At 49.1% G+C, this 125,809-nt stretch overlaps 1 protein-coding gene across 2 annotated transcripts; it reads left to right on the forward strand.

Annotated features, from left to right (window-relative positions):
* The first annotated feature begins 49,686 nt into the window (after positions 1-49,686).
* On the forward strand, positions 49,687-121,045 carry DBNL (drebrin like). Of its 2 annotated transcripts, XM_075346257.1 has the most exons (13): positions 49,688-49,860; positions 70,001-70,056; positions 70,840-70,952; positions 71,037-71,111; positions 76,416-76,559; positions 76,681-76,758; positions 76,844-76,995; positions 77,149-77,182; positions 81,677-81,770; positions 81,899-82,087; positions 82,173-82,273; positions 82,363-82,447; positions 118,035-121,044. In XM_075346257.1, the coding sequence occupies exons 1-13, from the start codon at positions 49,778-49,780 to the stop codon at positions 118,172-118,174; spliced, it is 1,344 nt and encodes a 447-aa protein (XP_075202372.1). In that variant the 5' UTR covers positions 49,688-49,777; the 3' UTR covers positions 118,175-121,044. The 2 variants fall into 2 exon arrangements, with proteins under 2 accessions (XP_075202374.1, XP_075202372.1); XM_075346259.1 differs by lacking the exon at positions 81,899-82,087 and having other exon boundaries at positions 49,687-49,860; positions 118,035-121,045.
* Positions 121,046-125,809: the final 4,764 nt, after the last annotated feature.

Raw genomic sequence — 125,809 nt, forward strand, 5'->3', positions numbered from 1 at the left:
CCGCCCTATTTGTTCTTAGGGTTTCGTTTTTCGGGTGCACATGTTGTTCATGTTGTTTCTTAAGTTCTCCGATCTTGTTATCGGATTGAATTTGTTTTTGAAACTGTTATTGGCTTTCCTCCTTCTTGCTTTGGTACTAAAACTGAGGAATCCGTACTCCTACGGGAGGGTGTATAGCCAGAAGGGGAGGGGCCTTACACTTTTAAGTGTAGTTCTTTGTGCGGCCTCCAGAGGCAGTAGCTATACACCCACTGTCTGGGTCTCCCAATTGGAGCTAGAAGAAAAGGAATTTACGGTAAGTAAACAAAATTCCCTTCTTTCCTGGTTGTCCTTTCCCTCCCATTTACTCCTTTTTCCTGGTTGTCCTTTCCCTCCCCTTTACCCCATTTCCTGGTTGTATTTCCTCCCATCTACTCCTTTTTTCCTGGTTGTATTTCCTCCCCTCTACTCCTTTTTCCTGGTTGTCCTTTCCCTCCCCTCTACTCCTTTTTTCCTGATTGTCCTTTCCCTCCCCTTTTACTCCTTTTTTTTTTTCTTGGTAATCCTTTCCCTCCCCTTTACTTCTATTCATTTTTGTCCTTTACCTCCCCTTTACTCCTTTTTTTTCCTTGTGGTCCTTTACAACTCCTTACTCCTTTTTGGCAGCTGCTACAAAGTGCAGTACAAAAAGAAGGGGATGATACTGAGCGCAGAGGAAAGAGATCGATATACTCCATGATTAAACATAACTGTAGTGGAATAATAAGTAAAACGTAAGCAGTATCACCAGCCATTCTTGGGGTCTTTGTTGTTTTGCTTTGGTAATTGTCTGTAACATTGTGAATCACTTGTCACTGGAATTGCCCTTTTAATGTCTTGTACACAAAATGTGGGGTTCCACCCTGCTGAAAATAAATTGGCCAATCGCTATTCATTAGTAGTGTCTGTAAACTTGGCGTTCTATAGTACGGGGTCTTTCTGGGCGTGGGGGGGATTCACTATTCGTTTAGAGCTGCTTGTTTTTCGTGATTGTGTTTTTTTGTTTTTTTTTTGGGGGGGGTTGTCCATTCGTAAGATTTTTATGTATGGATTCTCTGTCCTGCAATTTCTGGTGCGCAGTATATGAATATATCATTTTACTTTCTGACCACTCAGTTGTAGGGACCTTGGCGGGGAGGGATCATCTTGGATAATATTTATGTGCATGTTCATGCCTCGTTCAGATGTCCGTTTTTTGTATACGTGTACGATCAGAGTTTTTCACGGACAGCGATCGTAACTATGAGTGAACGTTTGGTGACTCTTTTGCCTTGTTTTGCCCACATTTTACCATAATTTATAGCACAGACATGACTTTAGTGATGAGCGAGCACACTCTGCACAAATCGATACTCGCTCTAGTATCAGGATGCTCGACTCCCCGCCCGGACACAGCGATTCTCCTTCTGGAAAAATGCTTGAGTTTCCCATTGACTTCCAGTATGCTCGTTACTCGGGTTAAGCCCGTCCGGGCATCCGATCTGCTTGATTCGAGTAATGAGCACTCAAGCATTTTAGTGCTCACTCATCACTAGATTATATAAATTAAGACCGATTCGCAGTTCACAACCTGTGTACATTTGCGGTGGCGCAGCACTGCAGCTTTAAGGGACTCTGTCGGCACAGAATGACTGTTCAAACCAAGCACAGAAGCTCGGTGCATCAATGCCGCCAAACATTTAAATACATCGTCTCACTTACTTGTTTTCAATCCATAGCTGCCCCGCCCCTGCACACGTGCCGCCTAACCCCATGATCGCACTGGTGCAAAATGTAAAAAAGGCAATTGACTGAATAATCAGTGACCGGTTCTAGACATAGAGGAGCAGAAGACCCGACCCCCAGTCCTGCGCCAATACACTGATATATTAGAAGAAAACGTCAAAGGCTGATTAAACGAGAACCAGAGATCGGATTCCTTTATGAAATATATCAGTTTAATCAGCACCATTTCCTTTATGTTGCTAAATCCTGCTGATAGATTTTCTTTTAAGGGGTACTAGGGATGGGGGGGGGGAAATCTGCTGTCTTTGCTTTCATAACTATAAAGATGAGGTGCACAATGCAGTTCTATTATCCTTACACTCCCTGTAATTCAGTGTAACATGAGCTGCTCTTTCTGCTCCTCCTCCCTTCTGGGATGTTACATCACAAATTAAGGGGCCTATTCCGTGCTGTTGGTAACAGCCAGTCCCCTAATAATAGCTGCTTCTGTCAGAGAACAGGGGATGTGGCCAGGCCTCCTGTTCTCAGATTGCAGAGAAGCAGCTATTATCAGGGGGCGGCTGTTACCAAGAGAACGGAACAGGCCCCCTGATATGTGATGTGAGGTCCCAGAAGGGAGGAGGAGAAGAAAGAGCAGCTCATTTCACACTGAATTACAGGTATTGTAAGAACAATAGAACAGCACTGTGCATCTTATTTTTATAGTTTGAGAACAGTGATAATAGAATTTATTTTTTTTTATCTCCCCAGAGTACTCTTTTAAAGAGTAATTATTTTTTTTGTTTTACTAATTTCTTCGGCGCTCCATTGGGAGACCCAGACGATTGGGTGTATAGCTACTGCCTCCGGAGGCCACACAAAGTATTACACTAAAAAGTGTAAGGCCCCTCCCCTTCTGCATATACACCCCCCGTGGATCACGGGCTGCTTCAGTTTTATGCTTTGTGCGAAGGAGGTCAGACATCCACGCATAGCTCCACTGTTTAGTCAGCAGCAGCTGCTGACTATGTCGGATGGAAGAAAAGAGGGCCCATACTAGGGCCCCCAGCATGCTCCCTTCTCACCCCACTTTTGTCGGGTGTTTGTTAAGGTTGAGGTACCCATTGCGGGTACGGAGGCTGGAGCCCACATGCTGTTTTCCTTCCCCATCCCCCCTCGGGGCTCTGGGTGAAGTGGGATCTTACCGGTCTCCAGGCACTGAGACCGGGCTCCATCCACAGACCCGGAGATCCTGCTGGATATGGAGCTGGGTATCGTCAGGGCAGGGCCCTGCTACATTAAGGTACTCTGTGTCCCCGTACACATTGCGCACACACACACCAGCATTGCTGGGAGTGCTAGTGCGCCGGGGACAACAGCGCGGAGCGCTTGTGCTATTCACTGCAGCTTAGCTGAGTGAATTTATGTGTTAGAAACTGCCGCGCCGGCCGCTGCGGGGTGTTTTACACTGTGGCGCGGCTGGGACTTGTGGTGCGCCGGGGACTTCCGCGCTGGCCGTGCACATAGGACGGCCGCGCTTATTACTCGAGTCCCCGGCTTTGCGGCCTAGTTTTCGCTTCGTTCCCGCCCCCAGCCCTGCCAGTCAGGGGAGGGGCGGGACGCTGTACAGACAGTCAGCGCCGAGAGCTGGAGTCTGCTTTGCATTCTCCAGCCCCCTTCACTGGACACAGTGGGACGCCAGTTTCCCGCTCTTGTCTGGGGCACGCCCACGGCCCGCCCCTCTTCACAAGACGCCGGCAGCCATTACCTGCACGCAGTCTGGGCTGGAGAAGGGAGACAAGCTCTGGGCAACCAGTCACAGGATTCGGGCGACCACACACCCGCCTTTGGGCGGGCGGTAAGCAGCACCTGAAGTGCTGACCCCACTAATGCCATTTGTACTTTATGCCTAGATGGCTAGACTACAGCAGCAAAAAGCAAGGGTGCTAAGGCACAGGCTTTCTAGGCTGCTTGTATTGCATGTGCTAAAGTGTTCATTTGTACTTTATGCTGGTATGCTATACACTGCACTGTACGGTCGCTATTCTGGGCTATATACTCCTAGATGGCTGGACAACAGCAGCAAAAAAGCAAGGGTGCTGAGGCACAGGCTTTCTATGCTGCTTGTACTGCATGTGCTGAAGTGTTCATTTGTACTTTCTGCTTGTATGCTATACATTGCACTGTACGGTCGCTATTCTTGGCTATATGCTTCTAGATGGCTAGACAACAGCAGCAAAAAAGAAAAGGTGCCAAGGCACAGGCTTTCTATGCTGCTTGTACTGCACGTGATACTGTTCCACACGGCAGGTTCCACTGTCCCCATTGTGTGCAATGCTCCCCTGTAGCACTTGGTCAGCCGGGGTCTCTGCTAGAGGTGGCTAAAGGAACCACCTGTGAACCCTGTCCAGGGACAGGGACGGAGTTGCAGTTTCGGCTGATAGGTCTGTGACTGTGACTAACATCTTAGAGACTTGCAGTCCAGACGGACCATGGGCAATGTTGATACGCCCTCATTTGGAACAAATCAGTGCTCCGGGGGGGTCCCATGCATCCCAGGGCGCAGGCTCTGACACGGACGACAGTCCCAGACAGTCTAAGCGAGCTCGCTGGGAGCGGCACTCGGCTTCATCACTGGTTAGGGTCCCAGCGGGACTCTCTGTATGATGAGGCAGACGTAGCTGATCAGGACTCTGATCCTGAGACCGCTCTCAATCCGGATACTACGGATGGTGACGCCATAGTGAATGATCTTCTAGCGTCCATCAAGGGAATGTTGGATATTTCTCCCTCAGCTCCTCCGGTGGAGGAGTCAGCTTCACAGCAGGAGAAATCCCTTTTCAGTATCTCAAGCGTATATTGAGTACTTTTCTGGCCACTCTGACTTCAGAGAAGCAATCCGGAAACACCACACTTATCCAGATAAGCGTTCTCCAATCGTATTAAGGATACACGTTACCCTTTTTTCTCCCTGACGTGGTCAAGCGCTGGACCCAGTGTCCAAAGGTGGATTCCCCTATCTCCAGGCTTGCGGCTAGATCCATAGTTGCAGTGGAAGATGGGACTTCACTTAAAGCTGCCATTGACAGACAGATGGTCCTCGGGTTGAATTCTGTCTATGAAGCTATCGACGTGTCGGTTGCTCCGGCATTCGCAGCCGTATGGGCATTCCAAGCTATTTCAGCTGGTCTTGCGCACGTGGACACCGTCACATGTACATCTGTGCCGCAGATGGCGTCCTTAACCTCGCAATGTCTGCATTGCGACTTACACTATTAATGCTGTCCTGCACTCTACGAGCCGTACGTCAGTGGCGTCCGCCAACTCCGTGGTTTTACGCAGAGCCTTGTGGTTGAGGGAATGGAAAGCAGATTCTGCTTCCAAAAAAGTGCTTAACCAGTTTGCTGTTATCTGGTGACAGACTGTTTGGTGAGCGATTGGATGAAATCATTAAACAGTCCAAGGGTAAGGACTCTTCCTTACACCAGCCCAGATCAAACAACACCCAACAGAGGAAGGGACAGTCGAGGTTTCGGTCCTTCCCAGGCTCGGGCAGGTCCCAATTGTCCTCGTCCAAAAGGACTCAAAAAGCTCAGAGAGGCGCAGATTCCTGGCAGGCTCAATCACGCCCAAGGAAGGCAGCCGGAGGAACCGCTACCAAGGCGGTTTCCTCATGACATTCAGCTCTCTCCGCATCCGCGGTCGGTGGCAGACTCTCCCGCTTTGGCGACATTTAGCTGCCACAGGTCAAAGACCGGTGGGTGAGAGACATTTTGTCTCACGTGTACAGGATAGAGTTCTGTTCTCGTCCTCCGACTAGATTTTCAGAACTTCCTCTCCCCCCGACCGAGCAGATGCTCTTCTGCAGGCAGAAGGAGTGGTAATCCCTGTTCCTCCTCAGGAACAAGATACGGTTTTTACTCCAATCTGGTTGTGGTGCCAAAAAACGACGGCTCTTCCGTTCCGTTTTGGACCTAAACCTGCTCAACAAGCACGTGAAAACCAGGCGGTTCCGGATGGAATCCCTCCGCTCCGTCATTGCCTCCATATCTCAAGGAGATTTCCTAGCGTCAATAGACATCAGGATGCTTATCTCCACGTGCCGATTGCTCCAGAGCACCGGTGTTGGCTACGATTCGTTATTGAAGACGACCATCTTCAGTTCGTAGCCCTGCCCTTCGGTCTGGCGACAGCCCCACGGCTTTTCACAGGTTCATGGCAGCAGTGGGAGTAGTCCTGCACTCTCAGGGTCACTCTGTAATCCCTTACTTGGACGATCTACTTGTCAAGGCACCCTCTCAAGAGGCATGCCAACACAGCCTGAACGTGGCGCTGGAGACTCTCCAAAGTTTCGGGTAGATCATAAACTTTTCAAAGTTAAATCTGACACCGACCCAAGCGCTGACATATCTTGGCATGGAGCTTCACACTCTCTCAGCGATAGTGCAGCTCCCGCTGGCCATACAGCGTTCACTACAGACGGGGGTGCAGTCTCTCCTTCAAGGCCAGTCACACCCCTTAAGACGCCTCATGCAGAGGCAGTCCTTTTTGCGCAGTTTCATCTGCGTCCACTTCTATAGGACATTCTTCGCCAATGGGATGAGAAGTCAACGTCCCTAGACAGGAACGTACCCCTTTCTCAGACGGGCAAGGACTCTCTTCAGAGGAGTCCACCCTTCAGATCAATGTTCTGGAAATTTGGGCAGGGTATCTTGCCCTGCAAGCCTTCCAGCAGAGGCTGGAAGGCAAACAGATCCGAATTCAGTCGGACAACTTCGCAGCGGTGGCATACATCAACCACCAAGGCGGAACACGCAGTCGGCAAGCCTCCCAGGAAGTCCGGCGGATTCTGATGTGGGTGGAAGACAGAGCATACACCATATCCGCAGTTCACATCCCGGGCGTAGAAAACTGGGAAGCAGACTTCCTCAGTCGCCAGGGCATGGACGCAGGGGAATGGTCTCTGCACCAGGACGGGTCTCAAGAAATCTGTAGCCGCTGGGGGAGGCCGGACGTCGACCTAATGGCGTCTCGGCACAACAACAAGGGCCCGATTTTCATGGCGCGGTCTCACGATCAAACAGCTCTGGCGGCAGGCGCCTTAGTTCAGGATTGGTCGCAGTTCCAGCTACCCTATGTGTTTCCCCCTCTGACACTGTTACCCAGAGGGCTACGCAAGATCAGCTCCGATTGCCGCCGCGCCATCCTCGTCGCCCCAGACTGGCCGAGGAGGTTGTGGTACCTGCATCTGTGGCATCTCACGGTCGGCCAACCGTGGGCACTACCAGACCGGCCAGACTTACTGTCCCAAGGGCCGTTTTTTCCATCTGAATTCTACAGCCCTCAACCTGACTGGTGGCCATTGAGTCCTGGATCCTAGCGTCTTCAGGATTACCTCAAGACGTCATTGTCACCATGAGACGGGCTAGGAAGCCGACGTCTGCCGAGATCCACCACAAGACGTGGAAGATATTCTTATCTTAGTGCTCTGCTCAGGGAGTGTCTCCCTGGACATTTGCATTGCCTACTTTTCCTTCCTTCCTGCAATCTGGTTTGGGAAAAGGTTTGTCGCTCGGCTCCCTTAACGGACGAGTCCCAGCGCTGTCTGTATTCTTTCAGAAGCGCATAGGGCGACTTCCTCAGGTACGCACGTTCCTGCAGGGGGTTTGTCACATTGTCCCTCCGTACAAGAGGCCGTTAGACCCATGGGATCTGAACAGGGTACTAATTGCTCTCCAGGAGCCGCCCTTTGAGCCTCTGAGGGATGTTTCACTTTCTCGACTGTCACTGAAAGTGGCCTTTTTGGTAGCGGTCACGTCTCTTCAGAGAGTGTCCGAGCTCGCAGCGCGATCATCCAAAGCTCCCTTCTTGGTGTTTCACCAAGACAAGGTAGTGCTGCGCCTGATTCCGGGGTTTCTCCCTAAGGTGGTATCCCCCTTTTCATCTCAGTCAGGATATCTCCTTACCTTCCTTTTGTCCTCATCCAGTTCATCGATATGAATTGGATTTGTATTTGTTGGATCTGATGAGAGCGCTCAGAATCTACATTTCCCGCACGGCGCCCCTGCGCCGCTCAGATGCACCCCTTGTACTTGTCGCTGGTCAGCGCAAAGGGTCGCAGGCTTCCAAATCCACCCTGGCTCGATGGATCAAGGAACCAATTCTTGAAGCCTACCGTTCTGCTGGGCTTCCGGTTCCATCAGGGCTGAAGGCCCATTCTACCAGAGCCGTGGGTGCGTCCTGGACATTACGGCACCAGGCTACGGCTCAGCAGGTGTGCCAGGCGGCTACCTGGGCGAGTCTGCACACCTTTACCAAGCGTTATCAGGTGCATGCCTACGCTTAGGCGGATGCCAGCCTAAGTAGAAGAGTCCTGCAGGCGGCGGTTGCCTCCATGTAGGGAAGGGCTGTTTTTACAGTCCAAACTTGAGGTATTAATTTACCCACCCAGGGACTGCTTTTGGACGTCCCAATCGTCTGGGTCTCCCAATGGAGCGCCGAAGAAGAAGGGAATTTTGTTACTTACCGTAAATTCCTTTTCTTCTAGCTCCAATTGGGAGACCCAGCACCCGCCCCTGTTCCTTCGGGATTTTTTGGTTGTTCGGGTACACATGTTGTTCATGTTGAATGGTTTCAGTTCTCCGATGTTCCTTCGGATTGAATTGTTTAACCAGTTATTGGCTTTCCTCCTTCTTGCTTTTGCACTAAAACTGAAGCAGCCCGTGATCCACGGGGGGTGTATATGCAGAAGGGGAGGGGCCTTACACTTTTTAGTGTAATACTTTGTGTGGCCTCCGGAGGCAGTAGCTATACACCCAATCGTCTGGGTCTCCCAATTGGAGCTAGAAGAAAAGGAATTTACGGTAAGTAACAAAATTCCCTTCTTTGTCTAGCAGTAACAGTTCTGAAACTTTGCTGATCATTTTATTAGGGCATTTGTCTTTTTTTCCTGTAAAAAAAAAAAAAAAAAGTGGCTTCCAAATAGCTTCCTTCAGCTGCCTTGACGACATCCGAATGTAGATATTTGGAGTACAGGTGATGGCAGTGACTGCTCTGTTCAGCACCTGTGTAACTAACGCTGGGGGGGGGGAAGCTGCTATAAGACAGTGTTTTGATAAGGCTAAGTTCACACGTCAGTTGTTTTGCATCAGTCACAATCCGTCGCCTTGAGGAATTACGGTATCCTGCAAAATATTTTGCAGGAATCCTGTTTTTCCCCATAGACTTCTATTAGTGACGGATTGCGACTGATGATGCTGCATTGCATCCGCTGCGTCGCGGTCAGCTGTTTTTTAACTGACTGCTGGGCGGGAGCAACGCAGCCTATAACGTTTTTTTGAGCAGCGCGATCCGTAGGATTTCGCTGCGCATACTCTCTCTGGCTCCCTGCCCCCGTAACCAGGATACACATCGGGTAACCAAGCAATGCGCTTTGGTTAGTTACCCAATATTTACAGTGGTTACGTGTGCAGGGAGCCAGCGCTAAGCGGTGTACGCTGGTATCCAAGATAAATATCGGGTAACCAAGCAAAAAGTGCTTTGCTGTTAGTTACCCGATATTTACCCTGGATACGTGTGCAAGGAGGCCAACACTTTCCCACCCCCTCCCGCTTTCAGCATGTGTGTACACACACACACACACACACACACACACACACACACACACACACACACACACACACACACACACACACACACACACACACACACACACACACACACCTGTCCCCAGCCCTGCAGTCCTCACAGCACTGACTTCCTCAGTGCCACAGCCTCGCTCGGCTCCACCCACCCCGAACTCCACCTCCTCGCGCTCCGCCCCCGCACACAACGGAGTCCGACAAAGAAAATTCTGTTTTGTCATCCGTTGTACAGCGCATCAGTCACATGCGTCAAGCAACGCATGTGACTGATGCAAAACAATGGAAATGTAAACTTAGCCTTAGCAGAACATTTAAAGGAGAGGAGACAAGAGCTTAACCTATCACTGCCATCATCTGTACTCCATATGACCTTGCTCTGATATCAGTGCAGCGGAAGACAGGCAAACACTCTGGCCAAAAGGAAAGGTTTGGAAGCCACTTGTATTCAATTTTTCATACTGATGAAGACAAATCACCAAAATAAGTGATTTGCAAAGTTTCATAAATTTTCATGTTGAAGAAAAAAAGGTTTAATCTTTTTTACAGTTTTTTTTTTTTTGCTTTCTTGGCCTTTTTTCAGAGAATATAAAAACACAATCTTATTTGCCACTCATGGTTAGTGGTTGGGTGAAACCATTTATTGTCAAACTACTGTGTTTTTTCTCTTTTTAACTCATAATGACAACCAAAAATATCCAAATAACCCTGATCAAAAGTTCATACACCCTGGTGATTTTGGCCTGATAACATGCACAGAAGTTGACACATGGGTTTGAATGGCTAATAAAGGTAACATCCTCACCTGTGACCTGTTTGCTTGTAATCAGTGTGTGTGCATAAACGCGGAGCGAGTTTCTGGGATCCAGACAGACTCTTGCATCTTTCCTCCAGCCACTGACTCTTCTGGAGTGTGAGTCATGTGGAAAGCAAAAGAATTGTCAATGGGAAAAGATAGTGGAACTATATACAAATGGAAAGGGATACAAAACGATATCTAAGGAATTGATAATGCCAGTCAGCAGTGTTCAAACTGTGATTAATAAATGGAAAATGAGGGGCTTTATAAAAACCAAACCGCGATCAGGTAGACAAACAACAATTTCGGCCACAACTGCTAGGAAAATTGTTCGGGATGCAAACAAAAACCCACAAATAACATCAGCTGCAATACAGGACTCACTGAAAAATAGCAGTGTGGCTGTTTCAAGAGGCACTTGAAGAAATATGGACTTCATAGTTGAGTCGCCAGAAGAAAGCCATTACTGTGCAAATGCCACAAAGTATCTCTCCTACAAGATGCCAAACAGCACAGAGACAAGCCTCCCAACTTCTGAAACTAGATAATTTGGAGTGACGAGACCAAAATTGAACTTTTTGGCCACAACCATAAACTTATTTGGAGAGGTGTCAACAAGTCCTATGATGAAAGGAACACCATTCCTACTGTAAAGCATGGAGGGGGATCAATGATGATGTGGGGATGTGTGAGCTACAAAGGCACAGGAATCTTGGTCAAAGTTGAAGGAAAGATGAATGCAGCACGTTATCAGCAAATACTGGAGGCAAATTTGCACTCATCAGCCCAGAAGCTGCGCATGGGACGTACTTGGACGTTCCAACCTGACAACGATCCAAAACACTAGCCAAGTCAACCTGTCATTGGCTACAGCAGAACAAAGGGAAGGTTCTGGAGGGGTCATCTCAGTCTCCTGACCTGAATATCATTGAGCCACTCTGGGGAGAACTCAAGCGCTCAGTTCATGTAAGAAAGCCCAGGAATTTACAGGAACTGGAGGCTTTTTGCCAAGAAGAATGGTCAGCTTTACCATCTGAGAAAATAATGATCCTCATCCACATCTACCACAAAAGGGTTGTGATGTTAGAGGGGGCAATACAAAAACTGGGTTATGTGAAGTTTTGATCCGGGTTATTTGGATGTTTTTGGTTGTCATTATGATTTAAAAAGAGAAAACAGTAGTTTGACAATAAATGGCTTCACCCAACCACTAACCATGAGTGGGGAAAAAAAAAGATTTTAAGCAAAAAATCTGCCGGGGTATGTAAACTTTTGAGCACAACTGTCTATGCGTTTATTTGCTGTGGATCCCCAGCTTTGGCGCATTTGATCTCATACTAATGTAGGACGTATTTTATGGATCCCATATTCTGATGACGTACTACACAAATTCAACTCTGTCACATGTATGAGGTGTATAGTCCAGAAGATCATAGTGTGAATAGGTGGCAATGTTTGTAATATTTTCTACCGTTACTGCTGCAGGGTATTTTGCTTTTTTTGGTTTTAGCCTAGGTTACATTTACCATATTTAGCCTAATTTTCACCAGGAACTACATTAGCGTCCGCCATACTAGGCACCAGATACCTTTTTTTTTATGTATGGTTTTAGGAAATCTAGACAAATGAGTTTAATACATATGTAGCTGCACAAATCTGTCCAGTGGGAGAGACCCGAGCGGCCCATGTGAGGTGGCCAATATCTCCATTATTTTGCCAATAAATTCCGCAACCTTTGGCCACCAGACGTGGGCGTTGTTTACATGTATAAATCTATCCAAAGTATCTGGTGTCACCATGAAGCCCAGAAAGCATCGATTAGCCTAATTTCACACATCAGTTTTTTTCCATCAGGCACAATCCGGAAAAAAACGGGTAAAACTGATCCGGCGCCGGATCCGTTTTATCCCCATTGATATGTATTAGCGCGGGATTGTGCCTGATGGCCTTGCGTTGCATCCGGCTTTTGCCGGATCCTTCATAATTGCCTAAAGCGGTGGCCGGAGGGAACGTATCTTGTAACTTTTTTTTTTTGTCCGGCAAAAAAAATGCATCGCGCCGGATCCGGCGCGATACGGCGTGTTTTTCAATGGAAGCCTATGGACGCCGGATCCGGCGTTATGCGGTAAAAAACGGATGTGGCCACCGGATCCGTTTATGTAAATTGACTATGCTCCAATGTATTGAAAAAAAACGGATCCAGCAAAAAAAATGGACAAAAAGAATGCAAAAAAATGGATGCGCCGGATCTTTTTTTTTTTTTACAGATCAGGTATATTGGAACCATCAAAAAAAAGGATGAGGCACATCAGTTTTTGCATATTCTGTGCCGGATCCGTTGCATCAGGCACACGCTGGATTGTGCCTGATGCCAAAAACTGATGTGTGAAATTAGCCTTAGAGGGAATATAGCTGTACCTACTTCTCAGTTGAGAATACACTTATCACCTACATTTATCAAAGCAATTTCGCCGGAATCTCTCTACATTTCTTAAGAGGTTGCCCACTATTTGGTCTACCCCTTCTTGAATGGTTGAGGCCCCTGAGTAAAATAATCAAAGTCTATACTCCCCTCCCTTGAGCTTGTGATATTGTCACATGAGCGCTGCAGACAATCAGTGATGGGCTGTAGATCATCAATATTCCATCAAAGTGGACATATCAAAATATTCCATCTGCTCTTAGAAAATAGTCAAGGCAGCAGCGGGTCAGTGTGCAGCACGCAGACCTGGTACCAACATTACTGGAATGGTGCCGGAGGTGAGTATCACCTTTTATTATCTTTATTGTGGGACTCAAGAACTGGTCTTGTAATTAATAAACAATCCCTTTTAAGGTTTTACGGAGCAATAAATCCTTGGCTGCTGAACCAGGTAATGTGGATCACTTTGCTCAACTCTAGTACTGACAACCATATACAATTTGATAGACGCTCGTTCACGGTCCCATGTATTTGGGCTGACAAATTGTTAATATGATCGTTCATTCCCCATACAGCATAATGTGGTCAGCAGCAGAACACCCTGAAATGATCCAGATACTACAAAAAGGAGCATTTGTGTCATTTTTCTAGGTGTTCAGAGGCAAATTTACGCCAACTAAACCTAATAATTGGCATCCATCGATTATCATCCGGCCTAAATGGACACTTAAGGGCCATTTACACGCTGCGAAATCGCTAACGATATATCGTCGGGGTCACGGTGTTTGTGACGCTAATCCGGCGTCGTTAGCGACATCGCATCGTGTGACACCTATGAACGACCTTAAACGATCGCAAAAGAAGCAAAAATCGTTGGTCTGTAACACGTCGTTCATTTACCAAAAATCGTTGTCTTGTCATTAGCGAGGTTGTTTGTCATTCTTGCAGCAGCACAAATCGTTGTGTGACACCGCAGGAACGACGAACATCTCCTTACCTGCGTCCACCAGCTATGCGGAAGGAAGGAGGTGGGCGGGATGTTCGTTCCGCTCATCTCCGCCCCTCCATTTCTATTGGACGGTTGCCGTGTGACGTCGCTGTGACGCCGCATGAAACGCCCCCTTAGAAAAGAGGCGGTTTGCCGGCCACAGCAACGTCTCAGGGAAGGTAAGTCCGTGTGATTGGTGTAAGCGAGGTTGTGCGCCACGGGCAACGATTTGTCCGTGATGCACAACAGACTGGGGTGGGGTACGCTCGCTAGCGAGATCTCAGCGTGTAAAGCACCCTTTAGTCTGCACCCCAAACTGTGAAGTGTTAGTCACTGGTAAGACATCCTCCATTTGAGAATGAGGGGCAGATGAGGAGGCAATTTTGGTATGCATGGACGGATTTACAGATTCTTCAACCTAGGCTTCATCCTACACTTCTTCATCCTAGGCCAAAGCACATCATTTTGCTCCCCCCCCCCCCTCCAAAAAAAATGTGTTGACACTTGTAACTCTGGCGCTGTGCGTGACCCCAAGATATCAGAGGAGCTCATACTGTGCACATCAGCAATTGTCCTCCTGATAGACAAGCACTGAGAAATCTGTAGAAACGGAACATGTGGACCTGCACACAGAAGCTACAGCGATAGAGATAGAAGCAGAGAGCCAGCGCTGCACTCACCTCTCCCATAGAGTCTATCACCCAGGATCTAGGACGTCTGCACAGGGGGCAGTGATGTAAAAAACTGTAATAAGTAACTGCAGCACTGCCCACTGTGACTGATCCTGTGACTGAGCAAGACAGCGCAATCTGTAGAGATGGGTAACATAAAAGTACCGCTCAATTTATTTAATGCATATGGATGGAAATTTGAAAAAAAAAAAAAAAAAAAACAACAAAAAACAGCATTTTATATAGCCTTTTCAAAATTCTACTGATAAATTTGTATATACCGTGATGAAAAAAAGGGTAGCAATGTTGTCAACTTTTGACTTTCAGGCTACATATCTCACCATCCACTACAGCTTTGAGCTTGAGACGACCTTCATTTTATAGAAAATAATCTTGGCTGTCTCATATATAAATTTGACTTGCAGCTATTTAGCATATGACTAGTTCAATACATTGTTACCCTTTTGCTTGTCAGTGCATTTGGTTATTTCTTCTGTATATTCTCTCTGACTGCTGTGCCCAAAACCTTGGCTTAGGTTGGCTTTATTGGAAATACAACCCTGTTAAAGTAAAACACTTCGCTGTTTTGTTTTATTATAATGTACCACTGGGTTTAGTCAACACTTATAAGATAAACCGAATTCATTTTTACAATTTGGGCATTGACTACTAACAATGGGTATCACCATGTTCTGGTTAATGAGATCCCTGGAGAAAAAGGTTTAGAAGCTGTGTTGTAGGTGAGATGTGAGAAATTCTAGGGAACCTTCTAGGAGTTTTAGGGTTGCCATGCTAATAATATTGTGGGGTACGGTAGTAAATTATATGTTCACACATCTCTTTCTGGCCCCAATAGATATTTCACCTCTGAGACACTCAACTTTGAATCTGAATTATCATTGAGCAGACCAAGAGAAGTTCGGATTCACCTGGTTCTGCCGGACTTTAGTTAAGAGGTCGGTTTGGGACCCGAACTTGACTTTGGATCTCAAATTCCATATAAGTTAATATTGACCTGAACTTTGGTGCAGTAAAATGGCTGCAAAATGGTTGTAGTAAGGGCTAAGTGGCTGTAAAAGGAAGCGAAATTGGGGTAAGAGCAGGACAATTGCCCTGCAAACAACTGTGGATAGGGAATAATTAAAAAAAAAAAAAAAAAAAGTGGAGTTCTCTTTCTTTATCGTTCCTTTGGGAGACCCAGACCATGGGTGTTTAGCTTCTGCCTCCGGAGGACACACAAAGTACTACACTTAAAAGTGTAGCTCCTCCCTCTGAGCTTATACACCCCCTGGTAGCCAGTCCTAGCCAGTTTATCGCTTTGTGTCAGGAGGCATACATCCACACATGCATTCTCATCTGGTTTGTTTGACTTTTGGAAAGAGTTTGAAGAAAAGCGGGTCCATGTCTGGACCCCCGGCATGTCCCTTCTCACCCCACTGTGTCGGCGGTGTTGTTAAGGTTGATTTACAAGGCTGCAGCCTTACATGCCGCGCTCCTTCACCATCCCTCCTGGGCTCTGGCTTGAAGTGGGAGCCAGCACGGTCTCCATGCCTGGCAGGAGTCCGGTCTCCATCCACAGCCCCTTGAGGATTCTGTTGGACCGGAGCTCTCATCCCCAGGGACATGGCCCTGCGTCTCAGCAGCTAAGTACCTGAGACGTTTATGTTGGGGGTCCCGGTTCTTTATTGTAAGGGGAGAGTATGCTGTATGTGATTGTTTTAACTTTTCCAGCGGGTTCTCTAGCTTTTGCCTGAGAACCGCGCCGATGGTGCCTGCTTGTCGGCCTCGCCGCTTAAATTTAGGCCCCGGCTTCACCGGAGGCCTAGTTTCATTTTCCTGCCCTCGCATGTCACTCATGCAGAGGGACAGGTTCGGCTCCTCCCGGCGGCCGTTCTACACAGGGGAGGGACACTCCCCACTGCTGGGGCGTCCCTCCTTCCCTGCAGGTCTCTATAGCCCTCCAGTTCCCGCTCTTTTATAGGAACGCCCTCTTCTCAGGCAGAGTTCACTCTGCTCTGGGACATCCTGCATTCTGCATCTCTGCTGAGGTGCTGCGACTGGGGGACCAGGCTTCGGGATCTGGAGGGCACACAACACCGCGCTCAGCGGTCTGGTAAGCCACAGCCGGTCTCCGGTTGTGGACCTCTGTATATTCTCCCTGGGGTTCATTCTCTGCAAAGCCCCCACTCCAGCAGCATGTCTCACACAAGGAGCAATGCTCCAAAGCTTATTCTGCATGCACTGCATGTAAGCTCCTGCTGCCTGAGCCGAGCACCTATCCACATTGTGATGTCTGCTCTAACTTGGCGGTGCCACAGCCTGGAGTCTCACCCCCAGTGGTCTCTCAGGCTGCTGCTGCACCTGTGATTGACCCCCCCGGCCTGGGTAGAGTCCTTTTCTAGGTCCATATCCCAGTCATTTGCTGAGTCCATGGGGCTTTTGTCCAGGACTTTGATGAATATGCATCAGCCCCCCTCACAGGGTGCCTCTAATACTCTTGACAGAGGACTCCTATCCTCTGACCTCCGTCCATCGGAGCTCACGGAGGATTCATCATCTGATCCCAGACCCCGTCCTTCGAGAAGGCGCAGGGTTTCCTCCCCCTCCCCATCCCACGGCTCTGTCTCAAGAGCTGACTCTCAAGATGAGGAGGATGCCCTCAATGGGGGCTCGGAGGCTATGTATCCCATCGATTTCTCTGAGGGTGACTCAGATCTTAGTGATTTGATTGCTTCTATTAATTCTGTGCTGGATCTCAATCCGCCAGTGTCAGAGGAGCAACTCTCTTTGGCAGAAAAACATCAGTTTACCTCGCCTAAGAGAGTGAAGAGTGTGTTCTTTAACCACTCCAGTTTTGAGATCGCTGTGACCAAACCCAGGGCCTGCCCTGACAAACTCTTTTTCCAAAGCGTGGTTCTGATGACCGGTTTCCATTTCCACCTGAGGTGGTCAAGGGGTGGTCTCACTCCCCAAAGGTAGACCCTCCGGTGTCTAGGCTCTCAGCCCGGACCGTTGTGTCGGTGGCTGACGGCACCTCACTTAAGGATTCCACTGACCGTCAGATTGACCTTCTGGCCAAATCTGTGTATGAAGCTGCGGGGGCCGCGTTTTCCCCGACTTTTGCAGCAGTGTGGGCTCTCAAAGCCATCTCTGCTTCTCTAGAGGAGATGCATTCCCTCACCAAGGAATCTATGCCTGAGATGGTTACCTTAACTGCTCAGGCTTCAGCCTTTTCATCTTATGCCATGTCTGCCATGCTAGAGGCTGCTCACCGCACTGCGGTGGCTTCAGCTAATTCTCTTGTTATCCGCAGGATTTTGTGGCTTCGAGAGTGGAAGGCAGATGCTTCTTCCAAGAAGTTTCTTGCTGGGCTCCCTTTTACTGGTTCACGGCTGTTTGGTGAACAGCTGGATGAAATCATTAAAGAAGCTACTGGCGGGAAGAGTACTTCCATGCCACAAACCAAGACCAGGAAACCCGCCCAGGGTAGGAATCAATCGAGGTTTCGTTCCTTTCGTTCCTCCAACTGGTCATCCTCTAAGCCTTCCGCCTCGTCCGCTAACTCAGCCAAGGATCAGAAATCCAACTGGCGCCCAAAAGCGCGTCCGCAGAAGACCGCAGGAGGTTCTGCCACTAAGGCAGCTTCCTCATGACTCGGCCCGCTCCAGCCACGTCCTTAGTCGGTGGCAGGCTCTCCCACTTTGGCAACGCTTGGTTAAAGCAAGTCTCCGATCAGTGGGTGAGAGACATCATATCTCACGGCTACAGGATAGAATTCTCTTCCAGCCCTCCAAACAGATTTTTTCTCTCAACTCCCCCCTGTTCCAAGGCCGCCGCCTTCTCGCAGGCCGTGGCGTCCTTGCAGGCAAACTGAGTGATTGTCCCAGTTCCCGCTCAGGAACGGTTCAGAGGTTTTTACTCAAATCTCTTCCTAGTTCCAAAAAAGGACGGTACCTTCCGGCCCATCCTGGATCTCAAGCTTCTCAACAAGCATGTCCGGGTGCGGCATTTTCGCATGGAGTCTCTGCGATCAGTCATTGCCTCTATGACCCAAGGGGAGTTCCTGGCGTCCATCGACATCAGAGATGCCTATCTACATGTGCCAATCGCAGTGTCACATCAGCGTTGGTTACGTTTTGCGATAGGAGAGGATCATTTCCAATTCGTGGCTCTCCCCTTCGGGTTAGCCATGGCCCCTCGGGTATTCACCAAGGTCATGGCAGCAGTGATTGCGGTCCTGCACCTCCAGGGGTTAGCAGTGCTTCCTTATCTGAACGACCTTCTGGTCAAGGGTCCATCCAGCGCAGACTGTCAGCGGAGTGTTTCGCTCATTCTCGCCACCCTAGCCCAATTCGGGTGGATTGTCAATCTTCCCAAATCCACTCTTACTCCGACCCAGAGTCTCACGTACCTAGGGATGCAGTTCGAGACTTTGCCGGCACTTGTGAAGTTGCCCTTAATCAAACAGCAGTCTCTCCGGCTAGCGGTGCGCTCTCTCCTGAGGCCCCGCCGTTATTCCCTCAGGCGCCTGATGCAGGTGCTGGGTCAAATGGTGGCTTCCATGGAGGCGGTTCCCTTTGCCCAGTTCCATCTGCGTCCTCTGCAGCTGGACATTCTCCGCTGTTGGGACAAGCGGCCTTCCTCCTTACAGAGGTTAGTGGCTCTGTCGCCACGGACAAGGAGCTCTCTTCAGTGGTGGCTTCGACCCCTCTCCCTGTCCCAAGGGCGCTCCTTCCTGGCTCCGTCCTGGGTGATTCTCACCACGGATGCCAGCCTATCCGGCTGGGGAGCGGTACATCTCCACCACAGAGCTCAGGGCACTTGGACTCCGTCCGAGTCAGCCCTTTCAATCAATGTGCTGGAAACCAGAGCTGTGCTTCTAGCTCTCCTAGCCTTTCACCACCTGTTGTCGGGCAGGCACATTCGAGTCCAGTCAGACAACGCGACAGCGGTTGCCTACATCAATCACCAAGGCGGGACACGCAGCCGCCTGGCAATGTTGGAGGTCCAACGCATTCTTCAATGGGCGGAGGACTCCAAGTCCACCATATCCGCAGTCCACATCCCTGGCGTAGAAAACTGGGAGGCAGATTATCTCAGCCGTCAATCCATGGACGGTGGCGAGTGGTCCCTGCAACCGGCAGTGTTTCAGTCAATCTGCCGCAAGTGGGGCACTCCGGACGTGGACCTAATGGCATCCCACCACAACAACAAGGTTCCGGTTTACGTGGCTCGCTCCCACGATCCTCAGGCCTTCGCCGCGGACGCTCTGGTTCAAGACTGGTCCCAGTTTCGTCTGTCCTACGTGTTTCCCCCTCTAGCTCTCTTGCCCAGAGTCCTGCGCAAGATCAGAATGGAGGGCCGTCGAGTCATCCTCATTGCACCGGACTGGCCCAGGCGAGCTTGGTATCCGGACCTGCTCCAACTGACCGTGGAGATGCCGTGGCATCTTCCGGACCGTCCAGACCTGCTCTCGCAAGGTCAGTTTTTCCGCCCGAATTCTCCGGCACTCAAATTGACGGCGTGGCTCTTGAGTCCTGGATTTTGACGGCGTCTGGTATTCCTCCTGAAGTCATCTCCACTATGACTCGGGCCTGTAAGTCTTCCTCCGTCAAGATCTATCACAGGACTTGGAAAATTTTCCTGTCCTGGTGTCGCTCTTCCGGCCATTCTCCTTGGCTTTTTCTCGTTGCCGACCCTTTTGTCTTTTTTACAGTCCGGTCTGCAGCTAGGACTGTCCCTCAACTCTCTCAAGGGACAAGTCTCAGCTCTATCAGTGCTGTTCCAGCGGCGTCTCGCCCGGCTGGCTCAGATCTGCACCTTCATGCAAGGTGCGTCTCACATCATTCCGCCTTATCGGCGGCCCTTGGATCCCTGGGACCTTAACTTGGTCCTCACGGTATTGCAGAAATCCCCCTTTGAACCTCTTAGGGAGGTTTCTTTGTATCGTCTTTCTCAAAAGGTGGCCTTTCTAGTTGCCATAACGTCTCTCAGGAGAGTCTCTGATTTGGCTGTGCTCTCCTCGGAGTCACCTTTTTTGGTTTTTCACCAAGACAAGGTAGTTCTCCGTCCGACCCCGGACTTTCTTCCTAAGGTGGTCTCTCCCTTCCACCTTAACCAGGATATTTCCTTGCCTTCCTTCTGTCCGGCCCCTGTTCATCGCTTTGAGAAAGCTCTGCATACTCTAGATCTGGTGCGTGTTCTCTGGATTTATGTGGCTCGCACCGCTGCGCTTAGGCGGTGCACCTCTCTTTTTGTGCTAACCACAGGGCGGCGCAAGGGTCTCTCTGCTTCTAAGCCGACCTTGGCCCGTTTGGATTAGATCGACCATTTCGGACGCCTACCAGAGTACTCAGGTGCCTCCCCCGCCGGGGATCAAAGCACACTCGACCAGAGCTGTCGGTGCCTCTTGGGCTTTTAGGCACCAGGCTACGGCTCAACAAGTCTGTCAGGCTGCCACTTGGACTAGCCTGCATACCTTTTCGAAGCACTACCAAGTGCATGCTCATGCTTCGGCAGATGCGAGCTTGGGCAGACGCATCCTTCAGACGGCTGTCGCCCACTTGTGAAGTTAGGCTCCGCCTACTTCTTAGTTTTTTCTGTTCATTCCCACCCAGGGATAGCTTTGGAACGTCCCATGGTCTGGGTCTCCCAAAGGAGGATAAAGAAAAAGAGAATTTTGTTACTTACCGTAAATTCTTTTTCTTATAGTTCCGTATTGGGAGACCCAGCTCCCTCCCTGTTGCCTGTTGGCAATTTTCTTGTTCCGTGTGTTATCACCGGCTGTTGTCGTGGACAGAGTCTCCGGTTGTTCCGGTTCTTATTCGGTTCTACTTGTGGGTGGCTATTCTCCTTCAGCTTTTGCACTAAACTGGCTAGGACTGGCTACCAGGGGGTGTATAAGCTCAGAGGGAGGAGCTACACTTTTAAGTGTAGTACTTTGTGTGTCCTCCGGAGGCAGAAGCTAAACACCCATGGTCTGGGTCTCCCAATACGGAACTATAAGAAAAAAAATTTACGGTAAGTAACAAAATTCTCTTTTTTTTTAAAACCAGCCAAGGTTAAGCAGATAGCTGGAAGATGTTATTATTAGGCTGGGAAGTTCCAAGGTTATTTGGCCCTTCCCAGCCTAAAAATAGCAGTCCATAGCTGCCCCAGAAGTTGCACATCCAATTCTGGCCCTTTGCTCGGCTCTGACGGCCCTGGTGCGATGGCAGTCAGGGTAATACTTTTGGGGTTGATGTCAGCTATGAATTGACAGTTGGCATCAAGTCCAGGGGTTAGTAATGCATAGGTGTCTATCAGACACCCCAATTACTAACCCGGTAAATGTATAGTAAAACTATTTTTTTTTTTTTTTTTTTTCCTGTGTTTTTTATTTGAGGAAACATTCCCCCACACCCCCCCGTGTTTACCAATTTATTAATTTATAAAATTCCTCGAGTTTTGATGTAATCTAATGGTGAATAAAGACTCCCTTACTCTTCCTTGTTCATCTATTTTTTTTTTTAAATAAAAAAAGAATTCCTCTCAAGTCAAACGTAATTCAATGGTGTAATGTCCCACAATGCTCATTGAATCTTATGGAGCCTCGTTCTGAGAATTCTCTTAGAACAAGGCTCAATAGGTCACTCCCGGTTAGTGGCCAGTACAGAATTTCTCTCTTGCAAAGTCTAGAGTAAAGGGTGTTTTACACGCTGCAATATCGCTAACGATATATCGTCGAGGTCACGTCGTTAGTGAAGCACATCCAGCGTCCTTAGCGACATCGCAGCATGTGATACCTAGGAGCGACTATTAACGATCGCAAAAACGTCAAAAATCGTTGACACGTCGCTCCTTTTCATAATATCGGTAGTGGTGCATGCCGCTGGTTGTTAGTCGTTCCTGCGGCAGCACACATCGCTATGTGTGATACCGCAAGAGCGACGAACATCTCCTTACCTGCGTCCACCGGCAATGAGCAAGGAAGGAGGTGAGCGGGATGTTCCGGCCGCTCATCTCCGCCTCTCCTCTGCTATTGGGTGGCCGCTTAGTGACGCCGTTCTGATGACGAACGCACCTCCACCTTGAAGAAGGGATTGTTCTGCAGCAACAGTGACGTCGATAAGCATGTGTGTGCGTGTGATGTTGCTGTAGTGATATTGTTCGCTACAGCAGCGATTACCGCATCGCAAGAACGACGGGGGCGGGTGCTATCGCTAGCGATGTCCCAGCGTGTAAAGCACCCTTTAGATGAGGTAACAGTACATTGTAGGGAGGTACTATTCTTGCTTTATATGCAGAAAACTCATGGCTGCCTGAGCCAGGCTCAAAAGGCCTTTCATTAGTTATTTCCTTAGAAACAACATCATATTCCACAGCACTTTGCAGACATTATCGTCACTGTCTCAATTTGGACTTACCATTAGAAAATTAAAATTGTATGTCTTTGGAACATAAGAGGAAATCGAAGAACCTAGATGAAACCCACACAAACATCCCTAGACCCAGGACCCCAGCGCTATGCAGCAATAGTGCTAAGCACTGAGCCACCATGACACCATACTTGGATGATGATAGCTTAGCTTGCCAGGTTACCACCAGAGTAACCTGATGCAGACTAGTAAACAGGGAGCTGGCCATAGGAGAAGGATGCCAGGCCTGGCAGTGGTGGCATGACAGATGAGTAACGTTAAAGCCCTTTTTCCACTTCGACCACCAGCAGAAATAAGAAAAGAGTCGAAGGTGGCCAGAAAGAAGAGAAGACTGGGCCCAGGTTAAGACTTTTTGGTGATGCTCTTTTGAGATGAGGGAACATTATTCAGTTGGAAATTTAGAATAAGGAGAAATGGAAGAAAGAATATGCTCTAGCTCAATTGCATCTGAGGGTGCATCATCATCAGAGGCATCACATACAATACGTTAAAGGATTTGAAAAGGGCATCCGCCCTGTTTTTTTTTTTCCAGGTGGGCAGTAGATGAGGACTAAATTAAAGAGGGTTGACCATTGAGCTTGATGGGGACTCAGACTATGGGCTATCTGAAGATACACCTACGGAGTAATTCTGCTCTTTATAAGAGAGAATTTCTTAATGTAGAAACCACAGGGAAAATTTCTAAATTTCGAAGGATTTTGTGATAAATTTGCTCTTTTACCAGTTGAAGGCACATCTACATCAATGAAGATCAGCCTGCCGACATCCAGAACGGTGAAGAAAAACAAGATTTAAAGGAGTGGTTCACCCGTTTTCATTACTAGCCACGACAATATTATGTTGAGAAAAAAGGTTTCTCTCAAGTACATTGTGTTGCAAATAGTGCCTGTGAGGGGTGCTATTGCGGTCCGCTCATCCTCTTCATGCGACCCCCAGGCTCCATGACCTCTGATATCCGGTGATGTCATGTCAACTGAGGCAGGCCGCAGTCTTCCTGAGTGACTGGGCTGTGGGTGCCGTTTCACCGCTCGTCACAGCCCAGCATCTCGCATGCTCCGTCCTGAGCTGCAGAGAGCACTCGAGGGTCACTTGTGGATACACCAGTGGGAAAGTTCCTGGAATCCTGGTCTACAGCACCCCCCCTGTGGCCAGACGCACAAGGTAACTGCTTGAACTGTATGCCTGTTTGTAAACCATACTTTATTGTAAATGTACTCTGACCTATGTATATCCTGTAGATTCCATATTGTATATATTGTAGTTTCTAGTGTGCCTTAGGCTGATTAAAATATATAATTAATCTTGGGCTGTTCTGTTATCTCGATCTTGAACCCCACGTCTGTGTGCTCGGTTAATAGTTACCATAAATCGGTTGGTGACAGTGAGTTTGTGCCAAGGATTATTGTGGGGCGACCAGTGAGATTTGGGGAGGTTTTTATATATTCTGTCCGCTGAGGTCGGGGGAATATATACCCTACTCTCACCGGGAGCTCTTCAATCATCGGCATAAGTGGAAGAGCGGCCTCCTTGCTTATTGTCGGGCAATTCCATAATTGGCCTGACTATAAGAGGGGCACTAAAGAGCGCGTCACGTGCTCTGTCTGTCGGTTGGATGGGTGGTAGAAAGGAAGGACATAATTCCCGCTTCCTACTATGTTCCTGACATATTGGCGGCACGGTGGCTCAGTGGTTAGCACTGCAGTCTTGCAGCGCTGGGGTCCTGGGTTCAAGTCCCACGAAGGACAACATCTGCAAGGAGTTTGTATGTTCTCCCTGTGTTTGCGTGGGTTTCCTCCGGGTTCTCCGGTTTTCTCCCACACTCCAAAGACATACAGATAGGGAATTTAGATTGTGAGTCCTGATGGGGACAGTGTTGTCAATATATGTAAAGCGCTGTGGAATTAATAGTGCTTTATAAATGAATAAATATTATATTATAATAATAATAATAATAATAATAATAATATAGCTCCCAGGCACTATTTGTTTCTCAAAATAATATTGATGTGGCCAGTAATAAAAACATGTTACCCACCCCTTTAAGTTAAGTGAAGGGTTTGCCAGCAGAATTTGTCCAGTTCCGTGAATTATGCCCTCCTGACTTATCATCATAAGAGGAGTTACCACTCACTTGAACGTAATTTTTGATGAACTTTTTGGTTACTGTTTGAAAAGTTTACGAAACCCGGGAGGACTTTAAAACCAACAGGTTGTGGCCAATCTTCTGATGCTCCAAGAGACGTTTGCTCAGCTTCACATAACAATGATTTTGATGCAGTCTCTTCGAAATGGATTGGACATGAAGACGATGTGAATCCAGGTCTCTGGAGAAGAATAGGATATCAAGATACATTAAGACATGCTGGTACAGAACATCACAAAGTATTTCAATAAGAAACTGCAGGAGCACAGCTGGTGCATTGCATACTCCAAATGGCATGACTACATATTCAATGGGTGTTGAAGACTGTCTTCCATTTGTTGTCCTCTTTAATGTAAATTAGGGTATAAGCTCCAAGCAGGTCCTAGCATCGTGGAGATGGAAGCATCTTTAATTTTATCCAATAGTTCAGAAATGAGGAGAAATGGATAGGGGTCTTTCTGATTTTATTCAGACCCCATGTCATGCTAGGTATGGGGAAGTACCAAGCGAGCAGCGAAAGGTAAGGGAAGGGGGAGATAGTGACCCCTGACCAAACCTACAACTGGTCCCTGGGGTCCCTCACCACCCAAAATAGGTTCCACACCTATGCACCAAGCCGGAAACCTGAGCCTAAGGAAGGCTTTACACGTTGCGACATCGCTACCGATATATCGTCGGTGTCACGTCGTTAGTGGCGCACATCCGGCGCCGGTAGCGACATGGCAACGTGTAAATCCTAGGTGCGACGATGAACGAGTGCAAAAACGTACAAAATCGCTGATCTGTGTCTCGTTCATTTCCATAATGTCGGTGCAGCTGCAGGTACGATGTTGTTTGTCATTCCTGCAGCACCACACATTGCTGTGTGTGAAGCCGCAGGAGCGACAAACATATCCTTGCCTACGTCCACTGACAATGCGGAAGTGAGAAGGTGGGCGGGATGTTATGTCCCGCTCATCTCCGCCCCTCCGATTCTATTGGCCGGCCGCTTAGTGACGTCGTGGTGACGTCGTTATGACGCCGAACGCACCTCCCCCTTGAAGGAGGGATTGTTCGGCGGTCACAGCGCCGTCGCCGACCAGGTATGTGCGTGTGAAGCTGCCGTAGCGATAATGTTCGCTACAGCAGCAATCACCAGATATCGCATGTGTGACGGGGGCGGGGACTATCACGCTCGACATCGCTAGCAATAGCTAGCGATGTTGCAGCGCGTGAAGCCCGCCTAAGTCAGAGACCCTAATGTAGTGAGTGATCCAACCTGAAGAGTCATCTTCTAAGTCCACAATTGGATGAACTCCAGGACTTGCAAAACTATTTGCTGAAATAAGTTTCACAGGATTCTGCAGGACAACAAAAGGAATTTTCAGCCTTCTGGCTAATGAAACAGCAATGACATTTTCTAAAGCTCCAGAACCAATGAAGGCTTGCGCTGAGAATTACAAATAGATTTCAGTACAAAGAGCTTGTATTTAGTGGAGGGTGATGTTAACCCCAAGACGAGCCCTCCTCTTTCACCTAGAGTCTGAAGTTTCCTTGTTTAACATTGAGTTTGAAGCAGGCCATGAAGGAATTATCCTTTTCACCACTGTATAGACAAAGTTCCTCTGTCACTTGATAGGATCTATTAGTCGACAATTGCTTCTAGCCAATTTGCATGGGTTCCCATCTGGCCTCTCTGAGGGGAGATTTTGAAAGTGCTCTAATGAGCAGGCCTGGAGAGATTCTTCAGCTTTGCCCATTGATCTCTCTGAAATTTCCAACTACTTGGTTGGGAAAAGATCTAAGATGATCACACGATGATGGCAAATCTCTGCCACCCAGTTCATCCTTGGTCCGAATGGGTAAGTCACCATATAAGATAGCCAGGAAAGCATCATTGTTCCAAACCAAATGTTACTGTCGGTGAGCATCCAGGAGTGGACCCACTGGACTGTACACTGGACTCCCCATGGAGGAGTTAACCCCTATACAGGGACTGTCAGGCGCAGTCCAGGGGGCCTAAATGCACGACAGCCAGGACCAGTGGAGTTGGCTCTGATGGACTGGTGAGTTTCTGATGTCTGGTACAGTTGTGCTGAGACGTGGCACACAAATATGAAGGCTCAGAGGTGGCGGCATGGAGGTGGTAACACGGACATGGCAGCATGAAGGTGGTGGCAGGAAGCTCTAAGCAGAGAAACCGGTTAGCGAAATAACACTGGTACTAGGACACGAAACACTGAACTAGACACAGTAGCAGGTAAGGGACCTGAGAACTAGTACTAAGGATAGGCAACGTTGCTCAGGCGCCTCTCCTAAGGGGAAGCAAGCTTAAGTACCTTCAGGGTAATTGCTGACCTTAAGGATCAGTTCCGGGTAATGGGATTTCAGCCCTTTAAGAAAGGGCACTCCCAGAAGGCCTGCGTGTGGCCTGGAAGCCGGAGGAGGCTGAGGCAGACCCGGGGGCAGGTGAGGAGAACGGCGCCACGACGTGTGAACAGGAGCCTGCGGGGGTGCCACACTGGTACCAGGCGCTACACCAATTCTTATTATGGAGTTCTCAAATGGATGGCAAAATGTCCCACATAGTTAGTCCTTTGTCTAAGCTGGGATATAAAGTCAGAGGCCAAGTGGACACTACCTGGTTCATCAAACTCTCTACAGATTATCTCAGTCTCACAATGGTGCAGCCCAAGCCACGGTATCTCTAGACAACAAAGAAAAAATACATGCCACTTTCGACTGGTCAGAAAAATATTGCTGAGATCAAAGTTAAGAATGTACAGTGTATTGGTTCACAAAGCCCTGGCTAACATCGGGATCTTCATCAAAATAGGTAGTCATAGGTTGTTACAGAGCTAGTGCCAATATCAATTATTCCCTCTACATAGGCGAATGTGGAAAAGAGAGTGGCTGAGGCTGGTGTTAAAATCCGGAGGTGTTGCAGCAGGAATATGAGGCATTTCATCCATAGAAGCTGAGGGGTCACGAACTGCCTGGACTACCTCGCATTGGCTAACAGCAAGTTCCAAATCAGTCCAGATAAGTCCTCGTTATCCAGCAGAAAAGGTGTTGAAGCTGCTGCACCATTGGAAACTATGGCCTGAGCTTTCTGTTATTGGTTCACCTGGTGAGGTGGATTCTCTGAGCCATAGGTCATGGAGAGTAGCACGGACATGAGGCAATTATGCAGAGGAACTGGACTCAATGGATAGCATGTGGAAAATCAAGGACCAAAACAGCAGGGTTTGCAGGATGGCAGATGGTCAAGTAGTGGATGTAGCTGGAGGTCAGTTACATACAAGATCAACTGAGAAGTATTTACAATTGGGTATCTTACAGCAGGGATACAGTTAGCTTTATATGCAGTCAGGCATCTTGCACCAGAGATGAGTTTGTAGCTTGACTGGATAGCAATTTGATTCATTAAATTGAGCTAGAAAGTATTAGTTACATGCTGGAATGCATGCAAGTCTAGCGCCCCTGAAGCCATCAGGGTGCTACAAGGTTCTGCATCCCCACAAGGATGCAGGTCCTACCCCCTAGGGACCTGGAGACCCAGTGCCGGTAACACAAAAAACCCAGGTAATCCCAGTTTTTCCCCAACAATCCCCCATACAATAGTACTTGGCTATGGTCGGACCATTGGATGGCCGCCTAGAGGTGAAGCCAGACCAGTCTACTAGTTGACCAGGTGGGAAGGGCAGACTGTGGAGAGTAGTCAGACAGTACAGAGTAGGAGAAGAGTGTAGGTGGAAGCGAACCGACGTCCTGACTCAGGTTAATGGTAACCTGGTACCCAGGAAAGTAGTTGCTGGTGGAGTACGGTGGAGTACTCCCGGTACTATGCACCGACGGGGTACAGGACCCTAGGACAGGAAAGAGCTTTAAGCCGACCTGTTAACACCTGCACAGCGAGGGGACCATTAAAGACCTCGCTGACCCTAAAAATCCGAAGACTCAGTAGCAAAGGGAGAACCGGGGACAGGACCAGACTCCAACCCCACAGGGTTCACGCTATAGTCAGGAGGACAGAAGTGGACAAACCACCGGACGGGGACGCCCGGTTGCTCTACGCCACGGGGACCTATTTACCAGAGACGGGTGCAGGGGAAGAAGGTACCAGAGTACTGAACTGGCACTGGGACGAAGGGGACCTGGAGGTGAAACCAGACGGCCTCGGATAGCCTGTTACCATCAACCAGCAGTGAGTAAAAACCAGTTGCACTATACCTATGTGTGGACTACCTTCTTCCAACGCCCGTCACATCACCCATCCTCTGGGGCCCGGTCCTGCTTGCGGAGATCCTACCATCCAGGCTGCAATTAACACCAGCCCCAGTAGTGACATTCTGAAGCGGCAGCTCCACATATATATAGCCGCAACACTGCAAGTGGCGTCACTTATGAACACTAACCTAAATCCCCTGTAAATACACCTCATTACAAAAAGGGCTTAGGGCACGGAATCGGGCAACGGCCACCACCGTGACATTCCCAAGACATAGACCCTGGGCACGACACAAGCATTGCAGGGAGGATAACTGACCACCTGATTGGAGCAAAGTCTAGAAGAAAATGAGGTTAACTACTGCAAAAGCACATGGTGGCACAGTGCTGCACTTCCTGAATACACAGATAACTCATGGCTGCTTGAGCCAACCTTAAAAGGACGTGGGTGATGACATCAGAGATGCTTGTGAGGTTACCAGAGTTATCCATCAGAGACTAGTACAGAGGGAGCTGACGTTTGGAGAAGGGAACACAGTCCAGTGTTGGAACCAGGATAGATCAGTAACACAAGTTTACTTTTTACTTGTATAAATAACTGGGGACAATCTTGAAGCCTTGGACCAAGTTCTGAGTTAAGATCAGGACAGCAACATAGCCTATGGCGTCAGACTGTTAATACAAGGAGGTGGAGATGTTACTCATCTGTTGTGTTCCTGTTGTTAGGAAAACAGTGTGAAAGTGAGAGTATGTGATTAGGTGTGGATTCACAAATGTTGAATAAGAATGACTAAATGTCTTCTATTTCATCCTTTTTCTCTGCTCGAGTTCTAAAACTTAACATGGACAAAACGACAGAACAGAATTCATCTTTCCTCCTCCTCACTCAACCCCCCCCAACTGATTTATTCATCAAAGTCAATGGCTGCACCACACATCCAAACCCTCTTCACTGCCTGCTGCCTCCAACTCAAAAATATTTCTCAGATTTGTACATTCCTTTCCCATGAAACTGCAAAAATAATAGTGCACGCCCCTATTATCTCCCGCCTGGACTACTGCATCCTACTGCTCTGTGGCCTCCCTTGAAACAGTCTCGCACCGCTACAATCTATTCTAAACTATGCTGCCCGACTAATCCACATGTTCCCCTGCTACTCCCCGACCTCTCATCTCTGCCAATCCCTTCACTGTCTTCTCATTTCCTAACAACTCTAGTTCAAATCCCTAACATGACCTACAAAGCCATCCACAACCTGCCTCCTCCATACCAGTCTCCTAGTACTTACCTGCATGTAACCTCCGATCCTCACAAGATCTCTTTCTGTACTCCCCTCACATCTCCTCTTCGCACAATCACATACATGCTTTCTCCCGACGTGCCTCCCCCATACTCTGGAATGCTCTGCCTCAACATATCAGACTCTCACCTACCGTCGAAACCATTAAAAGGAACCTGAAGACCCACCTCTTCCACCAAGCCTACACCCTGCAGTAACCCTCAGTCCTCCATAGCGCCACACAACCATCCCCACCCTCACCTACTGTATCGTCACCCATCCCCTGTAGACTGTGAGCCCTCGTGGGCAGGGTCCTCTCTCCTCCTGTACCAGTCTGTGCCTTGTTTTGTTTGATTATTGTACCTGTCCCTATTATGTATACCCTCTTTTCACATGTAAAGCCCCATAGAATAAATGGCGCTATAATAATAAAAAAGAAAAGATTAAAGGGTGAGGGTACGGTTCTTTATCGGAGTGAAGCGAATGAGCTGACACCCTCTAATGTGGGATTTGAGTTAGTTTTCTAAGTTTGATTTCAGAATGTCCAATTTGTGGCGCTGCAATCCAGTGGTGGTAGTGTGGTGTAACCACCACAAGTGTCTCACAAGGTCCATGATAAAGGACATTTCTTGTTGGTTGGTACAAGCTTCACGACAGACCCTTTGGTGCGCAGTATGGTCTAGTCCAATGTTTTCCAAACTCCAGCCCTCACGGCCCCCAAAAGGTCATATTTTCAGGATTTCCTTTACATTACTGTGAAGTCTGCCCGGGATGGCTGTCATGGACAGACTAGGCTAGCTGCCCACTCAGCAGGATCCCAAGAACCCTGAAATCCTTTAACCCCTGTACCGGGATCTGGAATTACTACAGGGTCCGGGAGGTCGCTGCAGATGGAAGGCTGCAATCCACGAAAAAGTAGTCATTAGGCAGGGTCCAAACCAGGAGTTACAAAAGGGACAAAATTGGCAGGCAAGAGGGTGGTCAGGAAATTAGGCTAAGGTCAAACTGGAGATGGCAGCGAAGTACAAAACACATCAGGCGGGAGAGTAGTCAGAACAGGCAGAGGTCAAAATATGGGGATCAGAAGTTCAAGAGCAGGGTGCGAACCAGAAACAAGCAGTATACTACAAGACTCTATCTGGCCATGAGCAGTTGACAGGAGGGGAATAAGGAGGGTGTGGTGCCTTTCCATTGGCTGTAGCTGAAATATGGTAACTTCAGCTGGAAGACACATGCCACCACAGTCAGCCAGTGGTACTGCAGGTCCCAGGGAAACCCAGCTTAGTGGATGGGTGGAGCCACAAGAGCCACTGGCACTGACTCCTCCCCTATCACCAGCACTGTCCACGGCGGGAATATGGCGGCGCCTGGTGAACGAAGCAGAAGTAGCAGGAGTGGACTCTGATGGAAATGTGATGATTACACAAGTAATGGAATCATTATCAAGGCATCACCTGTAGCACCCAGGGATATGGGGTACTCGGTTTCGGGCAGAGTCTCTATTGGGAATGTCACGGTGGTGGCCGTTACCTGGTTCCGTGCCCTAGGCCCTTTTTGTAATGGGGATATTTACAGGGGAGAATAAAATAAAGTTCACTTGTGACGCCACTTACAATGTTGCGGCTAAATGCAAGGAGCCGCCGCTGCAGAATGTCTCTATTGGGGCTGATGATATTGGCAGCTAGAATGGTAGACCCTCCACAAGTAGGGTTTTGCCCCAGAGGGTGTATGGTGCAGTGGGTGTCGGAAGAAGTGAGTCCACACAGGTGTTCAGTGCAACTGGTTTACTCACTGCTGAAGATGTTAACTGGTTGCCCGAGGCTGGTTGGTTTCGCCACCACGTCCCCTTCGTCCCAGTGCCAGTCTGGTTCTCTGGTACCTTCTTCCCCTTCACCTGTCTCTGGTAAGTGGGTCCCCGTTGTATAGAATAACTGGGGGTCCCCGTTCTGTGGTTTGTCCACTTCTGTCCGCCTGACGGTAGCGTGAACTCTGTGGGTTGCAGTCTCTGATCCTGTCCACGGTTCTCCCTTTGCTACTGAGTCTTCGGATTCTTTAGGGTCACCAAGATCCTTGATGGTCCCCTTGCTGTGCAGGTGTTAACAGGTTGGCTTGAAGCTCTTTCCTGTCCTAGGGTCCTATACACCGTCTGTGCGTAGTTCCGGGAGTACTCCACCGTACTCCACCGGCAACTACTCCTCCTGGGTACCGGGTCCCTGTTAACCCGAGTCAAGATGTCCCTTTGCTTCTACTTTCACACTCCTGCAGTCACTTCAGTTCCTTCTACTCTCCACAGTCACTGCTCTTCCTTCTGTCCACAGTCTGCCCCTCCCACCTGGTGAACTAGTGGACTGGAATGGCTCCACCTCTAGGTGGCCATCCATTGGTCCCACCCTAGCTGGATACTGTTGTATGGGGAAATGTTGGGGAAAACTGGGATTACCTGGGTTTTTGGTGTTACCGGCACTGGGGTTCAGGGTCCCTAAGGGGTTAGGCCTTGCATCCTGGTGGGGATGCAGAACCTTGTAGCACCCTGATGGCTTCAGGGGCTCTACACACATGTGCAGTACTAATAGAATCCTGGAAACCTGACCTGTGGGGGACCATGAGGGTTGGAGTTTGGGAAACACTGGTCGAAATAGTCATGAAGGTTGACCAGGGAAATGCTGGTTGCAAGTGGCCATGACCAGGGCCCCTAGAGAGGGCTTGGCCACTAGGATACAAATTCTGGCCTGGAGTTCGTTAGAATCACCTAATGGAGTCAAATTGTCAGAGCAGTTTGTTTATGTCGTAGTTAGAAGCAGTAATCCTGAGCGATCCCTGTCTGCGGGAATCAGTTCCCACTTAGCAGATTGTGCTCGTTCCCTCCTCCTATCATCTATGCTGAGTTATCATTTTAAGCTAAAATAATATGCTCCAAATATGTGCACAACTAAGGTTACAACTACTGGAAATAACCTAGAAATAATTCTCGATTTAATACCATTGTTTGTGCTCTCTATTCAGAAACATAGAGGGCAACGTTCATGGCCATGAGCATGTGATGATGACACAGTATAAACTGGGATCTTACAAATACACAGAGAACAAAGAATATAAGCCCAGTGTGCAGACTGACAATTCTCATCATCTCATCCGCTCCAGTCAGACCACAGAATCACATTCTTAATGGGAATGTCCAGCTTCAAGTCACCGTCGTTCTAAAAACGTCGGCATACCTTCTTGTACATCCAGTAAGACCTTGCACTGTGAAATCACTAATGGATATTCCAAAAAGGGGCAGTAAAAGGGTACAACATATGGGGGTAAATTGTACACAAGACCTTAAAGAGAACCAACCAGCAGAATTTTCATATATAAAGTAAAGCCAGTGCTATACTGGCACTCGAATACTGAATGTAAGCATAGCTTTTGTTCTGAGATTGGATGTTTTATTTCAGAAATATGTGCAAGTAAAGTTCCAGCAATGCACTGATATTTGATTGACAGGTGCAACAGGAAGGAAATATGTGGGTCTGGTCTTGCTATTCCCGCCCCTGTTTGCTTGCACTGGAATTAACATCTGTGATGGCAACAGTGGGAGGAAAGACCAGGCAGGCAGATAATAGAAGTATATGACCCACATATTCCCTTCCTGTAGCTGCTGTCAATCAATCATTGCTGGAACTTTACTTGTACATATTTCTGAAATAAAACATCCAATTTCAGAACTGAACCTATGGTTACATTCAGCATCCTAGTGCCAGTATAGCACTGGTTTTACTTTATCTATGAAAATCCTACTGGTTGGTTCCCTTTAAAGAGGACCTTTCACCAATTTTTTCATACTGAAGTGGACACACAAAATAATAATAACCATAGAATGAAATAAAACATTTTTGTTTTTTTAAATTTTGCCTCTCTGTTGTGGAGATATTAGCAATCAAAGTATTTGATAGCTAATGAGTTAATTTTTTTGAAGTGGAATTTGTTAGCTTTATCCAATCATCTCCACCACCCAAAATAATTTAGATGTCTGTATAGCTCTTTTAAAGGTGAACCAATCGATCCATTTATGACCCCAAAGTGCTGAAAAATCATGTTTTGAAGTTGAGTCTAGAAGTACATTGGGGTGTGAAGATGCACTTACAGCTTCTCAGCCTCATGCTGTGTTTCCGGCCTACTTGCACCCTGTACTGGCTGATGAACAGGTCAGAGGCCATGTACCAGAGCAAACGACCTCTCAGTCAGCCAGGGGAAGGTGCTGCTAGGCACTACAGCATGAGGGTGAGAAGCTAGAAGTGAATCGCCATGCCTCAATGTACTACTGGACACAACTTCAGAGGGCAATTTCCTGCTACTAGAGCAGCACTGTTGGGTCATAAAGGGACAGACTAGCTTATGGTTTGGGTGGAAGAGTTATAAGTTTGACAGGGTCCCTTTAAGTGTCCTTACGATATGTTTCCCCAGAAAACACCCAGCGTCCTCTGGTGTAGTAGCCCAATTCATCTGATGATGCCAGGAGTAGTTCAGTAAAACATATTGGGAGGGGGGGGGGGGGGGTCGAGTTTAATGTGTTTTTTTAGTTACCAGGTCAGTTATTAGGTAGCGTCCTGCAGGCTGTGCTCTATAAATATAAAATGCCTTGTGAAAGTAGTCACCCCCCTGGCATTCTACCTATTTTGTTACATTACAACCCGTGTTTAAATATTTTTGTAATTTGATTTGTGTGTGATGAATCAGCACTACATAGTTGGGGAAGTGAAGAGAGAAAAATATAAAATTTGTCAATTGCATATATATTAACACATGTTGCTATGAAGCCCCTAAAAAATTCTGGTGCAAGCAGTTACCATCATAAGTCACTAGCTTAGTGAGAGGAAGTCGACCTGTGTGCACTCTAAGCGTCCCGGGGGCTGTCACTATATACACACCTTTTCTGAAAGAACACAGAGGCTGCAACACCATTAAGCAGGAGGCCCAACTAACCAAACACCACCATGAAGACCAAGGAGCTCTCCAAACACCACCATGAAGACCAAGGAGCTCTCCCAACACCACCATGAAGACCAAGGAGCTCTCCCAACACCACCATGAAGACCAAGGAGATCACCCAACAACACCATGAAGACCAAGGAGCTCTCCAAACACCACCATGAAGACCAAGGAGCTCTCCAAACACCACCATGAAGACCAAGGAGCTCTCCAAACACCACCATGAAGACCAAGGAGATCACCCAACAACACCATGAAGACCAAGGAGATCTCCAAACAAGTCAGAGACAAAGTTGTTGAGACGTACAAGTCAGGGTTGGGTTCTAAAAAAACTATCCCAATCACTGATGATCCCCTGGACACCATCAAATGCATTATCATCAAATGGAAAGAACATGCTACCACAACAAACCTGCCAAGAGAGGGCCGACCACCAAAACTATCAGCACGGGCAAGGAGGACATTAATCAGAGAGGCAGCACAGAGACCAATGTAACCCTGAAAGAGCTGCAGAGTTCCCAAGCACAGACCGGTGTATCTGTCCATACAACCACAATAATTCATACACTTTCATAGAGCTGGCCTTTATGGAAGAGTGGCAAAAATAAAAGCCTTTACTTACAGCGAAAAATTGGAAGGCTCAATTTTATTTTGCCAAAAGACTTGTGGAAGACTCCCCAAATGTATGGAGGAAGGTGCTGTGGTCAGATGAGACGAAAATTGAACTTTTTGGCCACAAAGGTAAACGCTATGTCTGATGCTAAACTAATACAGTACATCACTCAAAAAAATAGCATCCCCACAGTGAAACATGGTGGTGGCAGCTTCATGCTGTGTGGATGGTTTTCAGCAACAGGGACAAGGAAAATGGTCTGAGTCAAGCGGAAGATGGATGGTGCGAAATACAGAGATATTCTTATGGAAAACCTGTTTCAGTCTGTCAGTGAGTTAAAACTAGGATGGAGGTTCACCTTCCAACAAGACAATGACCCAAAGCTACTGATAAAGCAATACTAGAGTGGATTAAGGGAAAATGTGTAAATGTTTTGGAGCGGCCGAGTCACAGCCCAGACCTTAATCCAGTTGAGAATCTGTGGTCACACTTGAAGATTGCTGTTCAGGAGTCCATCTAACTTGAAGGAGCTGGAGCAGTTTTGCCTTGAGGAATGGGCAAAAATCCTAGAGGCGAGATGTGGAAAGCTCATAGAGACTTATCCAAAGAGACTTGCAGCTACAAGTGCAGCAAAAGGAGGCTCCACAAAGTAGTGACTTTAGAGGAGTGAATAATTATACACAATGAAGCACTGACGTTTTCAATTATTTTGCCCTACTTGTTTGTTTCACAATAAAAAGAAATCCAAATGTTTCCAGTTGTAGACATGTTCTTTACATGAACTGACACGAACCCTCAAAAAAAAAAAACAAACAGTGATGCAACAAAAAATTAAAAAAAGCCAAGGGCGGTAAATACTTTTGTAAGGAACTTAACAGCACTAGGAATTTCATTGGGGATCCATTTAGTAGATTGAATATTTTAATCTCAGCATAATAATCTGATCTATATTTTTAATGCACTCTAACCCTTTCACAACATATCAAAATATAAAATAAATTAATCTCATCAGTAAAGGGTGTAGCAAGAAAAAAAAAAATAAAACGACAAAATTATATTTTTTTTGGTCATTGCAATAAAATGTAATAACAGGAGATCAAAACATCACATCTATGCCAAAATGGTATAATTAAAAATGGCAGCCCAAGATGCAAAAATAAGCCATCACCGAGTCCCAGATCCTGAAAAATGAGAACGCTACAGGTCTCAAAAAATGGCAACAAAAGCGCTCTTCTTTTTTTTTTGACAAATTTCAGAAATTTTTTTCACCACTTAGATAACAGTAAAAATATTCATGTTTGCTGTATACAAACTCGTACTGACTTGGGGAATCATATTACTAGGTCAGTTTTACAAAATAGTGAACATGCTAAATAAAAAGCCCAAAAACCATTGTGGGAATTGCACCTGTTTTGCAATTTCATATCACTTGGAATTTTTTCCTGTTTTCCAGTACAGTATGGGTCTTCAAAGCTGGAGAGGAGAAGGGGTTAACGCCGAGCTGTCGCCAAAAAAGATGAAAAATTGTTGATTAATTATTTTATTCCATAGGTCTACGCGTTTCGAGGTATGGGACCTCTTCTTCAGGAACACAATCAACAATATATACAATATGGGTATTGTTGATTTTGTGGTCCTGAAGAAGCGGTCCCATACCTCGAAACGCGTAGACCTATGGAATAAAATAATTACCCGCTACCTTGATGTACCTGCTCCACTAAGAAAAATAAAAAAAATTCTCTTGCACAGAAACATGGTGGTTGCTGCCCTTCTTTCTACTAAGTGGATCTTTGGTCTGGACTAATTCTGGGATTGTGCACCCGTGCTGTCTGCAGGATTGCGAACGTTTGGGAGATCTAGTGGTGCCCGGTGCTCTCTTGTTATAAAATAATTATTAGTTAATCAACAATTTTTTATCTTTTTTGGCGACAGTGTGGCGTTAACCCCTTCTCCTCTCCAGCTTTGAAGACTCATTCACGTGGGGCTGTGGCAGCTGCCATTATTTGTATGCTATCTCTGGTGGTCGTGACCCTCACAACCATATAAGTTGAGTGTATATCACTACACACTACCCTTTTATATATCTGGTAAGACCATATTTGTGCTCTCTTTTTCCCTAGTCTGTACCAGTACAATATGGGGCAGAATGAATGGTGTCATTTAAAAGTACAACTCGTCCCACAAAAAAAAGAGCCCTCGTATGGCTATATTGATGGCAAAATTAAAAAAAGTTATGGCTTTTGGAAGGGAGGAAAAAACGAGAACGAAAAATGGAAAATCGCTGGGTGGTGAAGGGATTAACAACGATGATTTTTTTGTGCACTAATAAAGTTTAGTTTATTTTATACAGTGTTCACCCATATCCTGTCCACCGCCATTAACTTGAGAACGGCGGCAGTTATAGGCATGGAAGTGGTGTCTAGGTATTGTAAAGTAGCCATGCACTACGCAATGAAATCACCTATAGCGCCACCTGGTGGAAAACAACGGAGTTAGCATTTTTATCTCGAAAACAGAACGAGATAAAGAAAAAATGTGAATTACAAAGTTGTAGGGCATCATCAATTCAATACGAATCGACACCTTGCATACAGAAATGCTATGATTAGAACGTGTAAACCTCACAAGGCTGCGGACGTGAAGCAATACCTCATGGAGACCTTCCTACAAGTCATTGGGTATGGTGGCTGTGTGGAGTGGCCTCCCCGCTCACCTGACCTGACCCCATTGGATTTCTTTCTGTGAGGTCACATCAAACAGCAGGTGTATGCAACCCCTCCACCAACATTGCAGGACCTATGACGACGTATCACAGATGCTTGTGCAAACGTGTCACCTACCATATTGCACAACGTGCAGCAAGATACAGTATGCTGTCCAGAGTCCAGATGTGCGTTGTAGCTGACGGGGGCCACTTTGAGAATCAAAGTTAAACGAGTGCCATATGCGTGACCAGCATTCAATGTTTTGGGGGGGGTCATGGGTTTCATATCATAGCATTTCTGTATGCAAGGTGTCGATTCGTATTTGTATTGAATTGATGATGCCTTACAACTTTGTAATTACCTTTTTTTCTCTATCTCGTTCCGTTTTCGAGTTAAAAATGCTAACTCCGTTGTTTTCCACCAGGTGGTGCTATAGGTGGTTTCATTGCGTAGTGCATGGCTAATTTACTATACCTAGACACCACTTCTATACCTATAGCTGCCGCCGTTCTCAAGTTAATGGAGGTGGACAGGATATGGGTGGACACACTGTATAGGTGTATATCCAGGCAAAGTTGGAAGAGCTGGATATGTAGTCATGAAATAAGGGTATTAGTATCCGACATTAACAACGTTTTTTTTTTCCATTCTATGGCGTCGTTGGTTAAACACTTTCCTTCCTGTTTTTTACAGAAATAGGAAGAATCATGTTATTTGCACCATGATGTAAAATATGTGCTACAGAGAGAAGTTTCAGAAATCCTACTATTTATCTTGCTTATGAAATATCTCTGAAAGGTTACTCAGAGGGTTACTCCTATCTAAGATGTTCATGAATGAGACAGAGGTGGTCATGTCCAAGCGTCGACCACAGGAGATGGGGCCCCGGAGACGTCTGAGAGCGGCAGCACTTCCCGTTTCTGTAACTTATCTCATACCTGATCCAGCCTGTAGGACTTGTTCACATGCTACATTTTTTACACATATTTTTCAAAAGTAAAAAGTAAGGCTGCACAATATAGTTCCATCTCATGCACATGCTGCTTATTTTAGACAAAGAAAGGGACACCAAGCATAATAGGATCTTGTCTGGTAGATATCAGTTAGGTGACAGTGGGAGGTTGCTGCCATATTTATTTGGGTTGTTAGCCCCACAACTGAGTGGATCAAGTGAACTGCTGCAGCAGAAGTCTCTGGCACGTTACGGCGTGGACTAGGGGAGAGTTTGTCATGAGCCAAAACACACAACAACAGGGTTTACAGTACAGCAAACAAGGGGTACACCGGGGGCACTTTAACAACGAGGAGCCCTAAGACTAGTTAGAGGGAAGATGGACACCTCCTCCACTTACCTGCTGCTGTACCCTGCACTCATAGCCAATGCCTATCCAATGTAAGGTCCTGGTGGTGGAAACTCTGGACCGTGCACCGGACTCCTCCAGCGGAGCAACCCGGAGCTAACCCCTATACAGGGACTGTCAGGTCACCCCGCTAGAGGGCCTTTATGCACAGTAGCCGAAGCACTAGCGGTACAGGCACAGTCCATTCCGAAAAGAGGAAGGAAGATGTCCCGGAGGTCACAGGGTTCCAGATGGTAGTCCCGATAGCAAGGCTCTGGTTCAGGTGCCGAGTGGAGATGACAGGTGGAACCGGATCCAGCTGGACGAGGGTACGGAGGTCACCACGTGGAGCGGGGGATCGGAGCCGAGTCCGGGCTGAAGAAGATGGTGGCGTCTTCAGCCGACAGTCACCGACAGGAGTGAAGCAGCAGTCGTGGTTAGGACCGGTTGGCGTGGCAGGACGGGCTCTGCGAGACAGACAAGGGTTAATACTGGACAAGGCAAAAGGGGACCTGAACTCCTAGCTTACTAAACACGTAGAACAGGCCCTGCCCACCTGGAATGATAACCCTCTTATGCCCTGTACCTGCATATGCAATATCCTGTTTCTGGACGCTGGCCCTTTTAAGAGAGGGTCAATGACCGCGCGCACACCCTAATGCGCATGCGCGAGGCCCATATGCCAGACGCCACGGCAGGAAGCGGTGCAGAGGAAGCAGGAGTGCCTGGCAGAGAATCCAGCGTCGCAGAGGAGCGCAGGGAGCGGGGAACAGGACGCATGGAGGACGCAGGCGAGGGAGAGGAAGCAGGAAGGCCATGGAGGAGAGGGCCAGGGACTGGAGCGGTGAGCAGGGAGCGCCGTCGGGACCCGGAGAGCGGGGCACGGGACCCGGAGAGCGGGGCACGGGGACCGGGGAGCGGGACACGGGGACCGGGGAGCGTGACATCCAGGTTCCTCACCTGTCGCCGAGCTGGAAATTGAAGCCCTGAGAAGACTCAATAGTCTTCTCAATAGTCCCTGGCTAGGGAGTGGGCAGGTGACGGACACTAGCCTCACTGCAGCAGTAGAACAACACAACAGGGAAGGAAGACAGACGGGGGAACGCACCACAACAGACTGCTGCAGTCAGCACCAAGACTGCAGCCACCACAGCAACTTCAGCAAAGGGTTTCAGCAGCTCTTTCCACCTCAAAGGCCAGCATGCAAATGGCAAAGAGAATAACTGGCACCCTCTGCTGGCAGCAGAGGGTATATAAAGGAACTGGGAGTGGTATCAATCCGGAAACACCTGATCTGGTAATTTTCCTGCTTGCTGGCAAAGAATATTGACATTAACCCCACAAGTGAGAGTCAAGAATGGAAAATGACTCTCAAGTCCTGAATCTGTCACTATTGTCATAATGCAGAGAGACAGCTGTGACAGGCCCGGAGATCCCACCTGAAAACCAACAATGAAGGATGGGAGCAGTAGACTGGTTTTTTCTCTATGCGTTTCGAAGCTTTGTGAGCTTTTTTATCAAGAGAGCCACAATATTAAAAATATTTTTTTTCCTTTTTCCATTTTAAGCATCAAAGCATTTCTTTTTTTCAGGTCTGTAATATGTCAATACTTTCATTGTTTTTGCAGCGTTTTCCATCCATTCAAATTAATGGGGGAAAAATGCACATTAAAATGCGTGGAACAAAGTGCATATTTAACGCAACGCTTTTCATGCCAACACACCGGTTTTTGGTGCTGCAAAAATAAATGTGTGCACATATCCTTATAGTAGCATTTACTGTAGATTTTGGCTGCTTCTCTATCTGACCCAATCAACACCTTGTCCACAGACTGTGAAGCCGGCAGCATTGTAAAGTGGACGGTGGATGTAACAAATGACATTTAGGAAATCAGACAGTGAGCTATGAATCAAACTAAAGAGGCTGGTGCTGGGCTGGTACACACCCACAGTGGGCAGAGACTCGGGAAGTGCTCTGACACGCTCAGAGCACTTAAAGGGAATCTGTCACCAGGTTTTTGCCACCTAATATGAGAGCCGCATAATGTAGGGCCAGAAATCCTGATTCCAGCGACGTGTCACTTACTGGGCTGCTTAGTGTAGTTTTGAAAAGAATCACTGTTTAATCAGCAGTAGATTATCATTACAGGACTACTTGGCGTGCTGCAGGTAGTCCAGCATATTCATGAGCTCTGTATAACTGCTAGATGTGCAGCAGAGATAATATTGATTTTATCAAATTGACAGGAAACAGCTCAGTAAGTGACACATCGCTGGAATCAGGGTCTCTGTCTCTACATCATGCTGCTCTCAGATGGGAGAGCAAAAACCTGGTGACAGATTCCCTTTAAGTCCTCATTTGTATATCTATGAACACAAATTTCTGAAGAATAGAAAGACAGAAGATATAAAGGTTTTGATGGATTTACATTTGAAATACCTTCATGCCGATATACAGTATGTAGTTTTGGAGGGTTGATCTTACTGATCTATTTCCTTTAAAATTGGGGGTAAAATTGGAGAATTATGGGAGATTTAAGGTTGAGGGCGAGAAGCTGAGGAAAAAGTCACCCACATAAAACACTGAGCTCAGTCATGCATTCTTGTGTTTTCAATGGGGAGAAAGCCGCTGCCAGACAGCTTTGGCAGTGACTTTTCTCCCCAAGGAGTTGAGCATTTAAATTCAACCAGTCCAATTATGTCAGGGCAGAAGAAGTCAGAGCAGAATTGGAGGCCCCCATACATATTAGATGCACTGCTAATTGCCGCCATATTGGTCAGTTCAACTGACTTTATTGTGTATAGGGGCTTATATGTGTATAGGGGCCTAGACATTTATGTGTTCAAACCAGGAAAAGCATTTCTTATCTGCAACAAAAGAAAGTCATTTATAGAGTAAAATCACATTTAGGCATCCGTGAATCACGTACGTGTTCAATCAGTGGTTTTCATGAATAAAACAAATATCTAGTAAAGTCTATGGTGCTGTTCACATGTCTGTGTCTGTTTTTGTGGATTCACAACTTTGGGACTATAGAATTGTGAATCTTCACAGTGTGCACACTGCCCATTGTCAGGATTCTCTAGTGCTGAGAGCAGCAGGTGTGTGACATGCATTCACGTGGCCTCTAGACTCCCTAGCCTCGGTCAATAAAGATACATTGATTGAAACCGGACACATCTAGAGAGAGTGTGGCCAGAAGTATGCAAATCACATACTTTTAGTCACATGACTGCCCTCTCTCGACACTGGAGAATCCTGAGAGTGAGCAGTGTGTGCGCAGTGAAGATTCACAAGTTTGCAGTTACCATAGAGTGACTGCAAACTTGAACCCCAAGCCTGGACAAACCCTTTAGGCTCTGTGCGCACTGGGAAATGGAATTTTCTTGAGAAAATTCCGCATGCTCTCAAAGATTACCGCACCCGCGGTAAAAAAACGCAGGAAACTGCACCCGAAAACCGCATGCGGTTTGCTGCGGTTTTACCGCGGTATTGCCGTGGTTTTGCCGCGTGCGGGTTGGGATGTGCTTTATTGCATTCAATGCAATAAAGCACATTGAAGAAAAAAAAAAAAAGTCATTTAATCCTGAGATAGTAGATAGATAGACAGAAGAATAGATAGAGGGATAGATAGATAGACAGACAGATAGAGGGATAGATAGATAGATAGATAGAGGGGTAGATAGATAGATAGATAGATAGATAGACAGATCGCTGCATTTCCCACGGTCGGCAGTGAGTTCACATTACCGGCCGTGGGAAATGACCGGTAATTACCTCTGCTGTCTGCTGCTTTCATTCAGCGCTGTGTCTGTGACAGTCGCGGCTGGATGTAAGCAGCGCAGGACCTGTGGATTACGCCGGAGCGGTGGATTACGTCGGAGCTTTGGTGCGGGAGGGGTTAATAAAATGGTGAACGAGGCTTGTTTGTTTTATTTAAAATAAAGGATTTTTCGGTGTCTGTGTTTTATTCACTTTACTTACGGGTTGATCATGTCAGCTGTCACATAGACGCTGCCATGATCAAGCCTGGAGTTAATGGCGGTGGTCCCCCACCATCATTAACCCCTTGTATTACCTTGCTGCCACTGCTACACGGTGGCAAGAAGAGCCGAGGACACGCCGGCATTGCCGCATATTGCATGCGACAGTGCCGGGGCAGCTGCGGCTGATATTCTCGGCTGGGGAGGGGGAATGAGGCGGGGGACATTAACCCTGCCCCTCTCCCTCCCCAGCCTGAGAATACCGGGCCGCTGCTGTGTGCTTACCTCGGCTGGACGGTAAATATGCAGCGGAGCCCACGTTCTTTGTTTTCTATATTTCCGTTTTCTTTCTATGTGTGTTCTATGTGTCTGTGTCTGTGTTCTATGTCTGTGATGTCTGTGTGTGTGTGTGATCTGTGTGTGTTTACTCTGCACGGCTTCCTCTTCCTGTAATGACATCACTTCCCTGCAAACCGCAGACAAGCGATGCACATTACCGGAGGTAAATCGCGAAATACCGCAGGGAATAACGCAGGAAAACGCAGTGAACCGCACAGAATTTGCTGCCTGCGTTATTCCCTGCGGGATTTCATGATTAACATTGGAGTCAATGGAGTGAAATCCCGCAGCGATGTGCGGAAAAGAATTGACATGCACTTGTTTTTGCTGCGGGATTCCCGCAGCAAAACATGCAGCTGTCAAATTCCGCCCAGTGCGCACAGGATTTTTTTTCTCCATAGGATTTGCTGGTGATTCACTGCAGAGATGTTATGAACATTTTCTGCAGCGAAACATGCAGCAAATCCGCGGAAAATCCGCGGCAAAATCCGGTAAGTGCGCACATAGCCTTAAAGGTAAATTGTTGAGTTTGATGAGCCACTTCCCTTCCTTGAGAATGATTTATTGACAGCCTCTCTTTTAAACAAGTTAGCTTTGAAATCATTTGTGTTTCTGGGATCTCTGAAATTCATGCAGAATTAAAGATGCACTCCCATCTAAGTTTTTGTCCTCTTATTATATTGCACTCATCATATTATATATCAATGTGTACTTACAATTGCCCATTTTGACTTTCTTCTGAGTTAATTCTTCTCTTTTTCCTTTTCTCTGCTCTGTGTAGAAAGTGGAAGTCTCTTTTCCCTGCATGAATCATCCACCTCTTCAAACCCTGACCCACCATCTCACTCCTCCCCCGCCAAGGACTTTTGGAGTGATGACCCATACAGGGAAAATAAACTTCCTGTTTCTACATAGAGCATAGAAGGATTCAGCCAGTCTGTTAATAATCGTTAAAAATCATGTGATGTCATAGACCTATTGGAAAAAGGAGGAATTAACTGGGTAGAAAGGCAAAATGAGCAATTATCAGCACATAGTGCTATATAATATGATGACTGCAATCTATTAAGAGTATAAAAATGATGGGAATGATTCTTTAAAGAAAAGTATATGCAGGGCTATCACATACATTAGCACCTGAGCTGTGGGGACACTCTAAAGAGACAGAAATTTCCTAATAAATTCTCAATGTAGACTTTTTACTTAAGGAATAAAATAAGAGCAAAAACTGGACAGTTTTGACCTGGTGACAGGTCCTCTTAAAGGAGACATAGATAAGACTTTGGGGTGTCTTGCACAAGTAACCAGGAAGAAGGAGAATATAGGTGATAAATGTATTAGGTGGTCAGACTGCTGGAAACCACACAGAATAGAAGAACGGAGATCTTTGGGAGCTGTGGTCATGTATTCACTCCACCCCCATAGAAGTTACTGCAACAGTGGTCACACATGTACATTTCAGCTTCATTCACTTGGTCTTGGAGACCTTTGTCTTCCTGATTAGTGGAGGTCTCGGTGGTTGAAGGCCCAGAAATCACACGTTTATCACCTTTTCTGTGGTTTCTTATATATGTTCTTCTTCAATGTGGGAGGGTTCACGGCACCAATATTTCAAGTAGGCCCTCACCTCAGACATTATTACGGCATCCTCTATTTTGTTCAGGGAGTGGAGGATGATCTGCATGAGAAAATGGAAGACGTCCTATTCTGGTCTTCAAAAACAATACCATCTGTGTGCTGTTTGTTTTTCATTGACCGGTTGTTTGGAGATGCCTCCCTTCCAACACTCTTGCACCCCTCCAATCTATCCTAAACTCTGCGGCCCGCTTAATCCACCTCTCCCCTCGCTACTCCCCAGCCTCGCCACTCTGCCAATCCCTTCACTGGCTTCCCATTGCCCAACGACTCCAGTTCAAAACATTAACTATGACATACAAAGCCATGCACAACCTGTCTCCTCCCTACATCTGTGACCTAGTCTCCCGGTACCTACCTGCACGCAACCTCAGATCCTCACAAGATTCCTTCTCTGCTCCTCTCTTATCTCCTCTTCCCACAATCGCGTACAAGATTTCTCCCGTGCATCCCCCATACTCTGGAACGCTCTACCTCAGCACATCAGACTCTCCCCTACCGTGGAAAGATTCAAGAGGAACCTCAAGACCCACCTCTTCCACCAAGCCTACAACCTACAATAGCCCTCAGTCCAGTACACCACTGCGCAACCAGCTCTGTCCTCACCTATTATATCCTCACCCATTCCCTGTAGACTGTGAGCCCTCGCGGGCAGGGTCCTCTCTCCTCCTATACCAGTCTGTTTTGTATTGTTAATGATTGTTGTACGTATACCCTCTCTCACTTGTAAAGCGCCATGGAATAAATGGCGCTATAATAATAATAATAAATAATAATAATAATAATACCCGGGAAACCCTCTCTTTTTCACCTTTTTATAATTTAATCACAACATAAATCACTTTTACTAAGGTCTATCCTTTAACAACATGAAGATTCACCATTTTGATGCAGATTCGACAACAAAATCTACCTAAATCCACATTTGAATAGGAGAAAGCACCTTAGTGAACAGGCCGTGGTGTTTTTTCCCTGCATATTTTTTAACTAGTGGTAGATTTTTTTTATTTTTTGGCGAATTCCTGTGCGCAAGGTTAGGTTCACTTCACAATGATGGGTTTTTATACTGATTTAAAGCAGATCTGTTTTAAAATCCACAACAAAAACGTTTTCGAATAATCTCTGGCTAGGCTAGGTATAATATGACACTTATTGGAAAAGAAAAGCTCCAAAATCTCGTCAGATGAACAGCAAAATGGATTGAATGGGAAGTGCATTCAAAGAGTATTTGAAGCATTTTTTTTAGTGGATCCAGACAAAAATTCTACTCAAAAACTCTGTGGGAACCTGTGTAAAATTTACTGAAAAGTCCACTTGTCTAAGCACGAGCCTTCTGTATGTATAGATTATTATTATTTATTATTATTAGCGCCATTTATTCCATGGTGCTTTACAAGTGAAAAAGGTCATGCATAGACATGAACAATACAAGGCCCAGACTGGTACAGGAAGAAAGAGGACCCTGCCCACGAGGGCTCACAGTCTACAGAAAGAGAGATGACCCTGCCCGCGAGGGCTCACAGTCTACAGGAGGAGAAAAGACCCTGCCCATCAGGGCTCACAGTCTACAGGAGGAGAGAGGACCCTGCCCATGAGGGCTCACAGTCTACAGGAGGAGAGAAGACCCTGCCCATGAGGGCTCACAGTCTACAGGAGTGGAGAAGACCCTGCCCATGAGGGCTCACAGTCTACAGGAGGAGAGAAGACCCTGCCCATGAGGCCTCACAGTCTACAGGAGGAGAGAGGACCCTGCCCATGAGGGCTCACAGTCTACAGGAGGAGAGAAGACCCTGCCCATGAGGGCTCACAGTCTACAGGAGGAGAGAGGACCCTGCCCATGAGGGCTCACAGTCTACTGGAGGAGAGAGGACCCTGCCCATGAGGGCTCACAGTCTACAGGAGGAGAGAGGACCCTGCCCTCGAGGGCTCACAGTCTACAGGAGGAGAGAGGACCCTGCCCATGAGGGCTCACAGTCTACTGGAGGAGAGAGGACCCTGCCCATGAGGGCTCACAGTCTACAGGAGGAGAGAGGACCCTGCCCTCGAGGGCTCACAGTCTACAGGAGGAGAGAAGACCCTGCCCATGAGGGCTCACAGTCTACAGGAGGAGAGAGGACCCTGCCCATGAGGGCTCACAGTCTACAGGAGGAGAGAGGACCCTGCCCTTGAGGGCTCACAGTCTACAGGAGGAGAGAAGACCCTGCCCATGAGGGCTCACAGTCTACAGGAGGAGAGAGGACCCTGCCCGTGAGGGCTTACAGTCCACAGGAGGAGAGAGGACCCTGCCCGTGAGGGCTCACAGTTTACAGGAGGAGAACTGACCCTGCCCGTGAGGGCTCAGTCTACAAGGGATGGGTGAGGGGACAGTAGGTGAGGGTAGAGCTGGTTGCAGAGGTGGTGTACTGGTCTGAGAGTTATTGTAGGCTGTAGGCTTGTCGGGAAAGGTGGATTCTCAGGTTCCTTTTAAACGATAGTTGAGAGTCTGATATGCTGGGGTAGAGCGTTCCAGAGTATGGGGGAGGTACGAGATAAATCTTGTATGTGATTGTGGGAAGAGGAGATAAGAGGAGAGGAGATAAAGAGATCTTGTGAGGATCGGCGGTTGCGTGCATGTAGGGACCAGAAGGCTAGGTCACAGATGTATGGAGGAGACAGGTAGTGGATGTCTTTGTAGGTCATAGTTAGGGTTTTGAACTGGAGTCTTTGGGCAATGGGAAACCAGTGAAGGGATTGGAAGTGTGGCAATGCCAGGGAATAGCGAGTGGAGAGGTGCATTAATTGGGCCCCAGAGCTTAGGATAGATTGGAGGGGTACAAGTATGTTGGAAGGGAGGCCACAGAGCAGAAGGTTGCAGTAGTCCAGACAGGAGATATTAAGGGCATGCACTAGTGTTTTTGCTGATTCTTGGTTAAGAATCTATCATTAATTATTAGATTATAATTTTTCTAGACAGTAAATGTAATGTTTACATGGGACAATGTGCTGCCGAGAACAAGCCAAAATACCATTTTACCCGCCGAACGTTTCGCTTATACGGGTGATTTCTGGCATGTTTCGACAGGCTGATTATTTGGAAACAGGGGGTTTTAAAGCTTTTTTTTTGTCCCCACCATTTTTTGCAGCCTTTCAAGTTTGTATCAGGTTCAAAGAGGAATCCACCTAAAATTAATGACATCTCTTTTTTTCCCATTTGGAGGGTGTTTCAAAACTCCGTTGTAAACAAAAATGCTCTAAAAAAACGCCTCAAAGTGGATTTGTACACTGAAATGAATGAGAAGAGTGCTGAGAAAGTATTTGAAGCAGTTTTTGGTGAGAATGTTGAAGTGGCTCGGCTTAAACATACCCTAATAACTGATCACTGAGGATGCAGTCTATCATTCGATGTTATCAGCCACTCAAGAATGCCTCAAAGTGGATTTTACATTGCAATGAATGGGAAGAGTGTTGAGAAAGTATTTGAAGCAGTTTTTGAGATGAATGTTGAAACAGATCGGCTTAAAAATACCCTAATGCAGTCTATTATTCGACGTTATCAGCCACTCAAGAACAGGAAGTGGGTGACTGATCTGAGGTCCTTGTCTCTGTTTGCTCATTGTAGTCCCTCTATATTTCCATACATCTCAGTGATGTTAGCAGGTCTCTACTGCTTGCAGTGTTTAGTTGTAGATATTAATATACAAAGTGCTGCTGATATTCATGGAGGAAATGCAGAAACAATAGGAGAGACAGGAAAGGGAACAGAAAGCATTTCTACAAGGTGACTCATGAGGGAGTTCTCCGTGCGGCCAGCAGATGGCGCTGCCCGGGGAGGAGCACAAGGAGGAAGCGGCGGCGGCGGGCGCAGTGTGCAGAGCAGGGTGCAGGCTGGAGGAAGTGCCGGGGAGCAGGGACTACACAACATGGCTGTGAACCTCAGCAAGAATGGAGCTGCTCTGCAGGCCGCCTACAAGGACGTGGTGGACGGGAAGACGAAGACTGACTGGTGAGTGCCTGCAGGGGGTGTGGACAGGCTGCAGCACTGCATACCCTGCCTGGAGCTGGGACTACAGAGCCCAGCATTCCCAGCAAACAGCTGCAGGGCATGCTGACACTTGTGGTTCCGTAATGGTTGCTTCCTATATTGCTGTCCTCCTGCAGTCAGCATTGTGGTAGGATGGTGATATAATAGTGGCGCTATAATAATCAATATTAATAATAATAATAATAATGTACAGCCTGCACCTCTATTGCTAGTGAAGAACTACAACCCCCAGAAGGCTCTGTCCCTTGCAATTGACTTATGTTGTACCACTCCTGCTGCACCCATGTGAATGAATGGGCAACCGCATATTATATAGTTGCTATAAGTCTTCACTCCCCCCAAAAAATAAAAAAAAATGGAACCCCTATTTTATGCCTTGCCAGCATCACCGCTCAGCGATGAGATACCATTAATCCTGCGCCTGGAAGACCACGGAGAGAAAAGGGATACGTGCTTATCACTTATATTTTTTAAATTCCTTCTTGAGGCTGAATAACCCCCTTTTTAAATGTTGTCATTTTCCATTAGATTGCACAAAACAGAACCCCCCCCCCTCTGTCCTTATAAATACAGTATTCGTAGGTGGGGTCCTCTGCTGGCAGCCCCCTCTGTGCTTCCGATGTATGTAACTGAGTGATGCTGCATTTCCCCGGGGGATTCTTATGTCTGGATGTGGCTTGGAAAAGCAAAAATTGGGTGCAGGGGGCGTCTTCCTAACACAACCATCTTTTGGTTAGGATGGGCTATTTGTTAATGTCCAGCTGCCACAATTACAAGGGTCGCTCCCAATGCAGCACATTGTCCCCAATCCAGAGCATATGGGATAATTTACTGATGGGACCCCCGCAATCCTGACAATAGAGCTCTGCAGACCCTTGTTGGATCAGAAGTGCTCATGGTCTGCTCCATTCATTGTCTATTTGGCTGCTAGAGAAATCGGAGTACAGTGCTTCGGTATTCCCAGCCGTTCCATAGACAATGAATGGAGCGCCGGATGAGCATGAGCAACTGCTCCAAAAAGGGACTGCATAGCAGAGTTCTTGGAATTGTTGGGGGTCCCAGCAGTCAAACCCTGAGTGACTAGTAAGTTATTTCCTGTCCTACGGACAGGGAATAACTTACTAATTGTGTTAGATTTGTGCAGCCACTTGTGGCCCCCATTAACTATCATTAATTGAAATATGACCACAATATTGCGATTCTAGGGCGCGTGGCCACAGATCAGTGTTGTCCTCACGTAGTTTTTTTATTATTGACTTTAACTGCAGTAATTAACCCCCCCCGGTTTATTGTACCATGATTTACCATGGTGGTGGTGGCTGTGTACTCTCTAGAGACCCCCCCCCCCTTTATGATGTGTGTGGATATACACCCCCCTTGCCTGATTGTGGAGATACACCCCCCCCCCCCCTTGTTTGATTGTGGAGATACACCCCCCCCCCCCTTGTCTGATTGTGGAGATACACCCCCCCCCCCTTGTCTGATTGTGGAGATACACCCCCCCCCTTGTCTGATTGTGGAGATACACCCCCCCCCCTTGTCTGATTGTGGAGATACACCCCCCCCCCTTGTCTGATTGTGGAGATACACCCCCCCCCCTTGTCTGATTGTGGAGATACACCCCCCCCTTGTCTGATTGTGGAGATACACCCCCCCCCTTGTCTGATTGTGGAGATACACCCCCCCCCCCCTTGTCTGATTGTGGAGATACACCCCCCCCTTGTCTGATTGTGGAGATACACCCCCCCCCCTTGTCTGATTGTGGAGATACACCCCCCCCCTTGTCTGATTGTGGAGATACACACCCCCCCCCCTTGTCTGATTGTGGAGATACACCCCCCCCCCCTTGTCTGATTGTGGAGATACACCCCCCCCCCTTGTCTGATTGTGGAGATACACCCCCCCCCTTGTCTGATTGTGGAGATACACCCCCCCCCCTTGTCTGATTGTGGAGATACACCCCCCCCCTTGTCTGATTGTGGAGATACACCCCCCCCCCCTTGTCTGATTGTGGAGATACACCCCCCCCCCTTGTCTGATTGTGGAGATACACCCCCCCCCCCTTGTCTGATTGTGGAGATACACCCCCCCCCCTTGTCTGATTGTGGAGATACACCCCCCCCCCCTTGTCTGATTGTGGAGATACACCCCCCCCCCTTGTCTGATTGTGGAGATACACCCCCCCCCCCTTGTCTGATTGTGGAGATACACCCCCCCCCTTGTCTGATTGTGGAGATACACCCCCCCCCCCCCTTGTCTGATTGTGGAGATACACCCCCCCCCCCTTGTCTGATTGTGGAGATACACCCCCCCCCCTTGTCTGATTGTGGAGATACACACCCCACCCCCCCCCCCTTGTCTGATTGTGGAGATACACCCCCCCCCCCCCTTGTCTGATTGTGGAGATACACCCCCCCCCCTTGTCTGATTGTGGAGATACACCCCCCCCCCTTGTCTGATTGTGGAGATACACCCCCCCCCTTGTCTGATTGTGGAGATACACCCCCCCCCCCTTGTCTGATTGTGGAGATACACCCCCCCCCCCCCTTGTCTGATTGTGGAGATACACCCCCCCCCCCCCCCTTGTCTGATTGTGGAGATACACCCCCCCCCTTGTCTGATTGTGGAGATACACCCCCCCCCCCTTGTCTGATTGTGGAGATACACCCCCCCCCCCTTGTCTGATTGTGGAGATACACCCCCCCCCCTTGTCTGATTGTGGAGATACACACCCCACCCCCCCCCCCTTGTCTGATTGTGGAGATACACCCCCCCCCCCCCCTTGTCTGATTGTGGAGATACACCCCCCCCCCTTGTCTGATTGTGGAGATACACCCCCCCCCCCCTTGTCTGATTGTGGAGATACACCCCCCCCCCCTTGTCTGATTGTGGAGATACACCCCCCCCCCCTTGTCTGATTGTGGAGATACACCCCCCCCCCCCCCTTGTCTGATTGTGGAGATACACCCCCCCCCCCCCCCTTGTCTGATTGTGGAGATACACCCCCCCCCTTGTCTGATTGTGGAGATACACCCCCCCCCCCTTGTCTGATTGTGGAGATACACCCCCCCCCCTTGTCTGATTGTGGAGATACACCCCCCCCCCCTTGTCTGATTGTGGAGATACACCCCCCCCCCCTTGTCTGATTGTGGAGATACACCCCCCCCCCCTTGTCTGATTGTGGAGATACACCCCCCCCCCCCCCTTGTCTGATTGTGGAGATACACCCCCCCCCCCCCTTGTCTGATTGTGGAGATACACCCCCCCCCCCCTGTCTGATTGTGGAGATACACCCCCCCCCCCTTGTCTGATTGTGGAGATACACCCCCCCCCCCCTTGTCTGATTGTGGAGATACACCCCCCCCCCCCTTGTCTGATTGTGGAGATACACCCCCCCCCCCCTTGTCTGATTGTGGAGATACACCCCCCCCCCCCCTTGTCTGATTGTGGAGATACACCCCCCCCCCTTGTCTGATTGTGGAGATACACCCCCCCCCCCCTTGTCTGATTGTGGAGATACACCCCCCCCCCCTTGTCTGATTGTGGAGATACACCCCCCCCCCCTTGTCTGATTGTGGAGATACACCCCCCCCCCCCTTGTCTGATTGTGGAGATACACCCCCCCCCCCCCCTTGTCTGATTGTGGAGATACACCCCCCCCCCTTGTCTGATTGTGGAGATACACCCCCCCCCCCTTGTCTGATTGTGGAGATACACCCCCCCCCCCTTGTCTGATTGTGGAGATACACCCCCCCCCCCTTGTCTGATTGTGGAGATACACCCCCCCCCCCCTTGTCTGATTGTGGAGATACACCCCCCCCCCCCCTTGTCTGATTGTGGAGATACACCCCCCCCCCCCTGTCTGATTGTGGAGATACACCCCCCCCCCCTTGTCTGAATGTGGAGATACACCCCTCCCCCCCCCCTTGTCTGATTGTGGAGATACACCCCCCCCCCCCCTTGTCTGATTGTGGAGATACACCCCCCCCCCCCCTTGTCTGATTGTGGAGATACACCCCCCCCCCCCTTGTCTGATTGTGGAGATACACCCCCCCCCCTTGTCTGATTGTGGAGATACACCCCCCCCCCCCCCCTTGTCTGATTGTGGAGATACACCCCCCCCCCCCCCCTTGTCTGATTGTGGAGATACACCCCCCCCCCCCCTTGTCTGATTGTGGAGATACACCCCCCCCCTTGTCTGATTGTGGAGATACACCCCCCCCCTTGTCTGATTGTGGAGATACACCCCCCCCCCCCTTGTCTGATTGTGGAGATACACCCCCCCCCCCCCCCCCTTGTCTGATTGTGGAGATACACCCCCCCCCCCTTGTCTGATTGTGGAGATACACCCCCCCCCCCCCTTGTCTGATTGTGGAGATACACCCCCCCCCCCTTGTCTGATTGTGGAGATACACACCCCCCCCCCCCCCCCCCCTTGTCTGATTGTGGAGATACACCCCCCCCCCCCTTGTCTGATTGTGGAGATACACCACCCCCCCCTTGTCTGATTGTGGAGATACACCCCCCCCCCCCCCTTGTCTGATTGTGGAGATACACCCCCCCCCCCCCCCCTTGTCTGATTGTGGAGATACACCACCCCCCCCCTTGTCTGATTGTGGAGATACACCCCTCCCCCCCCCCTTGTCTGATTGTGGAGATACACCACCTCCCCCCCCCCTTGTCTGATTGTGGAGATACACCACCTCCCCCCCCCCTTGTCTGATTGTGGAGATACACCACCCCCCCCCCCCCCCTTGTCTGATTGTGGAGATACACCACCCCCCCCCCCCCTTGTCTGATTGTGGAGATACACCCCCCCCCCCCCCCCTTGTCTGATTGTGGAGATACACCACCCCCCCCCCCCTTGTCTGATTGTGGAGATACACCCCCCCCCCCCCTTGTCTGATTGTGGAGATACACCCCCCCCCCCCCCTTGTCTGATTGTGGAGATACACCCCCCCCCCCCCCCCCCCTTGTCTGATTGTGGAGATACACCCCCCCCCCCCCCCCCCCTTGTCTGATTGTGGAGATACACCCCCCCCCCCCCCCCCCCCTTGTCTGATTGTGGAGATACACCCCCCCCCCCCCCCCCTTGTCTGATTGTGGAGATACACCCCCCCCCCCCCCCCCTTGTCTGATTGTGGAGATACACCCCCCCCCCCCCCCTTGTCTGATTGTGGAGATACACCCCCCCCCTTGTCTGATTGTGGAGATACACCACCCCCTCCCCCCTTGTCTGATTGTGGAGATATATATCCCCGAATCAGAAACAGAGGTACAGTATGCCCCCATAGAGTTCTAAGGGTACTGCTTACATTTTCCTGTGGAGCATTAATACCGCCATGTGTATGCCGCCATCTAGTGATATGCAAATGTGGATAGCACATCAAAAGAGTTCCTGATTCATTCCCCACTCGCCGGCGTCCACAGTTTAGTCACCTCTAAATGACATATAAATAGTCATAATCTCCTCATTAAAGCTGTGAGGATGATAGGAGCGTGACAGAGGGATCCTGTACGGCAGGACGCACCAGAAATGCAGCATGGCCGTCTTGGGTGGAGCGCGCCACATTTATACAATAATTCTGCAAATTTTGGGGGACTAGGTCACATAGGACAAAAGTGGATGTGGCTTGTAGGTCACCGTTATTAGATGTATTTAGGAACCGAAAGATCTGTGAGATTACTGCGAAATCTACCCATTGTGTGCATGCTTCATATAGAAGGGTCTGTACAGGATACGAGCTCGATATCTCCTCACAATCTGGCCCAGGACCAAACCCCAGCGTGCGTCCCACCCGTGTAATTACATGTTAGCAGTGCACTGCTGCCTGTTACCCGACCGCCCTGCATGCTGCGTTCTTAAAGGGATACTCCACCTAGAAATGAATAGGCCTGTCCGTCTCCGAGGCCCCACACACATGGCATAGACGCTCTGTGCCGCCACATAGTGCTCTGTGCCGCCACATAGTGCTCTGTGCCGCCACATAGTGCTCTGTGCCGCCACATAGTGCTCTGTGCCGCCACATAGTGCTCTGTGCCGCCACATAGTGCTCTGTGCCGCCACATAGTGCTCTGTGCCGCCACATAGTGCTCTGTGCCGCCACATAGTGCTCTGTGCCGCCACATAGTGCTCTGTGCCGCCACATAGTGCTCTGTGCCGCCACATAGTGCTCTGTGCCGCCACATAGTGCTCTGTGCCGCCACATAGTGCTCTGTGCCGCCACATAGTGCTCTGTGCCGCCACATAGTGCTCTGTGCCGCCACATAGTGCTCTGTGCCGCCACATAGTGCTCTGTGCCGCCACATAGTGCTCTGTGCCGCCACATAGTGCTCTGTGCCGCCACATAGTGCTCTGTGCCGCCACATAGTGCTCTGTGCCGCCACATAGTGCTCTGTGCCGCCACATAGTGCTCTGTGCCGCCACATAGTGCTCTGTGCCGCCACATAGTGCTCTGTGCCGCCACATAGTGCTCTGTGCTGCACTCATATCTCCATTAGAAGCAGTACTTCTAGGGAAGGACACCGCCATAGTTCTGTGTCTCCGACTTTACGTTGGACAAAAATGGTGGTGAAGTGTTGGTTCGTAGGCACATCCCCAGTAATGGCTCGCTCACAAGACATATTGCTGCAAATACACCTGGAAAACAGCTGGCTACCATTGGAGGCTAATAAAGATGAGCCACACTAGCCATTGGCTAGAGACCTCCACATACCGACTCATTGGCTGACATTTAGCTTGTATTTATAGGCAGTCTAAATTTCCGCCTTGATGGATGTTCCTGCATGTTGGGCCGGAGAGGAACCATCGGATTCCCGGCTCTCGGTAGAATACATACCCAATAACCGCTGGGCTTCCAAAGGCAACTGCTTCGCACGGCAGGCAACAGCATCTCTCCACTCCGGGAGTGGAAAATGAGGTGCGGCGCAACACCTTTAAGATTTTCTTCATGTTTAACCCAAAACAAACAAGCAGAGGACCTTCCCAAAAGCGATGGTTGCAAGTGGAAAAGACAGGCCTTGTGCCCATGTGGTGTTTTTTTTTTGCGTTTTTTTTTCATACATTTTTCCTTACTTATTTTAAATAATAAAAGCAAGGAAAAACATCCCAGCAAAGTCTACGAGAGTCATGACCTGCTGTGCACACGCTGCTTCTTTTTTCCTTGCAGATTTTGTTACTGAAAAAAGAAGCAGCGAGTCAATTGTATCTGCGTTTTATTTTCTGCGTTTCTATAATCCCTTGTAAAGCTTTATCACTACAGATGATTATACCACAGCACTTCGCCTCACACACTGTGCATACAGCATGGTCTGTGAGGCTCTCCATAGCTCAGTAACCTAGGGTCCTCATGGTGATGACTAAAGGCCCGTTACACGCTACGATATATTGGGCGATATGTCGTCGGGGTCACGTCGCTAATGACGCACATCGGGCATCGTTTGACATATCGTAGCGTGTGACAGCTACGAGCGACTGTGAACGAGCAGAAATGCTCCTTATCGTTGCTCGTTGACACGTCGCTCATTTTCAAAAAATCGATCGTCCTTCTGCGCGCCGGTTGTTCATCTTTCCCAGGGCAGCACACATCGCTCCATATGACACCCAGGGAACGATGAACACAGCTTACCTGCGTCCCGCCGTCAATGCGGAAGGAAGGAGGTGAGCGAGATGTTACGTCCCGCTCATCTCCGCCCCTCTGCTTCTATTGGCCGGCCGCTGTGTGATGTCGCTGTGACGCCGAACGTCCCTCCCCCTTCAGGAAGAGGATGTTCACCGCCCACAGCGAGGTCGTTTGGAATGTAAGTACATGTGACGGTGGTTAACTACTTTGTGCGACACGGGCAACAAATTGCCCGTGCCGCACAATTGATGGAGGCAGGTGCGCTCGCACGATTAATTGCAGCGTGTAAAGCGGCCTTAAGGGTTACTTTGGCAACGATCGGGCCCCTGTGATTGCATTACAGGGCCCCAATCGCCCGGGAGAGGTAAGCGATTCCTCTCACTGCCTTCTGAAAGCTTCAATCGCACTGATCGCAGCATACGGTGGGTTAAACTGCCGGGAGCGGCGTGGGCACTGAGATCTCGGTCTCAGCTATAACATCAGCCGGAGATCCGGCAGTGATCGAAGGTGTACAGCACCTGAATATCCAGTACTGGAAAAAAAGCACAAAAAGAAACAGGAAAAAATGCACAAACGTAATAAAAAACGCATGGTTTTTTTTTCAGGTTCCCTTTTTCCTGCCAAAACATGCTTTTTTGGGTGCAGAAAAGAAGCCCATAAAGCAACGTGTGCACAGAGCCTTAGTTTGCTTGGCTGTCACCGTAGTCTGAGCTGGGCCCCTTCTTCTACATGTATCAGCACTGAAATGGGATCGTTCACTTTTGACATCCAGAATAGCACAGCACTATAATTTTATCAATATTTCAGGGCCCAGTGCACCCTAATAATCAATTACACTTAAGTAGTGTTCCTAGTATTTGTCCAGTTGTGCATGTGTAGCGACTCTGAAGCCATCAGGAGCTACAAGGAACTGCATCCTGGATAGGGCCTACCCCCAGGGACCCAGAAGACCAGTGCCGGTAACAGCAAAACATTCATTTTAATCCCTGTTTTTCCCCATTCCCAAAGACTGGTGACAGACTAGGGTTGGACCCAATGGATGGCCACCTAGGGGTGGAGCCGATCCAGTCCACTAGACGACAACCAGCGGGGAGGGGTGAGACAGTCAGTAAGTGGAAGTGAGAGGGGACGGATGTAACCGCATTGACAGGAGAGTGTAACGGTGACCTGAGGGCCCAGGCGTGTGGTTGCCGGTGGAGTACTCCAGGAACCATAGTACCGACGAGGTACAGAACCTAGGTCAGGCAAACGCTCCAGGCAGACCTGATAAAATCTGCACAGTGAGGGAATCATCCAGGACCTCACTGGCCGTAAAGTTCGGGACACAGTAGCAACGGGAGAACCAGGGAACAGGACCTGAGAATCTGATCCCACAGGGTTCATGCTACCTGTTATACGGACTAAGACAGAACCAGGAGAGGACCTCCAGACGCTCCAAGCCACGGAGACCCACCAACTAGAGACAGGTGCAGAGGAAGAAAGCCACCAGGTCACCACACCGGCACTGGGACTAAGGGGACCAGAGGTAAGGACCAGCCTCCATCGGGTTGTCAGCCATAACAACAGTGTGAGGAAAGAAACCAGTTACACTGCAATCCCTTGTGTGGTCTACATTCTTTCCACGCCCAACAACATCTGTCCCCTGGGGCCTGGCCCTACTTGTGGAGGGCCCAACATCCAGGCTGCCACCAACACCAGCCCCAGTAGTGAGAATTGTGCAGCGGCGGCTCCACCTAAATAGCCGCAACCCACAAGTGGCATCATGACAAAAACTTTATCAATCCCCTGTAAATATACAACTTTTTAAAGCGACCCCCAGGGTCATGGAACCGGGCAACAGCCACCCGGTGAACTGTCCCAATAAGTACACCACCCCGGACTGAGTACCCCATAGCCCTGGGGCAAAACACATGTATCACACTGGAGCACGACCATCGCTCAATACTACAGTGGATGGTGGGCTGCACGGCTCTCTCCGGTTTCCTTCAGGCACAGGACACTTGCTCTTTTGACATCTCTGCAGTTGTTGTAATCGCTTTGTGCTGTTTTGAGGAAATAATATTTCTATTAAATAGGAAATGGCGATCTGTAGGAAGTGACTATTAACCCTCTGTATCATCCTTTCCACCGTCCTGTACGTGTCGTCATGATGTGCCCCCAATACATGTAAAGAATCAGGAAGCACAAGGTTGTGGCCACACTCCTTAAAATTGCCTTTAAATTCGGGGATAATGGTGCGGGACTGAGGGGCTTTCAGGTTATGGTAAACACTTGGATGATTCCAGTGAGTCTAGAAATTGAGACTAAAAGTAGATGTGCCCCCTATCAAATGTATATTTTAAAGCAGTTGTCCATCATTGGTCCAAGTAGGAGACAAAATGTAAAAAAAAGCCAATACTCCTGTCCTGGGACCACCCCCAATCCTCAGTCGTTAATGCTGAGTTCCCCAACCGGTCTGTTGGAATCAACATCCAAAGGGGGTGACGCATAAGTGCTGCAGCCAGTTAGTGGCCCCCAGTCTTGCATGTTGATACCAGCAGCTAGTGGGGAACACCGTTCTGAACATGTAGGATCGTCGTTAGTCCAGGAGATGTTTTTTTCTTTGTCGCTCTATTGGGAGACCCAGACAATTGGGTGTATAGCTTCTGCCTCCGGAGGCCGCACAAAGTATTACACTCAAAAGTGTTAAGCCCCTCCCCTTCTGCCTATACACCCCCCGTGCTCCCACGGGCTCCTCAGTTTTTTGCTTTGTGCGAAGGAGGTCAGACACGCACAGCACAGCTCCACAGTTTAGTCAGCAGCAGCTGCTGACTATGTCGGTTGGAAGAAAAGTGGGCCCATATAGGGCCCCCAGCATGCTCCCTTCTCACCCCACTCTTGTCGGCGGTGTTGTTAAGGTTGAGGTATCCATTGCGGGTACAGAGGCTGGAGCCCACATGCTGCTTTCCTTCCCCATCCCCCTCAGGGCTCTGGGTGAAGTGGGATCCTATCGGTCTCCAGGCACTGAGACCGTGCTTCATCCACAACTCCTGTGGAGCCTGCTGGATAGGATCCGGGTACCGTTCAGGGACATGGCCCTGCTACGTGAAGGTACTCTGTATCCCTGTGTGGACCGCGCACGGCAACACCTCAGCTTTGCTGGGTGTGCTAGTGCACCCGGAACCGCGGCACTGACCGGGTTAAACTGTGCCATTACACACTCAGCGTCGCTGAGTGTGTTTATATGTAGGGGCTACCGCGCTAACCGCCGCTGCCATGGGAAACTGCGGCGCGGCTGGGACTTGTAGTTCGCCGGGGACTTCGGCGTCGGCCGCGCTTTTACGGCGGCCACGCTTATACTCGAGTCCCCGGCTTGCTTGCGGCCTAGTTTCCCTTTCTCCCGCCCTCAGCCCTGACAGGCAGGGGAAGGGCGGGACGCTGCACGGAACGAGCAGCACTGAGGGCTGGAGTATGATTTCCATATTCCACCCCCCTCACTGTGCACAGTGTGAGCACCTCGGCCACGGCTCCCTCCTCTCGTCAGGACGCCGCAGCCATTTCCTGTCAGCTCCTACGACGCTGCAGAGAGGGACAAACCCTGGGAGACCCAGACACGGTCTCTGGTGGCCTCATAACCGCTTTAGGCGGATGGTAAGCAGCACCTGTGGTGCTAGCCCCATGGTGCTGTAGTGTATTGATACATTATTTGTTTATAGTATATATTTTACACTGTATGAGCACAGTTCATTCTGGCTATATACCCTATTGTGTTACTCAGGGCGCCCACAAAAGGCAGGGGTGCCAAAACACAGGCTTATTATGCTGCCTGCGTCGCTTGTACGACCCAGCTGCCGGCAGGTTCCATTGACCCTCATTGTGTGCATTGTTGGGCCCCTGTGACAATTCTTCAGCCAGGGCCCCTGCTAAGAGGGGCCCAGGGGGAAGCCACCTGTTGACACTGTCCTAGTGACGGGGACGGAGTTTGCAAAACTCTCTGAGACTATGGCTAAGATACTAGAAGCCTTGCAGTCCAGGCCGGTATCTCAGCAAAGGGACTCTGTTGAATCATTGTCCCCTGGCCCCCCTCAGTTGGACCAAGTCCTCCCGGGGTATCTCATACATCCCAGGCTGAGGGTTCTGACTTAGACCCCAGCCCCAGACCGACTAAGTGGGCTCGCTTAGAATTTCCCTCGACATCATATTGTTCAGGGTCTCAGCGGGGGGAATCTCTGGTTGATGATGCGCAGCTGATCAGGATTCTGATCCTGAGGGCGCTCTCAATCTTAATACTCCAGACGGGGACGCCATAGTGAACGTTCTTATTGCGTCCATCGATCAAATGCTGGATATTTCTCCCTCAGCTCCTCCGGCGGAGGAGTCAGCTTCTCATACACCGAGTATGTTTCTAGACCACTCTGATTTCAGAGAGGCACTCCAGAATCATCATGCTTGTCCAGATAAGCGTTTTTCTAAGCGCCTTAAGGATACACGTTATCTTTTTTCCCCTGACGTGGTTAAAGGTTGGACTCAGTGTCCCATAGTGGATCCTCCAATCTCCAGACTGGCGGCTAGATCCATACTTGCAGTGGAAGAGGGGGCCTCGCTCAAAGATGCCAATGACAGGCAGATGGAGCTCTGGATGAAATCCATCTATGAAGCTATCGGAGCTTCTTTTGCCCCAGCATTCGCAGCCGTATGGGCGCTACAAGCTATCTCAGCAGGTCAAGCGCAAATTGAAGCAGCCACATGCACGGCCGCGCCACAAGTGGCATCCATTACCACACAGACCTCGGCAATTGCGTCTTACGCTATTATTGCTGTCCTGGACTCTGCGAGCCGTACGGCGGTCGCGGCCGCCAATTCGGTGGTACTCCGCAGGGCCTGGTGGCTACGGGAATGGAAGGCAGATTCGGTTTCCAAAAAAGCGCTTAACCAGTTTGCCAATTTCTGGCGACAGGCTGTTTGGCGAGCGTCTGGATGAAACATCAACCAATCCAAGGGAAAGGATACATCCTTACCCCAGCCCAAACAGAACATACCCCAACAGAGGAGAGGGCAGTCGAGGTTTCGGTCCTTTCAGGGCGCGGGCAGGTCCCAATTCTCCTCGTCCAAAAGGTCTCAGAAAGGACAAAGGAACTCTGATGCATGGCGGTCTAAGTCACGTCCTTAAAGGGCCACCGGAGGCGCCGCTAACAAAGCGGCTTCCTCATGACTTTCGACCTCCTCTAGTAGCATCCTCGGTCGGTGGCAGGCTCTCCCGCTTTTGCGACACCTGGCTGCCACAAATAAAAGACCGCTGGGTGAGAGACATTCTGTCTCACGGTTACAAGATAGAGTTCACCTCTCGTCCCCCGACTCGATTCTTCAGGTCATCCCCGCCTCCCTAGCGAGCCGAGGCTCTTCTGCAGGCGCTGCGCACTCTGAAGGCAGAAGGAGTGGTGATCCCGGTTCCTCTTCAGTAACTGAGCCACGGTTTTTACTCCAACTTGTTTGTGGTCCCAAAGGAGGACGGGTCTTTCCGCCCGGTCCTGGACCTGAAACTGCTCAACAAACATGTAAAAACCAGACGGTTCAGGATGGAATCCCTCCGCTCCGTCATCGCCTCAATGTCCCAAGGAGATTTCCTTGCATCGATCGATATCAAAGATGCTTATCTCCACGTACCGATTGCTCCAGAGCACCAGCGCTTCTTGCGCTTCGCCATAGGAAACGAACACTTGCAATTCGTGGCACTGCCGTTCAGGCTGGCAACAGCCCCACGGGTTTTTACCAAGGTTATGGCTACTGTAGTAGCGCTCCTACACTCGCAGGGTCACTCGGTGATCCAGTACTTGGATGCTGATCAAGGCACCCTCTCAAGAGGCATGCCAACGCAGTCTCGACGCTTCCCTGAAGACTCTCCAGGGTTTCGGGTGGATCATCAATTTTCCAAAGTCAAATCTGACACCGGCCCACTCGCTGACATATCTTGGTATGGAGTTTCATACCCTCTCAGCGATAGTGAAGCTTCCGCTGTTCAAGCAGTAGTCACTTCAGAAAGGGGTACAATCGCTCCTTCAAGGCCAGTCACACCCCTTGAGGCGCCTCATGCACTTCCTGGGGAAGATGGTGGCAGCAATGGAGGCAGTCCCTTTCGCGCAGTTTCACCTGCGTCCTCTTCAATGGGACATCCTACGCAAATGGGACAGGAAGACGACGTCCCTCGACAGGACAGTCTCCCTCTCTCAGGCGACCAGAGCTTCCCTTCGGTGGTGGCTTCTTCCCACTTCATTATCGAAGGGGAAATCCTTCCTTCCCCCATCCTGGGAAGTAGTCACGACGGACGCGAGTCTGTCAGGGTGGGGAGCGGTTTTTCTCCACCACAGGGCTCAGGGTACGTGGACCCAGCAAGAGTCCTCGCTTCAGATCAATGTTCTGGAAATAAGGGCAGTGTATCTTGCCCAGAAAGCGTTCCAGCAGTGGCTGGAGGGCAAGCAGATCCGAATTCAGTCGGACAATTCCACAGCGGTGGCATACATCAACCACCAAGGCGGCACACGCAGCCGGCAAGCCTTCCAGGAAGTCCGGCGGATTTTGATGTGGGTGGAAGCCACGGCATCCGCCATATCCGCAGTTCACATCCCAGGCGTGGTAAACTGGGAAGCAGATTATCTCAGTTGCCAGGGCATGGACGCAGGGGAATGGTCCCTTCACCCGGACGTGTTTCAGGAGATCTGTTGCTGCTGGGGGATGCCGGACGTCGACCTCATGGCGTCCCGGCACAACAACAAGATACCAATGTTCATGGCACGGTCTCAAGATCCCAGAGCTCTGGCGGCAGATGCCTTAGTTCAGGATTGGTCGCAGTTTTCAGCTCCCTTATGTGTTTCCTCCGCTGGCACTGTTGCCCAGAGTGTTACGCAAGATCAGGATCGACTGCCGCCGCGCCATCCTCGTCGCTCCAGACTGGCCAAGGAGGTCGTGGTACCCGGATCTGTGGCATCTCACGGTCGGCCAACCGTGGACACTACCAGACCGAACAGACTTGCTATCTCGAGGGCCGTTTTTCCATCTGAATTCTGCGGCCCTCAACCTGACTGGGTGGCCATTGAGTCCTGGATCCTAGCGTCTTCAGGGTTATCTCAAGACGTCATTGCCACTATGAGACAGGCTAGGAAACCAACGTCCGCCAAGATCTTTCACAGGATGTGAAAAAAAAATTTCTGTCATGGTGCTCCGTTCAGGGTTTTTCTCCCTGGCCATTTGCATTACCTACTTTTCTGTCCTTCCTTCAATCTGGACTGGAAAAGGGTTTGTCGCTCGGCTCCCTTAAGGGACAAGTCTCAGCGCTCTCTGTGTTTTTCCAGAAGCGCCTAGCCAGACTTCCACAGGTACGCACGTTCCTGCAGGGGGTTTGTCACATCGTCCCTCCGTACAAGCGGCCGTTAGAACCCTGGGATCTAAACAGGGTTCTGATGGTTCTTCAGAAACCACCATTCGAGCCAATGAGAGATATTTCCCTCTCACGACTTTCGCAGAAAGTGGTTTTTCTTGTAGCAGTCACTTCTCTTCGGAGAGTGTCTGAGCTAGCAGCATTGTCGTGCAAAGCCCCTTTCCTGGTGTTCACCAGGACAAGGTGGTTCTACGTCCGGTTCCGGATTTTCTCCCTAAGGTGGTATCCCCCTTTCATCTCAATCAGGATATCTCCTTACCCTCTTTTTGTCCTCATCCAGTTCACCAATGTGAAAAGGATTTGCACTTGTTAGATTTGGTGAGAGCACTCAGACTCTACATTTCTCGTACGGCGCCACTGCGCCGCTCGGATGCACTCTTTGTCCTTGTCGCTGGCCAGCGTAAAGGGTCATAGGCTTCCAAATCAACCCTGGTTCGGTGGATCAAGGAGCCAATTATCGAAGCTTACCGTTCGGCTGGGCTTCCGGTTCCCTCAGGGCTGAAGGCCCACTCTACCAGAGCCGTGGGCGCGTCCTGGGCTTTGAGGCACCAGGCTACGGCTCAGCAGGTGTGTCAGGCGGCTACCTGGTCGAGCCTGCACACTTTCAGAAAGCACTATCAGGTGCATACCTATGCTTCGGCGGATGCCAGCCTAGGTAGACGAGTCCTTCAGGCGGCGGTTGCCCACCTGTAGGAAAGGGCCGTTTTACGGCTCTCTTACGAGGTATTAATTTACCCACCCAGGGACTGCTTTTGGACGTCCCAATTGTCTGGGTCTCCCAATAGAGCGACAAAGAAGAAGGGAATTTTGTTTACTTACCGTAAATTCCTTTTCTTCTAGCTCTAATTGGGAGACCCAGCACCCGCCCTGTTTTTTTGTGTACACATGTTGTTCATGTTGAATGGTTTCAGTTCTCCGATATTCCTTCGGATTGAAGTTACTTTAAACCAGTTTATAATTCTTTTTCCTCCTTCTTGCTTTTGCACCAAAACTGAGGAGCCCGTGGGAGCACGGGGGGTGTATAGGCAGAAGGGGAGGGGCTTAACACTTTTGAGTGTAATACTTTGTGCGGCCTCCGGAGGCAGAAGCTATACACCCAATTGTCTGGGTCTCCCAATTAGAGCTAGAAGAAAAGGAATTTACGATAAGTAAACAAAATTCCCTTCTTTTTTTTCTCTCTACTTCACTGGTCAGTGCCGAGACCCCCAAACGGTCTGCTAGAATCAACATCCAAAGGAAGCGACACATAAGTACTGCAGCCATTTAGTGGCCCCAGTCTTGCATGTTGATACCAGCAGTCAGTGGGGAGCACAGTTCTGAACATGGAGGATCATCGTTAGTCCATGAGGTAAGTTTTTTTTTTTTTTTTTTTTTTTTCCCACCTCACTGGTCCCTTTTAATAAGGTGTTGTTCAATAATGAGAAACCTATTTAAAGGGAATCTGTCACCAGGTTTTTCCCTATTAAACCAAAAATATCAGCAGCTCCTGGGCCGCATTCTAGGAAGGTGCACTTTGTTGCATACCCCTAAAAGAACTTTATAAAATCTTACTGTTTCCTATGCAAATGAGTTTGGTTGGCCAGATCTCGCGCAGGCGCATTTCGCTGTGCCCCTATCGCGGGGTTAAGCATAAAGTTTCCCTTGTGTGAGCGCTGTGTATGACCTCGCCAGCGTCGTCATCGTACCCGCTCATAATCTCGCGCCTGCGCAACTACATCACCGGCGCTCGCGCGAGGGAAGCTTTATACTCAGCCCTGCGATGGGGTCACAGCGAAATGCGCCTGCGCAATACTCCAGCAGCGTGGGGCGGCATCATCCACGTAAATCATGACTGGGGGACGGTGAACAGCGGCAGGAGTGGGGACAGGAGTCGAATTAGAGCCTGCCCATCTGGCCAACCAAACACATTTGTATAGGAAACGGTAAGATTTCATAAAGTTCTTTTAGGGGTCTGCAAGGGGGGTCAGCAACAAGGTGCACCTTCATAGAATACAGCCCAGGAGCTGCAGAAGGGGATATTTTTGGTTTAATAGGGAAAACACTGATGATAGGTTCCCTTTAAGGTGTTAATGAATTACCAGAAACTAGATGTTTTGATCTGTGGTGGTCCATGTGCTGAGACCCCACTGACTTGCTAAAATAAAGAATTTGAAGTATTCAGCTGAAGATGCACTCAGACTTGAAACCCCCTCTGATCAAAAGTAGCTTTTAGCGTTAAATGTCAATAGAATCAACAACCATAAGAAGCTTTCTACTATACGTTATAAATGAAATCTGTTTCTTTCTCCACTTATGAGCCACTTCTTTCTGTTTCCTACCATTTCCATTCATTCTGAAATATTCATTTTGGTCAAAACAAGATGGTGTGCCGGCTTATTGAGCGATCTGATTGCACCTCCTTGTTATTGCTTTCTAGTAGGTGTTTTTCGCCTCATTGCTGGATTCACATCTACACTGCTCAGTGCTGCTGTATAATATCTGTCATGCCGCTTCTGAGGGAGACAGGAGAGCAGGACTTCTTCTTGTCTGTGCAGGTGCTGTGTACGGGAGATATCTTGGCAGCTGGTCTCTACTCACCAGCTCAGAAACGATAATAAAAAATAGAGAGAATCTGCAGAGGGGAAAGCTGCTCAAAAATACAGAATACAAGTCATTTAATGGCCATAAATAGTGTTATTCCTCATTTCCACCCACACACAGGAAAGATGAAGAGTGACCTGAAATCACAGGAACATTTTTAGAAAATTTGTCATACTTTAATAGTTTATCTGCTGAACCGATCACCGTAGAATAGTTTCCGTATATCTGATATACGATGTGCTGTGTAGACTGTGGTCAGCTTTACTCCATTGCATCTGAAATAAAAAATTCAGCTAGTTAACAAATAATCATGATTAAAGGTAATCTGTCAGCAGGTTCTTGCTATGTAAGTTGAAGCCAGCATGCTTGTAAGGGTTAACACAGAAAGTTCAGGCATGCCTGTTATGTCACTGTCCTATCTGTTCTTTATTTGCTATGTTTGGTTAAGCAGCAGTACCCTTATCATTGCTGGGACTACAAGGCATGCGCCCATCAGACCAACGCCTCTTGCTGTGATTGACATCTCACAGTTTATGTACAATCTCTATAGAGAGCCTGTTGTGGGTGCAGACAGCTCTCTGGGCTCTGCTACATGTATACTTAGATTACAGCTGCAGCCAGTAATCTAAGTGATACATCGTTGGATTCAGAATCTCCTTGCCTACGCCGTGATGCTCAGATGACAGATTCACTCTAAGGCTCCCGTTTTGTAGTTGTAGGTCCTATACACACTGGTGTCTCTGGTTGTAGCCTAGTAGAGATTGGCAGCACCCACCGAGTTGGTATTGGTCTTGTAATAATAATTTTATTCATTTATATAGCGCTGTTAATTCCACAGCGCTTTACATACATTTGCAACACTGTCCCCATTGGGGCTCACAATCTAAATTCCCTATCAGTATGTCTTTGGAGTGTGGGAGGAAACCCACGCAAACACGGGGAGAACATGCAAACTCCTTGCAGATGTTGTCCTTGGTGGGATTTGAACCCAGGACCCCAGCGCTGCAAGACTGCAGTGCTAACCACTGAGCCACTGTGCCGCCCAATCTGCAGTATATCCAGTAGGAAAGCAAACATTGATATTGATGAAATATTTGGGCAGAGTTTACCTAACGTTTCGGTGAAAAACATTGCAATGTTTCAGACCAGTGGATCCTTTTTTATTAAGCCAAAAAATCAATTAGGACACTGGGGTCAGTCACTCTCCCTCTCCTACTTCTGGTCCAGTGATCCCCACCATATGTTTGATTCACATAACTTGATCTCCTTTGATGGATAATATGATAGACAATTTGCAAATCGCTATGTATAAGTAATGTTTTTACCTCTCCCCCCACCACCTAAAAAAAACCCAAAACACTACACTGTGCCACCTTCTGTTTAACATGCTGTCCATTGGGGACCGAGCTTTTCCTCACTGGTCCTGATCACCTTTCTGTCAAGCAGCATACAGACATCTGATGTCACGGGTGACAGTCTTGTGGTGTCCGGCAATAGAAGGTCACAGCATTTGGCTGCACAAAATGCTCCCTGACTTTCTATCGTTCCTACTGTCAGTATTCAGTGTACCAAGTATCTCCTCTCCTGGGTTTTCCTTTTCCCTTTAAGACCCTGCAGAGCTCCTCTTCCCCTCAGCTTCTAATAATCTGTATTTCTTCATGGGTTTAAATATTCTCATTTTCGTGGCCTTGTGCTGTTAATATTCAGTTCCTTCACAAGCTCTGGATGCAAGCAGGTGGCTTGCACTCATCTATATGATCGTTGCTGCTCTTTGCTGAACGTCTTCCTGAGGCATCTGGAGATCAGTTGCTCATGTGCTATCCCCATGTGTGTGCTCCCTTTGTCTTCTTTAGTGCTTAGTGGTGTTGACGAAGAGCTCATACCACCCCCTATTTAGGGCGCAGCTCTAGGATCATCCTAGGGTCAGGTATCCGGCTTGGCGCATAGGTACAGAACCTATCTAGGGTGGTGAGGGACCCCAGGGGCCAGCTGTACGTTTGGTCAGGGGTCACCATCTCCTCTTTCCCTAGACGCAGGGTTTCCCTTCCCTTTTACCATTCGCTTGGTACTCCACCCTACCTAGTGTGATATCCGCAGGGGTGGGCCTTCAGTTTAGGGCAGCCATGCCATTGGACACTGTCAGAAAAAATGGGCTTTGGTGAAAGGATGTTTCTGAACCTATAGTGCTGGCAGAATGCTGATAATGGAACTGCCCACTGGAAAAGTTACACAGCATGAGCACAGGTGCAGTTCCTGGACATGTTAGGCTGGTATGTGCACCAATATCGGTTTTATCTTGTGGGTGATGAGGGTATCAGGACTACACTGAGGGTTGTAGTTCTGTGGAAGCTGACCCAGCCTAGACCACCTCTGCTGTGCTGGGGCTTTTGTCTTGGTGGTGTTCTGCTGATTCTTCATTGTTAATACACAATAGTTTTTAGATGGTTTTTATACTATTTGTGGCTGATTTTGATCTTTTTTTTTGCAGGGCTCTCTTCACCTATGAAGGCAACAGCAACGACATCAGACTGGCGGGCACTGGAGGTGTGTGGCTTGTGACCAGACGCAGGAAACCCGCTATATAGTGTTTGTCACTGCTGTAACCACATGCTATCAGTAGTCATTGTGTGAAAATTCATCTCACATCTACTACATTGTGACCTCTGTCTATTATAAACCTCTCCGCCACTCTCGCCTCGCCTCTCTCCGCCACTCTCGCCTCGCCTCTCTCCGCCGCCACTCGCCTCGCCTCTCTCCGCCGCCACTCGCCTCGCCTCTCTCCGCCGCCACTCGCCTCGCCTCTCTCCGCCGCCACTCGCCTCGCCTCGCCGCCACTCGCCTCGCCTCTCTCCGCCGCCACTCGCCTCGCCTCTCTCCGCCGCCACTCGCCTCGCCTCTCTCCGCCGCCACTCTCGCCTCGCCTCTCTCCGCCGCCACTCTCGCCTCGCCTCTCTCCGCCGCCACTCTCGCCTCGCCTCTCTCCGCCGCCACTCTCGCCTCGCCTCTCTCCGCCGCCACTCTCGCCTCGCCTCTCTCCGCCGCCACTCTCGCCTCGCCTCTCTCCGCCGCCACTCTCGCCTCGCCTCTCTCCGCCGCCACTCTCGCCTCGCCTCTCTCCGCCGCCACTCTCGCCTCGCCTCTCTCCGCCGCCACTCTCGCCTCGCCTCTCTCCGCCGCCACTCTCGCCTCGCCTCTCTCCGCCGCCACTCTCGCCTCGCCTCTCTCCGCCGCCACTCTCGCCTCGCCTCTCTCCGCCGCCACTCTCGCCTCGCCTCTCTCCGCCGCCACTCTCGCCTCGCCGCAAATTCACCTCTCCTCTCCTCATAGATGGAGGCCTGGAAGAACTTGTGGATGAGCTGAGCAGTGGAAAAGTGATGTATGCCTTCTGCCGAGTGCAGGACCCCAACTCCGGACTCCCCAAATACGTCCTTATTAACTGGGTAAGGACATTGCTGTGTGGTATCAGCCCTTTCCCTGCTCAGTGCCTCCTCTTCCACTCATGTCATGTATTCTTTCTCCTCCAGACAGGGGAGGGTGTGAACGATGCCAGGAAAGGGGTTTGTGCCAACCATGTCAGTACGCTGGCAAACTTTCTAAAGGTAAATATTCTGCGACCATGCTTCTATGTATCTTCTTTCTGTATCAATTCATTAAGTATTTTTTAATTATTGGGGATTGGATGAGATGTACTTTAAAGTGGTTATCCACTCCTTTTACATTGAAGGCCTATCCTTAGGATAATCATCAGAATCCGGCACCCCCACCGATCAGATGTTCTCGGTGCCAGGGGCAGCAGCAGGCGGCTGGAAATGCTCAGTTCCGGAGCTGCCCCATCAATTGATAGCGGCCGGGTACTGCACATCCACCTCCATTGAAATCAATAGGAAGCGGTTGTGCAGTATCTGTGCTTGGTACTCGTAAATAGTGATGAACGGGCACTACCATGCTCAGGTGCTTGGTACTAGTGACGAGCGGGCACTACCATGCTCAGGTGCTCGGTACTAGTAACTAGTGATGAGCGAGCACTACTATGCTCAGGTGCTCTGTACTTGTAACGAGCATTTTCATATTCGTACAGGCTTGACTCGTTTACCAAGTATAATGGGAGTCAATGGGGAACTCAGCATTTTTCCATTACGAGTACCTAGCATGGTAGTGCTCGCTGATCACTATCTAGCACAAAGAAGTTAAAAGCAGATCCTTAAACAGGACTAGTCGTCAGGTCAAGGGTGGCGAGTTATTGATGTTGTTCCTGCTGCTCTCAAGTTTTTTTTGTTTTTTTTTAATCTGCCATGTGATTAGAGATATGGGTCTCTTATTCACTGCACCCAGTATGTAATTTTTATGATCTTGACAAGGGGACGTGGCTCACTGGGTTATAAGCCATAGAAGCTAAAGACACGCCCCCGAGGATTCCTGTGTGTTACGTTTCCTTTGTAAAAATCACAAAAATTAGCGCTAAATAATTCCTATCTCTGGAACTTTGTCAGATTTAAAAAAGAATATTGGATATTCTGTGGAGCAGTGAGAATAAAATGAAAAAACGGCCTCTCTTTACCTGGTTACAAGTCCACTTTACAACCCTGTAAGGTATGGGGTGTGGCCTCTTGGATGGGTTTTTCTAGCACATCCCACAGATAATCACAGTTTTTGCAGTGTGATAGGGGGCATTATCTCATTTATAAAGGACACTGTCATCAGTTAACACCACAGCCAAGAAGGGATGCAATTTGTCCAAGACTTTGGCCGGTGGTGCATACACATGATGTCGGGGCCCAAAATTTCCCAGCAGAACATTGCCCAGAACGTGTCAGTTTCTCTGCCTTGTTGTCTTTTCCCATAGTTCATGTCTTCACCAGGTAAGGGACATCGTTTACATGATGTAAAATAAATCCTGACTTCTCACACCAGGCCGCCTTCTTCTCACACCAGGCCGCCTTCTTCTCACACCAGGCCGCCTTCTTCTCACACCAGGCCGCCTTCTTCTCACACCAGGCCGCCTTCTTCTCACACCAGGCCGCCTTCTTCTCACACCAGGCCGCCTTCTTCTCACACCAGGCCGCCTTCTTCTCACACCAGGCCGCCTTCTTCTCACACCAGGCCGCCTTCTTCTCACACCAGGCCGCCTTCTTCTCACACCAGGCCGCCTTCTTCTCACACCAGGCCGCCTTCTTCTCACACCAGGCCGCCTTCTTCTCACACCAGGCCGCCTTCTTCTCACACCAGGCCGCCTTCTTCTCACACCAGGCCGCCTTCTTCTCACACCAGGCCGCCTTCTTCTCACACCAGGCCGCCTTCTTCTCACACCAGGCCGCCTTCTTCTCACACCAGGCCGCCTTCTTCTCACACCAGGCCGCCTTCTTCTCACACCAGGCCGCCTTCTCCCATTGCTCCATGGTGCAGTGGAAGGAATCGGCATGGCCTTCCTGACCAGTTTATGGCTGCAATGCTCTGTCTGATCCGGTACATATCTCTAATGGCCATCATTTATATTTTTGATCCATTTGTGGTGCAGTAGCTCTAATGTTGGATTGGACCTGACTGGTTTGGTTTGTTTCCGCTTCTCATGCCTTGGGTGTCGGTGACCCTGTTGTCTAATTTTCCACTCTTGGTAACCACTACGTTCCAGGAACACCTCACCGTTTTGGGGATGTGACCCATTTGTTCAGTTATTACAAGTTGACCTTTTGCTTCCAACACATAAACATCAGAGGAACCATAAAAAGCCCCTTCTTTTGTGAAGTCCCTGACCAGAATCTGTCACAAATGTGGTAGGACGTAGAGAAAACGTCAGTCTCGCTATCAGTCCTACTGTGCAGTGGCTGGCAGGGCTGACCTGTGCTCTCCGGTCGTGTCTCCTCTCCGCCTGGATTGTGGTTCCTCAGTGCCGGGTGGCTGACTTGCATGGATTTTGGCTTTCTTCCTGTAAAAATGTTCTTTTCAGAAGCAGCGATGTGCTGTGAGCTATGGCAACCACCAGGACTCCTGCTGCTCGGCTCCCGCAGCAGTAATGACAGCTTAGTGATCAGCTGCTGCGCAGCACAATATGTTCACTCTCTTCTGTTGTATTAAAGAGACACAAATGTCCGATTACGTTTTGTCATTTGTGCAAGAAAATATAAAAACCAACTCTTTATGTTTCACATTAGATCTGTGTAGCGGAGCTCCGTTTCCCAGCGCACAGCCATGAACGATCTGCTTTACAGTATATTCACCCATTCCAACTTATTGGCAGAAATATTTAATACATCGGAGTATTTCTTGTCTATGCATATCTGCAAACTCATCCAAAGGAATGGGAAAGCTGCAGAAGTCGCTGTAGCCAATCCGTCATACATTAATATCCCTTATCGAAGACTTCAGGCCACATTGATGTCCCATTTGGGCTTTATTTTGGACGTGTACTGTCAAAAGGGTTTACTGATTTAGCAAAACTCCTGTCCCCATCTGCAGTTTATTTACACAAAAAAAAAACTGTGCTTTACTCACCCTCTGCAGGTCCAGTGCTGAGTCTCCCAGTATGTAATTGTCTGCAGCGGTGACATTACTAAGAGCGCTGCAGTCAATCATTGAGCTCACTGGCTGGCGTGCACCTCCATCCACCTCGCCAGAAATATTACCTGAGTCAGTCAGGGACTGGAGTCACTAGTGGACACAGACAGAAGAGCCCCTGTGCAGAAACAATATATGGGCCCTTTCCAGTCCAAGAGCTAATGAAAGTGCACAATTCCACCGGCTTTGCAGATAGAAATGGGCCCCTCACTTGTTGGGCCCCTGTGCACAAGTTGCACGTATGGTATGTCCACCCATGACTGGAGTAACATCTGTGGCATAAGAAGCGCCGCTGCTATTGATGCTTTTGATGGGTGGGTAAAGCCAAACCCCATCCCTACCAGGCTTTGCCTCCAACTCTGCACAATTTGGCAGAGCTGAGTGGAATTGGTGTGTAAATGTGAAACATCTCAAAAGATATTCTAAGTATTTCACACCAGTTGTAAGCACCTTCATAAATCAAGGTCATTGTTTTATCTGATTTTACACCATTTCATCCAACAGTTTCATTGTGCTTGGTGATGTAAGGCTCAGGCAGTGTTTGTGCCTAAGGGGGAGGTTTGGAATCTGCAGTTATGGAGTCAGCAGAGCAAGGAGCCGGATGTTATATACCGGGAGCGAGGGGTTGGATGTTGTACACTAGAGGGGGTGGGGGCGAGGAGCTGGAGTTTGTACACTAGGGGGGGCAGGGGGCTGAATGTTGTACACTAGAGGGGGTGAGGGGCTGAATGTTGTACACTAGAGGGGGGGAAGGGCTGTATGTCTGGATGTTGTACATTAGAGGGGGTGAGGGGCTGGATGTGGTACACTAGAGGGGGCTGGATGTGGTATGCAGGCTTCACACAGTACGATCTATCGTGTGATTGCACGAGCGATCGTACCCTCCTCCGTCGTTTGTGCGTCATGGGCAATTAGTTGCCCATGGCGCACAAAGTCGTTAAACCCCCGTCACACGTACTTACCTGCTGAGCGACCTCGTTGTGGGCGGCGAACATCCACTTCCTGAAGGGGGAGTGACGTTTGGCGTCACAGCGGCTGGCCAATAGAAGCGAAGGGGCGGAGATGAGCGGGACGTAAACATCCCGCCCACCTCCTTCCTTCCGCATAGCCGGCGGGAGCCGCGGGACGCAGGTAAGCTGTGTTCATCGTTCCCGGGGTGTCACACGGAGCGATGTCTGCTGCCCCGGGTACAATGAACAACCGGCGCCATTAAAAATAAACAATTTTTTTAAAAATAAGCGTCGAGTATTCAACTCACGATTTGTGAGCGATTCTGCGTTGCTCAGAGGTGTCACACGAGACGACGTCGCAAGCGATGCCGGATGTGCGTCACGAAAACCGTGACGCCCCCGGTACACTAGAGGGGGCTGGATGCGGTACACTAGAGGGGGCTGGATGCGGTACACTAGAGGGGGCTGGATGCGGTACACTAGAGGGGGCTGGATGCGGTACACTAGAGGGGGCTGGATGCGGTACACTAGAGGGGGCTGGATGCGGTACACTAGAGGGGGCTGGATGCGGTACACTAGAGGGGGCTGGATGCGGTACACTAGAGGGGGCTGGATGCGGTACACTAGAGGGGGCTGGATGCGGTACACTAGAGGGGGCTGGATGCGGTACACTAGAGGGGGCTGGATGCGGTACACTAGAGGGGGCTGGATGCGGTACACTGGGGCAGGGGCGTGGGGCCGAATGCGTTACAATGGGGGCGGGAAGGGAGCGAATGTCATACACTAGTGGCAATGGGGTTTAATAAGAAAAAACTGAATTAATTGATTAATGTCTCAATATTCTAGTGGTGTGGGTCTGATTTAAGTGGGCAGCTAACACGAACGTCCTGTGGTACAGTGGTCCATCTTCTGAGTATTTTTGAGCCAGGTATAACGGTGTGGCCTAATCAGCACACTACTGGTTAAACAGAGCGGCATTCTAATATTGACTAAAGGCCGGGTTGTACTGAAGGAAACAATTGGAGATAAGTGAAATGTTAATACTTATATATAAAGAAGAGATAATTGCCTTTGTGACAGCTGCAGAGAACTGCCTTAACGTGTATGTCATGGGAATATTTTTAGACAAATCCCATCTTCCTTACATTCCGGCCATTACTGTCATCTCTGCTCTATATAATCTGCAATGACTCAATACAGGAACTTTTCTCCCTCCCCCCCCCCCCCACCTTTTACCAATAACAGCGAGTTAGTGCCATGTTTACCCCCACGTATGTAAGTCCTATGTTGTGTGTTAGTGTAAATATTGTCTTGGGTAGAGTCTTTCGGGAAGGATTGGTAACCTCAAGGTATCTGAATGTCCTCACACGACTACTTGGTATAATCGTGGTCTTGTTCCAGGGTGCCCATGTGACGATTAATGCCCGTGCTGATGAGGATGTGGAGCCAGACGTAATTGTGGAGAAGGTTGCCAAAGCTTCTGGAGCCAATTACAACTTCCATAAGGAGACCAGCAGAGGCAGCGACGCTCCCCAGGGCCCCGTGGTCAGTAGTGGTCAGAGATGAGGCAGATGGGGCTGTTTATGCAGATTTCAGCATCCGTGGTTATCGGTAGTGCGAATAAAGATGGTGGCCAGCTATTTTGACATTGATGTTTTACTCACAGGGCTCTGTATACCAGAAAACGAATGCAATGTCTGAAATAAAGCGCGTTGGAAAAGAGAACTTCTGGGCCAAGGCAGAGGTGAGGACAGTCAATCCTGGTGACGATAACTGCTGATTGACGGTGACATTGATGGCATAACCCACTGGTCATTCACTGCACACAGAAAGATGAAGAGGAGCGCAGACTGGAGGAACAGAAGAGGGCAAACGTGGAGAGGGAGAGATTGGACAAGGAGCGCAAAGAGAGGGAGCAGAAAGAGGCCGAGGCGAGGGAAAGAAGATTTAAGGAAAGGGCAGGCGAGATAGATGCTCACAGGTTAGTGTGGCAGATGGCTATTACTGTTGCAAAATAGCACTTCCCAGCATTCTCTCACCGCTTCTAGCATGCTGGGAGTTGTAGTTAGCAGCAGGTTCTAAACCGCTGTCCTAATGGAAAGTTAATTATTCATTTTTATTTGTTCTCAAACAGGAGGCAGCAGCAAGAAGCAGATAAAAAAGATCGGGTGAGTAATCGTGACAAGGTGGGGTTATGTACAATAAGTACAGAGATGCGCTGCATAGAGTTAATGGCCTTTCTGTTTTATCTTTAAGGGCTACTTCACGGAGATAAAAAAAATAATTCTTCTACTTTCCCTGCCCCCATACTCGATAAAGATGAGATGCACAATACTGTTCATCACCCTCACAATACCTGTAATTCAGTGTGACCTGAGCTTCTCTTTGCTGCTCCTCCTCCCCTCTGGGACGTCACATCACACATTAGGGCGCAGCCTGCTCCATGCTGTTGGTAATAGCTGCCCTCTGATAATAGCTTGTTCTGTTCTGTGAACAGATCGGGGGGGGTGGGGGACGCTCCCCCTCTTCTCTAACTGGCGTGTGGCAGCTATTATCTGGGGACAACGTTTACTAACAACATAGAGCAGACCCTCTGTGACATTGTGATGTAATGTTTCAGAGGAGAGGAGGAGGAGCAGCAGCAAAGAGCAGCTCATGTCACACTGAATTACAGGAAGTGTTGTCAAGGGAGAAATTTAGGTGAAGATAGCTAATGGTATCTTCGTTCAGGATATACAGAGGCCGGTGCCGTATTAGCTGTATGTACAGTTATTATGAGACTCAATGAACACACGTTCTCTGTTTTGAGCTCAAGCGTGCGTCTGAACTAGTGTATTCAAGTACTCAAGCATTAACACATAATTTCAGCCTTGAAACATATTTACAAAACTTCTCCATTTGCTCACACATACTGATAAAGAATAATTAGGGGGGAGTGCGTATTGGTAGCACTGGAAGAATACATGAGATCATATATCATCCCAGATAAAACATTCCTATCTCACTTTGAAGACGGTAAGCGAGCATGAGATTCTGTAGGAGTGATGCATGGGAGTATAGGATCATCTGCCTTCAAATATGACATTCTCCTGTGAATTTTACTGATAAGGCTCCCAATTAACTTAATGAATATCTCGCTTGTTCATTTGTACTTTGGTTAACCCTTTCTTGAATATACAGCTTAGAATCATACTATGGGTCTGTGCGATTGCTATATAGAGACACAGATAATTATGCTACTACATCTATATTTTGATTATTTACATACTCAGATATTAAAATAAATAAATCTTTATTATATAGCGCTAACATATTCCACAGAGCTTTACATACATTAGGAACACTGTCCCCATAGGGACTTTAGATTATGAGCCCCAATCAGTATGTCTTTGGAGTGTGGGAGGAAACCGGAGAACCCGGAGGAAACCCGCGCAAACACGGGGAGAACATACAAACTCCTTGCAGATGGTGTCCTTGGTGGGATTCGAACCCAGGACCCCAGCGCTGCAAGATAAGATATTCTTATTACGTTTGAACAAACAATTTATAGCTTAGGCTACCTTCACAGTGTGAGGATATGGAACATATGGTTTATGAGGGTAAGCAATGTAGAAGAATTTATTCCCCCAAAGTGACCTATTCCCATCAACAGCTTAAAGGGGTTCTTCGGGGAAATAAAAAAAATTCTTCTACTGTCCTGTCACCCATAAACTATAATGATGAGATGCACAGTAGTGGTAGGTTGTCAATATCAGATTGGTGGGGGTCCAGCACCCATGATCATTTTTTTTTCTGTTCCAGTGATGGTATGTAAACTGGGGATGGACCCGAAACACTATACCTCTATACCTGTGTAGCAGCTATTCCCTGGTACTGCAGATCGGCTCTGATTCCCTTCAGTAGGAGCTGAGCTGTAGCTCCTGAGAGCGGCTGATACACATAGAGCAGAGCTGTGCTGCTGCGACTCCGTTCACTGTATACATCCCATCACTGGAGCAGATAATTGAATTTTGATGGCTATCGGACCCTCTCCAGTCTAACACTGATGGCTTAATGCGTAACCGTCGTTTTAATTTTATCAATCAATAGTACACATGAAAATAAGCCAATATGTAATATCTTTTCAAAGAAATCTGTTTTTTTTTTTTTTCCCTTTCTGGACTGATCTTTCACTCTCTAAATACTTAGTATACCGTATTTTTCGGACTATAACACACGCCGGACCATAAGACGCACCCTGGTTTTAGAGAAGAAAAATAGGAAAATAAAATTTTAAGTAAAACATGTGGTCAGGACACACTGTTATGGGGCGAGGATCTGCTGCTTACACTGTTACCGGGGTAATGTCCCCAAATTCTCTACTAAGGTACCCCATCCTGGTAATGATCCTCATGCCTTGTATATGATCCTCCTGCCATATATATGTGTGTCCCTCATCCTGGTATAGCCTCATCCTGCTATATACCGCCATCCTGGCATATTGCTGCATCCTGCTATATACCCCATCCTGGTGTATGGCCGCATCCTGGTATATGGCCTGCATCCTGATAAATACCCCCATCCTGCTATATACCCCCATCCTAGTGTATGGCCTCATCCTGCTATATACCCCATCCTGGTGTATGTCCGCATCCTGTGGCACACATAAAAATAAACGTTTATACTCCTCGCTCCACGCAGCATCGCTCCTCCTCCCGTCTGTGCCAGCAGCAGCGCCACTGACCTGTCTGGAGCCGGCCACGATCCCTATAGCATCGCTTGTCCTCCTGTCTGTGTCGGCGGCGGCTGTGTGTGGACACGTGCGCACAGCGATGACGTCATCGCTGTGCGCACCGCTAGTCTCCACACACAGCCGCTGCCGGCAGACAGGAGGACAAGCGATGCTGCAGGGATTGTGGCCGGCTCCACACAGGTCAGTGGTGCTGCTGCTGCCACCGACCGGAGGAGGAGCGACGCTGCAGGGGAATGGTGAGTACACTGATTCACTGCCCCCCGCGCTGATGATGATGCGCGGGGGACAGTGAATACAGCCACACATGGTCACTCCAGGCTGTAGTTGCCAGGGGTGATCATGCGAGTCGGCTGTTTAGTATGCGCGCATCCACCGCCCATCATCCCGCCCACCTGTCAGCGCCAGCTTCAGCGCTGAGAGATGATGGGCGGGATGATGGGCATGCATATGAAATGAGCGAGCCCATGTGGTCACAGTAGGCACTGCTGCAGCCTGATCGTACCGCCGATGACCCTAATTCCCCACAGCCATGCCATAAATTCAGACTATAAGACGCACCTTGCACTTTCCCCCAACATTTGGGGGGGGGGTGCGTCTTATAGTCCGAAAAATATGGTATATAGCAGCACCTGTTATCTGGTTCCAGTATTGGGAAAATCTGTAATCACTGAAGACAGATTTACAAATTAAAAAGAACCTGTCGCCAGATTTGTCCCTTGCGGCCACCACCAGTGAGCTCTTATATAAAGTATTCCAAAATACTACTGTATATAAGAGCCCAGGCTGCTCTGTATAACATAAAAAACAACTTTTCTACTGCTTACCTGGGGCGGTCCACTTTTTATGAGTGTCACTGCTCTCCGGTCCAGCGCTTCCTCTCTGCTGCAATCTCCGTCCTTCTTCTCAGCCCCGTGTGGATGACGTGTCCTATGAGATACACACAACACGGCACTGTGGTTCTGCGTATGCCCACTTCTTTGCCCTGCTGAGAGCAGATCAAAGTACTGTAATGCATAGTCGCGAGTAAAGGAGACAGACCGCCCGCGCATGCACATTACAATACTTTGATCTGCCCTCAGTGGGCAGACCAAAGTGCGCCTTCGAAGGAACACCATGGCGGCCTGTGTGGATGATGTAGGACGCGTCATGCACGTGGGCCTCAGGAGGAGGAGGATGGCGAATGCACAAGATGGAGGAGACGTCGTTCTTAGAGCAGTGACACCGATCGAACCGGACCACCCCCTAGGTGAATATTATAAAGGTGTTTTTTACATTACACCGCGAGGCCTGAGCTCTTATATACAGTATTCTAGAATGCTCACTGGTGGTGGCTGCAGCTTGAAAGGAAAGCCTGGTGACAGGTTCCCTTTAAGACTAAAAAGATCAACCCAGGAGGACAAAGAAGCAGGTTTCTCTAAGATATATTGCACAATTGCTTTTTTTAATGTGCACTATTGATTTATGAATAAATAATGGCTGTTACGCTATAAGCCTGGACAATCTTTTTAGAGACTCGCTGTCTTTTGCTCCGATAGTTACCATTTGGCCCCTTATTCTCCTTCCTGGTTTCTGAGCTTGTTTCTGTTTCTCGGCTGTACTACTTGACACTCGCCCTGATCACGCAGCGTCTTCTGTACAGACCACAAGTCCATGACTGTGAGTGACCGATGACACATCTGCATCCTAAATTTACTCTTTGATCTCCTGTCATTAGTGTATATATTGAATGAGGGGACAAGGCACCCCTGGGTTGGTTGGACATTTATTTGCAGCTGTGTGTGAGGATCAAGCACCTTAATAGGAGTCCAAAATAGACAATACAAAGACATTAGCATGTAAGATTGATATAAAACCCTGTCCTCTCAATAGTTAAAAAAAAAAATAAATAAAAAAAAAAAATCCCAGGTCACATCCCTAATGTCTTCTCCAGGACTCTGCTGCCCAGAGGTCAGTGAACGCACGAGAGATGTTCCTACAGAAAGAGCGCTCAATGCCTAGTGCCCCATCGGCGAGCGCCCAGCCCGGTGAGTACCCACCACAGGTGATAATTGATAATGGAGATATGTCGTGCTCCGCCGTTGTCTCTCCCTCACTGTGTTTTCTGTTGCATCATGGTGTATGTCTTTTTTTGTCTCGTGGTGTACGTTTTCAGGAAGGTTGCGCAGTCCCTTCCTGCAGAAGTCGACCAGTCAGCCCGAGCCAGAGTCTCCTCCATCATCCCCTGTAAATCGTGTCCAAGAACCCCCTGCATCCCCTGTGTTTCGTGCCCATCAGACACCCCCTGAGTCTCCTGTTGCCCCTGTACCTCGTGCACTTCCAGAACCCACTGTCACTGTGAAAGGTACACAGATGTAACCAATGGTAGTTGCTGCCGGCAGGTATATAGACCTCCTGAGCTTATATGGAGAGTGTGTGTCCCTCAACAGAGCCGGTTTCTTCATATAAGCCCGAGGAAGAAGAAGACTTGTACCAGGAGCCCCCAGAAGACAATATGATCTATGAAGAGCCTGCTGCAGTGAGCCCTGTGGTAAGAGCCTTGTCCGGTGCAGTACTTGACACTGTGTTGCCCCCCTAGTAATGCTGTGCAGGTATTAATCCCCCCTCCTGTTACTTCAGGCGCAGCAGGAGGAGGCCGTCTATGAAACTGGGGTGGATGAAGATAGAGGACTGTGTGCCCGAGCGCTGTATGACTACCAAGCTGGTGAGTATGGCCCAAACCAAAATCCCAAAATCCACATGGTTGACTAACTGCAGGAGAACCCTCGTCTTTGCTTTGCTCTTTCCACCTCCACTTATTGCAGTTCTTTGATAGCAACTCGGACACTACTATTCCCTGCAGCTAGTCTAGTCTTATAGGAATTGTCATAGTCTGTATGACAACAAAATGCCATTTTTAGGCATCTGGAAAATAAGAAAGGTCGCAAATAATGTCTTATCCTTGGGTGTATTCGAAGTATAACAACTGTCAAGGCTCACCTTGGTAGGTTGTGTAATTCACAACCACTGATTGAGCATTAACCACGGCTGCTGCGAAATCACGTGGAGATGCAGATAGACAGAAGAGTTAAGACGCCACATTGCCGTATTGAAGAAACTATCAGATTTATGTTCAGTGATTTTCTACATGTTTCGGAGAGACTCTCCTTCCTCAAGAGAAATCACAGACCATGTGATTTTATTTATTTTTTTTCTCCTGAGGAAGGGAAAAGTCTCTACGAAACGTGTAGAAAATAAAATCCCTGAATATAAATCTGACAGTTTCTTCGATGAGGCAGCACGGCACTTTGACTCTTCTCACTGTGTATCTGCATATTTAGGCATCTAAAACAGGGTGAACTATCAAATGTTCTATGTCACCAGAAGCTGTGATTAGAAGCACCTAAAAAGGTGGTAAAATATCCTGAATAAGATTTTTGCACCTCAGGATGAATGCGTCACTGATATTGCGATCATATTGTTTTCAAGGATTTGTCTCCCTTCTTCAGGAGCGCACTGCTTCTGTGCCTTGGGCTTCTTGTTTGTTGGGGCACAGTGTGGTCCTGAAGATTTACAGTTCGGACCAGTGACCCGGTTGTGCCGCTGGTCCGTACTTAGCGCTCTCGTTGTGATAGAGGTAATCTATAGCCTGGGAGACGTGCGGGGGAACTGAGGATGGTTGGATATATCATTGCAGGCAACTTTAGAGCAGCTGCAAAATAAAGAGCTTGTAAGCGAGAGCTCCTTCTTTATGTAACCATCCACTCTGACACTGGAGGGTGGAGGGTGGCCGGTAACCTAGCCAATGAGCTGCACAGTATACACAAAGGGGTTTTCCCATTACTTTTTTACCCTCTTGCCATATATCATAGGTCTTCAAAACAATACCTTTGTAATATACTTGTATTGGTTGTATGACCACATCTCGGCAGGGATCACACAGCACTGGATTATGCAGATTCTTCTTCCTCCTCTGACACTTCCTTTTCTTGAACAGAAATAAGACCAATTGAAAGGAAGTTGCCACTGGGCTCCTGATGGTGGGTGTAGACATTTCGGAGGGTATCACAATTAGTCTGCCTCACATGCTGAGCTGATAGTTTCATTCAGCAGCAACAGCAGGGGCTGACACCTTTTGCTTTTAAAATGCAGATTGCAGAACTTCACTAACAAAGGGTTTAGGTAATTCAATGACTGAGATGGAAAGCTGAAAAGCACCAAAATTTGCATAACAAAAACAGTGACAGGGCTCTACTGGCAATTGCTAGATGGGCTAGTACCTACATAGTATCACCCAATATCTTCAGGAGCACATGGTGGAGAAGGGAGTGGGTGAGCTAAGTACTGGATCACAGGCTGCTGCATTGCATTATGGAACTTATAGTAATAGATCACAGTAAGCCTGGGGATAGGAAAGGATGGATGTAAACCTCAGAGCTGCTGCTGGCAGAAACCCAGTGATGCTATCGCCATGATAAATTATTTATATTATTATAATAGGAGTATGGATGCATTTAGTGGCACATAATTGATGAATAAAAAATGAAATGAGTTAGGGTAGTGGATAACTTCTTAAAAAATTCCTTCTTTCTTGAGAACAGAGAGGCAAGTTACCATATTTTCCGGATTATAAGACGCACTTTTTTGCCCCAAAACTAAGGGAAAAATGGGGGTGCATCTTATAATCCGGATATGCCTTACCGGGGCAGCAGTGGTAGGGCAGGTGCAGCGATACTGAGGGATCATAGGAGGGGGTAGTGTCACTGCAGTGAAGCAGCTCAGGAGGGTCACAGGATAGAGGGTCTGCGATAACTGCGGGCCCAGTGGTATCTCGGTTGATCTGCCGGCGCGCTGCTAACTCTATTGAAGTTCTGGCACTTGACGTGATGGACTTGGAAAAAAATGGGCTGTGGAGGCCAATCTGCGCATGCGCTGCCTCCATGGCCATATTCTTGAAGTCCATATTGTCAACCGTTGCTAGTTCAATGGAGCCCGCAGCATGCCGGTAGATCAACACCGCCTGCCACGATACCCCCGAGCCCGTAGTATCACTGACCTTCCTGAGCCGCGACACCCCCTTGTCCAAGCCCACAGCATCGCTGACCATGCCGCATGTGACTCTGAGCCACTCCACCACCGCCGTTCCTGCCCCTGGTGAGCTGTTATAAGACTGACCCCTATTTTAACATTATTTATTTTTCCCCTATTTTCCTCCTCTAAATTTGGGGTGCACCTTATAATCCAGTGCATATTGTAAAACGAAAAATACGGTACTTGACTGTGGTGTAGGCCAGACGCACGCAACTCCAGTCCTCAAGGGCCACCAATAGGATTTTTTTAGTATCGTACAGATGATAATGTAATCACCTGCACAGATGCTGATTCCAACACCTGCGATGCTAAGGAAATCCTGAGAACATGCACTAGTGGTTCCTGAGGACTGGAGTTGTGCACCCCTGGTATAGGCACTTTGTACTTTTACCCATTCGTCAAGATGAGACAACCCCTTTAACATGTCCCTCTGCAAAAAATGGCTGTAGCCATCTTATGTCCCTTTGAATACAATGTCTCGGAGACCTAGTATATGCTATTATGAACCATAAGCGATCCTCAGTAATGGACCACAACAGAAATGTAAGTGATTTCAGTAATTATTATAGGTTGGCACTATTGACTCTCGTTAGTATTACTGTGATCAATACCGCAATATACAGACAGCGCTGGAGATCTATAATACAGATGCCGTAGACAGGTTTTGGTGCAGCATTACATCCTCTTCCAAGTTTTCTCTGTAGAGCTGCGCTCCCTGCCATCTGACTGTGCAGGAGTGATGGGGAATCAAATAGGTCAGACCCATGATCCTAATGTGATTGCATATCCGAGTGATCTATCAGACCGTTTACAAAATTAATAGTCGTCCCCCGCTATATTGCGGTTCACTTATTGCTGCTGCACTGTATCGCAGTATTTTTCGTTTTATAAGATGCACCCCAAATTTAGAGAAAAAAAAACACTGGGTCCGTCTTACAATCCGGTGGTGTCTTACCGGGGAGGACGGCAGTGGCGGTGGAGCAGGGTCACAGGAGGCAGGGGCGGTGGTGGAGTAGGGCGATGCTGGGGCCAGTGCGTCTGGTGTCCCAGATGCTCACTGCGTGCACTGGCAGGCACGATCAGAAACTGTCAGCGGTGCAAGTTTCAAAGATATGGCACCCATAGTTGGCGTGTGCTCAAATTAAGCTATTGGCTCAATGACGAACCAAGATATCATCTGCGTGTGGACCACCTCCGGGCACCATTTTCCTGAAGTCCGCTGCTCGGAGATCAATGGGCCAGAGGCGGTGAATGCACAGACGAGATCTTGAGCTGGGAGCTCAATCTGCGCACGCACCGAATCTGGGCACCATTATTTGAAGCCAGAACCGCAGACATTTTCAGGATAGCATCTTCCTCAGCGCACAGTCCGCAGCATTGCCCCTGCTTCTTGTCATCATTCTCTACCGGTCAGATAGATTTGGCTTATAAGGCGCACCCCATATTTTAGGAAGTAAAAGTGTGTTTCTTTATCGTTCCTTTGGGAGACCCAGACCATGGGTGTTTAGCTTCTGCCTCCGGAGGACACACAAAGTACTACACTTAAAAGTGTAGCTCCTCCCTCTGAGCAGCCAGTTTATCGCTTTGTGTTCAGGAGGCATACATCCACACATGCATTCTCATATGATTTTTTCCTTTTGGAATGAGATTGAAGAAGTGCGGGTCCACGTCTGGACCCCCGGCATGTCCCTTCTCACCCCACTGTGTCGGCGGTGTTGTAAGGTTGATTTCCAAGGCTGGAGCCTTACATGCCGCGCTCCTTCACCATCCCTCCTGGGCTCTGGCTTGAAGTGGGAGCCAGCACGGTTTCCCTGCCTGGCAGGAGACTGGTCTCCATCCGCAGCCCTTCAGGACCCTGCTGGACCGGAGCACTCATCCCCAGGGACCTGGCCCTGCGTCTCAGCAGCTAAGTACCTGAGACGTTTATATTTTGGGGGTCCCTGTACTTTATTGTTTGGGGAGAGTGTGCTTACTGTATTTATTGGCATTTCCGGCGGGTTCTCTAGCTGTCGCCCGAGAACCGCGCCGATGGTGCCTGCGCGTCGGCCTCGCCGCTCAAATTCAGGCCCCGGCTTTGCCGGAGGCCTAGTTTCTGTTCTCTGCCCTCGCATGTCATTCCTGCAGAGGGACAGGCTCGGCTCCTCCCGGCGGCCGTTCTGCACAGGGGAGGGACACTCCCCACTGCTGTGCGTGTCTCCTCCCCTGTAGGTCTCTAGGGCCCTCCAGATCCCGCTCTCACAGCCAAGTCCCGCCCCCTCTCTTCGCTCCGGCGGCCATCTTCTCAGACAGAGTTCACTCGGCGCTGGTCTGCACTCTGCATCCCTGCTGAAGTGCTGTGCTTGGGGGTCCGGGCTTCGGGATCTGGAGGGCACACAACACCGCTCCAGCGGTCTGGTAAGCCACAACCGGTCTCTGGTTTTGGACCTCTGTATATACTCTCTGGGGTTCATTCTCTTGCAGAGCCCCCACTCCAGCAGCATGTCTCACACGAGGAGCAAGGCTTCAAAGCTTTATTCTGTATGCGCTGCATGTAAGCTCCTGCTGCCTCAACCGAGCACCTATCCTCATTGTGATGTCTGCTCTAACTTGGCGGTGCCACAGCCTGGAGTCTTACCCCCAGTGGTCTCTCAGGCTGCTCCTGCTCCTGTGGCTGAACTCCCGGCTTGGGTAGAATCCTTTTCTAGGTCTATCTCCCAGTCTTTTGCTGAGTCCATGGGACTTCTGTCCAGGACTTTGATAAATATGCATCAGCCCCCTTCACAGGGTGCCCCTACTGCTATGGGTCCCTTAGGTTCGGAGCTCACAGAGGATTCATCATCAGGGCCCAGACCCCATCCTCCTAAGAAGAGACGCAGTGTTCCCTCTCCCTCCTCCTCCCGCGGCTCTGATTCAAGAGCTGACTCGCAGGATGAGGAGGATGCCTTTACAGGGGGCTCGGAGGCTAACTCCATGTACCCCATTGATCTGTCCGAGGGTGACTCAGATCTTAGTGACTTGATTGCTTCTATTAATTCTGTACTGGATCTCAATCCGCCAGTATCAGAGGAGCAACCTTCTCTGGCAGAAAAGCACCAGTTTACCTCGCCTAAGAGAGCAAAGTGTGTGTTCTTTAACCACTCCAGTTTTCAGGCCGCTGTGACCAAGCCCAGGGCCTGTCCTGACAAACGCTTCCCAAAGCGTGGTTCTGATGACCGTTTTCCCTTCCCACCTGAGGTGGTCAAGGAGTGGGCTCAGTCCCCAAAGGTAGGCCCTCCGGTGTCCAGGCTCTCAGCCCGGACCGTTGTGTCGGTGGCTGATGGCACCTCCCTTAAGGATTCCACTGACCGTCAGATTGACCTTCTGGCCAAATCCGTGTATGAAGCGGCGGGGGCCGCGTTTTCCCCGACTTTTGCAGCAGTGTGGGCTCTCAAAGCCATCTCTGCTTCTCTAGAGGAGATGCATTCCCTCACCAGGGACTCTATGCCCGAGATGGTTGCCTTAACTTCTCAAGCTTCAGCTTTTTCATCTTATGCCATGTCTGCCATGCTGGAGGCTTCTCACCGCACTGCGGTGGCTTCGGCTAATTCCCTCGTTATCCGCAGGATCTTGTGGCTTCGAGAGTGGAAGGCAGATGCTTCTTCTAAGAAGTACCTTGCTGGGCTCCCTTTTGCTGGGTCCCGGCTGTTCGGAGAACAGCTGGATGAAATTATTAAGGAAGCTACTGGCGGGAAGAGTACTTCTATGCCACAAACCAAAACCAGGAAACCTGCCCAGGGTAGGAATCAGTCGAGGTTTCGCTCCTTTCGTTCCTCCAACTGGTCGTCCTCTAAGCCCTCGGCCTCGTCCGCTAACTCAGCCAAGGATCACAAATCCAACTGGCGCCCAAAAGCGCGTCCACAGAAGACCGCAGGAGGTGCTGCCACTAAGGCAGCCTCCTCATGACTCTCTGCCCGCTCCGGCGACGTCCATAGTCGGTGGCAGGCTCTCCCACTTTGGCGACGCTTGGTTTCAACACGTCTCCGATCAGTGGGTGAGAGAGATCATCTCCCACGGCTACAGGATAGAATTCTCTTCCAGTCCACCAAACAGATTTTTTCTCTCAACTCCCCCTTGCTCCAAGGCCGCCGCCTTCTCGCAGGCCGTGGCAGCATTGCAGGCCAACGGAGTGATTGTACCGATTCCCGCCCGGGAACGGTTCAGAGGTTTCTACTCAAATCTCTTCCTAGTTCCCAAAAAGGACGGTACCTTCCAACCCATCCTGGATCTCAAGCTTCTCAACAAGCATGTTCAGGTGCGGCACTTTCGCATGGAGTCTCTGCGATCAGTCATTGCCTCAATGACCCAAGGGGATTTCCTGGCATCCATCGACATCAGAGATGCCTATCTGCATGTGCCAATTGCGGTTTCACACCAGCGTTGGCTACGTTTTGCAATAGGAGAAGATCATTTCCAATTCGTGGCTCTCCCCTTCGGGTTAGCCACGGCCCCTCGGGTATTCACCAAGGTCATGGCAGCAATGATTGCGGTTCTGCACCTCCAGGGGTTGGCATGATTCCTTACCTGGACGACCTTCTAGTCAAGGCTTCATCCAGCGCAGACTGTCAGCGGAGTGTCTCGCTCACTCTCGCCACTCTAGCCCAATTCGGGTGGATTGTCAATTTTCCCAAATCCACTCTGACTCCGACCCAGAGTCTCACGTACCTAGGGATGCAGTTCGAGACTCTGCCGGCACTTGTGAAGTTGCCCTTAGTCAAACAGCAGTCCCTCCAGCTAGCTGTGCGCTCTCTGCTGAGGCCCCGCCGTTATACCCTCAGGCGTCTGATGCAGGTGCTGGGTCAAATGGTGGCGTCCATGGAGGCTGTTCCCTTTGCCCAGATCCATCTGCGCCCCATGCAGCTGAACATTCTCCGCTGTTGGGACAAGCGGCCTTCCTCCTTACACAGGTTAGTGGCTCTATCGCCACAGACCAGGAGCTCTCTGCAGTGGTGGCTTCGGCCCCTCTCCCTGTCCCAGGGGCGCTCCTTCCTGGCCCCGTCCTGGGTGATTCTCACCACGGATGCCAGTCTATCCGGCTGGGGAGCGGTATGTCTCCACCACAGAGCGCAGGGCACTTGGACTCTGTCCGAGTCAGCCCTTTCAATCAATATGCTGGAAACCAGGGCCGTGCTTCTAGCTCTCCTAGCTTTTCACCACCTGTTGGCGGGCAGACACATTCGAGTCCAGTCAGACAACGCGACAGCGGTTGCCTACATCAATCACCAAGGCGGGACACGCAGCCGCCTGGCAATGTTGGAGGTACAACGCATCCTTCAATGGGTGGAGGACTCACGTCCACCATATCCGCAGTCCACATCCCAGGCGTGGAAAACTGGGAGGCAGATTATCTCAGCCGTCAAACCGTGGACGGTGGCGAGTGGTCCCTGCACCCGGCAGTGTTTCAGTCAATCTGCCGCAAATGGGGCACTCCGGACGTGGACCTAATGGCATCCCATCACAACAACAAAGTTCCTGTTTACGTGGCTCGCTCCCACGATCCCCAGGCCTTCGCCGCGGACGCTCTGGTTCAAGACTGGTCCCAGTTTCGTCTGTCCTACGTGTTTTCCCCTCTAGCTCTCTTGCCCAGAGTCCTGCGCAAGATCAGAATGGAGGGCCGTCGAGTCATCCTCATTGCACCGGACTGGCCCAGGCGAGCTTGGTATCCAGACCTGCTCAATCTGTCCGTAGAGATGCCGTGGCATCTCCCGGACCGTCCAGACCTACTCTCGCAAGGTCCGTTTTTCCGCCCGAATTCTGCGGCTCTCAAATTGACGGCGTGGCTCTTGAGTCCTGGATTTTGACGGCTTCTGGTATTCCTCCTGAAGTCATCTCCACTATGACTCGGGCCCGTAAGTCTTCCTCTGCTAAGATCTATCACAGGACTTGGAAAATTTTCCTGTCCTGGTGTCGCTTTACCGACCATCCCCCTTGGCCATTCTCCTTGCCGACCCTTCTGTCTTTTCTACAGTCCGGTCTGCAGCTAGGACTGTCCCTCAACTCTCTCAAGGGACAAGTCTCAGCTCTGTCAGTTTTGTTCCAGCGGCGTCTCGCTCAGCTGGCTCAGGTCCGCACCTTCATGCAAGGCGCGTCTCACATCATTCCGCCTTACCGGCGGCACTTGGATCCCTGGGACCTTAACTTGGTTCTCACGGTTTTGCAGAAACCCCCCTTTGAGCCTCTTGGGGAGGTTTCTTTGTATCGTCTTTCACAGAAAGTGACCTTTCTGGTGGCCATAATTTCCCTCAGGAGAGTCTCTGATTTGGCTGCGCTCTCTTCGGAGTCACCTTTCTTAATTTTCCATCAAGATAAGGTGGTTCTCCGTCCGACTCCGGACTTTCTTGCTAAGGTGGTCTCTCCTTTCCACCTTAACCAGGACATTACCCTACCTTCCTTTTGTCCGGCTCCTGTTCATCGCTTTGAAAAAGCCCTGCATACTCTGGATCTGGTGCGTGCTCTCCGGATCTATGTGTCTCGCACCGCTGCACTTAGGCGGTGCACTTCTCTTTTTGTGCTAACCACAGGTCAGCGCAAGGGCCTTTCTGCTTCTAAGCCGACCTTAGCCCGTTGGATTAGATCGACCATTTCGGACGCCTACCAGAGTACTCAGGTGCCTCCCCCGCCGGGGATCAAGGCACATTCGACCAGAGCTGTCGGTGCCTCTTGGGCTTTCAGGCACCAGGCTATGGCTCAACAAGTCTGTCAGGCTGCCACTTGGACTAGCCTGCACACCTTTTCGAAGCACTACCAAGTGCATGCTCATGCTTCGGCAGATGCGAGCTTGGGCAGACGCATCCTCCAGGCGGCTGTCGCCCATTTGTGAAGTTAGGTTCTGCCTACTTCTTAGTTTTTCTGTTTATTCCCACCAAGGGACTGCTTTGGAACGTCCCATGGTCTGGGTCTCCCAAAGGAATGATAAAGAAAAAGAGAATTTTGTTACTTACCGTAAATTCTTTTTCTTATAGTTCCGTATTGGGAGACCCAGCACCCTCCCTGTTGGCAATTTCTTGTTCCGCGTGTTATCACCGGCTGTTGTCGTGGACAGAGTCTCCGGTTGTTCCGGCTCTTGCTCTGTTCTACTTGTGGGTGGCTATTCTCCTTCAGCTTTTGCACTAAACTGGCTGGGTCTGCTCACCAGGGGGTGTATAAGCTCAGAGGGAGGAGCTACACTTTTAAGTGTAGTACTTTGTGTGTCCTCCGGAGGCAAAAGCTAAACACCCATGGTCTGGGTCTCCCAATACGGAACTATAAGAAAAAGAATTTACGGTAAGTAACAAAATTCTCTTTTTTATAATCTAAAAATACACGTAAATTTAAATCTGCTACTTTGCGGATTTTCACCTATCGCGGCGGTCTCTAGAACGCAACTCCCGTGATAAGTGAGGTATGACCGTACTCTTTTATTATGGGCTGGTGCCTAAAAAGTGTAGAAGTGTATGCAAGTCTTTCATTACATATGAGTGAGAGTTGAGGGTCCTGATTGTGGGGACAGGATTAGCTATTTCTTAGGATGATATGGTAATGTACTGAGAAGTTAATCTAGGACACAAGACGTATCTGTTGGTGGAGGAAATCCTGTGGTCTGAGGAATCTGTCATCTTATCATACGGTTATGAGTTTCATTGCCTAGAAGACGATGAAGAACTTACTGATATGCAATGTGTGCCTCATATTTGGTGGCTGCTAAAAAATCCAGTTATCTAAAACGTTGCTGTAGTCCAACCGGGTTGTGGGGTCGATGTGGATTACAACGCGCCCGATCTTTTCTTCCACCTGTCAGAGCATCAGGAATGGGAATAACATGTAAGAAGTAGAACCTGGCGCGATTTGAAGAATAATTTATTTGTAAAAAAAAAAATCCAAAACAAAAAAAGCACAGATGTTTCGGTCTATATTGGACCTTCATCAGTGTGCAACTTGTAAAGTCTACAAGCGCAAGGAGCCGACCGTGGTGTCCACCACCGGCTTGTTTATGCAGGCATTGAAATAAAGACCTTCCTCACTTCTCACCAAGTCGAAGATGTCTACAAGTGTCTTGCATGTATAGAGCAGGGAGGCCGCAGAGAAGTTGGGGTTTCTCCTTGGAAACTTCTCGTTTTGTCCAAAAATATGATAATTTGAAAACAAATTATAACACAGAAGGAAGTAAATGTCACACTGTTATAGAGAATATACTTCTGCATATTAGTACATTACTATTGCTGTACTTTGTACCTCGGTGCTGCTTTTCTCCACATCTGATTGATCAACACCGTATCAGTGAGGTTGTCAGACATGTCCCAACTAATCTGTACAAGTCTGCTGGTGCAGGTACATGTAGCTGAGGGCACACAGAAGGCCTAAAGGGAATTGCAAACACTTCATGTGCACGCATAGGATATGCCATAAATGTCTGATAGATGTGACTCCCATCTTTGGGACACACATCTTTGAAGAACAGCTGTTGCCTTCTGCTGATAAATGAATCATAGAATGGTAGAGTTAGAAGGGACCTCAATGGCCATCAGATCCAACCCTCTGCGAGTGCAGGTTTTCTTAAATCATCCCAGCTGTATGTTTATCCAGCTTCCGCTTGAAGATTTCCATTGATGGAGAGCTCTCCATCTCCCGTGGTCGCCTGTTTCACTCTCTGGCTGCCCTCGCTGTCAAAGTTTTTCCTAATGTCTAATCTGAATCTCCTTCCTTTTAGCTTAATCCCATTGCTTCTTGTACTTCCTTGTGCTAATGAGAATAGGGTAGTTTCCGCTGCACTATGATTACTTTTCAGATATTTGTAGACCGCTATGAAGTCTCCTTTCAGCCTTGTCTTCAGTTCTTGTAGCCGGTCTTCGTATGACATGGTTTGCAGACTTTCTACCATCTTGGTTGCTCTTCTCTGGACTTGCTCCAATATATCGATGTCTTTCTTGAATTGGGGCACCCAGAACTGTACACAGTATTCCAGGTGGGGTCTGACCAGGGCAGTGTATAGGGGAATGATGACCTCTCTTGATCTAGATTCAGTGCTTGTCTTGATACATCCCAGAATTGTGTTGTCCTTTTTAGCTGCAGCTCCACATTGTTGGCTAATGTTGAATCTGGGTTCTACTATTATGCCAAGGTCCTTTCCCCGGTGCTATCACCTAGTTCTATTCTTCCCATACTATATATACTTTTTACATCTTTTACCCAGATGTAGGACTTTGCATTTGTCCATGTTAAACACCGTAATGCTTGCCTCGGCCCATCGAGTGTGTCTAGATCCTTTTGAAGCCGCATACACCCGTTGTCAGCTCAATTCTGAGGGGAACAAAGCCGCGCACATGGGCTGCTTTGAATAGCGCTGGAAAACACGCCGCTTCTGTAAAGCATGTTATCATGCCCTCAGGGGTGTCATAGTAAGTGGGCCGACTAGTCGGGAAACTTAACGCCCCCTCAACGAGTCAAAACCCTAATTAGCATCTCAAACTATCTTTAGACATACTTTTTCTAAAGCTCTGTCTATGTATGCTACTATATGCTGGGACTGTTAGACAAGGAATATAGATGTGTGCACATAACTACTCGTGGTTCTCGGGGCACAGAGAACCTGACAGGTTACTTTTTAAAAAGAAAAAAATGAAAACACAGAAATCTTTGAGTATTCACACAGGTCATTTGACCTAATAGTAGACAAACACTTCTTGTTTTATATCAAAACACTTTTCAGCAGCTTCATTATCACCACAGGCATAATTATAATGGAAAGGGAACGCCTCTATACACCAGATCCGCCATTTACAATAGGTGATGTCACAGCTCACTTGCTAAGATAATGCTTGTGTATGAATAAATAGGGTCTGAGTCAGTCTATTGATGTGTATGTAAAGAACAGGAGGTAGGAGTCTAATAAGGCTAGTTTCACACTTGCGTTGAACGGTATCCGTTGCTTTGCGTTGTGTGACGGATGCAACGGATGTGTTGCATATAGTGGCACAACGGATGCAACGGATCGTACAAAACAACGGAATCCGTTTTTCTTCGGCGCTCCATTGGGAGACCCAGACGATTGGGTGTATAGCTACTGCCTCCGGAGGCCACACAAAGCATTACACTAAAAAGTGTAAGGCCCCTCCCCTTCTGGCTATACACCCCCCGTGGGATCACGGGCTGCTCAGTTTTCAAGCTTTGTGCGAAGGAGGTCAGACATCCACGCATAGCTCCACTGTTTAGTCAGCAGTAGCTGCTGACTATATCGGATGGAAGAAAAGAGGGCCCATATAGGGCCCCCAGCATGCTCCCTTCTCACCCCACTTGCGGTTTGTTAAGGTTGAGGTACCCATTGCGGGTACGGAGGCTGGAGCCCACATGCTGCTTTCCTTCCCCATCCCCCTGAGGGGCTCTGTGGAAGTGGGATCTTACCGGCCCCAAAACCCTGAGGCCGGGCTCCATCCACAGACCCAGAGACCCTGCTGGAGGAGCTGAGTACCGTCAGGGACAAGGCCCTGCAACATTCAGGTACTCTGTGTCCCCGCACAGACAGGCCACGCACACTCCAGACTTGCTGGGTGTGCTAGTGCGCCGGGGACAGTAGCGCTGCGCGCTGGGGTTAGAGTCACTGCAGCTTTGCTGAGTGATTTTATGTGTTGGGAACTACCGCGCCGGCCGCTCCGGGAGCGGCGGCGCGGCTGGGACTTGTAGTGCGCCGGGGACTCGCGCTGACCGCGCTTTTACGGCGGCAGCGCTCATAAATCTAGTCCCCGGCTTTTGCGGCCTAGCTCCGCTTCGTTCCCGCCCCCACCCTGTCAATCAGGGAAAGGGAGAGACGCTGTTCTATAGTCAGCGCCGAGGGCTGGAGTCTTATTTACATACTCCAGCCCTCTCACTGGGCACAGTGGGACGCAAGTTTCCCGCTCTTGGTCTGAACACGCCCAGGGCCCGCCCCTCTCCACAGGACGCCGGCAGCCATTCCTGCATGCAGTCTGGCTGGAGAACGGACACAGGCTCTGGGGGACTCAGACAAGGGGCTCTGGCGACCACACACCCGCGTTTATGCGGGCGGTAAGCTGCACATAAGTGCTGGCCCCACTAGTGCCACAGTGTTATTTGGTGTACTTTTTTCCTGTACCATTTATATTTATATTGCACTGTACGGTCGCTTCTTGGCTTATACCCTATATTGCTCTGAGGAGACGACAACATGTCATCCGCAAAACGCAAGGGTGCCAAGGCACAGGCTGTATGCGCATGTGCCGCATGTGGGGCTAATCTACCGGCAGGTTCCAATGACCCCCATTGTGTGCAATGTTCAATCCCCGTGCCACTTCGGCAGCCAGAGTCTATGGTATAGTGGCCCAGGCAGAGACGCCTGTGAACCCTGCCCCGGTGACGGGGACAGAATTTGCAGTTTTTGCCGATAAGATGTCTGTGACTATGACAAAAATCCTGGAGACCTTGCAGTCCAGGCCAGTTACTCAGACCATGGACACTGCTGTGTCTATGCTCCCCGGTCCCCCTCAGTTGGAACTAATCCGTACTTCAAGGGGGTCCCAGGCATCACAGGCTGAAGACTCTGACTCGGATGACAGTCCCAGGCAGCCTAAGCGGGCTCGCTGGGAAAGACCCTCGACGTCATCACACTGGTCAGGGTCTCAGCGAGAAGAGTCTCTGTATGAGGAGACAGAGGTGGGTGATCAGGAGTCTAATCCTGACACCGCTCTCAATCTAGATACCCCTGATGGTGACGCTATGGTAAATGACCTTATAGCGGCCATCAATAGACTGTTGGATATTTCTCCCCCAGCCCCTTCAGCAGAGGAGGCAGCTGCACAGCAGGAGAAGTTCCACTTCCGGTATCCCAAGCGTAAATTGAGTACTTTTCTGGACCACTCTGACTTCAGAGAATCAGTCCAGAAACATCATGCTTATCCAGACAAGCGTTTCTCCAAACGTCTTAAGGATACACGTTATCCCTTTCCCCCTGACGTGGTCAAACGCTGGACCCAGTGTCCAAAGGTGGATCCCCCAATATCCAGGCTTGCGGCTAGATCCATAGTTGCAGTGGAGGATGGGGCTTCACTTAAAGATGCCAATGACAGACAGATGGACCTTTGGTTGAAATCTGTCTATGAAGCTATCGGCGCGTCGTTTGCTCCAGCATTCGCGGCCGTGTGGGCACTCCAAGCTATTTCCGCTGGTCTGGCACAGGTGGACTCTATCATACGTCCAGCAGTGCCGCAAGTGGCGTCCTTAACTACGCAAATGTCTGCGTTTGCGACCTACGCTATCAATGCGGTACTGGACTCTACGAGCCGTACCTCAATGGCGTCCGCCAACTCTGTGGTTTTGCGCAGAGCCTTGTGGTTAAAGGAATGGAAAGCAGATTCTGCTTCCAAGAAATGTTTAACCAGCTTGCCACTATCTGGAGACAGACTGTTTGGTGAGCAATTGGCTGAAATCATTAAACAGTCCAAGGGTAAGGACTCCTCCTTACCCCAGCCCAGATCAAGCAAACCTCAACAGAGGAAGTGGCAGTCGAGGTTTCGGTCCTTTCGAGGCTCGGGCAAGCCCCAATTCTCCTCGTCCAAAGGGACTCAGAAGGAGCAAAGGAGCTCAGATGCCTGGCGGGCTCACTCACGCCCCAAGAAAGCAACCGGAGGAACCGCTTCCAAGCCGGCTGCCTCATGACTTTCGGCCTCCTCTCTCCGCATCCTCGGTCGGTGGCAGGCTCTCCCGCTTTTGCGACATTTGGCTGCCACAGGTCAAGGACCGGTGGGTAACAGACATTTTGTCTCACGGGTACAGGATAGAGTTCAGTTCTCGTCCTCCGCCTCGGTTCTTCAGAACTTCCCCACATCCCGACCGAGCAGATGCCCTTCTGCAGGCGGTGGGCTCTCTAAGAGCAGAAGGAGTGGTGATCCCTGTTCCTCTTCAGGAACAAGGGCAAGGTTTTTACTCCAATCTTTGTGGTGCCAAAAAAGGACGGCTCATTCCGTCCTGTTCTGGACCTAAAACTGCTCAACAAGCATGTGAACGCCAGGCGGTTCCGGATGGAATCCCTCCGCTCCGTCATTGCCTCAATGTCTCAAGGAGATTTCCTTGCATCAATAGACATCAAAGATGCTTATCTCCACGTGCCGATTGCTACAGAGCACCAACGCTTTCTACGTTTCGTGATAGGAGACGACCATCTTCAATTCGTAGCTCTGCCATTTGGTCTGGCGACAGCCCCACGGGTTTTCACCAAAGTCATGAGGGCAGTGGTAGCAATCTTGCACTCTCAGGGACACTCGGTGATCCCTTACTTAGACGATCTGCTTGTCAAAGCACCCTCTCAAGAGGCATGCCAACTCAGCCTGAATGTTGCGCTGGAGACTCTCCAGACTTTCGGGTGGATCATCAACTTTTCAAAGTCCAATCTGTCACCGACCCAATCACTAACGTATCTTGGCATGGAGTTTCATACTCTCTCAGCGATAGTGAAGCTTCCGCTGGACAAGCAGCGGTCAATACAGACAGGGGTGCAGTCTCTCCTTCAAGGTCAGTCGCACCCCTTAAGGCGCCTCATGCACTTCCTAGGGAAGATGGTGGCAGCAATGGAGGCAGTCCCGTTTGCGCAGTTTCATCTGCGCCCACTTCAGTGGGACATTCTCCGCCAATGGGACGGGAAGTCAACATCCCTGGGCAGGGAAGTCTCCCTTTCCCAGACGACCAAGGACTCCTTGCAGTGGTGGCTTCTTCCCACCTCTTTATCACAGGGAAGATCCTTCCTACCCCCATCCTGGGCAGTGGTCACGACAGACGCGAGTCTGTCAGGGTGGGGAGCAGTTTTTCTCCACCACAGGGCTCAGGGGACGTGGACTCAGCAGGAGTCCACCCTTCAGATCAATGTTCTGGAAATCAGGGCAGTGTATCTGGCCCTACTAGCCTTCCAGCAGTGGCTGGAAGGAAAGCAGATCCGAATTCAGTCGGACAACTCCACAGCGGTGGCATACATCAACCACCAAGGAGGGACACGCAGTCGGCAAGCCTTCCAGGAAGTCCGGCGGATTCTGATGTGGGTGGAGGACAGAGCATCCACCATATCCGCGGTTCACATCCCGGGCGTGGAAAACTGGGAAGCAGACTTCCTCAGTCGCCAGGGTATGGACGCAGGGGAGTGGTCCCTTCACCCGGACGTGTTTCAGGAAATCTGTTGCCGCTGGGGGGTGCCGGACGTCGACTTAATGGCGTCTCGGCACAACAACAAGGTCCCGACCTTCATGGTGCGGTCTCGCGATCAAAGAGCTCTGGCGGTAGACGCCTTGGTGCAAGATTGGTCGCAGTTCCGGCTCCCTTATGTGTTTCCACCTCTGGCACTCTTGCCCAGAGTGCTACGCAAGATCAGATCCGATTGCAGCCGCGTCATACTCGTCGCCCCAGACTGGCCGAGGAGGTCGTGGTACCCGGATCTGTGGCATCTCACGGTCGGCCAACCGTGGGCACTACCAGACCGACCAGACTTACTGTCCCAAGGGCCGTTTTTCCATCGGAATTCTGCGGCCCTGAACCTGACTGTGTGGCCATTGAGTCCTGGATCCTAGCGTCTTCAGGATTATCCCAAGGGGTCGTTGCCACCATGAGACAGGCTAGGAAGCCCACGTCTGCTAAGATCTACCACAGAACGTGGAAGATATTCTTATCCTGGTGCTCTGCTCAGGGAGTGTCTCCCTGGCCATTTGCATTGCCTACTTTTCTTTCTTTCCTGCAATCTGGGTTAGAAAAAGGTTTGTCGCTCGGCTCCCTTAAAGGGCAAGTCTCGGCGCTATCCGTCTTTTTTCAGAAGCGTCTAGCACGACTTTCTAAGGTGCGCACGTTCCTGCAGGGGGTTTGTCATATCGTACCCCCGTACAAGCGGCCGTTAGATCCATGGGATCTGAACAGGGTACTAGTTGCCCTCCAGAAGCCGCCCTTCGAGCCTCTGAGGGACGTTTCACTTTCTCGACTATCACAGAAAGTGGCTTTTCTGGTAGCGATCACATCTCTTCTGAGAGTGTCTGAGCTAGCAGCGCTGTCATCCAAGGCTCCTTTCCTGGTCTTCCACCAGGACAAGGTAGTGCTGCGCCCCATTCAGGAGTTTCTCCCTAAGGTGGTATCCTCTTTTCATCTAAATCAGGATATCTCCTTGCCTTCCTTTTGTCCTCATGCAGTTCATCGGTATGAGAAGGATTTACATTTGTTAGATCTGGTGAGAGCACTCAGAATCTACATTTCCCGCACGGCGCCCCTGCGCCGCTCCGATGCACTCTTTGTCCTTGTCGCTGGTAAGCGCAAAGGGTCGCAGGCTTCCAAAGCCACCCTGGCTCGATGGATCAAAGAACCAATTCTTGAAGCCTACCGTTCTGCTGGGCTTCCGGTTCCTTCAGGGCTAAAGGCCCACTCAACCAGAGCCGTGGGTGCGTCCTGGGCATTACGACACCAGGCTACGGCTCAACAGGTGTGCCAGGCAGCTACCTGGTCGAGTCTGCACACTTTCACCAAACATTATCAGGTGCATACCTATGCTTCGGCGGACGCCAGCCTAGGTAGAAGAGTCCTGCAGGCGGCAGTTGCCTCCCCGTAGGGGAGGGCTGTCTTTGCAGCTCTAACATGAGGTATTTCTTTACCCACCCAGGGACTGCTTTTGGACGTCCCAATCGTCTGGGTCTCCCAATGGAGCGCCGAAGAAGAAGGGAATTTTGTTACTTACCGTAAATTCCTTTTCTTCTAGCTCCTATTGGGAGACCCAGCACCCGCCCTGTTGTCCTTCGGGATTTTTGTTTTTTTCGGGTACACATGTTGTTCATGTTGAACGGTTTTCAGTTCTCCGATGTTACTCGGAGTGAATTTGTTTAAACCAGTTATTGGCTTTCCTCCTTCTTGCTTTAGCACTAAAACTGAGCAGCCCGTGATCCCACGGGGGGTGTATAGCCAGAAGGGGAGGGGCCTTACACTTTTTAGTGTAATGCTTTGTGTGGCCTCCGGAGGCAGTAGCTATACACCCAATCGTCTGGGTCTCCCAATAGGAGCTAGAAGAAAAGGAATTTACGGTAAGTAACAAAATTCCCTTCTTTGGGGGTTTTTTGGGGTTTTTTTTACAGTTTACCGGCGGCAGACTATTGTGAACGATCAGCTGATCGCTCCCAGTACCCGGCCGCCGGGTGATCAGCTGATCGCTCCCAGTAGCCGGCCACCGGGTGATCAGCTGATCGCTCCCAGTAGCCGGCCACCGGGTGATCAGCTGATCGCTCCCAGTAGCCGGCCACCGGGTGATCAGCTGATCGCTCCCAGTAGCCGGGTGATCAGCTGATCGCTCCCAGTAGCCGGCCACCGGGTTATCAGCTGATCGCTCCCAGTAGCCGGGTGATCAGCTGATCGCTCCCAGTAGCCGGGTGATCAGCTGATCGCTCCCAGTAGCCGGGTGATCAGCTGATCGCTCCCAGTAGCCGGGTGATCAGCTGATCGCTCCCAGTAGCCGGGTGATCAGCTGATCGCTCCCAGTAGCCGGGTGATCAGCTGATCGCTCCCAGTAGCCGGGTGATCAGCTGATCGCTCCCAGTAGCCGGGTGATCAGCTGATCGCTCCCAGTAGCCGGGTGATCAGCTGATCGCTCCCAGTAGCCGGGTGATCAGCTGATCGCTCCCAGTAGCCGGGTGATCAGCTGATCGCTCCCAGTAGCCGGGTGATCAGCTGATCGCTCCCAGTAGCCGGGTGATCAGCTGATCGCTCCCAGTAGCCGGGTGATCAGCTGATCCCTCGGCCGCCGAGAATGTGTGCGGGGGCGGAGTGCGGGGTGGGTGGAGCCGTGCAGGGCCATGGCTCTCAGGACAGGTGTGTGTGTGTGTATACATGCGGAGTGGAGTGCGGGAGGGGGCGGAGCCAAGCGGGGAAGTGTCGGGCTCCCTGCACAGATACCCAGGGTAAATATTGGGTACAACTAGGCAAAGCACGTTGCTTGGTTACCCGATATTTACCTTGGTTACGGGTGCAGGGAGCCAGAGAGCATGCGCAGTGAAATCCTGAGGATTCCGCTGCTCAAAAAAAGTTACATGCTGCGTTCCTCCCGCTGGGCGGAAGCAATGGAGCGTCGCCCAGCGGAAGCAACGCAGGTCCTTTTGGCACAATCCGTCATCCATACAAGTCTAGGGGAAACAGCGGAATCCGTTAACGGATTCCGCTGTTTTCCAAAAGGGCGGATTGTGACGGAAGGAAAAAAACACAAGTGTGAAAGTACCCTATCATTAAGTTAAGAGGTAGACACACCTTTCCACTCATGCTCCAGGCGCTCCATTCTTCAAATAAGTGGACCCCAGGATATCTGACATTTACATGCTATAAAGTTTGAGTTGGAAACATACTTTTAGAGGTGTTTACATTAAAAACTATATTTTTGTGATAGTTTCTAAATTAAACTGATCCCGCAGTAATCAGCGGCAATCGATGAGGAAACATTGCAAAAAGTGTTCAGTTTCCCTGCAGTGCCCCCCGCTGGTGAAATGAAGCATTACATAGTAGCCCCTGAAATCTATGCCCGGGCAGTGTAATGCAATGATGAATTGGGCTCTCCACTTACTAGCTATTACATAGGCTTTCTGACTATTTTTTAGCCTCCTCTATTACCTGGAAATATCTTTTCAGTAGGCTATTTGTAATTTGTTTATACAGCGGGTAAAATAAGTATTGAAGATGTCCGCAATTTTCTAAGTGAATATATTTCTAAACACATCCAATCCACACAGAGAAAGAACTCAAGCCATAAATGTCCATAAATTAACTTATGTGTAATCATGAGACAGTGAAAAAAAGTATTGAATACGTTTTCTGAAATTGAATTAATACTTTGTATTTGTATGGAGAAACTAGTGACCTGCATTGCTCAGGTGTGATTTTGGTCCATACTTGCACACAAACACTCCAAATCCTGAAGGCCTTGCTGGCTACTTCTATGAACTCTGAGCTTTAGTTCCTTTTATACATTTTCTTTTTGTTGGATTCAGGTCAGGTGATTGGCTCGGCCATTCTAGCAGCTTTATTTTTTTTTCTCTTAAACCAATTTAGAGTTTTTTTGTGTGAAGGGATCATTGTCTTTCTGAAATGTCCATCCTTGTTTCATCTTCATCGTTCTGATAGGTGGCCGCAGATTTTTATGAAAAATGTCTTGGTGCATTTGTCCATTCATCCTTCCTTCAATTATATGAAGTGTGCCAGTGCTGTATGCTGAAAAACAGCCCCACACCATGATGTTCCCACCTCCAAACTAATCTGTTGGTATGGTATTTTTGGCCTCTAAACATGGAGTGTATTATGGCATCCAAAGAGTTCAATTTTGGTCTCCTCCTGACCAAACAATCAAACATTTAGACAGTCTTGTCTAAATGTTCCTGAGCAAACTTTAAACGCTCATGAACATACTTTTTGTTCAGCAATGGAGTCTTATGTGGTGTGAGCGAGCATTTAGGCCATGGAGGGTGAGTGCATTACTTAATGTTTTCTTAGAACCAATTTGTACCTGCTGATTCCAGGTCTTCCTGTAGCTCTCCACAGGTGGTCCTTGGCTTTTGAAGAACTCTTCTGAAATCTTGCAGGGAGCACTTGGTCATGGTTGGTTTATGGTGAAATGATTTTCTTTCTACTTCAGGATTATGGCCCCAACAGAACTCACAAGAACTCAGTAGTTTACAAAGTCTTCTGTAATCAATGTCATAAGTATGTTTTTCAACAGTAAGGTTGTGATGGTCATGAGACAGCTCACTGGTTTTACCCATCATGAGATGTTTCTTGTGTGGCACCTTGGGAATGAGACACCTTTTTATAGGCCAGCAGTTGAACCAGCTGATATTATTTTTCACGAAGTGTCAGGCTTGCTTTGCAATTACTGATAGATTTCAGCTGGTGTCATGACTTTCCATGGATTTTTACATCTGTTTCCTCATGTGTTCAATAGTTTTTCCCTGTGCCATTTCTCATTATTACTCATCACTAATTTATGAACATCAATTATTTGATTTTCTTACCTGTGTGGGTTGGATGGGTTGTTACCCACATCTAATGAGAATTTTATGTCAATAGCAGCTTTTCAAAGTATTTTTACTTAGAAAATTGGTGACGTGTTCAATATGTATTTCACCAGCAGTGTATGAAATAAATTATATATATATATATATATATATATATATATATATATATATATATATATATATATATATATATATATATATATATATATATATATATATATATATATATATATATATATATATATATATATATATATATATATTACATATACAACCATTATTTTTAAAAGGTTAATAGAAGGTTGTAATCTGAAACCGGCGGAGGATCAATGAGCGTGGGTGTTAGGCCTCATTTTTAACCAGTCTGACCCCTTTTAAGAATACATTTTTATCAACCATATTTTTTTCAAAATTACTTTTTAGGTAAAATTTGTCAGCTATAAAGTGTACAAAGAGTTAAAGGCTTAGTTTAGGAACCCCTCACAGTATAAGAAGCAGTGGAATGTTATGGTTGGATGTTACCCAGTCCTTATACACAGTTATACCCTGTATCCAAACTAAATAGAACATTCCTAATCCTGCACTAAGTAAACCACAAACTACTGTGCGGTTACATGAAATATAGCTGCGGATTACTGTGCCCGACTGACGTGTAATATTGTGCTGATTTTATCATACGCCATAGGGATCCTTAAATGTTTTCCTTAGTAATGCCCTGGAATAATAGGAAGCAGTGATGCAGATGATGTGCCATACTACGAGTGGGGCTATAGCAAAGTCCTATACATGTAGTAAGACTCCACCATAGTGAAAGAAGCACTTTTAATGCCTTAAACCTGTGTAAATGTACGTGTAATGTGTGTGTTTAAAGGGATTGTCCAGGCTTGGGGCGCCGATTTGCAGTCACCCTTTGATTGCAGACTTGTGAATCTTCACAGTGTGCAGTGTGCATGCTGTCAGGATTCTCTGGTCCCGGGAGTGAGCATGTATGAGACTTGCATACATGTGATCATGTGCAGACTAGACATGCACAGCCGGACACTTCTAGTTGGAATGTAGCCAGAAGTGTGCAAATTGCATGCTTATGGTCAGATGATCGCCTGCTCCCGACATCAAAGAATCCTGAGCGCTGTGAGGATTCACAAGTCTGCACTAAGCTTGGGCAACAACCTTAAAGGGAACCTGTCACCACTTTTTTGGCCTATAAGCTGCGTCCACCACCACTGGTTGGGGGTATAACATAAAAAACACTTTATAATACATACCAAATGGTCACGCTGTGGGCCTTATGGGCGTCTCCGTTGTCCAGTGCTGGCACCGCCTCTTTTGGCCATCTTTGTTCTCCTTCTTGTCTAGCCGTGGTCCATGACGGGTCCGACGTCATCCACACTCGCCGGCATTCAGGTCCTGAGCAGGGCAGATCAAACTAGTGTAGTGCGCCTGCGCAGGACCAGCGAGTGTGTATGACGTAGCCCATGCTTCAGAAAGAGGACGAAGATGGCCGAAAGGGGAGGCGCCTGCACCGAACAACGGAGACGCCCATATAGCCCACCGCACGACCGTTAGGTAAGTATTATAAAGTGTTTTTTATGTTATACCCCGGCCTGGGCTCTTATACACAGCTTGTTAGAATGCTGTATATAAGAGCCCGGTGGTGGTGGCTGCAGCTTATAGGCCAAAAAAAGGGTGACAAGTTCCCTATAACATATTAGGCAACTTCCATCGTTCCCAGTTTCCAGAACCGCTTTGGAGTTCTTCTCGCTTGTGTGATTACTCTTCCTACTCTCTGGATCACCGTGTGAGCTAGAAGTCACTTTTCCAATATAAGCCGGAAGGCTCGTTGTGACTCTTCATAGACGTACAGTGTATAAGTGGCTTTCAGCTCACACACAAACCCCTCTGTGATCCGGCAAGTCAGAAGAGAAGTGATGAGTGAGAAGAGGACCAGAGCTGCGCTGGGAACTGGAAAGGACGGCTGTCACGAACCACCGGGGGGGTCACTCAGAAATCCCCCGCGCTGGCTACCAGTACGTCACAATCGGGGGGTAACAAGTGGGGGTCACCCCTCCTTTATACCTCCCGACCGACAGACAGAGCACGTGACGCGCTCTCTAGCGCCCCTCTTATAGCCAGGCCAATTATGGAATTGCCCGACAATAAGCAAGGAGGCCGCTATACTACTTATGCCGATTATTGAAGGGTCCCCGGTGAGAGTAGGGTATATATTCCCCCGACCTCCGCGGGCGGAATATATAAAACCTCCCCGAATCTCACTGGCCTCCCCACAATAATCCTTGGCACAACTCGCTGCCACCAACCGCTTCACGGTAACTATTAGCCGAACACACGGACGTGGGATTCAAGATCGAGATAACAGAACAGCCCAAGATTAATTATATAATTTAATCAGCCTAAAGCACACTAGAAACTACAATATATACAATAGGGAATCTACAGAATATAGTTATGTCAGAGTACAGTTACAATCAAAGCATGGGTTACAAACAGGCATACACAGTTCCAGCAGTTACCTTGTGTGTCTGGCCACAGGGGGGCGCTGTAGACCAGGTTTCTAGGATCCTTCCCACAGATGTTTCCTACACGTGACCCCCGGCGAAAGAACCCTGGAAAATGGCCGAAGTAGGGTTATCAACCTGGGCAAATCCAGGTCCCCTCCTACCTTAGTGACCTCAGAGGGAGCACTGCCACTCCCCCCTGCTTTTAGTCAGAATTATCCCGAAAGGGGATATTGGCCATAACTTTGCCTGGGAGCGTCGTAGACGGACGTCAACGCTCTCATTGTGACAGTTATGAATTTAGCTACAGAACGAGGGGACTCATGACCTGTCTGCCAGTTCCCCATTGGCTGATATCACGCCTGGGGTATTTCCCCAGGTCTTACTCCCATAAAAAAGGTGTGCCAGCATCGTCCGCATGCGAAAACACCATTTTTATGGTTGCCATATTTATCGGAAATATGGCTTGCGAGATATGAACCATTTTTTACTGGAGTCGTTCTGTCTGGTTACTTCCATAGCCTTGCTAATTAGATAGCAGCCCCTACTACAGGGTCACGGCAGGGAGTCATCCTGTGTCCATTGTTCCCAAGTCACCTAATCTCCATATCACAGGAGATGGCCATGGGATGTGTTGCTAAACAAGTTGTGTGAAGGAAAGGGGGGGTGACACCAGGAGAGGGCTTCCTGACATAACTTGAATGTCATGATTTATCGTCATATCTCCGGATTTACCTCACACCTCCCCCCTTTTGAGGGCGCTAGGGGGCAGCACACTCCGGTGTTCCCCCGTGCGCCCGTCCGCGACCTCTCCTTGTCGGGACAGCCCGTCTGCGTTACCGTGGTCACGGCCCCTTTTGTGTCGAATGGTGAAGTTGTATTGCTGGAGCGCCAGGCTCCATCGCAACAACCTGCCATTCGTCCCGGAGACAGTGTGTAACCAGCTGAGGGGATTGTGGTCCGTCTCCACGATGAAGTGGCGCCCGTATAGATAGGGTTGCAGACGCTGCAGGGCCCACACTATGGCCAGGCATTCCTTCTCCATTGTGGAATAGGCCACTTCCCTCGGTAACAGCTTCCTGGTCAGGTACAAGACTGGGTGCTCTTGGCTCGCAGAGTCCACCTGGCTGAGTACCGCACCGAGGCCGAAGTCACTGGCGTCGGTCTGTACTACAAACGGCCGCGTGAAGTCGGCTGCCTGTAGCACGGGCGGGCTGGACAGGGCGTCCTTTAGGGCCCGGAAGGCTGTCTCGCAGTCCACTGTCCAATCGACTGCAGAGGGCAGCTTCTTCTTGGTGAGGTCCGTCAAGGGCTTTGCCAGGCTACTATAGCATGGAACAAACCTCCTATAGTACCCAGCGGTCCCCAAGAAGGACATCACCTGCTTCTTGGTCCTGGGGGTGGGCCAGGATGCGATGGCTTCCACTTTCTCAGGCTCGGGCTTCAGTGTTCTCCCGCCTACCCGGTGACCGAGGTACTGGACCTCGCTCATGGCCAGCTGACACTTGCCCGGCTTGATGGTCAAACCTGCCCGGTGGACCCGCCTGAGCACCTGTGCTAGATGCTCTAGGTGATCTTCCCAGGTGGGACTGAAGACGGCAATGTCATCTAGGTACACAGCCGCGTACCCTTCAAGTCCCTTGAGCAGGGTGTTGACCATCCGCTGGAAAGTGGCAGGGGCATTCCTCATCCCGAATGGCATCACCGTGGACTCGTACAGTCCAAATGGGGTAATAAAGGCAGAGCGTTCCCTGGCCTTGCGAGTCAGGGGGATCTGCCAATATCCCCGGCTCAGATCCATGATGGTCAGGTACTGAGCCCCGGCCAACTGATCGAGCAGGTCATCGATGCGTGGCATTGGGTACGCATCGGCAACCGTGACAGCATTGAGCCCCCTGTAGTCCACGCAGAACCGAGTGGTTCGGTCCTTCTTAGGGACGAGGACTACAGGCGAGGCCCAAGCGCTGTTGGATGCCTGGATCACCCCCAGCTTCAGCATCTCGTCAATCTCCTGGCGCATGTGTTGCTGCACCTCCAGGGAGACCCGATATGCTGAACGCCGGATCGGGGGATGATCCCCAGTGTCCACGTGATGGACAGCCAAGTCAGTCCTTCCGGGCTGGTTGGTAAACAACCCCCGGAAGGGGTGTAGGGTGGCCCACAGCTGGGACCGTTGGTCCTCCAAGAGCTGGTGGCCAACCTCCACATCCTCAATGGATCCGCCTGCCCTAACCTGGGCTAGCATATCCAAGAGGGTTTCCGCTTCTCCCTCCTCGGGCAGGTTGCACACGGGGAGTGCACATGCCTCCCGCTCATGATGTGCCTTCATCATGTTCACATGGAAGGGCTTCCGCCTTCCACGGGCAGGGTCCAGGGTGACCAGGTACGTTACAGGGTTGAGCTGCTGGTACACGAGGTATGGGCCTTCCCAGGCTGCCTGAAGCTTGTCCTGTGGTACGGGGACCAGTACCCACACCTTTTGACCCACTTGGTAGGTCCTCTCACAAGCGTTCTGGTCGTACCAATGCTTCTGATCGGCCTGGGCTTGAGCCATATTGTCGTGTACCAGTTGCGTCAAGGCCTGCATTTTGTCCCGGAAGCGCATGACATACTCGATAACCGACACTCCAGGGGTGGCCAAATCCCCTTCCCAAGCCTCTTTCACCAGAGCCAGGGGGCCCCGCACACGTCGCCCGTACAGGAGCTCAAACGGTGAGAATCCTGTTGAGGCCTGTGGAACCTCCCGGTAAGCAAATAACAGGTGTGGGAGATACCGCTCCCAGTCACGCCCATGGGAGTCGACCAACATCTTAAGCATCTGCTTTAAGGTGCCATTGAACCGCTCGCACAGGCCATTAGTCTGTGGATGGTACGGGCTGGCCACCAGATGTCGCACCTGGACTTGCTTACAGAGGGCCTCCATCAGCTGGGACATGAATTGGGTCCCCCGGTCAGTGAGCATTTCCTGGGGAAAACCCACTCGGGAGAAAATCTCCAACAATGCGGTGGCCACCTTGTCAGCCCGAATGGACGACAAGGCCACTGCTTCTGGGTACCGGGTGGCATAGTCCACTACCGTCAGTATGAAGCGTTTCCCGGAGCTGCTGGGGATGGCCAGCGGGCCGACCAGATCCACAGCCACCCTCCTGAAAGGCTCATCGATGATTGGCAGAGATACCAGTGGGGCTTTGGGGTGTGGCCCCGCCTTCCCCACTCTCTGACAGGTTTCACACGAACGGCAGTAGGCAGCCACATCGGCCCCCATTTTTGGCCAGTAGAAATGCTGGTTTAACCTGGCCTTGGTCTTAGCGATCCCTAGGTGTCCGGCCATCGGAATCTCATGTGCGATCCGCAACAACTCCGTCCGGAACGGATAGGGTACCACTAACTGTCGGTCCCTGGGCCACGCCTCCGGTGAACCCTGCTGGACCGTGGCCCGGTACAGCCGTCCTTGGTCCCAGACCACTCGCTCCGGGTCCGAGTCCGAGGGAGGCTGTGCCGCCTGCTCCTTAAGAGCTTTCAGGCTGTCGTCAGCTTCTAACGCTGCCTGAAACCCCTGACTAGATGTGGCCAGAATCGACGAAACTGTCACATCTTCAGTCAGTACCCCGGGACCTGTGTCCTGGCCTCCACCTGACTCGGCTGCCACTTGGTCAGAAGGGGAAGAGCTATCGGACCTCCGGGAGGCCCCTTGGCTTCCAGCACTCCCACTGCGGGTGACAGCGGCCACAGCCGCTGCGACCGTGGGTCGTGCCTGCTCCTCCTCCGTTCCTGACCAAGTCGCCGGTTCAGGCAGACCTACCTGGCTTCCTGACACCCCGGTTGTGGGGGAACCATGCACCGAGATCTTACCTGGGAGCACTTCCGCTCCTGGACCGGCCCCAATCTCACCTGCCTGTTCCCCTCCTGCAGCAACAGAACCCCGCTGTGAAATCTCTGGGGACCCCACATTTGCTGTGGTAGCCCCCACCCCACACACTGGTCCTCCCCCTGCAGCACCCTGCTCTCTGCTTATCCCTGCAGAGGGCAACAGATCCCAGCTCACAAGCTGATTACTTGTAGAGGCATTGTCACACCTTTCTCTGACCCCCTCCCCTGTCACAGCTGCAGCTGAGTGTGTGTCTATGGTGTCTATGCAAGCAGAAATATCAGAGTTCACTCCCCCCTCTCTCACATCATTCATAGATAACACATTAACATTGTCCGGAGGCACGTCAGTACTGGCTGAAGGTTCAGCCCTTGGGGGGGGCCCAAACTGGGAGGTTATCTGCCCCAAATCTGTCCCAAGTAGCACGTTTGCGGGGATCCGATCAGTTACCCCCACCTCCCTCACCCCTCGCCCTGCGCCCCAGTCCACATAAATGTCAGCAACAGGCAGCGCCGGGTCAATGCCTCCAATCCCGGAGACAGCGAGGGTTTTTCCAGGGATCAAGTCTTGGGGGGACACCATCTCAGGCCGCACCAGAGTCACCTCCGAGGCGCTGTCTCGCAGTCCTATGGTCACAGACCGGCCGACGGTGACAGGTTGGAAGCTGTCCAGGGACCTACCACCACCCCCACCCACACAATACACCTTGGGCGGCCCTTGGGACGGGGACGGAGCCGGGGCCTTGGGACGCTGAGGGCACATGGCCTTGAAGTGTCCAGGTAGGTTGCACTGGTGGCACCGTCTTGGCTCTGCCACGGGCCTGGAGAGGGGAGTTGAGGGGGACACCCCCTGCAGTCTAGGGGCAGGTGGGGCAGTCGCAGAGTTCATCTTACCCCCTCTCCAGGTGCTGCTGGTGGCTGCTCTCCTGGCCTCAGGAGCCCGATTGTTGGTGTAGTCATCGGCCAGGGCAGCTGTAGCCGTGGACCCCTTTGGCTTCTGGTCTCGGATGAACTGGCGGAGATCCTCAGGGCAGTTCCACAAGAGTTGCTCCGTGATGACCAAGTCCAGGATCTCTGGCCCGGTGGAAAGCTGCAGGCCTTGGGTCCAGTGGTCGGCAGCTCGGGCAAGTGCCCGCCGGTGGTCAGCCCAGGAGTCCTTTGGTCCCTTCTGCAGGGTCCGGAACTTCTTGCGGTAGGACTCCGGAGTGAGGTTGTACTGTTGGATCAGGGCCCGCTTGATGGTGTCGTAGCCCTGATCTGCCTCAGCAGGCAAGTCCCCAAGGATTTCCAGGGCCTTACCCCTTAAACGAGGGGTCAGGTATTTGGCCCACTGATCCTTGTCCAGATGGTGCTGCAAGCAAGTCCGTTCAAAAGCAGTCAAGAAAGAGTCCAAGTCTCCATCCTTCTCCAGCACTGGGAAGTCCTCAACACGGACCTTTGGAAGTTTGGTGTCTTGAAGGTCACGTGTGGCTGATGAGGGCTGGAGCTTGGCTAGATGCAGCTGGTAGTCACGGTCTGCCTGTCGCTCCGCAGCCTCACGCTCTGCCTGGCGCTCTTCACGCGCTGCCTGCCGCTCTGCAGCCTCACGCGCTGCTTGCCGCTCCGCAGCCTCAGCATCACGCGCTGCCTGTCGCTCACGCTCGGCCATGAGAATCTCGTAGGTATCCCGGTCTCCAGCCATAAGCCTGGCCATAGCAGCTTGAAGGAGGGCCTCTGCACCTCTCAGGCCGGAGGGATTGGCAAGTGGTGATCTGCGGCACGCTGCAGAGCCAGGTGATTCACTGTCCATTTCAGAGCGGAGGACTGGCATCTGGCTCGTTGAGGACCCTCGGGCGAGCTCCTCCTCATCTTGTCCAGCAGTGCAAGGTTGTGCGATGTCCTCTGCAGAGCTGTTCTCTGGCGTCGGGCTCCTGGAGGGCTCGTGGACAACCTCCTCATCGTCTCTGGCCTGAGCATCGGCCATTCCTTTGGCTTTGCTCCTGGTGCTCTCAGCCATTGTTGCAGACTTTGGTCACTGACACAGAACTGACACCTGATGCCTCCACACACCTTACAGTATCTGCACTCTGACACTCTAGTGTTGGTCTGGTCTGAAGACCCCGGCAGCCACAGCTGCTGCAGGCAGTCTTTAGTGTCTGGGAGTATGGGTCTCACACTCACACACACTATTATCTCGATCCCACCGCTATGCCACCAATATGTCACGAACCACCGGGGGGGTCACTCAGAAATCCCCCGCGCTGGCTACCAGTACGTCACAATCGGGGGGTAACAAGTGGGGGTCACCCCTCCTTTATACCTCCCGACCGACAGACAGAGCACGTGACGCGCTCTCTAGCGCCCCTCTTATAGCCAGGCCAATTATGGAATTGCCCGACAATAAGCAAGGAGGCCGCTATACTACTTATGCCGATTATTGAAGGGTCCCCGGTGAGAGTAGGGTATATATTCCCCCGACCTCCGCGGGCGGAATATATAAAACCTCCCCGAATCTCACTGGCCTCCCCACAATAATCCTTGGCACAACTCGCTGCCACCAACCGCTTCACGGTAACTATTAGCCGAACACACGGACGTGGGATTCAAGATCGAGATAACAGAACAGCCCAAGATTAATTATATAATTTAATCAGCCTAAAGCACACTAGAAACTACAATATATACAATAGGGAATCTACAGAATATAGTTATGTCAGAGTACAGTTACAATCAAAGCATGGGTTACAAACAGGCATACACAGTTCCAGCAGTTACCTTGTGTGTCTGGCCACAGGGGGGCGCTGTAGACCAGGTTTCTAGGATCCTTCCCACAGATGTTTCCTACACGTGACCCCCGGCGAAAGAACCCTGGAAAATGGCCGAAGTAGGGTTATCAACCTGGGCAAATCCAGGTCCCCTCCTACCTTAGTGACCTCAGAGGGAGCACTGCCACTCCCCCCTGCTTTTAGTCAGAATTATCCCGAAAGGGGATATTGGCCATAACTTTGCCTGGGAGCGTCGTAGACGGACGTCAACGCTCTCATTGTGACAGTTATGAATTTAGCTACAGAACGAGGGGACTCATGACCTGTCTGCCAGTTCCCCATTGGCTGATATCACGCCTGGGGTATTTCCCCAGGTCTTACTCCCATAAAAAAGGTGTGCCAGCATCGTCCGCATGCGAAAACACCATTTTTATGGTTGCCATATTTATCGGAAATATGGCTTGCGAGATATGAACCATTTTTTACTGGAGTCGTTCTGTCTGGTTACTTCCATAGCCTTGCTAATTAGATAGCAGCCCCTACTACAGGGTCACGGCAGGGAGTCATCCTGTGTCCATTGTTCCCAAGTCACCTAATCTCCATATCACAGGAGATGGCCATGGGATGTGTTGCTAAACAAGTTGTGTGAAGGAAAGGGGGGGTGACACCAGGAGAGGGCTTCCTGACATAACTTGAATGTCATGATTTATCGTCATATCTCCGGATTTACCTCACAACGGCGATTGGTGACTATATTAATACAATTAGGACTTGTTCACATACTGCATTTTTGCAGCGGAAGAAACACAGCGTTTTTCAGCGCCCGCAGTGTGATTGAGGTGTCTGACGTTTCATGAACACTGCTTATTTTTCTCCCTGCAGATTGGAACCTTCAAAGTGTTTGTTCCGATCTGCAGCTTGTCAATTTATTCAGCGTTTTTGCAACATTTTCACCCATTCAAATAAATGGGGAAAAAACGCACTAAAAAAATCTCTAATTTTACGCAGTATTTTTCCTGCCAGCTCTCTTGTTTTTACAGCAGAAAAATCTGCTACAAATATTATAGAATAATATAATACATATATATTTAGGGTATTCGGAGTTAGACTATGTGCACGTCCCAAAAAAACGCACCTTTGGCATTCGGTGCCCTTATGCTTTGGGCATGGTGAAGAGCAGTTTCCTGAATGTGTAGATTTGCACATTGGCATACATACAGCCCATTAATTTTAAAGGGAAGGTATCGCGTTTTTTTTATTTTTGTATTAAAAATAGTGATTATGAAATCAAGTATTTCTAATCCAAAATGAAAATCGCAGCTTATTTAGTTTTTATTTAATTCTTTTTATTTTACTGGAGGCACTGGGGGCTGCTATGCTGGATTTGCCGTGTGTGTAACGACAGTAACTCCTTCCTTTATGGCAGCCCCTGTGCATAGACTGATAGTCGCGCTCCGACCCCATGAAGTACGTTACAGTGGGCGTCTGCTGTGACCTGGACGCGCCCCCTGGGCTGTCCAGAACACAACAGATGGAGGAGACCAGCGCCATCATTGTGGAGCTCACAGCGTGTGCTGTTTGCTCCTCTTTACCCCTGTCACCCGCCGGGATATGTGAGTACGGGCCGCCTCCCCTCCCCTCGTTACTGTCTCCGATGACATCCCATCCCTCCGTTCTTCCCAGCCCCTGCTCTGCCCCAGCTACTGACGCCCCCCTCCCCCCCGCCATTACCCTCTCCAATGACACCCCCCTCCCTCCGTTCTCCCAAGTCCCCGCTCTGCCCGCTGCCGCAGCTCCCCCAGCTCTGCCCGCCGCTGCTGTGTGTGTGTGTGTGTGTGTCACAAGGTCCCCATCAGGGGTGATTGTGTGTGTGTGTGTGTGTGTGTGTGTGTGTCACAAGGTCCCCATCAGGGGTGATTGTGTGTGTGTGTCGGCGCTTGCGATGCTGTGCAGTGAGCTTCCAGGACCTGCGAGAGGATCACATGGGAAGCATGTGATATCTCCGGATGTTGTGAGTGTGCGCGCGCGATTGTACAGGTATGTGCGATATCGTGAGTGTGTGTGTGTGTGTGAGTGTATGGGATCGGATGTGTGAAATGTCGGCCGGACACAGGAGGATGGCATGCAGCACAGCTGCCTGGAGCGCCCACCGGAGGTCACAGGGAGGAATGATGTGAAAGGTGTGTGTGTGTGTGTGTGTGTGTGTGTGTGTGTGTGTGTGTGGCGCACAAGGTCCCCATCAGGGGTGATTGTGCGTGCGTGGCACAAGGTCCCCATCAGGGTTGATTTTGTGTGTGTGTGTGTGTGTGTGTGTGTGTGTGTGCGCGCCACTGCATGTGAGTATCTGTGTGTACCCGTGATACTGTCTGCAGGGTTGTGTATCTAATCCTATCGTGTGATACTGTCTGCTGAGCCGTGTATCTAATCCTATCCTGTGTGGTACTGTCTGCTGAGCTGTGTATCTAATCCTATCCTGTGTGATACTGTCTCCTGAGCGGTGTATCTAATCCTATCCTGTGTGATACTGTCTGCAGGGCTGTGTATCTAATCCTATCCTGTGATACTGTCTGCTGAGCCTTGTATCTAATCCTCTCCTGTGTGATACTGTCTGCTGAGCTGTGTATCTAATCCTATCCTGTGTGATACTGTCTGCTGAGCCGTGTATCTAATCCTGTCCTGTGTGATGCTGTCTGCTGAGCAGTGTTTCTAATCCTATCCTGTATGATACTGTCTGCAGAGCCGTGTATCTAATCCTATCCTGTGTGATACTGTCTGCAGAGCCGTGTATCTAATCCTATCCTGTGTGATACTGTCTGCAGAGCCGTGTATCGAATCCTATCCTGTGTGATACTGTGTGCAGAGCCGTGTATCTTATCCTATCCTGTGTGATACTCCTGCTGTCCTTGGTGACACTTTAGACATTTCTGGTCACCAGGAAAATGGCTGTGCATTGTGTCCTTACATGTCATTCTCTGTTATCTGTTGTATACACTCAGATTAGGAGAGGGGAGGCGTGCCACCACACACACACACAGGAGAGCAGACTCCGCCCACTTTACGGCAGGCTGTAATCTGAGCTTTTTATACAGGGGAAATTCAGTAGGATTTCAGAAGCTGCTCCCCCTAGTGTTTAATAGTGGAAAATATCAAACTTTTTAATTTTTTTTTTTTTTATATTTTGCACAATTAAAAAAAAAAAATTAAAAAAAATAATATTTAAACATTATTACTTTACATTTTTTCAGTTTTTTTTTTTTTTTTTTGACGATACCTTCCCTTTCATAGGCACCTTGTAATACTTAATTTCACCAGTGGTGGTGCTAGAGAGGAAAGTGAACACATGCAACCACTCTGCAGTATAAGAATAGATTGAGCGCGGGCAGCCCTTTTAATATGATATACTACATGGCTCTTTAGTGATCAGACCCAAACCAAGGAGCAACCGGTACTGTATATGTGCAATGAGAATTCATATTATTATTCCTTCAGTGTAAAAGTCGCATATTCCTTATATTTAGCAGTTATTGTTTTTTATATTGTGCATGTTAACCATTGAAGAGATGACGGCTGGATTCACACTCGGCCTAATCCACTTCTATTAAGTGTTAGCAGTTAAGCTTCTCCAATGCTTCAACTCCTGACATCTGACATGGCCATGTGGTATATGAACACATAAAGTAGGTTTTCGGTTTACCCAATATTTAATGGAGCCATCCTCCTAAACTGCATGAGATTAAGGTTACTGTGGTAGGTAATCTGTAGCTGATTGTTGGGGGTCACAGAGCGCACAGCTATGCATCTGGCCCACAAACTTGACATTGAGCAGTAATGCTTATGCTCGAATGCCACTTAAGGCTAGGTTCACACTTCCGTTAAATTGTATCCGTCACAATCCGCTGCTCTGGTAAACAACGGAATCCGTTTGGCAGATTCCGTTGTTCTCATAGACTTGTATGAGCGGCGGATTGTGACTGATGATGCCGCATTGTATCCTCCGCCCGACTGATCAGTCGTGGAACGACTGATCGCGGGGCGGAAGGAATGCAGCTTCTAACGTTTTTTGAGCAGCGCAATCTGTAGGATTTCGCTGTGCGTGCTCTCTCTGGCTCCCTGCACACGTAACCAGGATACACATCGGGTTACCAAGCAATGCGCTTTGCCTAGTTACCCGATATTTACCCTGGCTACGTGTGCAGGGAGCCCGACACTTCCCCGCTCGGCTCCGCCCCCTCCCACACTCCGCATGTACGTACACGTACACACACACACACACACACACACCTGTCCCCAGCCATGCAGATAGCGGCACTGACGTCCTCAGCGCCTCGGCTCCACTAACCTCGCACTCAACGGAGTCTGACAATGAATTCTGTTCTTTGTCATCCGTTGTACAACGCATCAGTCACATGCGTCAAGCAACGCATGTGACTGATGCAAAACAACGGAAATGTGAACCTAGCCTAATTCTGATGAAGAATTTTACACCGCCCCCCCCCCCCCTCCTCCTCATTGCTGGGGGTCCCAGCAAATAGTAACTGACCGTCTATTTTGAGGCAGGAATAGGACACCTACATAGGTAACCATGATACTAAATAAAGTATATGCCAAAATCTGTACATTAATGGTGACCTGGACCTAAAGCAGTAGCTTCCAACCTGTGGCCCTACTGCTGATGTGAAGCTTCAACTTGGCGTGGCTTGGATAGTTTTAGGCTGATGACTATATCCAGCTATGTAATTGGAATTTTTTTTTGACCAATCTATCTAAAATAAAAGAATCATTAAAATGTGATTAAGATCATCTTGTGCCTACAGCACCTATGCAGAATTTTGTGTTTCCATGGTGACAGACTACAAACATTCAATGTAGTCTGATCATATAGTCTTACTTTCATCTCTCCCCTGCTTTTTGCTGCCCAGACACAACAGCTGGAGGGCCGCAGGTAGGAGACCACAGACCTAAAGAGTCTCCATTTCCACCTGAGCTGCCAACTCTTTTCTCTGACTTGTCATATTTATTCCCAGTGCCTAATAGATTGTAAGCTCTGGTGCAACATTAGTAATAATATTCTTATTCTTCCTCCTACACAGCTGATGATACAGAGATTTCATTTGACCCCGACCAAATTATCACGCACATTGAGATGATTGACGATGGCTGGTGGCGTGGATACGGACCCGATGGACACTTCGGCATGTTCCCTGCCAACTACGTGGAACTGCTGGAATGAGATGATTGAAGAGGGGATTGAGAGAAACCTCCATTGCACTGAAACGGTTAAATATCACGGGCTGTAACCACATAGGAAACACCTAATGTACTTCATGTAATTCTGTCTGTCCATCTGTGAGGCACAGTCACTTATTTCTTCCTACAAGCCTCCAGCTTCTTTTTTTTTTTCTTCATCTGTTATTTTCTTTCACATAGACCAAGGAATTTGACCAAAGGATAACTTGACCACCAAGGTTTATTACGGTACTTCCTGTTGTCATTCCTAACAGTGACCTCTAGGGTTCAAAGACCTATTACTGTCTGTTTTTCTTTGTGCCACATTGGGAGGTTTCTTCTCATGGTGTCTTCCCTGCCCCTGATGTTCCCTTCTCTTTGACCATCTTTTTCTTCAGGTTATGTCTTCTCTGATTTATTTTACATTCCACCTTTGAGTCCTTCACATAAAAGACAAGAGGTTTAATGGTTAATCTTAACATTGCAAGTTATTGCCTATCCCCACGATCAGACCGCCACCTATCCGAAAACCAGGGATCTGAAATGTTCTGTAAGATAGGAAAGCCTCAGCTCCATTCACTGTCAGTCTGCCAGGGAGAAAGGACAGTGGTCTATCATCTCCGGCAGATCCGATGAGGCATTCCAGAACCTCTTTGTCTACATCCAAGCAGATGGACCTCCAGCAATCCTGTCATTAGATAGTAACATCTATCCCCATGATCAGACCTCCACCGATCCTGAGACCAGGGATCTGAAATGTCCTGTAAGATAGGAATGCCTCAGCTCCATTCACTGTCTAAGGGTCTGCCAGGGAGAGAAAACAGTGCTCTGTTTTCTCCAGGAGATCCAATGAGGAGTTCCAGAACCCCTTTGTCTTGATCCCAGCAGGTGGACCAATCCTGTCATTAGATAATTACATCTATCCCCATGATCAGACCTCCACCAATCCTGAGATCAGAGATCTGAAATGTCCTATAAGATAGGAAAGCCTCAGCTCCATTCACTGTCTCTAAGGGTCTGCCAGGATGAAAGGACAGTGGTCTGTTTTCTTCAGCAGATCCGATGAGTTCAGAACCCCTTTGTCTGGATCCCAGCAGATCTGACCTCCACCATGATCGGACCTCCACCGATCCTGAGACCAGGAATCTAAAATGTCCTATAAGATAGGAATGCCTCAGCTCCATTCACTAAGGGTCTGCCAGGAAGAAAGGACAGTGGTCTGTTTTCTCCAGCAGATTCGATGAGTAGTTCAGGACCCCTTTGTCTGGATCCCAGCAGATGAACCTCCACTTATCTGGGCATTAGATGCAATGCAATGTTAGAAGTAACCGGGTTCAGGATAATTATCTCCCAACTTTGGGAGTTATGAACATCATTCCATTTTCATTCTATCCTGAGAATTAAAGATTGCTGCCTGCTACCTATTTTTTTTGCAAAGCAGGTCCAATAAGTCTTGTAACAGTAGGTCTCAGGATTTTTGAAGACAAGTCTACAATAAGATAAGCCCCTGAGCCTTCAGATGATGCTTCCATACAATACCTTTCTTGTACCCATCTTATAGGTCACATCGGTGGCCGCTGTCTTCTCGGCATTGTTCAGATGTGTCAATCTGACCGTACACATGAGATGGCTTTTGCCCGAGATGTCTCCTCTGAAAACAAAACGATCAGACGTTGAAAATCCAGCTGGCTGATCCTTCATTACCCTAAAATCATCCGTCGGGGGAGAATCGGGAGACCTCCATACTCATCAGATGATCGGCTGGAATCGGTGGGGTTCTTCTGATTTTCATCTAATGTGTATGGAGGTTTTTGGGGGGTTTTTACAGTCTGGGATCAGAAAGCTTAATCTTTACTATTAGCCAATACTACACATTATCAGTTTAATAACCCACGATAATCAGATAGTGATTTGGAATAATACCTACCCAAGATAATATTGTCTGGGACACGGAAACCTGATCTTCTGGTTGTGTTGGTCTTCATACTTGGCAGTGCACAATATTGCAGTCCGCTTTTGCTTGATTTTTACAGTAAAAGACTGAATAACCCCAAACAGAATAGCCAGTTATACTCATGTGTTTGGAAAGTATTTTTCAATTTCTAATGGTGAATTTATCTACAGGAAACCTGAATGCACCATTACCGGGCACCGATCCACTATGCACAGACTGGTCTGTATACACAGGCCGACAAGCAAGAATGGGGATGGAACGATCGCTAATGTGATTGTTCTGGCCCCGTATTCCGACTTTGTGTCTCCCCACCATCCTATCTTGTACTACTCTGTGATTTGATGACTCAGTACCATTTATACACTAGAGAGACTAGAGAAAGTGCAGCTCTTGGCATCTATACCAAATGTATCTATCCCCCACCATTTATATTTTTAAATTTTTTTTTTAACTCCCATTGAAGTCTTTGGACTCCGTATGCCACTATGTAGCTGTATAGCTATTCGGTGGCATTTGACGGCAGCATCTTTTAGAAGTGTATGTCAGGAAATCCCCCTCCACGTATACTTCCACATCGTGAATGTACCCATGCTCCATTATAAAATTTAACTCATCTGATCAAATACCTGCTTTCAAGACTCTACTTGAGAAATTCCACAGGCTTACTGGTTTTTACGGGTCACAAACTGTATTAAAAGCGTAATTCCGCTATTGCAATTCACTAATGAGCCTCAAGATCAGTTGGGTAGGATTACTGTAACTTTGCTGTACTATTTTAGTGTCCGATCTTAAAATGGTTATCCACTACTAGGACATCCCTATCTGATTCCACATGTTTCCCCCAGGTAAAATAATAAAGCCTGTACTCTCCTCCCGTACCAGAACCCTTTCAGGGGTGCTGGGGCTCACGTGGGGTTGTGACGTCACATGAGCCCCACATCCAATCAGTGCTGGCTCCTGTCTCCCCGCCTTCGGACCAAATGAGCAATCAACAGGAAGTGAGCACAGCCACAGTGCTCACTTCCTGTTGAATAACTCATTTGGTCCGAAGGCAGGGAGACAGGAGCCAGCACTGATTGGATGTGGGGCTCATGTGACGTCACAATCCCACATGAGCCCTGGGAGCGCAAGCCCCGGCACAGCTGGAAGGGTGCCGGTAAAGGAGGGAAGTATAGGCTTTATTTTACCTAGGGAGAACGTGTGGAATCGGAAGGGATTGTCCTAGTAGTGGACAACCCCTTTAAGTCATTTTATGCTGTCTTCTTCACTTATATTCACGACGACTTGAAAAACTTGCTGTTTTCCCATGCACAGAGACAGTGGGGTGACACAATGGTCGGTTTCAGTCGATCATCCCCCATTTAGGCACCTCTTTACACAGGCTGCCGATTACTGATGGTAACCTCACGATAGTTACTCCAGTTGTTCTATCCCTATACAGCTTCAGATTATCGGTAGCGTACCTCTGTTTACCAGGGTGCAATGTGCTGCCGGTGATGATTTTTATGCCGGCATAAACTATCTGATCACCCGACTGAACGATTTTGCTTATTTGTCGGGTGATTATTGGCATTTTTGCACGAGCCACTTATGGGGGAACACTTACAAACCCATGATTGCCGATTGTCGGCCCATGTTACTGCACCTTAACAGTTGAGCTCTAACGTTGTAGCTGCCATCATGTTCCCCTGTAGTAAATGAAGACATTTTCCACTTAGCTTTAGCCATTAGGAAAACCTAATATAACTGAACTGTGACATGTAAGCTGATAAGTGGAAAGTAATCAACTTTGTATTATATCTTCTCAGATAAATCTGCTTCTTCCTCCTCCTGGACTGATCTTTTACGGTCAATTCATGAAGATCAGTATTCAAAAAAGATAGATTTTCCCTATTTCTCAGATACGGGATGACAGTTGGTGCCTTTAACATTCTATGGAGGATGAAGGAGCTAGCGGAAGACGCATTCTGCTGCAAGTTCTCCCAAAACCACGGTTACATTTCTTCATAGAACATTATAAGCACCAACTGCCATCTCCTATCTCCGTAATGGGAAATCTAAATTCACTGATTTATGAAAATAATAAAAGGTGTTTTTTCTTTGTTGAAGACGCCACTAGATCTAACATAATTTGTGAAAATAATGATTGATAATTGCAACTGATAATATTGTATATTTTGTGGTTTATTTTTCTTGCATCGGGCAGTATTATCAAGCTGAATGTCTAATTTCCTTTTAAAAAAAAAGATTGCTGTTAAAATTTCACCTGTCACTAATAGTATATGCTGTGCTCTGGGCCTGTGGGTAAGGTGCTGGGTGATATGTGGGAAGTAATTGCCCTCTGCTGGGCCAGATACTTTTTGTTATTGTCCTATTGTATGATTCTCTCTTTTTATTTTAATTCTCCATCTGTGTACACCTGTCTGATCTGTCATGTAAAGGGATTGAGTAAAAATTATCTGTGAAATCACATAATTATGTTGAAACATTTTTTTTTTTCTTTTTTTAATCATTAGAATATAAAATAAAAGTCTTTGATAACACATGCACTTAATGTTTGTTATTTACCATTGTGGTGGCTGTGATAGTGTGTGGGACCCATCTGGGAGTAAAAGGATTGTAAATACAAGCGCGTAGTATATCTGGGACTATGCCGGCCTCTGACGTCTGGGGCTATGCCGGCCTCTGACGTCTGGGGGCTATGCCGGCCTCTGACGTCTGGGGGCTATGCCGGCCTCTGACGTCTGGGGGCTATGCCGGCCTCTGACGTCTGGGGGCTATGCCGGCCTCTGACGTCTGGGGGCTATGCCGGCCTCTGACGTCTGGGGGCTATGCCGGCCTCTGACGTCTGGGGGCTATGCCGGCCTCTGACGTCTGGGGGCTATGCCGGCCTCTGACGTCTGGGGGCTATGCCGGCCTCTGACGTCTGGGGGCTATGCCGGTCTCTGACGTCTGGGGGCTATGCCGGTCTCTGACGTCTGGGGGCTATGCCGGTCTCTGACGTCTGGGGGCTATGCCGGTCTCTGACGTCTGGGGGCTATGCCGGTCTCTGACGTCTGGGGGCTATGCCGGTCTCTGACGTCTGGGGGCTATGCCGGTCTCTGACGTCTGGGGGGCTATGCCGGTCTCTGACGTCTGGGGGCTATGCCGGTCTCTGACGTCTGGGGGGCTATGCCGGTCTCTGACGTCTGGGGGGCTATGCTGGCCTCCTGACGTCAGGGACTCTCATGCTTGGGACCCTAAGGCACTGAAATGTTTTCCTTCTCTAATCCACTCTACAACGGCAGCACCAGAGGTTGCTTCCCCATCCTAATTGGGGACAGGAAACACAAAGAAGATAAATAGCCCTTCACCATCATACTCAGTGCTTCTCAAGTCCATAAGGGCATGAATACGTTTTCCTGGGGACTGTGACCGGCGAACAGTCACTCTTTTTGTTATTACCTTTTAATAGCTGGGCAGCCAGGGGTCGATCAGTCTGGCTTCCTCTCCAGTATGCTGATGCCATTCCTTCTGGAGCGTTATTGCACCATTCTCCTGTGCCCCGTGGCAACATTGAATGCTGTAAGGCTGGGGTCATCTCGTAGTTCCTTATCCTCGCATCCTCCATCGTGGTTTCTGGCGTCTTACTAGTGTACCAGAAGTGACGCACACTGCCAGAGTCCTGGAGCGTGATGTCCCTTCTGGTGTGTTCCAGGCTGGAACTCATGGCGTTATTCAGTGGGAAAACCTCCTTTTCTGCGTCTAGGTGCTCAATTACAATGGGACCTGTGCATATGGAGAAGTCGTCTCATCCTATTGAATGTGAGCATGCTGAGACTCTGTCTCTGGACTATATCTGACCCTGACTGAAGACCCCTTAAAGAAGGACTGAGGTTCTAATATGTATGTCTTCCCTTGGAACAGTACGCATATGCAGAGAGTGGCGCGAACTAAGGCCCAGTAAGTGTTGCTGGTATGGGTAGATCCCACTTTAGTGCAGGATCCAAGCTCGTCTTCTCCCCTTTCTATTAGAGGGACAAAGATCCTGCTCCAAAAGTTAAAGATAAGACTACAAATCACAAAAGTGTTATTTGTAATAAACCACTCCCATCTTCCCATAAACAAACCTTTATTCCAGCGATGCATGGAAAAAATTGTTAAAGCGGAGCAGCTTTCCCTTAAGGACGAAGTGAGAGGAATGGTGCATTAGGAGGTTCTATCTTCCTGAGCATCCTCCTCTCAACCCTTTACTGTGGCGCCACTGGGAGCGAAAAATAGGAAGTAATACCCTAGGGACAGTTTAGATTCTGAAACAGAGGTATCCGTCCCTTAATGTGTAGAAGAAGGGGAGCTTACCCCGCGTCGCAGTTTAGATCAAGATGACAAATTTTTTAATTTTTGTTTTTTTTTCTTCTGAATACCTGGAAGTGCTCTTATCCATAGCAAGAGTAAGATACAATGGGAGTAGAAGAGGAAAAAACAACTTGAACAATCCAGGATTAAATATTTGGAGTTGGAAATAAAAAAGGAAGATGTGTTTCCAATTCATGATAATCAGATTTTAATTTCGAATAAGTGGGAGTTCCCAGAGAAACGTCTAATCATCCTGAGAGAACTGAAGGATAGATTCTCGCTAGATGGGACATGGACACATGTTGGACGGAGATTCCTAAAGTAAATATCCAGGTGGCTAAGGTGGCACAGAAAACTGTTACCGTCTGAAGATTCTGCTCAAGGACCCGCTGGATCAAAAGATGGATAGCCTGTTGAGGAAGTCTTGAGACATCTGCGGCTCCACGGAAAACGAATGTCGTTACCCCCCTGTATAACAAGGGAAATGTTCCGTTGGTTTCAGAAAATGGAACAGCAGATCAGTGGTGGTGCGCCTAGAGTAGACCTGTTGGCCTCATTGTCTCTCCTTCAAAAGGTGACGGGATTCTTAGCAGATGCTCAAGGAGTATCGGTAAGAATAGCATCAAGATCTTTAGTCCTTGTCAAATACCACAAGGGAGGGCTCTCTGGTTGAAGATGTGGAGCGGAGATATTGTGCCTAAATATAAACTTTGCTCTATCCCATTCAAGGGAGAGTATGTGTTTGGTGCAGCTCTAGATGATCTATTAGTGAAAGCTTCTGGTAAGTTAGTTTCCTGAACTGAATATCTTCAGGAGAAGATTGTGTCATTTGTCACAGGCCCAGACCCCACAGTACAGAGGGGAAGGTAATCTGGTAACTGGAGTTACCCCAAAGGGGGAAGGGGAAGAAATATTTTCAGAACCACGGTCAAGAAAGACAATGGCGCCAAACAAGTAGAAGGCAGAATTTCAAGTTTTCTTCCACAGTGGCAAAATATATTTTGGGATCAGAGAATTTTGGAATCTGCCAGAGTGCGGTATAAAATTGAGATCTCCTCCTATCCCCCTCAAATGCTGGAAGTAACATCCCTCCCGTATCTAAGATTAGATGTTTTTAATCTCAGGGGTTCAAGACCTGCAGGCATCAGGAGAGATTTCCTCAGTTCCAAAACTAGAGCAGGGCAAGGGCCCTTATTCTCACCAGTTTCTGATAATTCTGTAGGAGCCACTTTTTTTATATATATTATCATAAATTTTAAACTCCTGAATCACCATATTACGTACAGAAGGTTCAAAATTGAATCTATAAAATCCACAATCCCACTAATAGGCAGACTTCGTCATGGCAAC

Source organism: Anomaloglossus baeobatrachus, chromosome 4 (assembly GCF_048569485.1).
Source record: "Anomaloglossus baeobatrachus isolate aAnoBae1 chromosome 4, aAnoBae1.hap1, whole genome shotgun sequence".
NCBI classification, from domain to species: Eukaryota; Metazoa; Chordata; class Amphibia; order Anura; family Aromobatidae; genus Anomaloglossus; species Anomaloglossus baeobatrachus.

Bases quoted from the DNA above. Each gene is read 5' to 3' on its own strand.
- DBNL (XM_075346257.1), top strand. From the start codon at position 49,778: ATGGCTGTGAACCTCAGCAAGAATGGAGCTGCTCTGCAGGCCGCCTAC. The intron at 70,953-71,036 runs GTAAGGACATTG...TTTCTCCTCCAG, and splicing joins AATACGTCCTTATTAACTGG to ACAGGGGAGGGTGTGAACGA. The intron at 77,183-81,676 runs GTGAGTAATCGT...TGTCTTCTCCAG, and splicing joins AAGCAGATAAAAAAGATCGG to GACTCTGCTGCCCAGAGGTC.